Source organism: Cervus canadensis, chromosome 17 (genome assembly GCF_019320065.1).
Source record: "Cervus canadensis isolate Bull #8, Minnesota chromosome 17, ASM1932006v1, whole genome shotgun sequence".
NCBI lineage: Eukaryota > Metazoa > Chordata > Mammalia > Artiodactyla > Cervidae > Cervus > Cervus canadensis.
In genome coordinates, this window is record NC_057402.1 from 46,597,365 (window position 1) to 46,718,210 (window position 120,846).

At 43.8% G+C, this 120,846-nt stretch overlaps 3 protein-coding genes across 5 annotated transcripts; 2 read left to right on the plus strand and 1 right to left on the minus strand.

Annotated features, from left to right (window-relative positions):
• Positions 1-43,883: 43,883 nt before the first annotated feature.
• Positions 43,884-52,821, plus strand: LOC122454841 (arpin). Of its 3 annotated transcripts, XR_006273541.1 has the most exons (8): positions 43,884-44,114; positions 45,362-45,437; positions 48,824-48,956; positions 49,951-50,157; positions 50,578-50,697; positions 50,771-50,797; positions 51,255-51,368; positions 52,036-52,821. XR_006273541.1 is itself a non-coding variant. In XM_043489476.1 (6 exons), the coding sequence occupies exons 1-6, from the start codon at positions 44,023-44,025 to the stop codon at positions 52,042-52,044; spliced, it is 681 nt and encodes a 226-aa protein (XP_043345411.1). In that variant the 5' UTR covers positions 43,888-44,022; the 3' UTR covers positions 52,045-52,821. The 3 variants fall into 3 exon arrangements, 1 of the variants encoding a protein (XP_043345411.1); XR_006273542.1 differs by lacking the exon at positions 50,771-50,797 and having other exon boundaries at positions 43,885-44,114; XM_043489476.1 differs by lacking the exons at positions 50,771-50,797; positions 51,255-51,368 and having other exon boundaries at positions 43,888-44,114; positions 50,578-50,741.
• LOC122454842 (cysteine-rich protein 1) lies at positions 50,818-51,237 on the minus strand. Its single transcript, XM_043489477.1, has one exon. It carries the CDS (start codon positions 51,183-51,185, stop codon positions 50,952-50,954), a length of 234 nt encoding a protein of 77 aa, XP_043345412.1. The 5' UTR covers positions 51,186-51,237; the 3' UTR covers positions 50,818-50,951.
• A 2,670-nt stretch (positions 52,822-55,491) lies between the features above and the next one.
• Positions 55,492-97,462, plus strand: AP3S2 (adaptor related protein complex 3 subunit sigma 2). Its single transcript, XM_043489475.1, has 6 exons — positions 55,492-56,487; positions 60,776-60,867; positions 61,277-61,388; positions 67,357-67,428; positions 94,127-94,234; positions 95,824-97,462. Exons 1-6 carry the CDS (start codon positions 56,308-56,310, stop codon positions 95,950-95,952), a joined length of 693 nt encoding a protein of 230 aa, XP_043345410.1. The 5' UTR covers positions 55,492-56,307; the 3' UTR covers positions 95,953-97,462.
• Positions 97,463-120,846: the final 23,384 nt, after the last annotated feature.

A 120,846-nucleotide genomic window follows, 5' to 3' on the forward strand; every position in this document is an offset into this window, starting at 1 on the left:
GTTTGATGTTTTAATATGTTTACATCATGAAATGATCATCACAGTCAAGCTAATTAACCTACCCATCACCTCACATTCTATAATGTGGGAAGAGGAAAAATATTTTTTTCATCCCCTAATGTTTTGATGACCATGAAAGGACAGAAAAATTTGGGATACCCTACTCATTCTCGAAACTACTAATGACACCCTGGGACAACAGGTAAAAGCTGGCAAAAAGGTAAGAATTCTTTCCATGCCAGCCTTCTGCAGTTCTATCTGTAGTGTCTGGTTGAGAAAGGAAGACAGGACTAAAAAAAAAAAGAGAGAGAGGGAAAGGAAGGCAAGAATTTTTCTTTGTTTGCTTTTTCTCCAAATGTAGATTAATAGGAGAAAACATTTGTGTAGACCACTTTTTTGGGTTTGGGCAGCTTTGATTATTTATTATCAATCCAATTCTCTCCCAAGGGAGGATATACTTTTTTTTGTCTTTGTCTTTTGTGTTATTTGTCATAATGAAAAGAATCATAAGATAAAACATAAACATAGGTCCTATAAGCCTACCACCTGAGCTGGCCTCAAAAACAGGTAAATTTAATTTTCACTGGACTGTCCTCTGTTTGGATGAACTATGAGGAAAGTCATCAACTTTTAAAAATATTTATTTATTTGTATTTATTTATTTGGCTAAACTGGGTCTTAGTTGTGGCATGCAGAATCTTTCAGCGGCTGTGAACTCTAAGTTGTGGAATATGAGATATCTAGTTCCCTGATTAGGGAATGAACCCGGGCTTCCTGCATTGGGAACACACAATCTTAGCCACTAGACCACCAGGAAAGTCCTTTATCATGCCTAATTAACCTAGGAGAAGGGAAATACCCAAATCTAGCAGGCTCTAGCCTTCCACCTGGGAGAAGTGAAATCCCTAACTCCTGCGCACTCTAGCCATCCTGTCCCAGGTAAGGCTGGTGTGGAGATGAAGAAGCACTTAGGGATGAAGTTTATAGCTCAGACGCGCTGGCTCACTAAAACACTCAGACTTAATCATGAGACTATAGAATGCTTCTCCTCCCCCCAGGATTTAAACCACATTACTTAAGGCCTATTTACAGCAGTTATTTTTAACTAACACATCTTGCCCAGCTACCAAGAAAAAAATCACAAGAAAAAAAGCAAAAAACACAGTTGGAAAAGAGAGAGGGCAAACTTCAGAACCAGGCTCAGATATGACAGGGATGTTGAAGTGATTAGTCTGGGAATTTAAGACCACTATGATTAACAGGCTAAAGGCTCTAATGGATAGAGTAGACAGCATGCAAGAACAGATGAATAATATGAGTAGACAGATGGAAATTCTAAGGAAGAATCAGAAGAAATGCTAGAGATTTGAAACACTGTGATAGAAATGAAGAATGCTCTTGATGGACTTAGTAGACTAGATACAGCTGATGAAACAATCTGTAAGCTTGAGGATCTCTCAATAGAATCCTCTAGAAGATAATGTCAGCAAGCTGGCAGAATAGGAAGTTACCAGCCCTCGTCCTCCCACAAAAACAATGATTTGGGGCTTACCTGCTGGCTCAGTGGAAAAGAAGCCACCTGCCAATGCAGGAGACAACTTTCCATCCCTGGTCTGGGAAGATTCTGGCCAGACAACTAAGCCCGTGTACCACAGCTACTGAACCTGCACTCTGCAGCCCGGGAGCTACAACTGCTGAAGCCCAAACACTCAAGAGCCTGTGCCCCGCAACAAGAGAAGCCGCTGCGAGAGAAGCCCGTGCACCGCAACTGGAGAGGAGCACCCCCTCACTGCAACTAGAGAAAAGCCTGAGCAGCCACAAAGACCCAGTGCAGCCGAATAAATAAAAATAAATAAAATTAATTAATTAATTAATTAAATAATAAAATTTTAAAATAAATAATAAATAAATAAATAAAAAGCTAAAAAACAAAAAAAGCCCCAAAATGATTTAGTGGCCATCACAGATAACAGTGCCTTTGTGGGAGCTTTGGGATCCAGGTAGGAGTTTGTAAACCCCTCGTTGAGCCCAAGACTGAGGAGGGCCTCTTTGAAAAGGCAGACCCTGCATGGCGGCTGGGCCATGGACCATGGCCACAGCGGCAGGCTGGGAAGAGCCCTCTACCCCTGTGGACTCGGCTCCAGGCCTGCTTAGCTATGATCATGGCCTCAGCAGGGGAACTGGAGAGTGTCACACTTGTCACGCCGCTGGAATGACCCACAGACTGGAGAGCTAACTGAATACCTGGAAGCAGGCCCTTCCACTTTGCTCAGCCATAGTCCTGACCAGAGGCAGTCCTGACCACCCGGGGGCCCTGGGTGAGCCATGCCAATCGGCACCTCTAGTAACAGGTATGTCGACTGCAGACTTGACTGTGGGCAGCCCCATGACCCAGCTCTGGCCCCATTCTACCACAGTCCAGAGGTTGCAACTCTTTGTGACCTCATGGACTATAGCCCACCAGGCTCCTCTGTCCATGGGATTATCCAGGCAAGAATACTGGGGTGGGTTGACACGCACTCCTCCAGGGAATCTTCCTGAGCTAGGGATGGAACACGAGCCTCCTGTGTCTCCTGCATTGCAGGCGGGCTCCTTTACCTCTGAACCACTGGGGGAAGCCCGGTAAGCCCCCTAACCAGACCCAATTGCAGACCCAGTAACAAGTCCATGACCCAGCTCCAGCCTGGCTTTACCACCACCCTGGCGGCAGTCTCATTGTCCATGGACCCAGCAGGAGAAAACCAGGAGAACCCTGCCAAAACCAGTCTGCAGAGACTAGGAGAGGTATCTGTTCCTTCAGATGCACAGACACCAGTGTAAGTATACAAGATTCACAAAAAAATCAGTTAATCATGACAAAACAAAAGGAAACTAAAGAATGCAAAAAGTGAAGAATAAATTCAGGACTTACCAGGATACCATCAAATGAGATAACATACACACTGTGGAAGCTCCAGGGGAGAAGAAAGAGAGACAGAAAAGAGCAGAAAGCTTATTTAAAGAAATAATGGCTGAAAAAGCAAAGTGGAAGGGTTAGTCACTCATTTCGTCCAACTCTTTTCAAGTCCATGGACTGTAGGCTCCTCTGTCCATGGGATTCTCCAGGCAGGAATACTAAAGTGGGCAGTCATTCCCTTCTCCAGGGGGTCTTCCTGACCCAGGGATTAAATCCAGGTCTCCTGCATTACAGGTAGATTCTTTACCATCTGAGCCATCAGGGAAGCCCTACCAGGGATCAAACCTGGGCCCCCTGCATTGGCAGCTTGGAGTCTTAATCACTGGACCAAGAGGGAAGTCCCCTTGTTAATCTGTCTTTGTCAGTTTAATTTTCGAATCCAGCCAGGGACCCTAAGAGGGTTGAGGAGTACCTTTTATTCCCCAACAAATATGTACTTCTAAATGAAAGAAGCCAGTCTGAAAAAGCTATAGACTGAATGATTCCAACTATATATCATTCTGGAAAAGGCAAAACTATGGAGACAGAAAAAAGATCAGTGGTTGCCAGGGATTTGGAAGGAGGGATGAATGGGTAGAACACAAAGGATTTTGGGGGGCAGAGAATCTATTCTAATGTAGTGGTGGATACATGTCATTATAAATGTGTCCCCACGCACAGAATGTACAACACCAAAGTGAATTTGAATGCAAACCATGGACGCTGGATGACAATGATGTGTAGGTTCATTAATTATAACAGATGCATCACTCATGTGGGGGTGTCGATAGTGGGGGAAGCTATGCCTGTGTGTGTACAGGGGGCATGTTGGAAACCTCTGTACTTTCCACTGAATTTTGCTGTGAATCTAAAACTGCCCCAAGAATAAAGTCCATAAATTTTTGTTTTAATGACTCAGTGTCTTCGCCAACCACAGAATCATTTTTATTTACCTCAGAATACTTTCAGATTCTGTAAAAAGCCAGGGCATTGGGAAAATGATTGTCCTATAATTAAGAAGAAAAGGAGGGGGAATTTAATAGTGATTGCCCTAGATTTCTGATAATAGGCAAATAGGCCCCTTGAATTCCTCTTTAGAGGAAATCTACATCTTTTCTCTGTCTCCTTGAGATATACATCTTACTGAATCTTTGAAATAGAAACAGCCAAGGAGATAACTCTCAGCTAACAGAGCCTTCTGAGACTGAAAGGAATAAAAGGGGAAAAGAGGCTCTTTGGAAACAAACTGATACTTGCTTTTTCTATAGAGTTGCTGGCCCTAAATTTAGTTCACATTCTCCATAATAGTATATATCAGGACAAATAAAAATTATTAGAATTCTTCTCCAGGAATATTGGTAAAAAGCTTTAGCCCTCATGAGCAGGTAATTTGAACTGTTCCACTTGCTGGAAACATAATTCAGATTAAGGAAAAAAAAAATAAGGCAAGGATGAGAATCAACTAATAAAAATTAGTGAAATATATGTTTTCTGTGTTTATACCTAACTGGTGGCCAAAAGAGAGAGAGGGAGGGAGGGAAGGAGGGAAGGAGAGGGAGATGGAGAAATCTCATGGGGGTCAAGCCAGCTAAACTGAATAGTTTTATTGTAAAGACTAAATGAACTTTAATATCAATAGTGTTCAAATGCAAAAGTAGATTTTTGTTTTCTTTCTGTTACAAGGATACAATTTTCTTGGATTATTGGTCTGCTCTTAATGAGAGATTGTAAAAAGGGTGTTGTTTTTGTATTTTTAAGTATGATGAATAATTTTCCTAGGAAATACAGATTTGATGGCTTATCAAAATATAATTTCCTGTGCTTCTTGTTGACTTCATTAGGTCTTTGATTAGTTATAAAACCAAATCTTCTCAATATTAAAAAAGCTAAGGTGTTTTTTTTTTTTGTCTCAAGTATTTTACTTTCTATATTTGCCTTTGATATCTTTTATTGTCACTTTGGTAAATGAATATGTAACTATTGTTTCTTAGATATCTATGATCGTATTTAATCAAGTGTTCAAACCTTTTGGCATTTTGACAAACTTTACAAAATAAAATTCTAAATGAACTCTTTTTGACTTCAGAGTAACTTTGAGATTTCCCGGAAGGCTCCTGGAAAATCTCAAAGGACTTGTTTTCTCACCTGGTAGAAAGAGAGATGTTAAATTGATTAGATTTATTTTTTATGTTAAATTGCATGGGCAGCATTGTTAAAAAAAAAAAAGATGTTTAACCTTCTTTAGATTATATTTGTATGGATTTATGTTATTAATACAAATCTTTTGGGGACTCCTCTGGTTGTTCAGTGGTTCAGAAACCACCTTGAAATTCAGGGGCCTCGGGTTCTATCCCTGGTCGGGGAATTAAGATCCCACATACCTTGTAGCAGCTAAGCCCCCAAGCTGCAACTACTGAGCCTGTGTGCTCAGTAGAGTGTGCTAGAGAGTTGGTGCACCTCAATGAAAGATCCTGCATGATGCATTGGAGATCCTGCCTGCCGCAACTAAGACCCAACACAGCCAAATAAATAAATGAATAAATATTCTCAACTATATTTAAGTGTTTCAGCAGTTGTGTAAAACTTCTAGAAATTTGTTAATGTCCTTACTATCTATGGAAAATTCTGAAAGAGATGGGAATACCAGACCACCTGGCCTGCCTCTTGAGAAACCTATGTGCAGGTCAGGAAGCAACAGTTAGAACTGGACATGGAACAACAGACTGGTTCCAAATAGGAAAAGGAGTACATCAAGGCTGTATACTGTCACCCTACTTATTTAACTTATATGCAGAGTACCTCATGAGAAATGCTGGGCTGGATGAAGCACAAGCTGGAATCAAAATTGCTGGGAGAAATATCAATAACCTCAGATATGCAGATGACACCACCCTTATGGCAGAAAGTGAAGAATAACTAAAGAGCCTCTTGATGAACGTGAAAGAGGAGAATGAAAAAGTTGTCTTAAAGCCCAACATTCAGAAAACTAAGATCATGGCATCTGGTCCCATCACTTCATGGCAAATAGATGGGGAAACAGTGGAGAGAGTGTCAGACTTTATTTTGGGGGGTTCCAAAATCACTGCAGATGGTGACTGAAGCCTTGAAATTAAAAGATGCCGACTTCTTGGAAGGAAAGTTATGACCAACCTAGACAGCATATTAAAAGCAGAGACATCACTTTGCCACCAAAGGTCCATCTAAGTCAAGGCTATGGTTTTTCCAGTAGTCATGTATGGATGTGAGAGTTGGACTATAAAGAAAGCTGAGCACCAAAGAATTGATGCTTTTGAACTGTGGTATTGGAGAAGATTCTTGAGAGTCCCTTGGACTGCAAGGAGATCCAACCAGTCCATCCTAAAGGAGATCAATCCTTAGTGTTCACTGGAAGGACTGATGTTGAAGCTGAAACTCCAGCTTGGCCACCTGATGCAAAGAACTGAGTCATTTGAAAAGACCCTGATGCTGGGAAAGATTGAAGGTGGGAGGGAAAGGGGATGACAGAGCATGAGATGGTTGGATGGCATCACTGACTCAATGGACATGAGTTTGGGTAGGTTCTGGGAGGTGGTGATGGACAGGGAGGCCTGGTGTGCTGCAGTCCATGGGGTCACAGAGTCGGACACGACTGAGCAACTGAACTGAACAATCCAAAAATACTTAATCCTCAAAGAGATTCATAGAAAAGACTCTGACAAATACTCTGGAGTACAAGTTTCTGATAACTCTGAGATCTTATCACTGGATTGGGTAAGAATTTCCAGAACTCTAGTAAAGAAACTGATAGATTCATAAAGCTGGTTAACTCAAGATAAAACAGAACAAAAATTAACTATATAAGACTGAAAAAACTGATGAGGCTGACTATAAAATTGTTACGGTCTTTTTGTTTAAAACTTTGCTAGTTCTTCCCAGGTGGTTCAGTGGTGAAGAATCCACCGTCAGTGCAGGAGATGCAGCTTTGATCCCTGGGTCAGGAAGATCTCTGGGAGAAGGAAATGGCAACCCACTTCACTATTCTTGCCTGGGAAATTCCATGGACAGAGTAGCCTGGTGGGCTACAGTCTGTGGGGTCACAAAGAGTCAAGCACTACTGAGTGACTAAAACAAAAACAACAACAGTTCTTTAATGTTTTATTTTCTGGATATAAGGGATTTTTTTTCTTTTTTTCACAAGTTATTTATAACTTACAGGAATTAATAAATTATACCATTGTAAACAGAAATAAAATTTCCTTATCAATTGCATTATAATGAACTCTAATCAATCTTCAGTGCTACCTATAGAATAACTGTTCAGTGAGTGAAACTTGCTCAGTTGTGTCTGACTTTTTGTGACCCCCCCCATGGACTGTAGCCTGCCAGGCTCTTATGTCCATGGAATTCTCCAAGGAAGAATACTGGAGTGGGTAGCCTTTCTGTTCTCCAGAGGATCTTCCCTACCCATGGAGTGAACCCCAGGCTCCCACATTGTGGGCAGATTCTTTACAGTCTGAGCCACTAGGGAATGTCTGTGTCCCAGTGTTCGTATGTTGGAATCTAACTCCCTGAGTGATGGTATTTGGACGTGATTGGATCATGTGGGTGGAACCCTCAGGAATGGGACTAGTGCCCTGATAAAAAGAGACTCCAGAGAGCTCCCCTACTCCTTCTACCATGAGGACATGCTGAGAAGACAGCTGTCTGTGAACCAGGAAGTGGGTTCTCACCAGACACTAAACCTCCTGGCAACTGGATCTTGGACTCCCCAGCCTCCAGGAAGGTGAGAAACACATTTCTGTTGTTTGTAAGCCACCCAGTCTAGAGTTGGAGAAGGAAATGGCAACCCACTTTGCCTGGAAAATCCCATGGACAGAGGAGTCGGGCAGGCTGCAATCCATGGGGTCACAGAGTCGGACACGACTTGGTGACTAAACCACCAGTCCAGGGTACTCTGTTACAGTAGTCTGCGCAGACTAAGACACTACCTGATCCCGCCAGGGTGCAGAAGTTCTTACTGAGCCTTGTAACCAATATACTGAGGCAACAGGGAAGCTGTGGGGTTTCCCAGGATGAGTCAGAAGAAGCTCTGCAGTTTCTGCCTTGTTCTCTAAAACACTCTCTACTGAAGCCCTTAGACACCATTAAATCTGACTGTATAAAATCTGACTGCCCACCTGGGAAGACAATGTGAGGGAACCTGGGGACTACCTAGAGAAGTAGAAAAACCCAACTGAGCCCAATTCGGTTTTCAGCTATTCCCCCGAAGGCACGAGGCATGAGAATGAAATCTTCTTGGACCTTCCAGCCTAGCCCAGCTGCCACCTGAATATCCCCTAGTGACCCTTGTCAATGCCATGTGGAAGCTGAAGAATCAGCCTTGCCCAAATTCTTTTTTCTTTTGGCTGCACTATGAGGCTTGAAAGACTTTCGTTTCCTGACCAAGGATTGAACCTGGGCCGTGGTCACATTTTTGACCCAAATATTGTAAGATCTATTTCAAGGTTTTTTTTTCTTTAAGTCAGTAAGTTTCACGGCAGTTTGTTTTGCATCAATAGCTAGCTAAAACAATATTAATGTCAAATACCTTCATTCTATTTTTTTTAGTTTATTTCAGGTACATAACATTTAATTTTCTTCCTCAGTTGATTTGTACAAAGTCTCTTTTATTTTATTATTTTTCCTCCTATTTTGCTCTTCTTTCATGCACCTATGCTATAACCTTCCAAATCTACCAACTACATTTATTAAGATACATATCTAGTCTTGAAAATATATGATATTTTATTTTTTGTACATACTTTTATTTATTTTTATTGAAGTATAGTTGATTTACAATACTGTGTTAGTTTCAGGTGCATAGCACAGTGATTCAGTTTTATAAATATATGTGCTGTGCTGCAGTTGCTCGGTCATGTCCACCTCTTTGCTTGGCAGGCTACTCTGTCCGTGGGGATTCTCCAGTCAAGAATACTGGAGTGGGTTGCCTGCCCTCCTCCAGGGGATCTTCCCAACCCAAGGATTGAACCCAGGTCTCACACATTGCAGACAGATTCTTTACTGTCTGAGCCACCATGGAACCCAAGGATACCGGAGTGGGTACCTATCCCTTCTCCAGGGGGTCTTCCCGACCCAGGAACCGAGCTGAGGTCTCCTGGTAGGTAGATTCTTTACCAGCTGAGCTACCAGGGAAGCCCATATATATGTGTGTGTATATATATGTGTGTGTGTATATATATATGTGTGTGTGTGTGTATATATATACATATATATATATATATATATATATATATATATAAAATAGTGCCTGTTCAGTAGCTCAGTCGTGTCTGACTCTTTACGACCCCATGGACTGTAGCTCACCTGACTCCTCTGTCCATGGAATTTTCCAGGCAAGAATACTGATTCTTCACCACTAGCACCACCTGGGAAGCCCAACACAGCAATCTCTCTCTTGAGTATACCCTCTCCCCACCTCACCTCCCCCAAAACTGTCTTGCAAAGGTTTCTAAGGTTTACAACAACCTTGTGTGTCATAAAAAGGACCTGGAAGCCAGCTAGATCCAACACTAGCAGAAAGAAGGAAGAACAGGGGCTAGGTTTTAGATGGAAGGATGTCAGGGAAAAAGACCTAGATTCCATGAAGCAACATGGTGAGATCTCAGAAATTTACAAGTTGAGAGTAAAAAAGTAAAAAACAGGACATCATTTAAAATAAAACATCAATTATGTAACTTTAAAAGTATGTACACGTACACCTGAAACTGATGCTACATTGTAAATCAATTATCAGTTCAGTTCAGTTCAGTCGCTCAGTCATGTCCGACTCTCTGAGACCCCATGGACTGCAGCACATCAAGCTTCCCTGTCCATCACCAACTCCCGAAGTCCACCCAAACTCATGTCCATCGAATCGGTGATACCATCCAACCATCTCATCCTCTGTTGTCCCCTTCTCCTCTTGCTCTCAATCTTTCCCAGCATCAGGGTCTTTTCAAATGACTCAGTTCTTTGCATCAGGTGACCAAAGTATTGGAGTTTCAGCTTCAGCATCAGTCCTTCCAATGAACAGTCAGGACTGATCTCCTTTAGGAGGGACTGGTTGGATCTCCTTGCAGTCCAAGGGACTCCCAAGAGTCTTCTCCAACACCAGAGTTCAAAAGCATCAATTCTTCGGTGCTCAGCTTTCTTTACAGTCCAACTCTCACATCCATACATGACCACTGGAAAAACCGTAGCCTTGACCAGACAGACCTTTGGTGGTAAAGTAATGTGTCTGTTTTTTAATGTGCTGTCTAGGTTGGTCATAGCCTTTCTTCCAAGGAGCACGCGTCTTTTAAGTTCATGGCTGCAGTCACCATCTGCAGTGATTTTGGAGCCCAAGAAAATGAAGTCTGTCACTGTTTCCACTGTTTACCCATCTATTTGCATGAAGTGATGGGACCGGATGCCATGATCTTAGTTTTCTGAATGTTGAGCTTTAAGCCAACTTTTTCACTCTCCTCTTTCACTTTCAACAAGAGGCTCTTTAGTTCTTCTTCGCTTTCTGCCATAAGAGTGGTGTCATCTGCATTTCTGAGGTTATTGATATTTCTCCCGGCAGTCTTGATTCCAACTTGTGCTTCATCCAGCCTGGCATTTCGAATGATACACTCTGCATATGTTAAATAAGCAGGGTGACAATATATAACCTCAACATACTCCTTTCCAGATTTGGAACCAGTCTGTTGTTCCGTGTCCAGTTCTAACTGTTGCTTCTTGACCTGCATACAGATTTCTCAGGAGGCAGATAAGGTGGTCTGGCATTTCCATCTCTTTAAGAATTTTCCACAATTTGTTGTGATCCACACAGTCAAAGACTTAGTTATATACCCTGAAAAAAATTTTTTTTAAGTATGTAAACATAATAACCTATAAGGGAAAATAGTCTGAAGAAGAGCATACATGTATATATATATATATTTCTTCTCAGGTGGCTCAGTGGTAAAGAATCCACCTGCCAATGCAGGAGATGCAGGTTCGATCCCTGGGGAGGGAAGAACCCGTGGAAAAGGAAATGGCAACCCACTCCAGTATTCTTGCCTGGAAAATTCCATGGATAGAGGAGCTTGGTGGGCTACAGTCCATGGGGTCGCAAAGACCTGGACTCATCTGAGTACAGCACAGCATAGGGAGTGTGTATTTTTTCACCCAGTGGTTCAAACACATTTTCAAAAACTTTTAATTTTATATTGGAGTATAGTTGATTAACACTGTTATGATATTTCTAGTGAACAGCAAAGTGACTCAGTTATACATATATATATGTCTATTCTCTTTAAAATTCTTTTCCCATTTAGGTTGTTACATAATATTGAGCAGAGTTCCCTGTGCTATACAGGAGGTCCTTGTTGGTCATCCATTTTAAAAACAGCATACATATTGAAATGTACCATGTCAATCCCAAACTCCTTAACTATCCCTTCCCCCAGAAGTGTGTATTCCTTTTTTCTTTCATCCTTTTTTTTCCGACCATGCCATGCAACATGTGGGCTTTTAGTTCCCCAACCAGGGATCGAACCCGCTCCCCCTGCAGCGGGAGCACAGCCATCTTAACCACTGGCCCACTAGGGCAATATTGGGAGTGCACATTCTTAATTTTACTAAGTACTGTCAGACTACTGTCAGACTACTCTCCAGACAGTTGCACCACTTTATGTCATACCAGCAAGACACGAGGGCTCTTCATTCCCCCATATTCTCCAGAACTTGATAACATCTAACTTCTTCCTTTTGTAAAGCGGTGTCAGTTGTTTTGATTTGCATCTTTCTCGTTACTGGTGAGATGGAATATCCCTTCCTGTGTTCACTAGACTGGTGTGTTTCCCCTTCAGTGCATTATCTAGCAAACCCTTTGCCCACTTCAAAAATCGAGTTTCCTGTCTTTTTCTTGCTGATCTACAGTTCTTGAATGTTCTAGGTATGACTCTGCTCTTGGCTTTGCACAGATTTTTCCCAGACTATCATTAGTCTGCTCACTTTGTTTCTGGGGCACTCTATGGACACAAATCTCTAAATGGTTAAATCCCTTGATTTTTTTTCCTTTATAATTTTAAAAATCTTGTTTAAGAGTTCCTGCCCTCCCCAAGCTTATAAAGCTTTTCTTCTTCTTTTTTCCCTTCTGATAGTTTTTACCCCTGAACCTGCCACCAGACCTCTGGGACTCAGAGTCTCTCATAAGCAAGCTCCCTGGCATCATGAACCTTTCCTATGAATGTCCCCTTAGCCTTTCCCTTCTTGCTCTAAATGAATCCCAGCTCTCCCCAGGAATGCTGCTGAACCCAAGGCCACTGATTAGACTCTAGAGCACACTGGAATAAATTAGAAAAAGGCATCACCTCTGGGTAACAGAGGCCCAGGCACCCGAGTAGTGAAGGGAGTGTGGATAGGATTTTTTCCCTGGTGGCCCTCTTGCCTGGCACGGTCATGCAAGGCACATTCCTGGGCAAAGTGTGGTTTTACTGTAGCCCTTGTCATCTTTTTTTTTTTTTTTTTAATATTTATTTATTTCACTGGACTGGGTCTTCTTTGTAGCATGTGGGATCTTTCCATTGGGGCATGAAGGATCTAGTTCCATGACCAGGGATTGAATTCAGGCCCCCTACATTGGGAGCTCAGGATCTTAGCCACTGGACCACCAGGGAAGTCCCACCTTTGTCATCTTTTACCCCCAAAATTTCAGTTCTTAAGCACTGTACTCTCTGACCACTTCCTCCCATATTTCTTGCTTTATCAATATCTCATCCCTGTAGGAACCTGCGATGCACTGACACCACTTTCTCCATGTGCCTCTGCCATCTGGTCTCCAGCCCCCTTCCACCAGCGACCCTCATTACACAGTTTAGCCTCCAGGTATCACATCAGGATAACCACTTCCTTGAACTCTCAACTCCTCTGGCAAAACTCCAACCTAGGTTGTTTCCAACTTTCTTCTATCTCTGTAGTTGTACATGAACTGACTGCTGAAAATTCATGATCATGCTGAAAAGTCTCACTTTTAATGTGTGACCACATATCTCAACATCCTTACTGACTATTCCTTCCATGAGGAATGTTCTTCCACCAGAGATTGAATGGCTTACTCCACTATTTAGTTTAAGGCCTTGCTCAAATCTCATCTCTCTCACTTTTTTTCTAATCAAAAAAATTTCTTTTGGCTGTGTTGGGGCTTCATTATGGCACATGGGCTTTATCTAGTTGTGGCACTAGGGTTAATTAGTTGTGCCATGCAGGCTTAGCTGCCCTGAGGCATATGAGATCTTAGTTCCCTGATCAGCGGTTGAATCTGTGCCCCCTGCATTGGAAGGTGGATTCTCAACTACTAGACCACCAGAGAAGTCCCTCAAGTCTCCTCTATAGAAAGGCCCTTCTTGATCATTCTATATAAGACCCCTCTCCCAGCATCATCTATCTCCCTTACTCTGCTCTCTTTCATATGGCATTGCATCTCCCAACATAATTATTCATTACGTGCTTGCTGCCTGTCTTCTCTATCTTCCACCTGAATGGAAGCTCAGTAAAGCCTACTTGTCTATTCTGTTCCATGCTGTATCCCCAGAACCTAGAACAGTTTTGTCACATGAGAGCACTCAGTAAATAATTCTGAAATGAACGAATGATGATGGTCTCCAGAATGGATGTCCCAAAGCATTAAAAAAAAAAATGAGCAGGTGTGGCCAACACTGCCAAGAAGACCCTGAACTTATCTCCTCCCAGGGGCACACCAAAATTAGAACTATTTACAGAACAACTATTTATAAGGACAACATGAAGACTAGCAGAAAAAAATTTCTGCAAATAAAGAAAGAAGGAACCACAACGAGACATGTAAGAAATGCATAAATGCAGCATAGTCAAAACCCATACCTCTAGGGAGGTGACCCACAAACAGAAGAATAATCACAATTGTGGAGGTTCTCCCCTGAGAGTGAGAGCTCTGAGCCCTAACTGAGCTCTCGGGCCTGGGGTTCCTACATTGGGAAGACAAGACCCCATAACAGTTGACTTTGAAGGCCAGCAGGACTTGCATATAGGAAAGTCTGAGGGCTGTAGAAAACAGACATTTCATGCTTAAAGGGCCCATACAAAATCTACATGCTCCAAGTCTCAGCTCAGAGGCAGTAATTTGAAGGAAGCCTGGATCAGACACACTTGCTGATCTTGGAAAGCTCCCCAGAGTGGCAGGAGGCAAGAGGCAACTAGAAGTCCCCTTGGAGATGTATATGCTGGTGGCAGCAATGTGGGGGGATGTGTTCTATCATGAGGACACTGGTGTCGGCAAGTGCCATGTTGGAGTCTTCTCTCTAGCTTATTAGCACAAGGACATTATCCACCCACCACTTGGCTGGCAGCAGCCCTGGGACCTTTCAGACTGTGCAGTATGAGGCAGGACCTGGCAGCCAACAGGCCAGGAGCTAATCCTGCCTACCAGCATGCCCACAGTAGTCAGCCCCACCACAACAGAAAAGTTCACAAAACTATAGTAATCAAAACAGCATGGCATAAAAGCAGACACCTAGATCATAGAATAGAGAGCCTAGAAACAAACCCACATTTATATGGTCAATTAATTTATGACTAAAGAGGCAAGAATATACAGTGGGGAAAAGAAAGCTTCTGCAATAAATGATGCTGGGAAAACTGGACTGCTACATACAAATGAATCAAACTGGACTACTTTCTCACACCATATACAAAAATAAAATAAAAGTGGGTTAAAGACTTAAATGTAAGACCTGAAACCATAGAACTTCTGGAAGAAATCATAAGCAGTCTGCTCCTTGACATTGGTGTTAGCCATATTTTTAGATATGTTTCCTCAGATGAGGGCAACAAATGCAAAAATAAACAAATGAGATCACACTAAACTAAAAAGCTTTTGCACAATGAAGGAAACTATCAACAAAACAAAAAGGTAATCTACTGAATGGAACAAGATATTTGCAAATGATATATCCAATAAGGGGTTAATATCCCTAATACATAAAGAACTCATACAACTCAGCATCAAAAAAAAAAACTCAATTAAAAAGATGGGCAGAGGATCTGAATAGACATTTTTCCAAAGAAGACATACAGATGGCCCACAGACGCATGAAAAGATGTTCATCACTAACCATCAAGAAAATTAAATCAAAACCACAAAAAGAGGGACTTCCTTGCTGGTCCAATGGTTAAGAATCCACCTTGCAATACAATGGTTTCTGTCCCTGATAGAGGAACTAGGATCCCACATTCATGGAGTGGCTAGGACTGCACACCACAACTAGAGAGTCTGGGCACCACAGTGAATGATCCAACATGATGCAGTCAAATAAAAAAAAATATTAAAAAAACAAAGACAACCACAAGGAGATATCATCTCATGTCCACTAGGATGGCTACCATGAAGAAAAAAAAAAAACAACAGAAAATAAATGTTGGTAAGGACGTGGAGAAATTGGAATCCTTGTTGGGAATATAAAATGGTGTAATAATATGGTGGTCCCTCAAGAAATTAAAAACAGGAGACTTCCCTAGTGGTCCAGTGGCTAAGACTCTGCACTCCCGATGCAGGGAACCCAGACTCCATCCCTGTCCAGGGAATTAGATCCCAACTGCTGCAACTAGCAGTTTGCTCACTCCAACTAAAGATCCTCCTGCATACTGCATTGAAAATCCCACATGCTGCAACTGAGACCTGGCGCAAATCAAATAAATAAATAAATATTTTTAAAAAAGAAATTAAAAACAGAATTTCCATATGTTCCAGCAATTCCATTCCTGGGTATTTTATTCAAAATAATTGAAATCAGAGTGTCAAAGAGATATTTGTACACCCACATTCATAGCAGTATTATTTACAATAGCCAAAACGTGGAAGCAACTCAGTGTCCATCAATCAGTTCAGTTCAGTTGCTCAGTCGTGTCTGACTCTTTGTGACCCCATGGACTGCAGCATGCCAGGCCTCCCTGTCCATCACCAACTCCCGAAGTCCACCCAAACTCATGTCCATTGAGTCGGTGATGTCATCCAAACATCTTATCCTCTCTCGACCACTTCTCCTCCTGCCTTCAATCTTCCTCAGCATCAGTGTCTTTTCAAATGAGTGAGCTCTTCGCATCAGGTGGCCAAAGTATTGGAGTTTCAGCTTCAACATCAGTCCTTCCAATCAATAGGTGAGTAGAAAACAAAACAGTGGTGTATCAACACAATGGAAAATTATGGTCTTAGAAAGGAAGGAAGTTCTGTCACATGCTACTGCTTCGATGAATCTTGAGGCCACTATGTTTAGTGAAATAAGCTGGTCTCAAAAAGACAAATATTGTACAATTCCACTTAGATAAGGTACCTAGAGTCATCAAATCCATGGACACAGAAAGTAGAATGATGGTTGCCAGGGGCTGGAGGAAGGAAGAGCTGGGAACTATTGTTTATTGGGTTAAGAGTTTCAGTTTTGTAAGATAAAAGGAGTTCTGGGGATGGATGGTGGTGACTGTTGCACAACAAAATGAATGTACATAATTCCATGGAATTCTACACCTGTAATGTTTAGATGGTGAATTCAATGCTACGTATCGAATTTTTTTAACATGATTATTTAAAAGGTGAGATCATTGTTCTCTTACAGCAGAATATAAAATTTGGAACATATGAAGATTATAAATAAACAGGGGTTTAAATTGTATTTAAAATTTTAATGAAATAAAATAAAAATTAGGTTGTGTTATACACCAACCATGCCTTTAATAAACTGGTCCTTATGAAACTCAAATAGTATTGTAAATTTATAGATCTATTGAAATTTTCTACTTATACTTTCTGGGTAATATTTTCAAAGTGTAATAGTTCTGTAATTATTATAGGCAATAACAGCAATACATTATATTTTAATACTTACTTGATTTTATTTTTTGACACTCATGCTTTGGAGATTTTGGACAAAAATAATTATATGTATATGTTAAATTTTAAAAATGAGTCTGTATCTGGCTATACAACAACCTAAAACACAAAAGGAGAATTCTGTCTCTAACTCAAAGTGTATTTCTCTATATTCCAACCTTTATTATACATATAAAACTCTATCAACAAATCGGTATTCTCCCTAATATGTCCCTAAGGGTATCTTTGTACATGTAACGAGCGTTGAGCCAGAGAGAGGCTGATCCAAACTCTTGTACCTGATGTCTCCTGTTTTCCACCCATCTCCTAAATAAGATTTCTCTTCAGGTTAGCAACTAAATACATCTGCCAAAAAAGGATAAGTAGCAGAAAGCCTCTACCAGATATACACTGTAAGTTCAGAGTACTGATAAGTTACTAGAACACTGTCTCCTCTAATTTGAAAATAAATGCAAACAACTGGATCAAGTTATGCAAGTGTTTATACAAGCATAGCAGAATCAGGAATTATTACTGGTACCTATCATACCTGGTAAGTCTGTTCACCATATGGCTGCTGAGAACAATTCGGGAGTTATATTATCAGTGCTGATATTACATTTTATCTCAGGAGAAAATGAACAATTATAGCTTGAGTCAAGATTTTTAGTGAAGGCTCATCAATTTATAAAACGAAAAGAGCAACACATTTAAACATTGACAAAAGACTTTTGAAAGACCCCATCCCCCAGCTGGGATGCACTTGTCCACAGATGGTATAGGGCCATGAATATTACTAGCAAGATTATAAGGGGAATCTTCATCACTTGGAATTAGTGGAAACGTTGGAATATAAGACAGGATTTTAGAAAATAAACAACAAATTTTGCACAAAAATCTAATTCACGTGGTGGGATACTTTATCACTTGACAGTCAACAAAAAGATAGATCTCTCCCTCTGCAGTCAGGGCAAAGCTCTTGTCTATTGTCTATGGATATTTATCTAATGCAATCATATTCATTGATCTATTGAACACACACTTGCCTGTATTTTTGAACACACTGAAGGTTTTTGTTCAGATGTATTGATTATATTTGAACATGACTATATTCACAAGAATCTTAAACCACTCCTTGAGATGTGCCTCTTTGTGAAACACAACATTCCTCAAAACAATACTATAAATATATTAACTATATTTATATATTTTTCCTTTGCCATGTATTTTTTTTACACCAAAATATGGTATGGATAAGCTAGAATATAAATAAACTGATTACCTATAGGAGAGGAAGGGAACAGGGTGGAAGAGACAAGGGTAGAAGCTATACTTGTCTGAATATACCTTGTTTTGTAGATTTGACTTTAGACTTGTGGATGTTTAACATAAGAGTAAAGCAAACTTAAATCAAAATGTGTTGGCAATTTGTGTCTTCCTTTCTTTTTTCTTGATCAGTCTATCTAGAAGTTGATCAATTTTATTGATTGTCTCAGAGAACCAGCTTTTGGCCTCATTGATTTTCTCTAATGTTTGCCTGTCTCCTATTTTATTGATTTCCACTCTTATTTCTTTCCCTCTACTTATGTCGAGTTTAATTTGCTCTTCTTTTTCTAGTTCCTTAAGGTGGAAGCTTGATTTTAGACATTTTTTCCTCTATAATATAAAAATTTACACAGCTATAAATTTGCCTCTAAGAATGTGTGTGTGCCTATGTGTGTGTGTTTGCAAAGATTTTGTTTTTAAATGATAAACCCAAAGTCTTTACTAGATACAAGAATATTCAGATTGCCATTTTCTTCTTATACCAGTTTCAGTCATTTGTGGTTTTCAGTGGCTTTTCAAGGGATAACCTGGGTGTTCAGTGCAGCTCCTCCACCCAGGTTGGCTGGAACCCAACCATCTCTGAACCTGAGTGAGCTGTGGGAATTGTTCAGCTTACAGCTTCTCATAGCTGCTCTTTCGCTGCTCTGCAAAAAAGGACTCTAGGTGTGTGCATAGCTTTAAGGGTGTTACTTCTCCCAGGCTTTCTGAGTGGAGAGAGCGAAGGAATCGGTTAGTGTATTTCTTTTAAAGATTTTTTTTTTTTTTTCATGTGGACCATTTTTAAAGTCTTTATTGAATGTTGCTACTGTTTTATGTTTTGGTCTTTTGGCCATGAGGCATGTGGACTCTTTGCTCCCCAACCAGGGATTGAACCTGCACACCCTGCACTGGAAGAGAAACTCCTAACCACTGGACCACCGAGGAAGTCCCTCTGTGTACATTCTTTTTTTTTTTTTTTAGTTCTACCAGTTTATTGCTACCGACCTATCTCCCTCCACCCTCGTGCACACATGCTCAGTCATGGAATCCCATGGACTTCAGCCCGCCAGACTCCTCTGTCCGTGGATTTTTCCAGGCAAGAATACTGGAGTGGGTTGCCATTTCCTTCTCCACCTCTGTGTACATTCTTATATCTGTGTCTATTTCTTTATGTATCTATCTGTGTATATCTGTGTCTATATCTTTATGTATCTATCTGTGTATATCTGTGTCTATTTCTTTATGTATCTATATTGAAAACCATAAGTTCACACAGTACCTCTAATTCCAATCCCATCCCGCAAGGTACCCTTTCTCTATTTTTAAGTGTTCTCCCCTTCCATATTTTTAAGTTCTTTCTCTGACGGTGAGAAACTTGATTCCCACTGTCTTTGATATAATAAATTTTATGACGAATCCCCTTGTACGTAGCTAGCCTCTTATTGCTACCGCCACCCCTCCCCATCCCCCCAGGCATCCACTCCCCCGGGGCTCCGTCACCTCCTGAAGGATCACCTCTCTCACAAGAACTCCATCTCACCCCTTATCTCATGCCACGCTGAACCTCTGCCCCACAGCCCTCTCAGCCCTGGTGAGACTCTGATGTCCCACACCAGGCCGCCCCTCGGTGGGGACGCCCTTCTTACCCTGGCCCGTGCATTGACTCCCTCGTGGAGACACCCCTCACAGAGTCAGACATGACTGAGCGATTAAGCACAGCACACAGATGTCATTAACCCATCACCTAAACAAAAGTAAGAATCATGGCAATAATTTATATCTAATATATACCCCTCCCCCTCATATCGCTCCTTCCAGATATCTACCAAGATATCCTGGGGCTGGAGGGATAAATTCGGAATTTGGGATTAACAGATACACACGACTATATATAGAATATATACGTAAAATAGATACACAACAAGGTCCTACTGGGTAGCACAGGGAACTATATACGGCATCTTATTATCACATTTAATGGAAAAGAATCTGAAAAAGAACATATACATATTATACATTTATAATATATTTGTAACTGAATCACTTTGCTGTACACATGAAATATAAATCAACTATACTTCAATTAAAAAAATAATTTAGGGACTTTCCTGGCAGTCCAGTGGGTAAGACTCTTCACTCCCAATACAGAGGGCCCAGGTTTGATCCCGGGTTAGGGAACTGGATTCCACAAGCCACAACTAATACCTGGTGCAGCCTAAACAAATAAATAAACAAAATAAAATTTAAAAACTTAAAAGTGGAATGTAATTTAAAAAAAGTTAATAAAGATGAAAATCACTACTCTGAAAAAAAAAAAGCATCCTGAATCCTATGTTCATCAGTTCCTTGATTTCCTTTGTATAATTTTATTGCATTTATATGTATATGAAAAAAGTACATATTTTTTAGTTGTTTTTCAGCTTTACAAAAAAGACACAGATGTATGTAACCTTTTGGGCCTTACTTTTTATCTTTGTATTTTATTTCTAAGATTCATCTATATTGTGTGTTTCACTATAGTTTACTCATTTTTTTTTAAACTTATTTGTTTATTTGGCTGAGCCAGTTGTTGGTTGTGGTACTCGGGATCTAGTTCCCTGACCAGGGATTGAACTCGGGCCCTCTACGTTGGGAGTGCAAATCTTAGACACTGGACCACCAGGGAAGTCCCTAGTTCATTGATTTTTGACTGCTATACATATTTGAGTGTATGAATTTACCGTAGTTAATTCATCCATTTCCCTATTGGTGGGCATTTATTTTATTTCTAGGTTTTGTTTGTTTTACAGTTTTGGCATTTCCTTGGAATTTGAAAGCTTTTTCAGGATGTGACAGTATGTGAATCTTTTTTTCTGTTGTTCAGAAAATTTTCTAACACCTGGGTGATTTTTCCAACTTGACCCTTTTTATTTTTTTCAGTCTACAGCCCCTATAATAACTACTTCCACATTTTTGATATTTTTAGTAATGCTGCTATGGACATTCTTACATGTCTCTGGATGTGCGTGTCCAACAGTGTAGGTATATATCTAAGAATAGACTTGCTGAGTCATAATAATCTTATTGTTTTCTAAGGTGGTTGCCTGAACTTACATTCCCATCTGCAACGTTTAGGAGATATTATGGGTTTAGATCCTTTCTAACGCTTGATTGCATCAACCTTTTTGCTTTTGCCAATCAAATGTTTGTAAAAGAGTATCTCCTTGTGGTCTTGATTTGCATTTATCGGATCATTTTTAAAATCTCTCTTCATATTTTGCTGATATATGTTGTTCTCACATCCTTTGCCTATTTTTCTATCAGACTTTTTGTCCCTTTCATATTAACTAATTAAAGTTTTTTATCCATTTTTGAGCTGAATTCTTTGTCAATGTGTGCCTTTTATTTTCTTAAGTTTTCCTTTGGAAGAAAGAATTCTAAAGCTTAATGTAGTCAAATTGTTAATCTTATATTTTATTGTCAATGTTTTTCATAGCTTGTTTGAGAAAATTTTCCCTCCTCCACGTTGTAAAGGATGGGTCTTTAAGCTCTCGGCTAAAAATTTTCCCATTTTGCTTTGGAATCTAAATTCTTAATTTTTTTTTTTTTTTAATTTCCTTTTTTGTTTGGTCACACCACGGGGCATGGGGGATCTTACTTCCCCAACCAGGAATACAACCCATGTCCCCTTCATTGGAAGCGCAGAGTTGTAACCATTGGATAACCAGGGAAGTCTCTGAAGTCTTGATTTTTTGTAATTGAGTTCTACATATCATATGAGCAGGGGTTCAATTTTTCCCTACATAGATATCCATTTTTTCAGCTCCTTTTCCACTTACCTATCACATAAAACTATTCATTCTGTCTTTAGGAATGTCCTGGCTATCTTTGGACTTTTACTTTTCATGTACATTTTGGGATAATCTTAACAAATTCTATGGAAAACCATATTGAGATATTGATTGAAACTGCATCAACTATAGATCAATTTGGGGAAGATTGACATTTTAGAATAATATGCCTTTCTATCCATAAGTGTGATATATCTCTCTACTTATTTAGGTCTTTTAAAGTATGTTCCAATAGAGATTTATTATTTTGTCTTAGAAGTCTTTTAATATTTTTTCTTTGATTACATTTTCTAGCTGTTTACTGCTGGGGTATAAAAATGCAACTAACCTTTTGTATATTAGTCTTATATATTTCCATTTTGTTAAACTCTCCTATTGTTTCTAATGATTTATCTGTAGATTCTTTGGGGGTTTCTATATTATTATTTACAAATAATAAAAACTTTATTTCTTTTTTTCCCAATCATATGCCTTTAATTTATTTTTCTCACATTATTACATTGACTAAAACCTCACATACAATATTGATTAAAAATAATGATAGTGGGCATTCTTATCTCGTTTCTGAGTTTAAAGGGAATACTTTTAAAGTATCCCCTTAGAATCACATTTGCTCTGTTATTATTTTTTTTAATATTTATTTATTTGGCTGTGCTGGGTCTTAGTTTTGGCATGTGGGATCTTTAGTTGCAATGTGTGAATGCTTAGTTGCAGTACATGGGATCTAGTTCCCGATCAGGAATTGAACCAGGGACCCTGCATTGGGTGTGCAGAGTCTTAGCCACTGGACCACCAGGAAAGTCCCATTTTTTTTCCCATTTTTTAAAAATAGACATATTTAAGCAGATTTAGAAAGTTTCTGTTTCTAATTTACTATGAGTTAAAAAATAATGTGTGAATATTGAATTTTATCAAATACTTTTTCTGTATCTATTAAGTATTTACAAGGATTTCTGAATCTTTTAACTTAGTAAATTACATTTGTAGATTTTCTAATCATTCTTTCATTCTTTGGATAAATGCACCTTGGTCATTGTGTATTATATTTCTTATACAATTTGGGTTTGGTTTGATAATATTTTATTTAGAATTCTTACATCTATATTTATATTATTGTCCTTTCTCATAATCTCCTTAGCATCAAAATTATGTTGGCCCTGTAAAGTGAGTGTGAAAGAGTTTGTATTAATTTGGGTTGATCTGTTCTTTGAAAGTTTGATAGACCTTTTCTTTTTTTTGATAGACCTTTCCTTAAAAACTTTGGGCCTAAAAAAAAGAGAAAACCAAAACTTTGTGCCTGGGATTTACTGAATGGAAAGATTTCAACCACTGATTAATTTTAAAAAGTTATAATGATCTTAGAAAGATAGTAATGAGTGGTCCAGGAGAGAGATCTTAGTTCCCTGCCCAGGAATTGAACCTGGATAGCCTGGGTGAAAACCAGGAGTCCTTGCCACCAGACCACCAAGGGCTAGCCAGGAGATTTTATCTCTGGATAAACAGCAAAGTTCCCCTGGCTCTTGCCCGCACTGGAAACAAGAATGTTTCAAGGAGGCAAGAAGTATCAAAACAGGTACAAAGTTTATCTTCAGAGACAAAGTACAACATGGCACACAGAGAACCAGTTTGTTTATTTAAGACAGAAGCAGGGCTGAGCTAACACCCCAGAGATAGGGCATCCTCTCTAATGAGCAGGAGCACAGTAAAGAGGTGATGTAAATCACTTATACAGGACAGTCCTTCAGGGTCTTGTTTACCTTTGGCCAACTAGCTTTTTTCTTTCTTCACACCTCAATGGTCCTAGGATACCCCCCAACATGTGTGTGCATCTTTTTGCTAAGATAGATCCCACCACAGAGGGCTGTGGGTGCATGTCCATTCTTAAGGGGTGCTGCCCCATTCCTTTTTGACCCCCAAGGAATCTTCCTGCACATGTGCAGAAGGGAAGTCTTCCTTGACCTCAGGAGTGGTAACCTTATCTCTGCTTTAACAGAGCTCAGCTTCTGCCACCGTCTTTGTCCTTGGAGTGTCTGGGTAAGAACTGAGCTTCGGTTTTACTCCATTTGACAAACACCAGATGTCCAGCCCAGGGGTCCCTCTATTTCCTACCTCAATAAGACTACTCTAATATTTCATTTCTTCTTGAGTCAGTTATGATTAAATATATTTTTTGGAAAATCTGAATATTTTGTCCAAGTTCTGAAAATTGTTGGTGAATAGTTGTTAATCACAGCCTCTTGCCCTTTTAACCTATACTTTATCTGTGATTATGTCTCTATTTACATTCACAGTACTTGTTTGCGTCTTATCTGTATCTTTTGTCGTGATCAACATTGCTAGAAGCTTGTCAATTTTATTCTTTCTAAAAAATTCTTTTATTTATTTATTTTGTCACGTTGGTTCAACATTTGGGATCTTAGTTCCTTCCCTTCCAGGGAGCAAACCTGGACCCTTTGCATGGAAATGCGGAGTCTTAACCCCTGGGCTGCCAGGGAAATCCTGTCAATTTTCTTCTTCTTCTTCTTTTTTTTGTTATTTATTTATTTTGCCTGTGCTGGGTCTTCGTTGCCATGTGTGCTTTTCTCTACTTGTGGTGAACGGGTGCTGCTCTCCAGTCGCCACGCAAGGGCTTCTGTTGTTGTGGAGCATGAACTCTGGGGTGCACAGGCTTCCGTAGTTGCTGCACTGAGCTTCAGAGCACAGACTCAACAGCTGTGGTACATGGGCTTAGCTATTCTGGGGCATGTGCGATCTTTCCGGACCATAGATCGAACCTGTGTCTCCTGCATTGGCAGGTGGATTCTTTACCACTGAGCCACCAGGGAAATCTAATTTTATTCTTTTTCAAAGAACCAATATTCACTTTTTGATCAACTCTGTTGAATCATTTTTGTAAATCTTTTATTGGTTTCTGCTTTTGTTATCTTTTTTGTTTTATTTTGTTGTTCTATTTCTAGTTTCTTAACGTGACCACTTAGCTCAGTAATTTTAAACCCTTCCTCTGCTCCAATGTAAATATTTAAACAACTTGGAGCTGTAGAAAGATTTGCTGTATGTACCTCATGCAATTTGAGTACAATATTTTCTATCATTCTATTTTGGTTATTTTAAATTTCCATGATGACTAATTGTGTGTGTGTGTGTGTGTGTGTGTGTGTGCGAGTCTCTCAGTTGTGTCCAACTCTGTGTGACTCCATGGACTGTAGTCTGCCAGGCTCCTCTCTCCATGGAATTCTCCGGACAAGAATACTGGAGTGGGTAGCCATTCCCTTCTTCAGGGGATCTTCCTGACAGAGGGAATGAATCCAGGTCTCCTGCATTGCAGGCAAATTCTTTACCACTGAACCAGCAGGGAAGCCCAGATGACTAATTTTATACATGCTGTTTAGTAGTATGTTTAAAGATTTCCAAATAAGTAGGGATTTTTAACTTACTTTTTTGTAATTAACTTCTAACTTAATGAAGTTTTACCCAGAGATTAGAATCTACATAACACCAATGTATTGAAAAATGTGTTGAGGTTTTCTTTATCAATTTTTGTTAAGTGTTTTGGGTGATTGAAAAAAAGAAATTGCTTTCTCTCACTGTTAGATACAGGCCCCATATTTATTATTATATCAAATTTGTTAATCATGTTCACATTTTTTATATCTTTGATAAATATTCTTCTGCTTGATCCATCAATATTCAAGAGAGATATGTTGAAATCTCCCACTTTGATGATATATTTATGAATTCCAGAAGTTCCCTGGTGGACTAGTGGTTAGAATTTGGTGCTTTCACTTCTGTGGCCAGGGTTCAATCCCTGGTCAGGGAACTGAGATCTCACCAGCTATATAGCATGGCCAAATAAAAAAAAAGAATTCCCCCCTATGTCTTTATCCATTTTGTCTTATATACTTTATTACTTGCATACAAGTTTAAAGTTGCTATAACTTCTTAGAGAATTATGTGTCATCATATGGTGAACGTCTCCCTCTTAACAACATTCTTTGTCTTAAAGACCATTTCATCTAATAATATGATTACACCCATCTTTCTTTTAGTTTATATTTGCCTGATACATCTTTATCCATTCTTTTACCTTTAACATTTGTGTGTCTTTATGTTTTTAGGGGCATTTTACGTAAGGTTTTTTGTTTTCTTTTGGCTTCACTGAGTCTTAGCTGTGGCATGCAGCATCTTCAGTTGTGGTATGTGGGATCTAGTTCCCTGACCAGGGACTGAACCTGGGCCCCCTGCAATAGGAGCAGAGTTTTAACCACCAGACTGCCAGGGAAGTCCCTGTCCTGATTTTTTAGCTCAAGTGTCCATCTCACTACTCCTGACTGCAGGCAGCTGCCTCTGCTGTCCTCTTTGCCACAAACAAGGGAAGAACCTAAGAATTCATCTCCTATTCCTACTGCGATGCCTCAGCAGATCATATTCAAGCACCCCAAGAGCTTTCTTCTCTTTCCCGTGCCTAACATTCCAGCTTAGAGCCTCTACAGCAATCTTCTTTTGCATGTGGTTGGTGTTGTGGTTTCCTGCTTTAGTCTAGCCTCATTCTCCTTCTTTCAAGTAGTTCCTCATCAAGTCCAGAACACTCCTTGTTTCCCAGTGTTGCATAGTGTTCCTGTGTGTACACATATATGCATACATGGGGGCATGCACACATGTGTGCGTGTCTGCCTATCTCTTGTCTGATCCAATAACTGTGATGTTTACTTATGAAAAGAATGTATGCCTGCTCAGTCGCTTCAGTCATGTCGGACTCTCCGCAACCCCATGGACTGTAACCGCCAGGCTCCTCTGTTCATGGGATTCCCCAGGCAAGAATACTGGAGTGGGTTTCCATGCCCCGCTCCAGGGGATCTTCCCAACCCAGGGATTGACCCTGTGTCTCCCGCATTGTAGGTGAATTCTTTACCCACTGAGCCACCTGAGAAGCCCTCATGAAAAGAATAATCAGTCTTATTTTTAAGTATCTAAAACTGTTCTAGGACTTTATCTGAAGAAACAACAGAATAGCAGTCAGTTTTATTTCAAAGATTTCCTTTGTATCAGCACTTACGTAATAGAATTCATACCTGAGAAAGTACCAAATCATCTTTCCAAGTACATGCCTTTCTTTCTGTTTGGCTTGAAGCATTCAGCTGCCTAGAGGTGGTAGAGGAGGTGTGAAAAGGAGAAACAGTACTAGTAAATTTCATTGTAATTCATAATTTCTAAGACTTACATTTCGGGATTTCCCTGGCAGTTAGTGGTTAAGACTGTACTTCCACTTCAAGGGGCATGGGCTTGGTAACTGGTGGGAGAACTAAGATCCCACATGCCTCACAGTGCAGCGGGGGGAGGAGGGGGAAGGACATTTCTTTCTTTGAAATTTGGGTGTGTTCTACAATCAGTGTTGACTGACAACAGTTGTTGGCTAGGCAACAGCCATAATATGATTGTCATTATCTGCACATACCCAAACTTGGTCTGGCAACCTATTGATATCTTCTACAAGCCTTTTTGGGGAGAGCTTCCCTGGTGGCTCAGACGGTAAAGAATCTGCCTGCAATGCAGGAGACTGCAGTTTGATCCCTGGGTCAAGAAGATCCCCTGGAGAAAGAAATGGCAACCCACTCCAGTATTCTTGCCATGAACAGAGGAGCTTGGTGGGCTACAGTCCATGAGGGTGCAAAGAATTGGACACAACTGAGTGACTGACACTGCAAACTTTTTTAAAGATTGGGAAGGAGCAGCATAAAAACTTGCAGGATCGGTGTCATCAATTTATAAGAAAATCCCGGAAGCTGTAGCAGATCTCTTAGATCTGGGTTAAGAGATCCTGTGTCAACAACACTCTTGATGCACAGACAACAATACGGTGGGGAAAGACATGATCATCACTAACTCTGAGTTGAAAGGGATTCAGAAGAAACATTCTCTGCATCAGCTTCTTCTGTAAAGAAGTTACAGTAATACTTTCCAATTTACTTTGCTTGTATTTTCCTTTTTACCTATGCACAAGAGTGATCCATTATAAAAATGTATGTCTAAATAAGTCTAAAAAGAGCTTTTTCGATAAATATAAACCAACATTCTAAATGATAAGAAAGCATTGTGCATAACACAATTAGCAGCTTGTTTTTCTTCCTTAGGAGTACCTAAAATAACAGTGCATTTTACAACTGATGTCATTCATTTCAGTGAAATGCAAAATCATGGAAAGACTGAAGAGAGAAGGAATTAATATCCAGCTTCTGACATTCAAAATAAAATTATGCAGCATGATATTAGCCTTGCAAAATGAGTGTTTGTCTTAAGAGAAGATCTAAATTCTTTTCTTTTGATACTAGGCACATTATCCTTTAAGCATTTCAACAGCCACACCCAGAGGCTTCAACCTGTGGGGTCCTCTCTCTCTAAGAGAAGATAATCTTTCTGGCTCTGGAAGGCAGGCCAGGTGTCTTGCTGCCCCACCCTGGAGGGAGGTGAGGCAGAGCAGGGCAGAATGTCACCTGTCTCAGGCCCTGGGGAAGGTAGGCAATGAAAGCCATGAAGGGGGAGAGGAGGAGAGCAAGACAGGCAGAAATGAGACCCAAGCTTGGTAAGTCAGTAACACAGTGACACCCATGATGAAGGGGGCTATGCCTCTCTTCTTGCTTTGGAGCTTCTGGGGGCAGCTTCCTCAAAGAAAGTCCTATGGGACTTCCCTGGTGGTCCAGTGGTTAAGACTCTCCCTTCCAATTCAGGGAATGTGGGTTAGATCTCTGGTGGGGGACCTAAGATCCCACATGCTTCACGGACCCAAAACCGAAACATATAATGGAAACAAATTCAATAAAAACTTTTAAAAAATGGTCCGCATCAAATAGAAAAAAAGAAAGTCCTACATCAATATGAGGCACAGTCACATCAAATTAAGGCGTAGTTTGGCAGGTGAAGGGGCCCGGCCATTAAAGCTCCCAGGGGTACTGCCGCACACACCTGGGAGGATGAGATCCTGACCTAGCCGAGAGTGCCTGGTGGGTTCCAGCACCCTCTTGTCAATGGTCGTTCAACAGCTAGTGGTGATTTCAGCGCTCTCGCAGGAGGAGATAGGCACATGTCCTTCCACCTTGCCATCTTGATTTGATTTGAGAGTGCCTGGTGAAGTTGCTGGAGAGGATCACTGTGACGTGACATCCCCCACATTCAGAAAGGACCTGAGCCAATGATGGCGAGGGCCCCTGAGTCTCCCTTCCATCCCTGTCCTGGGTCCCAGAAGCCACACCCCGTCCCCTTCTGCTCCTCAGTCACCATCTTGCACAGCAGTGGAACACAGACCATTTTTCTTAGAAAGCCTGAGCCTTGGGACTTCCCTGGTGGTCCAGTGGCTAAGACTCCAAGCTCCCAATGAAGGGGGCCAGGGTTCAGTCCTTGGTCAGGGAACTAGATCCCATGTGCCACAACTAAGACCCAGTGCAGCCAAATCATAAATAAATAAAATTATAAAAAAAAAAAAAAAGAAAGCCTGAGCCTTGCATGTAAAGGAAACTTTCTTTTTTTTTCTTAGAGGCTGGGAGACTCACACCAGCCAGAAAATAGGACTTAGGAAGACAGGGAAAAATGAAAGAGCTGTATTTTTTCTTCACATATCAGCTAAGTCTAGAGCCTGATACATTTATAAAAATGAAAGCTTGGAACTGAAATATACTGCAATAGGAGAATGGTTTAATAAGTTATTTCATAACCACTTTACATGGCTATGAAAATTATATTTGTGTATTATTTTAATTATACAATAAGTTGATGTTACAGAATCAATGTGTATATACTGAAAGATCTCAGTTATATATAAAAAACAGACTTGAGGAAAGTCATGAAAATGTTAACAAGTTATTTTATTTTATTTTTAATTATTTTTATTTGTCTGCACTGGGTCTTAGTTGCAGTATGTGGGATCTAGTTCCCTGGCCAGGGATCGAACCTAGGCCCCCTGCATTGGGAGCACAGAGGCTTAGCTACCAGACCACCAGAGAAATCCCTAGTTATTTTATTTTTAAAAATATTTATTTGTGAAATCTTTTTAGTTGCAACATGTGAAGTCTTAGTTGTGGCATGTGGGATCTAGTTCAGGGATAGAACCCAGCCCCTCTGCATTGGGACCACAGAGGATTAGCCACTGGACCATCAGGGAAGTCCCAACAATAGTTATTTTGAAAGGAGTATATTTTCTATAATGACTGTGCAGGTCTGAAAAAATAATAGATAAAAATTTAAAACAAAATCTTACAGAGCAGTGTTACAAGTGGATTTCTAAAGCCCCTTGCTCTTCTCAAATCAACATACCCCAACTGCAGCAGGATGTGGGTGACATAGCTGTGGAAAATGGTCACTCTTCCCTGTTTCCCAGTATCTAGTCCAAGTAGAACAGTTTGCAAGGAAAAGGCAACAGGATATCTCTATAACACCATCCCTCAAAGCAGAAATATAATGTTTCTCGAAGATCATTGTCACACATTGTTGTTTAACACCATCCATTTCTTTATGAACAAATTAATGGGGAATTTTCCAGTCAGATTGGCATGCATTCTGGCAGGTCTAGGAAAACCCCGGATTCTGGCATTCTGACCCTCAGAGGTAATTTACTTCTGCCTGGGGTATCTGCTTCTCTGGTGGCTCAGTCGATAAAGAATCCGCCTGCAATCCAAGAGAACTGGGTTCAATCCCTGGGTCGGGAAGATCACCTGCAGAAGGAAATGGCAACCCACTCCAGTATTCTTGCCTGGAAAATTCCACAGACAGAGGAACCTGGCGGGCTACAGTCATGGGGTCACAAGAGTCAGACATATCTTAGTGACTAAACCACCACCATCACCATGGGGTATCTAAGACAAATATTTAAATACAATCAAACTGTGACCAGATCCCCAAGCAGATAGCCTGAGAAGAGTTACAATAGGGAACTTACCCTACTTGTTTTTGGAATATTTCATAGGACAACAAAAATTAAAACAGTATTGGTACTACACAGACGGATTAGCGGACCAGAATAAAAAAGCCAAGAACTATTTACACGTAGTTTCCACATTAGAAAAAGAAAAATGATATGACAAAGATGGTATTTCAAATAACCTCTCAGGGATGTATTTAGTTCTGAATCAGGAGGAGCTATTATAGATTCACAAGAATTAGCTCATATTTAATCACTGTGAGCTCATATTTAATCACTGTGGACTCCATGGCTTACATAAATGCTTTCCAAGACCCTACCTGCTTTGGTCTTATGTTCTAGTTTAAAGATTTGGGGGCTCAATTTTTAAAATTTTAGTTATATTTTTGTATTCTCTATTTTTATATTCTTATAAGCACTTCCAAATCTTTTATATAAAAGAACAAGACTTGTGGGGCATAACTAATTAAAAGTCATAAGTTTAAGGGCAACATTGTAAAGCAATCACTCTCCAATTAAAAATAAATTAAAATAAAAAATTCAGTGGAATTCCTTGGTTACATTGTACATTGTACATTCCGGTACAACGGTTAGGACTCCATGCTTCCACTGCAGGAGACACAGGTTCCATCTCTGGTTGGAAAACTAAGATCCCACATGCAAGGGGTTTGGCCAAAGATAAAGTCAAAAGTTCAAAAAGACAGATGTGATAAGTACAAAGTGCTATGAATATTCAAAGGAGGTTAGAATAAGTTTCAGGGGAAAGGTGGCATTCCAGATGAGTCTTGGAGGATAAGCCACATTTTAGGAGATGGAGATGGTGAGGGGATGGTGTTCCACGTAGGAGGAACAGAAAATGCAAAGGCACAGAGACAGAAAAGAACTCGGTTCTACGAGGTGCAGGAAGTGGTCCTGTGTGGTCATGTATTCATTCATTTACTTATTCCAAGACACTTGTCAAGGGCCTAATATGTGCCAGATCCTTGCTTCTAGAGTTGGTTCAGTTGTTCTGTGAATGTCATCAGAGACTTTAGTCCTTCACAGATTTCCAGTTGTCCATCTTCTGTGCATCAACAATGTTCCCCTCTGGGGACACAGTGGCTGCAGCAGCCCCTCGCATCAAATCCTTATATGACAATATGCAAGAAAGCAGTCTCCCCTCACTTGTCAATTATTGTTAAGGGAGAAACCTCAGCAGATTTCCCTGAGGCTCAAGGGCTTTTTCCCATGCCCATCTCTAATTATTGAATTGTCTGTTTCTCACATTCTGCTGAGAAGACACTTGAGAGTCCCTTTGACAGGAAGGAGATCAAACCAGTCAATTCTAAAGAAAATCAACCCTGAATATTCATTGGAAGGACTGATGCTGAAGCTGAAGCTCCAGTACTTTGGCCACCTGATGCGAAGAGGCAACTCATTGAAAAAGACCCTGATGCTGGGGAAGGTTGAAGGCAGGAGGAGAAGGGGATGACAGAGGATGAGATGGTTGGCTGGCATCACTGACTCAATGGACATGAATTTGAGAAACTCTGGGAGATGGTGGAGGACAGAGGAGCCTGCTGTGCTGCAGTCCATGGGATTGCAAAGAGTTGGACACAACTTAATGACTGAATAACAACATTCTGCCTCTGATACTCTGATAAATGGAACTGGACAAATGAATTATCTATATGGGGAAAAAAGTAATAAATTGCATCTCTCCCTCAAATCAATACCAAAAAATCAACTCAGTTTTATAGACCTGAATGCCTGGAGTAAAACTTAAAAACATTTTTTAAAAATATAGGGAATATCTTACAAATTTTAGAATAGGGAAAGATTTCTTAGACAAGATGCCAAAAAATTCTAACTCTGAAAGAAAAGATTTGTATGTTGCATTTAAATTAAGAGCACTTATTCATCAGCAGACACTGTAAAAGAGAGGAAAAAAGGGAGAAAATATTTATAACATATGTATCCAAACAAAGAATTGCTGCCAAGAATGCATAAAGAATGTCTTCAAATCTATCAAGAAAAAATAAACAACTTTATCAGAATATGGGCAAAAGACACAAACAGGCATTTTACAAAAAAGAAAATACATATGGTCAATAAGTACATTAATTTCCATATTAATCAGGGAAATGCAAATCAAGACCACAATGAGATAACATTTAACATCCATGACAAAAATTAAGAAATCTGACTATACCCAGTGTTAAGAAGATATGGATTAATATGACCGCATAAATATTGCTGGTGAGTGTGTAAATTGATTTAACTACTTTGAAATAATTTGGAATTATTGTGTACATTTGAGCATTCTTAAATCCTAGGGCCCAGTGACTCCTAGGTGGATAGCTGAGAGGACTCTTATACACATGCACCAAGAGACACATAGGAAGTGTTCACACATGTATTGTGCAGTGTAGAAAAAAACTAGAATTGATGCAATGCATGTTGGTAGAAGAATGAATGAATAAACTTTGGTATATTTACACCATAGACTATTATACAGCTCTGAAAATAAATGAACTATAGCTCTAGGTGTTAGACAATAGGTATGAAGCTGGAGAGCATAATGATGAGGGGGGAAAAGTACTTATCAGATGACCATATAGAATGCAATATACATTTTATAAGACTTTAAAGCAAAGAAAACAATACATTGTTTGAAAGTGAGAGTTGTTCAGTCATGTCCGACTCTTTGCAACCCCATGGACTATACAGTCCATGGAATTCTCCAGGCCAGAATACTGGAGTGGGTAGCCTTTCCCTTCTCCAAGGGATCTTCCCAACTCAGGGATTAAACCCAGGTCTCCTGCACTGCAGGCAGATTCTTTACCAGCTGAGCCACAAGTAGGCACCCATATACATGATAAACCATTTTTAAAAAGCAAGGGCTGTACGGATATGAAACCAGAAGCACAGATAAAAAAATAAATTGAACTACATCAAAATGAAAAACTTTTGTTCATCAAAGGACACAATCAACAGAGTGAAAACGTAACCCATAGATAAGGAGAAAAATTTTGCAAAGCGTTTATTTGATAAAGGATTAATATGAAGACTAGATAAAGAACCTCTACAACTCAACGACAACAACAAAAACCTACCCAATAAAACATGGGCAAATGGGAATTGCCTGGAGGTCCACTAGTTAGGTTAGTGGTTAGGACTCCGTGCTTTCACTGCTGGGGCCTGGATTCAATCCCTGGTCAGGGAACTAGATCCCTCATGCCGCAACTAAGACCTTGGCACAGCCAAATAAATAGTAAAGAAATAAATATTTTTAAAATGGTTAACACATTAAATTTTATGTGATGTGTATTTTACCACAATTTTTTTTAAATGGAAAAAAGCAAAGCAATTGTAAGCTTGAAATTCAGGATGGTGTATCCTTTTGGTTTGGATGGGGATGGGAAAGGTGAGGAGCCGACTAGTTATAGGTAATATTCTAGCTCCATGGTGGATTCGTGGGAGTTCATTACAGAAATGCCTACATAAACAAATCAAAGTAAATAAAATGAAAATGATCATGCATGGACTAAACAATGATAGTGTGTTCTTATCTAAGAATTAAAATCTAAATACATGCATTTGAGGTCCAAAAAATAAAAATCATCTTTAAAATGCACTTTAAGCAGAGACTGTAAATCACTCCCTATTTACTATTGGAATATTTTTGCAGCCCTTTTATATGTGTGTGTGTATATACATACATATATTTGTGCTAACACTAGAAAATGGAACACTCTCTTTTGTACTTTTATTTTTGACCTAACGATAAGCTGATAACATATTTCCATGTCATTAAATATTTTGAGTATTTTAAATATAGTCATAAAATTCCATTGTATGGATATACCATAGTCTATTTAAATAAATTAATATTGTTAGAATTTAAATTGCTCCTAAAATTTCCCTATTAGTAACATGCTGGATTTAATATCCTGGTAGTTAATCTTTGTACCTATTTTTTCGTTTGTTTTTTTGGATTTTTTTTTTTTTTTCTTTTTGGCCACGCCAACTGGCTTGGGGCATTTTAGTTCCCCAGCCAGGGACTGAGCCCAGGCCACTGCAGTGAAAGTGCTGAGTCCTGACTACTGGACTGACGGAATTCTCTTTGTACCTGTTCTTAACTCTCTCCTCTGGGGAAATTCATAGACATTAAATAGCTGAGGCAAAGATACAGGAAAAAATTTAAGGACTTTGATATCAAAAAAAGTTCCATGATCCTTCGGAAAGGTTTACCAAGACTCATTCCCACCAATAAAATAAACAATCAATACACAAGTCCATTTTCTCATATCCTCATCAGCTCTGAGCTTTATGAGTTTTTAAATCCTTCCTAAAAAGTCTTATTTCCCTGAAGTTTTAATTTGCAATTCCCTGATTACAACTGACATTGAATATTAAGATGTTTTCATAGCTTAAAAATTAACCAGTTTTTAATTGAAAAAGTAATTCATGTACATGGTAAAAATATCGAACAGCATAAAAAGATATGCTGTGAAACATAAGTCTCCTTCCCACCTTGGACCGCAGTCCCCTCGCTGAGCAGCCACTAAGACCAGTTTCTTGTTTCTCCTTCCCAAAATACAATGTACATAAGCAAGCAAACATGTAAGAAGAAATGCATTTATGTACAACCATATTCTCCTTTCTATAAGCCAATCAGAGGGACTTCCCTGGTGGTCCAATGGCTAAGATTCTGTACTCTCAATATAGGAGGCCTGCATTCGACCCCTGATTGGGGAGCTAGATGTCACAACTGAAAGAGGCCAAGAAGCCCTTTCAACTATGTTTCATCACAATCCGAACAGGGAGAGAAAGGAGGAAGAATTTGTCTGCCAGCTGCTGTTCCCCATTGGTCAAAGATTCTCTCCACAGTGTTCGCCCCTCTGCACGTAAGGCTTATACAAGCCCTGGTGCCCAGAGGGCCCCGCTGCCTCGTGCTTCAGCCTCAACAAGGACGCCCCAGGATAAGAGTGGGGACAAGCGACGCAGGAGCATCTGAGGCTCTGTTGGGCTGTACCCACATGAAGTGAGTTGAAGCACTCGTGGTTTGTTGCTATAGCAACAGCTGGAACAGAACAAGAGGCTAAAGTCCCCAGAGACCAGTGGGGCGGAAGGTCCAAGCCTAGCACGGACACTCAGATCTGCTTGGGCTGCCCCCCACCCACCTTGACTGCCACACTGCAACATGGGGTCTCCATTTCTGTTTTTCTTTTGGCCAGATCACATGGCATGTGGGATCTTAGTTTCCTGACCAGGCATCGAACCCATGCTCCCTGCAGTGGAACTGCCCAGGAAAGTTCCAGACATGAGAAAAGATTCCTTAGTCTTAGAGTTGCCTTCAAGGTGGTGGCCAGCTTCAATTCCCTGAAAAGACTTTTACTTCGGAGTCTAGTTTCCTGGTGGTACCCATGTATCTACTCCCATCAACCCCATGGGTCCTCTGAAAGATACTGACTGGTGGCCGTGTTCTTCCTCAGTGTCCCTGGGCCTTCCTGGGCCTAGTCAGATGGTGGGTGCTCAGTCTTACATAGTGAATTCCTTCTGACATTCTCCTCTCCCTGAGCCTTGTAATCACCTTGTCAAGGTGTGTGTCAAGGAGGTTCTGGCATCTCCACCTCATTGTTATGTACAAGTTTTGTAGCCATCTTCACATACAATTAAGACCAGCTCCAGGGCTTCCCTAGTGGCTCAGTGGTAAAGAACCCGTCTGCCAATGCAGGAGACATGAGTTCAATCTCTGGGTCGGGAAGATCTCATATGCCAGGGAGCAACTAAGCCTGTGCTCTGGAGCCCACATGCCCAACAGCTGAAGCCCATGCTCCACAACAAGAGAAGCCACCACAATGAGAGGCCTGCACACCGCAACTAGAGAGTAGCCCCTGCTCGCCACAACTAGAGAAAAGCCCACGCAGCAACCAAGTCCTGGTACAGTCAAAAACAAACAAATAAATTATTAAAAAAAAAAAAAAGACCAGCCAGGTATCTTCTGGAGAAGGCAATGGCACCCCACTCCAGTACTCTTGCCTGGTAAATCCCATGGACGGAGGAGCTTGGTGGGCTGCAGTCCATGGGGTCTTGAAGAATCGGACACGACTGAGTGACTTCACTTTCACTTTTCACTTTCATGCATTGGAGAAGGCAATGGCAACCCACTCCAGTGCTCTTGCCTGGAGAATCCCAGGGATGGCGGAGCCTGGTGGGCTGCTGTCTATGGGGTCGCACAGAGTCAGACACGACTGAAGTGACTTAGCAGCAGCAGCAGCCAGGCATCTTCACTATCATATTGAAGGCCATCTCGCAGGCAAATACCACATGGCAATACATTCTCTTAGGACTTCCCTGGTAGTCCAGTGGTTAGGACTCCACACTTCCAACGCCAGGGGCATGGATTCGGTTCCTGGGAACTAAGATCCTGCATGCTGCATGGCACAGCCAAAAATACATATGTTCTCTCCAACCTAGCTGTATGTTTTACTCCCCCTGGTCGATCACCTCGGATTCACTGCCACACAGCTTCCCTTTGTTCCAGATGGCACATGTGGACCAGGTCCTGTGATTCCTCGGATGAGTCAGCTGAGCCTCTAGGAGGAGGGACTGTGTAACCTCTTGCTCAGGTTGTGGTGAGTCCTGATTCTCATTATGGGCCTGGAGACAGTGAGTGGTGATGGAGGCAGATCGTAAGAAAAGCAAATGACATCTTGCGAGGCATCTGCTTCCAGTGAGGTCTGCACACTGTCTCCAGATTCCGGTGACAGGGGGCTGCTTCTGCTGGTCAGGAACACTCCTGGGAATCTGTGGGATCAAGGTTTCCATTTTCATCCACGCAACACCCCCACCCCAGAGTCCCATGCTTTTCTGAGCGGAGCCTGATTTTGACAGGAGATTTGTCAAAGCTACCCATTCAGCCTCCTTTGGCAGCGTGGGCACCCTTACAATCAGCTGCTGAGCCTGACTTTTAGCAGTTGGCCCTGAAGCTGCAGGAGATGAGAGTCTCCTTAAAAACTGCCATAAAGCTCTAGTGGCTTTTACACAGTCTTAAGTTGGCTGTGAGCTACTCGAAGCCTATCGGGGTTTTTTTTGCAAGGTTTCTTATGCTCTTACTAAAAGCCAGCCTATTCTACGTTTCTTATAATTATCATTGCCGACATACCATCAAATACTGTGTTCTGTTCTCCAGCTCAATCTCACCTTTCACTTGCACCCCACCCCCAATTAACCCCAGACGAAAACCTCAGTCATTCTGATGCCACTTCATGCCAAGGGTTATTACCACCACCCACTTACCGTGATCAATATTGTCCTTACTGCCGTCAGAACAATAGGAAATCCAGTGTCACAATCCTATCCTTTTGTGGGATCTTAGTTCCCTAACCAGGAACTGAACCCTCACTGGCAGCACGGAGCCTTAACTACAGACAACCAGGAAAGTCCCCATAGTCCTATCCTGAAAGTCTTCTTTTCAGGATCACCCTTGGGACCAACTGTCTTTGGGGGCAAGGGGCGCAGTGTGGCCTTGAGGTGACGTATGGGGCATTGTTTCTGCATGAAGTCAGTTGGAGCCCAGGTGGAGCTGGATCACCATGGAGGGGCTAGGACAGGACAGGTCAAAGACGCTGGAGGCTGCGAGGCTCTGATATGGCATTGAGAGATGTCTGCTACAAAGGCTCAGCATAGATTTTCTTTCCAGACTAGGTTTACCCCATTTGCATGTATTGATTCGATGTGATGGATAGGTTTAGTTCTCATTCTGGCATCCTGTTTTACGTTACGCTTTCCTCTCTTGAGTGCTCCCTTTGTTTTGCATCTTTTGCTCTGTGGTGGTGTGTATGTGTGTTTTCTTCAGGCTATTTCACTGCATTGGCGGTAATTTAGCACACTATTTCTTCTGGAACCCCCAGACTTTGTCAGGACAAGATGTGTCAGATATTCTAAAATGTGATCTCAGGCATAAAAGCCAAGAATCCACACACCCTCTGCCTCCTGGTTTGTTTTACTGTTACATATTTGTGCCCAATGGAAATCCTGATAAATTCTATTTTTGCTTTCCAGCAAAGGATAAAAAGAAATTTGGTGTGTTTATGATTACATGCACAGCTTTAGTGAGAACACTCCCCAAAGTGCTTCCATTTTGAGTAGGGTTTTTTGTTGTTGTTGTTTTCCTTTTTTTTTTCCTGGCCACTCTGCACAGCTTGTGGGATCTTAGTTCCTCAACCAGGAACTGAATTGAACCCACCAGGCCCACGGCAGAGAGAGCATGGAATCCTAACCACTGGACCACCAGGGAATTCCCTTGATTAGGGTAAATGAGAACTAAATCCTTTGCTTACAGTTTTACCTGTCTGCTAAGTGGAAGAATTCTCTTCGCAGCAGCTTCTGGCTCCTTAGTTTTACACTTTGTTCCCCGACACTCCCCACAGTCGGAGCATGTTTCCCTGTGATGGGGCCCTTTGACCTTCTCCCCGGTGTCACCCACTTTGTGCCCTATACCAGATGCATCATCACAGAGGGTGGCAGGGCACTCCTACACCAGGACAGCTGTCGAAAGCTGAATTATAGGTGGGAAGGACTACAGACCACATAAATTTATTCTACAAAACCCAAACTAGATGTATCTCATGTCAGCTTTCACTCCATTATCTGACATAAGGCAAATAAAAATTTGGGCAAAAGGAGGTAGTGTTCTTAATTGACTACACCAAAATTGCCTTCTTACCTACGAGAACAAAAGCAGATACCCACGTGAACACCTTGTTAGGGAACTTCAAACCCTCCTTAAAAGAGACCATGGAACTGAGGAAGCTTAAACTATCTCCATGTTGTACCTTGTGTGTGCACAGTTGTGCCCGACTGCTTCTGACCCCATGGACTGTAGCCTGCCAGTGCCTCTGTACACGGAATTATCCATGCAAGAATACTGGAGTGGGTTGCCATTTCCTCCTCCAGGGGATCTTTCCAACCCAGGGATTGAACATGAGTCTCCTGAATTGGCAGGTGCATTCTTTACCACTGAGCTACCTCGGAATCCTTATGCTGTACCTCATGGTTTATAATTTAATATAGAGTCATTGATAACCCACATAGTTGTAAGAAAGTCCAACGAAGCTCTTTTTTCCCCCCATGATGACTGATGCTTTTTTAGGAAACAAATATCAGAACTTAAAAAACATTCTTTTTTTCTTGTTCTTTTTGGTTCCCCGTCTTGCTGGTGCCTGGTCAGCTGACTGCTGATGGGATGAAGTCACAGAGCTCAATAAGCAGATTACCCTTCCTAAGAAAGGATTTCCAGCAGTGCAGTCTAATAGGACTTTCTGCAATGATGGAAAGGTTCTTATCAGAACTGTCCTACATGGTAGTCATTGATCACATGTTGCTAGCTTTTAAGCCCTTGAAATGTGGCTAATGAGACTGAAGAATTGAACTTTACATTTTATTTAGGTTTAATTAACTAAAAAATTCAGATGTTCAAGCTGGATTTAGAAGAGGCAGAGGAACCAGAGATCAAATTACGAACATCCGTTGGAACATAGAAAAACCAACAGAATTCCAGAAAAACATCTACTTCTGCTTTATTGACTACACCAAAGCCTTTGACTGTGTAGATCACAACAAACTGTGGAAAATTCTTAAAGAGATAGGAATACAAGACCTTACCTGCCTCCTCAGAAATCTGTATGCAGATCAAGAAGCAACAGTTAGAACTGGACAGGGAACAACAGACTGGTTCCAAATTGGGAAAGGAGTGTGTCAAGGCTGTATGTTGTCACCTTGCTTACTTAATTTATATGTAGAGTACATAATGCGAAATGCCAGACTGGATGAAGTACAAGCTGGAATCAAGATTGCTAGGAGAAATATCAGTAACCTCAGATATGCAGATAATACCACCCTTACGGCAGAAAGTGAAAAGGAACTAAAGAGCCTCTTGATGAAAGTGAAAGAGGAGAGTGAAAAAGCTGGTTTAAAACTCAACATTCAAAAAACTAAGATCATGGCATCCGGTCCCATCACTTCATGGCAATAAGATGGGGAAACGATGAAAACAGTGAGAGACTTTATTTTCTTGGGCTCCAAAATCATTGTAGATGGTGACTGCAGCCATGAAATTAAAAGATGCTTACTCCTTGGAAGAAAAGCTATGACCAACCTAGACAGCATATTAAAAGGCAGAGACATTACTTTGCCAACAAAGGTCCATCTAGTCAAAGTTATGTATGGTTTTTTCCAGTAGCCATGTATGGATGTGAGAGTTGCTCAGGAAGTATGCTCAGAGTATGCTCAGAAAGCTGAGCGCCGAAAAATTGATGCTTTTGAACTGTGGTGTTGGAGAAGACTCTTGAGAGTCCCTTGGACTGCAAGGAGATCCAACCAGTCCATCCTAAAGGAAATCAGTCCTGAATATTCATTGGAAGGACGGATGTTGAAGCTGAAACTCCAATACTTTGGCCACCTGATGCAAAGAACTGACTCATTTGAAAAGACCCTGATTCTGGGAAAGATTGAGAGCAGGAGGAGAAAGGAACAACAAAGGATGAGATGGTTGGATGGCATCACTGATTCGATGGACATGAGTTTGAGTAGGCTCCGGGAGTTGGTCATGGACAGGGAAGCCTGGCGTGCTACAGTCCATGAGGTTGCAAAGAGTCAGACACGACTGAACGACTGCACTGAACTAAAATTTAAATTTAAATAGCCACATATTTAGTGGCTGCCATAAAAGGTGGTGAAGATTTGGAGCCATTTAAGGAAAAAGATGATACAGAAAGGGGAAGGAGGTGGGGGGGGCGGTATTCTGGCCATGGGGCTGTGACCAACCTGAGAATATTTTGGTTGGTTTGTTTTTTAAATAATTTTATTCAGGTTTGTTTGTTGCCCCTTGGTGCAGCATGTGGTATCTTAATTCCCCGACCAGGGATTGAATCTGAGTCCCCTGCATTGGAAGCACAGGGTCCTAACCACTGGAGCACCAGGAAGTCCCCAGGTATGACTGACATACATATTTAAGGTATACACCTCATGAGCTTGGAGATAAGCACACAGTCATGAAACCATCACTACAAGCTATGCTGTAAACATTGTCATCTCCAAGTTTCCTCAAGTCTTCTTATTATTTTGTAGTGTGTGTGTGTGTTTGTGAGTGTGTAAGAACATTCTATGTAAGATCTACCCTCAGTTAATGTTTAAGTATATAATACAATATCGTTAACTACAGGCATCTTGTAGTTATAGATCTCCAGGTATTATTCATCTTGTACACCTAAAACACTGTGCCCTTTGACTACTACCTGCCTGTTTCTCCCTCCCCCTTTCAGACCCTGACAGCCTCTCCACTCTCTGCTTCTATGAGTCTGATTATTTTAGATTTCCCATGTAAATGAGATCATGCACTACTTGTCTTTTTGTGCCTGGCTTCTTTCATTCCCAGGTTCATCCATTTTGCGGCAAATGGCAGGCTTCCCTGCTTTTTTCCAACCCAAATAATATTCCATAGTATGCATATACCGCATTTTCCTTTTCCATTCATCCACTGATGGACATTTAGGTTGCTTCTACTTTTTGGCTGTTGTGAAAGAAACATGGGCATGTGGACATTCCTTTGATGTCTTGATTTCAGTTTCCTTGTGCATATACCCAGAAGTGAGATTGCTGGATCATTTGGTGGTTTTCTTTTTAATTTCATGAGAAACTTCCATAAATGTCTTCCATAGTGGCTGTACCAATTTACATTCCCATCAATGCCATACAAGGGTTCCCTTTTCTTCATATCCTTGTTAACACTTACCTTTTGTTTTTTTGATAATAGCCATTCTAACAGGTGTGAGGTGATACCTTATTGTGGTTTTGGTTTGCATTTCTCTGATCATTAGTGATACTGAGCTGCTTTTCATACATCTTTTGTCCATCTGTATGTCTTCTTTGGAGAAATATCTATTTAGTTCATTGACCTATTTTTAAAAATCATTTCCCTCGACTTTTCTATTGAGTTATGTGAGTTCCTTACATCAGCCTGGGGAGTTTTTGTTTTTTCGGTTTGAAAACTGATTTTATTTATCACAGCTATGTGATTTTGGTTTAGTGACAAATTTTTATTTTTTAAAAAATTTTTATTGGAGTATAGTTGATTTACAATGTTGTGTTAGTTTCAGGTGTACGGCAAAGTGAATCAGTTCACATACACATATACCCACTCTTTGAGATTCTTTTTCTATGTCGGTCATTAGAGTGTTGCCTAGAGTTCCCTCTGCTCTACAGTAGGTCCTCGCTAGTTATCTAATTTATATATAGCAGTGCACAGCGTGCATGCTTAGTCGCTCAGTAGTGTCAGACAGTTTGCGACCCTGTGCACTGTAGGACCCGCCAGGCTCCTCAGTCCACGGAATTCTCCAGGCCAAAATACTGGAGTGTGTTGCCATTTCCTTCTCCAGGGGATCTTCCCAATTCAGCGATCGAATCTGCGTGTCCCGCATTGGCAGGCAGGGTTCTTTACCACTGAGCCACCAGGGAAGTCATTAAACCCTTACAACCCCTCTGATTTGACCCCGTTTTACAGAGTAAGAAGCTCAGAGAGGTTGAGGCACTTGCCCAAGCTCACACAGCACGGATTCCAGCCTTGGTAGGTCAGCTGATCTGACACCTAAGCCTAGGCTCCTTCGTGACAGATCCCAAGAACCCTTCCCTCGGCCATTATAGACCTCACCTGGGCAAAAAGAGCAGGAAGGCACTCTACAACGAGCCGCCTCAGGGGCCGTTCCCTTTTTCCTATTTCTGCTCTCTGGAAACGCATCCTATCAGAGCTGATCCTATGGGCTCTCTAAGCCTCGATTTGTGCATGTAGGGAGTAGGGGCCTCCCACTAGTAACAAGGACGAGGGAAAGAAAAGAGAAGAGAGTGGCTCTCTCCCTCATCCCACCCCTACCTCCGGGCTAAGGCCCCAGGCCGGTCCTCCCGGAAGCCCACTTCCCACCAAGCAAGGTACTGCGGACAGGAATGGGGCTCGGCCCCTTTAAATCCCGCGCGGGAACGCCCGGGGACGGGCCGCGCAGCCCCGGATCGGCCACCGGGAATTGCCGGCCTCCGCGCGTCCTCCGGAAGCTTCCCCTCGCGCTGCCCCAGCCCCGCGTGCCCGCTCGGTTCGCCAGCCCTCGAGCGCGCCGCGGCCGTGGGGAGGATGAGCCGCATCTACCACGATAGCGCCCTCCACAACAAGGCGGTGCGCAGCGCGCGGCTGCCGGGGGCCTGGGACCCAGCCGCCCACCAGCGGTAGGCTCCGCCCGCGTCTCTCCACCGCCTCCCGGCCCGGCCTCCGTCGGCTCGCGAGCATCTGCTTTGAATCCGGGCTCCCTGATTGCGCGCGGGGGTTGGGGTGGGGGTGGGAGGAAAGGCGGGGCTCGCCGAAGACCTCCAGGGCCTCGGGATCGTCTCTCAAAGTGCTCCCCTCGGAACGCACCTCGGAGACACCGATCGGCGTGACGCTCACGGACGGTCGGTCTCGACTCCCAAACGGGTCTCAAAAGGCGGTGCTTACTCACCTCCACCTTTGTCTCTACCCCGCCCCGCTGACTCCACGCGCCACCACTTGCCCTTGCCTTGTCTTCAGGCCTTTGCACAGGCTGCCCCCCAGCTCCAGCAGGACAGTGTCCTCAGGGACGGGGACAGCGGGTGGGAGTCGGCCTGGAAGGGTTGGGGGAGCGCAAGGCCTGCCCGGAGGCGTGTTGTATCAGGAGGGCCCAGCCCTGCCATTATGGACGCGGAGGTTATGAGAAAGAATGGACCATTCCATTTGCAATGACCAAACCCAAAGAAAGGAGTTTGAGCAAACTCGGGGAGATGGTGAAGGACAGGGAAGCCTGGCGTGCTGCAGTCCATGGGGTCGCCAAAGGTCGGACACGACTTTAGCCACTGAACAACCAACAACCACCACCAAAGAATGAAGGGCTTAAGAGGGGTGGGTAGGGACAGGTAAGGTCCAGGGAGGTTTCATTTCATTCCCATCCCTTCAGTTGCCCCCACCCCTCTCCCATTTCCATGGTTCAGAAGGCGGAAGTCCCTAGGTTCTGCTTTTATGAAAACTGGAATTGGGAAGGGAGGGTCGAGTTCCTCTCAGTGAGGGACCCTGTGACCTTGGTCTTCTCAGGAAACTTCTGAGTCTGGGTTTCTCCATTCTAAAAATGGATAAGAACAGAAATATGAAAGTGCTTTAAAACGGGTGTAAAGGGAGGATACTTTATAGCAGCTTAGACCTTAGAACCCCACCCCCAAATTTGGTTAAGTAAAAAAGTAAAGTTCTTTATATTTCGTAAACGCTTAATAGTTTACAAAGCACCTTCACCGTATGTAGTCATATGTCACCTTCATAGAAGCGAGTGAGGTGGTTGTTACTCTTCTTTGGCGAATTTGAAGACTGAGGCTCTGGTTACAGTAATGCCCTGCAGGTGGGGCCGTTGCACTTGTGGTTCTTTCCTGGGGACGACAGAACCAGTGAAGCCCTCATTCTCTCTCATCCTCAGGGGAGATGGCGTCCTGCTGGAGGGAGAATTGCTCGATGTATCCCGGCACAGCATCTCAGATGCCCACGGCAGGAAGGTGAGGATGTTTCCCAGGGGGCACCCTCAGGGCACTGGCTTCAGGGTTCCCACCCACCAGGGTACCTCCCTCTGCTTGGCTCTGCCAGTGCCAAGACTTGGGGTCCAGCTCTTTCCTTGTGGGGCTCACAGGACAGGTAGAGGGTTGACTGGGAGATTGGCAACCAAAAGGGGCCACGGATGGAAGGGATCAGTAGGGCTGTGCTGGGTGGCAGACAGACCAGGGTTGGGGGTGGAGGGTGGGGACTGGATTCTTAATGAGAAGACAGACCAGGCCCTAAACCAAGGGGTGTGTTTGGGGTGGGACTGGGAGGGCTGAGAGCAGGACGGGGTGAGGTCAGTGGTTCAGGACTCAAGTTGTGGGTTCTGAGTGGGCTGGAAGGACGTCTGAAGAGGTCCTGTCTCCTGATGGAACAGAACTAGAATGCGGGGAACTTCTCTGGGTAGGCAGGATGAGTGGCTCTAGGCTGAGGGCCTGGCCCCTCTGCTCTGGTCTGGTGGTTCCCACTGCTTCCAGACCTGATGAACAAGGTCAGAGCAAAGTTACCTGCCTATATACATGCGAGGTCAACAGTGACCTTCTCCTTTGGGGTACCAGCTGTGTGGCTGGGAAATCATGTGTACCTTGAGTTGTTTGGAGTTGAATTACTTTAAATGTACTGTTGGAGTTTGCTTTCAGAAGGAGCCCTGAAGCAACTCCATTTGCAGAGTGGTGAATATCTTAGCAGGGCTTTCACATCCTTTTTTTTTTTTTTTTTTTGGTCCACGTATAGCTTATTTTGCAGGGATCTTAGTTCCCCGACCAGGGATCAAACCCGGGTTCCCTGCAGTGGAAGCACGGAGTCCTAACCACTGTGCCGCCAGGGAATTCCCTTGCTCACCTTTTAATGCCCCTGTGTGGCTGGGTGTTCTGGAATGTTGGATTTTTATAAAGCAGGTCACCGGTGTGGACCTGGACATTCGCGTGTGCATGAGTGTGGAGCCGTGAGGTGGGAGGAGGGTTGCTGTATTCTGGGCCTCTGTTTCCAGCTCAAATGTGAAGTCTGCCTTGCTGATACCACCTGGGGCTTCAGTCCCACGTCCATGCCCTTCTCTTCTTGTCCTCTCAGCCTCCTGGTGTCACGCCCTTTATCATCCCCCATCTCAGGTATCCATGGACACACCTGGCTGGCATTCACCATTCCCTACTAGCAAGGGTTTCTTTCCTGAGCACTAGTTCTGAAAAGCTCTTTGGAAGAAAAGCTATGAGAAACGTAGACAGCATATTAAAAAGCAAAGACATCACTATGCTGACAAAGGTCCGTATTGTCAAAGCTATGGTTTTTCCAGTAGTCGTGTATGGATGTGGGAGTTGGATCTTAAAGAAGGCTGAGTGCTGAAGAACTGAGGCCTTCAAACTGTGGTGCTGAAGAAGACTCTTGAGAGTCCCTTGGACTGCAAGGAGATCAAACCAGTCAATCCTAAAGGAAATCAACCCTGAATGTTCACTGGAAGGACTGATGTTCAAGCTGAAGCTCCATAACTTTGGCTACCTGATGCAAAGGGCCAACTCACTGGAAAAGACCCTAGTCACTGGAAAAGACCCTGATGCTGGGAAATATTGAGGGCAGGAGTAGAAGGGGGTGACAGTGTGAGATGGTTAGATAGTATCACCAACTCAATGGACATGAGTTTGAGCAAACTCTGGGAGATGGTGAAGGAAGGAAAGCCTGGTGTGCTGCAGTCCATGGGGTTACAAAGAGTCAGACACAACTTAGCAACTGAACAACAAGTTCTGAATCTGTATCCTTCCCCCCTTCCAAATAACCCCACCCAGATGTACTGACCGATTTATCTCCTTGATCTCTAGACCTGAGCTCAGCAAGTTCCAGAGGCCTGCAGCTACCTGGAGCCAGTTTCTCACCCACACCCCTCATGAACCCTCAGCTTCCAGCTCAGCATTAGTTTCAGGCCAGGAGATGCTTTGCTTCGCCCTCCCTTCCTTAGCATGTGGGTCAGCAGAATGAGCACCCCAGTCTATAACCCCAGCCAGCCTTCCCAGCAGAGCCCAGCAGGAGCTGATGTGGGGCTGGACTGCCCCAGCTGTCCTCTGCAGGCAGGGTGTTCTCCAGTCCCTCTCCAAACCTTCCGCCTCCTCGTTCCTTGTTCCTAATGACAATCACTGTATGCCCGCGACCACCAGCCTGCAAGCCTCCAGTCTCCTCCCCCGGTCCCCCAAGTGAGTAATGCTTGGTCCTACCTGTTTCCTACCTTGACCATGTCACACCCTGCCTTCCATGTCCCCACATGGGCCCTTAGGAACTCAGCCTGTCCTGATTAAACCTTGCAGCTCCTCTCCTGCCTTCTGGCTGCACCTGGCTCCCATCCCTGCCCTGCAGCCTGCTGGTCTCCTGAAAGACATTTGTCATAGTCTAGGTGCTGTTCAGAAACCTTTCAGGATTCCCTCTGGTCCGCCATGTAAAACCCAAATTCCAGATGCCAACTCAAGGCCTATCTTACATCATCCCCCATGTGCTTCTGCTGCTCAGACTCCCATGAGGCTTCCAAGGCCCCTCCATTGTTCAGACGTCCACGTGGATGTTTACTTTTGTTTTCTGTACCTGTCCAGGCCTTTAAAATCCTTCCTACACCCTTCCTCGCACAGTTGCAGGTTTCTCCACACCATGAGAACTTGCTCCCTGTTTGTCCCAGGTGGTGGGTTCCTCTTCTTCAATCTCTAGTTTTTGTTTTGGATTATAGTGTTTATTTAAAATTTTCTTGATGTATATTTGACTTACAACGTTGTTGTCTCCTGTTTTGATTAGGACAGCTGGCAGACAGCATGTATCGCACACTTCACGTTTACACTGTGCTTGCTCCTCTGTTCTATCTTGAATCTTTACAACATGTCTGAAAGTAGACCTCACGTTGTCTCCAGGCAACAGGGGAAACTGAGGCTAAGCGTCACATGCTGCTGCAGAGCCCACATTTGTTGGAAGGGGAACAGTGGCAGTCCTCACTCAGAACTCCATTTCAGAGCCCTTTTCGTGGCATCTTGGCTGCTACTACTCCTGCTTCGTGGTATTTGGGGTCCATGGGTTATGGTTTTCTATTCTTTCTGGCTCTGACCGTGTGGAGGCTGTGGGGTTGGGCTCAGAACCTGCCCTCTCATGGACGTGTAGCCATGGTTCATCACGTGTGGCACATGCTCTACTAAACATATGAATGAATGAATGAATGAATATTGGGAGTGGGGGCCCTTTGGCCAACTTGAATACCTTTTGGAGTCAAGGTGGGATTCTAGGGTAGAGAGTGAGGCTGGGGGGTTGCAGCCGGAGCATGTGGGGAGTGTGTGCGTTGTGGGGTGAAGGGAGTGAACAGCCCCTCACTCTCTCTGCTTGGCCCCAGGAGCGCTACTACGTGCTGTATATCCGGCCAAGTCGCATCCATCGCCGTAAGTTCGACTCCAAGGGAAACGAAATTGAGCCCAACTTCAGCGCCACCAGGAAGGTGAACACGGGCTTCCTCATGTCCTCTTACAGTAGGTACCCCCTGCCCTTCCTCCCCTGGGGCCGTCCTATACTGTGGCCTTCCTTTGCCTCCAGAGGTCTCTTAGGTGCCAGAAGTGTCTTCTCAGCATGATTGAAGTCGACGTCTGGTCTGAGGGCCATCTGGCTGAACTCTTCCTGCCCTCCGTTCACTCAGAGGGTCCCCAGTGCCCCACCTCAGTGCTGAGGGCCTGGTGCCTTCCCAGCATCTCCTGTCTCCTGCAGTCTGGTGGGATCATTCTCCCCACCCCCAAGCTGAGATCAGCAGATTTGGGACTTCCAGGGTAGGCAGTGAGAGGCTGTTGGAACCCTGGCTGAGCCCCTGTGCTCTGCCCAGGCCAGGATAAGCAGGCCAGTAGAGAATCTGAGAACCATCCAAGTTTGCTGCTGGTTCCAGCAGACCCCATCCCAGCCAGGGGAGACCTCTGCCTGGTCCCTGGGATGGCAGAATTGTGTGAAGGGCTTGAATCCTGCCTCGTCCGCCGACTAGCTGTGTAACCTTGGGCAAATTACTTAACCTGTCTAAACCCTAGTTTTCTCATTTGTAAATAGGGACAGTAAAAACACTGACGCCTGCTGAGGGTTTGCAGTGCTGGGCCTCATGCTAAGCATTTTATACACACTAGATCTTTCTTTTATACCTCGTGTCAGTCCCATTGGGTTAGTACCATGTTTCACCCTATTTGTCAGGCACAGAGAGGTTAAGTAGCTTGCCTGTGGTCACACCGCATGTAAAGCAGAGGTGCGCCAGGCAGCCTGGCTCCAGAGCCCTTACCCACAATCCTCTGCATGCGCTCCTTAATGAGCAGGGGCAGGATGGGAGTGCGGGTGTTTGTGAGCAGGTACAACAGTCAGCCCTCAGCTGGCTTCTAAAGAGCCCTCCCAGAGTGCTTGCTGTTAAGTGGTAATGACCACCTCGTGCTGGTGGAAGCCCAGGGGGACAGCTGGCAGAGAGCATTTATCGCACACTTCACATTTACACTGCAGAGGTGGAAGCCAAGGGTGACTCGGACAGACTGACGCTCGAGGTGCTGAAGGGGCTGGTGAATAAGCCGGAGCTGCTCGCGCTGACAGACAGCCTCACCCCCGCTGAGACAGTGGCCTTCTGGATGCCCGAGTCAGAGATGGAGGCCATGGAGCTTGAACTCGGGGCTGGGGTACGGCTGAAAACTCGAGGCGACAGCCCCTTCCTGGGTGAGCAGTGCAGCCCTCGCTGTGGCCTGATGCCCCTGTATGGCCTGTGGGGGCTCCTGGCTTCCTGCCTGAGGGTCCCCCACCCCTCCTGCTTAGGGCTCATGGAGCAGGTCAGGTCCGGCCTCCCTGCAGACATGACTTCTTGAGATTGATCCTCAGTTCCCTGGACAAGTGGCCTGGGGGACAGCAGCCTGGACGTTCTGGATCCTGGGGTGCTGCTCAATCCTCTGGTTCCTGTGGGTGACCTCTCCTATCTGGGGTCCCCTCCACGGGCTCCCTGAGCAACCTCAAGCCTAGAGGACCCCAGCAGAAGGGCCGGGCCCCGCTAGGTTTCCACCACATGGAGAGAGGCAAGACAGAATGAGGGAATTCTGAGGGAAAGGAGGAGAGTATGAGGGAATTCTGAATTTCTGCTTTCAGATTCATTAGCCAAACTTGAGGCTGGAACAGTGACCAAGTGTAATTTCGCTGGAGACGGGAAGACGGGAGCATCCTGGACGGACAACATCATGGCCCAAAAGTCTTCGGGAGCGGCTGCAAGTGAGACCCGAGAGCAGGGGGATGGCGCAGAGGATGAGGAGTGGGTAGGTCCAGGGAGATGACCGTGGACCAGGCGTTGGTGTGGTTTATCTCTTGGCAGGAGTTTTTTTTTTTTTTTTCTTCCAAGTGTGCGTGTTTATTGAGGGCACGGGGTTCTACAGGGGAGCCCCACGTGCCTGTGGAGAAAAACCCGCCATCGGCCTGGAGGGCAGCGGCCCGGTGGGCAGCTGGAGATGGGTCTCCAAAACCTGGATTTACTTGAAAGTGTGGCTTTCGGCTCCACCACGCCCAAAGCCTTTGGGTCCGAACATGGCTGCATAGCAGGGGTGGTTGCAGTAGGGCTTGCCTTCATGCTCGGCATGACCCCCGGAGGTCAGCGTCTTCCCACATTTCTCACACTTGAGGCAAGGCCGATGCCAGTCCTTCCCCAGGGAAGTCACCCGCTCAGCAAAGTACACCTCCTTGTTGCACTTGGGGCACTTGGGCATGGTGGCGCCGGATCAGGGCAGGTGGCCAGGCGGGAGCAGACCGGAGCGCTGGACTCTATCTCTTGGCAGGAGTTTTGTATGGACTGGTTGTGGCTGGGTGGTAGGAGAAAGAGACAGCAACTTAACTTTACTCCCAGCTTTGGTGGAATTCCTGAGTGTGAGCCTGATGAAAAGCCCCTCAAGGTATGAAGGGACCTTTCTTCCTGGTGGGCCTGAACTGTGCCAATCAACAAGAGAGCCCCACAGATTTATAAAAGTAAGGGACAGAAAAAGGGAGCGCAGAGGGGAACCAAGGAGACTTAATGCCAGGAAGGCTCCAAACATTTCCACTTCAAGTGAATACATTAGCCGTGTTGAGCCGCTGAATGAACATTTCCCCCCAACTCTGTTCTGGGCTTCCTGCCCAGAGCGGCTGGAAGATGGCTGACTTGGACCTTAAAAGCTTTTTTGGCTCAAAGGTCAGCCCCCGAGTTGATCCTCAACCGATTCACAGTTGATTTGGTTTTTTGAGCTGTATTTCACCCAAAGATTTGAATTGGTGTCAAAAGACTCCCAAATTGAACATTTAAAACCAAGTCTCAGAAAAACGGGCTATCTAGCTGATGAAGTGAAGACATTAGCCAGAGAAAACAGGGGCAGATAGAGAAAATGGATTCCCTTTTGTCTTAATAAAGTGAGTCTTGGACTATCAAATAATGGGAATTGCCAAGCTGGCTCCTTGGGCCAATGCTAATGAGATGAGGCCAAGGCAGGTAGCCGAGGGCTTGACCAGTACCACTCGATAGAACACTTGTTTGATGACAATAGAAGACGTTTATGAAATATACTGTTCATCTCTCTTTACCTCTAGGATGACTGAGGTCAAGGAGAGATGGGGTACCTCCAGGACCCACTGGCACCATTGAGCATTTCTTCCATCAACTTTCACTCTGGAGCTCAGGGGACCAGGTCCACCAAACCTTACCTGGTTCTTCCCTACAGCCGCCGTGAAGTATACTCTTCGAACAAGCTCTGCTAAAATCAAATCTCAGGCCCCGATGTTAACCGTGGGGCGCGAGGCTGTGGCTCGTGTAGGGTCCCTCCCTGGATGTGAATCTAGCCTTCCCCAGACATTTTCATGGTGGCCCTTGCCCTGAGTGGCAGCCTTGTTTGTGGAGGCAGGCACAGGGCGAGCCCCCCTGGGGCAATCAGAAGATCTGGACTTGCTGCAGAACTGGGGGGAATCCCTCATCTGTACGCAGAATGGCTCTGAGAAGTTAGCGGGGCCTCCTCCTTCTGTCCTATCTCCTGCTTTCCTCCTGCAGCTGCCCTCCTCCCAGTCCTCTGTGCTGGGGGCCTCTGCCCTCCTGCTCAGGCCTCCTCTGCCCTCCTGCCGTTCTCGGCCCCCAGCACTGCCAGTTCTTTTTCTTCCTCTGGTTCTCTGCTACCTTGGGGGTTCCTGTCTCCCGACCTCCCTTGGCTGTTTTCCTGGGGATGATCTTTTTACAGAGGCTGAGCTCATTCATAGGTATGGCCAGCTGGTCTCCTTCTCTCTGACTCCTTCCACCAGGCCACAGGCCACATTTTGGATAACCCCTTTTTTTCTTGTTTTGTACCTTGAGAATTTTTTATGAATGAGTAAAATTTAAGGAAAGGATTCCTCTACACTGACTGTTTTATTGTTAGGTATAAACTGAGCAACCTCCCTATAAGACAGCCATATCTTTTTTTTTTTTTGGCCACACCACGTAGCATGTGGGATCTTAGTGCCCCAACCAGGGATCGAACCAGCATCCTCTGCATTGGAAGCTCAGAGTCTTAACCACTGGACCATCAGAGAAGTTCTAAAAGCCATATGCTTTTGATCATGATTATCTTGTGGGGTAATGTGCCCACATCCACATCGATGAAGAGATCAGGTGTTTAAATCTACATATCCTAAGAATGGGTAGGGACTTAGAATGTAGATCCTGCTTGCCTCAGGGAAAAGGGGGTGATGGTAAACTAACGCAGTCCCCTAATGGGTCAAACACAACACTAGATGCTTTCCATGATGATAATTATAGTCACTGACTGCAGAGGGCCTCTTGGTTCTAGTACTTGTGCCAAGCACTTGCAGTGTTTTACTTGTTTTACCATCCCAAGAGGCACAAGTGATTATTATCTCCATTTTTTTTCATATGGTTTTCATGGTTGAGGTCCCAGCATGTATTATCATGGTTCAACCTGTCATTTGCCTTCCTGTATATCTGAGCCTGGGCTCAACAATATGGCTGTGAGGCTTGGGATTAACACTTCATTTAGACTGACCGAAGTTACAGGTGGCTGGAGCGCTCCTGGGTCTCTTCTGTTCTTGCTGCCCTTGTCTCAGTTCACAGCTTGTTCTCTCATTCCGGCTACTGTAGAAGCTGCTTCCCTAGTGTCCTGTGCCTGAATGGGGCTGGCTCACCGTTGAGCATGCTGAGACCTCAAGCATGCGGTGGCCAGGGAGGGCTTGAACAGGAGGAGGACTGGGGACACTGACTTGGGGAGAGGCACCCAGGGAGGGCATCCTGCTGCCCAAAGGGTAGGGCAAGCTTCTGTGGGCGGGCCACCATCCTAAAGAAGCAGGCACAGTGGGTCAATCGGGGAAGCCGGGGGCAACAGCTAGGCTCCAGGGTCTCAGCAGGTTGGGGACAGGCTCCTGGAAGGAAAAGGCCATCATGGCTGGAGCTCTGAGAGTGATGGGAGTGGAAATGCATTGGAGGAGAGGCTGAAGGTCAGGCATGGCATCTTCAGCATGTTAAGTGTTGATGTTTTGGGACTTTATCCTTAATATCTTGGAAGCCAGTGATCCCAGGGAGAGTAATATAATCTGATTTGTATATTTCAAAGATTGCTTGACTGCAGAGGAACTGAAGGGAATGAGCCCAGATAGGAGTTTGCTGCCATGGCGGGGGTGAGAGCCTAGAGTGATCTGGTCTATAGCAGCAGCAGGGGAGATGGGAAGATATTTAGGCAGGCAGGTGGAAAGGGACTTTGCAGCAAGAGAGGAGGGCCTACAAAGCCATGGAGATAGGGGAGTGGCCTGACCTTCGAATATACAATCTCTGTACATGGTTACTGCACTATTATACCAACACATAAAATTTGATAATCCTTTTTCAACTGATGTTATATAACCATTGTCTATATCTATATTGTTACATAGTCTTCATACCATTGTTTTTAAGATTGATTGCCTTAATGAAGAGCCCCTGGAGGAGGTCATGGCAACCCACTCCAGTATTCTTGCCTGAAGAATCTTATGGACAGAGGAGCCTGGACAGGACTGAAGCAACTAAACAGCAGAAGCAGCCTTAATAGTTCTGTCATTTTCCAAAATTTGGGTAATTAACTGATCCCTATTTGGAGCTGTGTCAAAAACTATTTTAAGCTACATAGTTCTCTCACCTGCCTACCCCTCCCCCGTGACTATATTTTGGGGGTTATTTCCTTAGGGATGGATTCCCAGGAGTTAGATTACTGGAAATCTAGGAATTCTTTGTAAAGATCTTGTCATGTTGCCAGATTGCTTTACTAAATTATCTCACCAGCAAGGCAGAAAAGGACTATTTTCATGCTACTCTTGGCAGATTTGGATGTGATAATATTTTAACAATTGATATTGACAAGGTGAAAATAATACTTTAATTTTAAAGTTAATACTTTAATTTTAATTAGCCTTTCCCCCCATTAATAGTGAGCTTAAATATATTTTTCATCTTTGTTTCCTAGATGTATATCCTTGTTTGTTATTCAGTCCCTTTGCCCATTTATTACTGAGGGGGAAGGTCTTTTGGGTTGGTCAGTTATATTTTAAATATAACCATTTTCCATATTTTAAAAACTTTTCTATTAAAAAATTGATTTACAAACATAAAAATTTTATATGTTAATAGCTATGCTGATGCTGCTGTTTAGTTGCTAAGTCATGTCCAACTCTCTTCGACCTCATGGATTGTAGTCTGCCAGGCTCCTCTGTCCATGGAATTTCCCAGGCAAGAATATTGGAGTGGATTGCCATTTTTAGCCCCAGGGGCATCTTCCCCACCCAGGGATCAAACCTGCCTCTCCTGCTTGGCAGGTGGATTCTTAACCATTGAGCCACCAGGCAAGCCCTTTGGGGTATATACTTACAGTCTTTTACAAAAAGTACGGTGTCCCTGTATATACTTCGTGTAATCTTTCCACTTACAGCTATAACATGAACATTTCCGTAGACCATAAGCCTTTCACAACATGATTTTTTATAACTTTAATATTTCTCATATGCACGTGGATCAATGCATTTAACCAATTTTTCATTTGAATAATGAGTTGTTGCTTCCCATTTCCCCAGAAATAAGACTGCTGAGATGCACGTTCCTGAGGCTAAATCTTTTCACACATCCACAGTCGTCGTATTATAAATTCTAAGCTGCAAATGCTGGGTCTAATGTTCAATATATTTTAAAGGCTTTTTTATACATATCGTCAACTGTCCTTTGGGCAGGTAATTCCCATTTGCAGCTCTATCTGCAATATAAGGACGTGCTCCACTCACCCCCCACTAAGGTATTAAAATACAAACCCTACCAATTTGGGGTCGCAGGTACCTTTTAAAAGGAATTGCATTAAAGATCCCTTAATTCCACCATTCGCTATCTACCATGGAGAGACAGCCCTTTTGCACGAGGAGGCACATATATAATTCACTACGGCACTGTTTGTAATACTAAAAAGTAAAGATGTTCCCTAATTTTCGGAACGTTCTGCAGTATCAAGCGAAAGGCATGACCGTGTGTGTTAACGCAGACCACGATAAAGGGAGGTCTTCACCTGGGAGCGCGGCTGCTTTTGCGGTTTCTGCTTCTCCATCCCATCCTTTTCCGACGGGCTCGGCTTTGCGCGGGGCCGGGATTCTGCGGAAAGCAGTCGTTCTAGACAAAGGGCAGACAGCCGGGTTCGTGTCCTGGCCAGGCCCTTAGTGGGCAACCAACGCCAGCCGAGATGACGGCCTTCCCCAACCTCAGTGTCCGCAGCAGCCTTTACCCCGCCAGCCAGCCACCCATCCTACAGAGCTTTCCTCCAAGGCTTGCCGGGAAGCCGGACTTTTCGTGGTCAGGCCTCTGGGCGCCAGGACATGTTTCCGGGGACCACTCTCAGCAGCGCACCAGCCGGAAGCGTCCTTGTTGTGGCGGAAGGAGAGGCTCTCTGGAAGCAGACGGTGGTGAAAGGAGCGTGGCAGGCAAAGATGATTCAGGCGATTCTGGTTTTCAATAACCACGGGAAGCCGCGGCTGGTCCGCTTCTACCAGCGTTTCGTGAGTGCGCAGCTTCGTCACGTCTTTTCAGGGCGCCTGCGCCCCCTTCCCTTTCTTTGGGCCGTACGGCGCACGCTGGCAGCGCCCGCTGACCTCGGGGTCCGGCAGCATGAGTGACCCCAGACTCAGCCTTCTGAAGACGGGAAGTCCCGGAAGGACTCTTCCAGTCTCAGGCCTTGGGTCCCACTAGACTCTTCACCGGCTCTTTCCTCCCTCTTCCTGGACCCCGGCATTTCTGTGCCATTCTGGGACACTTCTCCCAGAGTCTCCGGGCACTTTAAATGGTGGTGGGGGTGTGCCTCCTTGACAGCTTGAACGAAGTCTTACTAATCTTGTTGGTCGCTAAACGACCTGTTTCCCGAGGAGGAAGAAATACACAGCTTTTTAATGGTTTTGCTTTAGCCAGAGGATTTGAAAAATGCTTTCTTGGAATTGTTTTACTTCAGTGTAGGCTAGGAGTGCCCAGGGACTAGACATCTTTTATTCTGTAGAATTGAAGAAAGTTTCAAAGTGGGAAATACTGAGAAATTATAAATCCTGCCGCGTGAGGGCTCAGTGAGTGATAATGCAAGTTCGAATTTTACAAAGACGTTCCTCTGAAAAAATAAGCATCATTATTTGCCTCCTGCATCCCGACGTTTTATTTCTTCGTGGCTAGGTTTCAAAATGTTACATACATAATTGGTGGACTGAGAAAACCATAAAGGGGAAAGTGTCCGAAAGTTCAGGCCTCAGCAACACGTTTTTTTTTTTTTAACCCTTATGTTAATAAACCTCTTTCAGACTTTATTTCCTCTTGTTAAATAGAATGAATAGAAATGAAATTTTGGGGGGTACCTTTTAAATAGAATTTTTAGCTTGGTTACATTTTATTAAATCATATCGATTTATGTTAACATTCAGTGACACTATTCAGTTTGCATTTGTGTGTGAATTTTTCTCAGGTTTTTAAAAGTGGTATTGTGATACGTTACATACCATACAGTTCACCTTTTAAAAATATACAGTGGAATGGTTTTTAGTACTTTAAAAGTTATGCAACCATCACCACAATTTCAGAATATTTTTATTATCCCCAAAAGAATCCTACCCATTAGCAATTATTCTGTATTTCCTCCTCAGTTCCCCTAGTCTTAGGCAACCAATGATCCATTTTCTCTGTAAATTTGTCTGTTCTGGACATTTCATGTAAAATGGAGTCATACAATATGTGGTCTTTTATTACTGACTTCTTTCTTTTAGTATAACGTTTTCAGGGTTCATCCATGTTGTAGTGTTACTAGTTCTTTATTCCTTTTTATTGCCAAGTTACATTCCATAGATAGGTTTCCCCGGTGGTGCTAGTGATAAAGAACCTGCTTGCCGATGCAGGAGACATAAGAGACCTGGGTTCAGTGACTGGGTGGGGCAGATCCCCTGGAGGAGGAAATGGCAACCCACTCCAGTATTTTTGCCTGGAGAATCCCATGGACAGAGGAACCTGGTGGGCTACAGTCCCCAGGGTAGTAATGAGTCAGACGCTAGTAAAGTGACTTGGCACATAATCCATTGAGTGGATCTATCACATTTTGATTACCCATTCATCAGATGCTATTTCTACCCCTGGCTCTTGTGAATAATGCAGCTATAAACATTCCTGTATAAGCTTTCTGTGTGAGTGTGTATTTTCATTTCTCTTGGGTATGTATCTCAGAGTAGAATTGCTGAGTCACATAGTGACTTTGTAGTTGTCGTTTGGATGAACTGCCAAACTGGTTTCTAAAGTGGCTATGCCATTTTACATTCCTATCAACAATATATAAGAAATACAGCTTGGAACTTCCCTGATGGTCCAGAGGTTGAGAATCCACCTTCCAATGCAGGGGACTCAGGTTGAATCCTTGATTGGGGATCTAAGATCCCATGTGCCCTGGGGCAACTAAGCCAATGCCGCAACTACTGAGCCTGTGTGCTGCGACTAAGACTCAACGCAGCCAAAAATAAATATTTTTTTAAATTCTAATTTTTCTACCTCTCTGTCAACATTTTCTATTATCTTTTTGATTAAAGATATTTTAGTAGGTGTTAAGTGGATTCTTCTTGTGGTTTTGCTTTTTTCCTAATGACTGATTTTTTCGTGCCCTTACTGACATCTGTATATCTTCTCTGGAGAGCGTAGGATTTTTAAGAACTAAATTAGCTCCTGAGTGAAAATAACCTTGGAAACTGCAGAGTACTAAAAGATATGAGGGATTATGAAAATCACTGAGAGATGTAAGCAATTGGTAATTCACTATTTTGTTGAATTAGAAATTAGGTAGCCTCACCATTTCATACTGTTTACCCACCAACTACCATCACTTCCTGGTAAAGTCAGATAAAAGGCTTTAGTTTTCAAGATTTTTTTTTGGTTTAAAAATGCCGGTGCTTAGCATGATTTGTATTTCTGGGTACACAGAGTTAAGCCTTTACAGCATCCTGGCGTCTGTAAACTTTGTGATTTCTTTTAAATGGAAACCAGAAAATAGTGATTGATTTCCTTAAACTTACAGTGACCAGTTATTAGCAAGTTTTTATTATTCATCCATTCATTAAATATGGAGAGCCACTGTGTACCTGTGCAAGTCAAAGTTGTGAAAAGTACTTGCTCCACAATGATGTTTTTCCTCTTTTTTCTTCTGTTTCTTTTAGATAACCACTTCTAGCCTAAATTCAGTGCTATATAGGGAAAGGGGTTAATGTTACTTGAGTTTATTTTCTGACTCTGAGGGTAAGTCCAGTCTGAGGGTTTTCTTAAGCTTTGCTGCTCAAAATGGTTCTCAGATCAGTAACGTTCTTATTACCTGGAAACTTGTTAGAACTGCAGTCTCAGGACCTACCCCAGACCTACTAAATTAGTCTGCATTTTAACAGTATTTCCAGGTGATTCATTATTCAAACTCACTGAGTTGTTGTTGTTGCTTTTTTTTGGCTGAGACATCTCACTTGAGGTATCTTACTGCTCCTGCCAGAGACTGAACCTGTGTCCTTAGCAGTGAAAGCGCAGAGTCCTAACCATTGGACCGCTGGGGAAATCCCATTATACATTGAGATTTGAGAGCACTGGTCTAGGGCTTTTAATTACTTTTTTCTTTTTGGCCAAGAGACATGTGGGATCTTAGTTCCCTAACCAGGGATTTGAATTCACACCTCTAGCAGTGGAAGTGCAGAGTCTTAACCACAAGACTGCCAGGGAAGTCCCTGTTTTTGTTTTAATGACTGATTTCTCCCTCTCCATATCCTTTTTTTTTTAAAAACATACTTAATATGAACCTCATGTATAAATAGAAATTAAATGTGGGTCATCAAGAGATCCCATCACATTTGAGCTTTCTGGTGTGTACTAAGTGAATAGTAAGTGAAAAAAGGTATTTATAGATCTGCAGTTGTTCAAGATTCAAATCTCTCAATAGAATATTTTCTGCTTTCTCAATAGTACTTTGTTGGTCACACAGCATCTTATATATAATGTCTGTATTACTGGTACTCAGTTCAGTTCAGTCACTCAGTTGTTTCCGACTGCAACCCCATGGACTACAGCACGCCAGCCTTCCCTGTCCATCACCAGCTCAGAGCTTGCTCAAATTCATGCCCATCAAGTTGGTGATGCCATCCAACCATCTCATCCTCTGTCGTCCCCTTCTCCTCCTGCCTTCAGTCTTTCCCAGCATCAGGGTCTTTTCCAGTGAGTCAGTTCTTTGCATCAGGTGGCCAAAGTATTGGAGTTTCAGCTTCAGCATCAGTCCTTTCACTGAATATTCAGGACTGATTTCCTTCAGGATTGACAGATCTGATCTCCTTGCGGTCCAAGGGACTCTCATGCAGGTTTTTAAAACATGTACATGATTACATCTTGACTTCCTTACAGTGGTAGATCTATTGACATATGTTATTTGTCCTGGCATAGATGTTTTCTAGGGTAATATAAAATATTTCAGGACTGTGCCTTCTAGGTATTTTTAACCTTTTATGTGAATTCTTTGACCTTGTATGAGAAATATCAGCTCACCTAGCAGGACAGTAATGGTTAGGGACTAGGTATCTAGGTAAATATACCCTATTTTATTTCCTGTAACAGAGCCTTTTCCATTTTCTATAGATTCTCCTTTTATTTTTTCCTCTACTCATCATTTCTGTCCTTTCAGGAAACTGGTACCAAATGTTCAGATCATTCCTATTTGGAAGCACTTGGCTTCCTGTCTGTCCTCTTTGATGGGATGTAGTTTTTCAGGCTTTTCCACTGACTCAGTTTATTTCTTTTATTCCATAGCCAGAAGAAATTCAGCAGCAGATTGTTCGAGAGACCTTTCATTTAGTTCTCAAACGGGATGACAACATCTGTAACTTCTTGGAGGGTGGAAGGTAAATCATCAGTTTTCTCCCCATATATCCACTTTTGGGTGCCCGTCATCATGCCATTATTGCTTCCTCAGGCAGTGCTTAAGTGTTGGGTGAGTATCTGATGCAGTTGAGCTGAGCTAAGCATGGTCTGCTCAGGGAGAGACTCAGCTCTGTTTGGGAAGCTATTAAATGATTGTGCTTCAGATATTTAAATGTTTGGTTCCTGGGAGGATGGGTAGAAGAAAAAATGAAGTAAAATGGCTTTAAGCACCTCTGCCAAATTTGGTTGCCCTTCACCTGGTGGAAATGGCCTATTGTTTGGCCTACCCTCCCTCTTTCTTTTGGGCCCATTTTCATTCCTTGGCACAGAGTTTGTCTTTGATATGTTCAATTCAAATACAAGCTTTTAAATGTTTCCCATCTTCTGCAGTTTGATTGGTGGCTCTGACTACAAACTGATTTATCGGCATTATGCTACCCTTTACTTTGTATTTTGTGTGGATTCCTCAGAGAGTGAACTTGGGATCTTGGACCTCATCCAGGTATGTGTAGCACATAATGATAGTAGCCACTTCAGAGAGTTTGGTATGGATTTTTAGTAGCTAAAAATCTGTAGTAGCTAAAAATTTTTGATCTGTATGTAGATCCTTTAGTCAGTCCTTTATTGATACTGGTAAACATTGCTGCATGTCCACCAGGTGGTGCTATGAGAAAGCTCCTTAGCAACCCTCAACCATTCTTAGCGCTTTTAGGTTCTTTGCTTCTCCAGCTCTCTCACTGCCCTTGGTTTTCTTATGAGTCTGACACCAATTCCTATATGTATACTTCCCCCACCCCGCACCTGAAGCAGGTAACTCAGTTCTCCATGGACACTCACCAGGGGTCCCACAAATTTACTCAATTCTGACACTTATCTCCCTGAAGGTGGATACCGATGTCAGGTCCGGGTTGTCTGTCACCTGTGCATTTGACTGACAGCCTGTAGATTGAATATGCCCAAGATTGCCTCCCCACATGATTTCCTCCTCAGGTTCAGTTAATTTGCTAGAGTGGCTCACAGAACTTTATAGAGAAACATTTTACTCTCTACTAGCTTACTGTGAAAGGATATAACTTAGGAACAGTCAGATGGAAGAGATGCATAGTACAAGGTAGGGGAAAAGGGCATGGAGCTTCTGTGCCCTCTCCTGGCACGCCACTCTCCTCAAATCTCCATGTTTACTCACCTAGAAGCTCTCTGAAACCTGTCCCTTTTGGTTTTATGGAGGCCTCTTTACATAGACATGATTGATTGAGTCATTGCCCATTGGTGATTGATTGAGTCTGCATCCCCTCTCCCCTCCCAGAGATCAGTAAGTGGGACTCAAAGTTTCCAGTCATACAGTTGGTTCCCATGGCAACCAGCCCCCATTCTTTGGTGCTTTCCAAAAGTTAACCTTATTAGCAGAACAAGACAACCCTGTCACTTTGGAAATTCCAAGGTTTTTAGGAGCCAGCAACAAGGATGGATACCAAATACTTGTCATTATAAATTATACTATCATGTCATGTTTTGAAATTTTTTTTCAAGTATCAAACTAAATGATATTTTAAAATACATACTTTATATTTTCACTTGTAATTCTAGCCTGAAACAAAGGAACTTGATATTTTGTCTACTATGTACAGTCTTGACATAGGTAAACATGATATTTTAGGCTTTTTGAAATTTAGAAATGGCTTACAGATTTGTTTTCGTTACTTTCATAGAAATTGAGGTATGTGGGACCCTGTACTCGGAACCATTAATTAGGACAATTCCATTATTTGGTATATTATATTCTAGATAGACTTTGTGTGACTTCAACAAGTCACTTAAGTTGAAAGCACTCAAAAAGAGCTTGTGTAAAACCTAATAACACCAATTATAGAAAACTCTAGCTATAAAATATAAACTTTACTTATTTACAACTGTATTTTGTTTTGTTAAGAAAAAATTAAAGAAGCTAAATTTAATAAACTTTAGGATAAAGAAATGGAAATTTTGAGTGTGTATTTTTATTTTACATATACTATTCTCTTCCAAAAAGTTATATTCTTGGATATAGCAACTTTTCATTTTATTTATATATTTTACCCATTCACATCGAGAAAATGATTTAGTATTAGTTTAAAATTTTCGTATATCATATTCACTTATCATATATAGAAGTATAAATAAATACTGGAAACAGCCAAAAAGACTCATCTCTGTGGTAATTTTAAATGCTTTCTTAACACCCGAGTCAGATTGGATATTGAGAGTCAATGTGGTATAATGGAAAGAGCTCAAGATCTAGAATCAGAAAACCTGGGTTTGAGTCATGGATCCACCATCTGATATTGAAATCTTAGGTTGTGAAAATGGAAACAGACTTGCAGAGAATGGTTGTCTCTGCAAGTGGATGGTTGTCAGGGAAGGACGATAGGGGGAGGGCAGCACAGGTAGAGAGGACTAAGAGTGCAGACCTCTGGATGTAAAACAGATGAGCCGGGGATATAATATACAACTTAAGGAATATGACCCATAATATTTCAATAACTGTGTTTGGAAACAGATGGTTACTAGTCTTAATTGTGTTGATTGTATCATAATATATGCAAAAGTCAAATCACTATGTAGTATATCGGAAGCTAACATCATATTATATGTCAACTATATTTTAACTAAAAAAATCTAAAATACTATGTCATAGAATTCAATTGTGACAATGTATTAAGTATTTTACACTATAGAATGCTATAGGAATGTGCATGTAACAAATGTATTAGAAAATAAATGAAATATAGTGATAATAGATTTTTTAAATTGAGCTCCAGTTTTTGGAGGAGATGTAATTCAGATATCTATTTAACAAGACAGAGAAATGTAACTTTTTAATATTATGGACATTTATTAAATACTTAGGGTGTATTAGATTTGGGAAGATAGATAAATAAAAGGTGAAAATAATAGGAAGTAAGAGGTTTGATCTTTTAAAAGACAATAAAATCAATAGTTATCCTAATAAAAAGAGAATAAAAGTCAGAAAAAGTAACCATCAAAATGTTTTTAGAGGTTGAAATACATAGTTATAATGCCAATGTATTTGAAATAACTGACTCCAAAAAATAAATATCCAAAGTAGGTCCACAGAAAGACCTTGAATCCAATATCCTAATGAAATAAGAAAGGTTAAATGAAAAACTGACTCCCTAATAGACTCAGTAGATTTTTTTTTAAATGTTAAAGTACAAGAAAGCCTCTATTATGTAAGTTATTTTTTAAACTCAGACTAAAAAAAATCGTACTGCTTATTTTATGGAGTAGATTGGTTATGATCCAAAAGCCTCTCAAAAAGAAAATATTAATCAGATATTATGTATTACTATTAGACAGAATCATTAAATAAAATCTTAGCCGGTTATTTGTTGAAGCAAGGAGTCATGAGACCTGTCTCTTGTTTTGGATTCTCCCATTAACAAGCAGTATGATCTTAAATCACTCATGTTTTGTTGGTGTAAGGGTTTTTGTTTGATGTTTTGGCTTTGTGTGTATGAGCAGTTGTTTTGATTTATAAGTAAGATGTTCTTTTCTAACTAAATTTTTTTCTCTCTGGAATACTGCATACTAAAAGAATTATCCATTATACCTTAATAGTCTTTATTCCAAGGATACAAGTCAGTTTAACAATGAAATATTCTTGTGTGTGTGCTTAGTCGCTCAGTCATGTCCAACTCTTTGTGACCCCATGGACTGTAGCCCGCCAAGCTCCTCTGTCCATGGGGATTCTCCAGGCAAGAATACTGGAGTGGGTTGCCATTTCTTCCTCCAAGGGATCTTCCCACCCCAGAAATCGAACCCAGGTCTCCTGCATTGCAGGTGAACTCTTCACCATCTGAGCCACATCTCTGTTACAGCAATAAGAAAGATAGTAGAAACTAATGTAATTTCATCCAGTAGATGCTCAGAGAAATAATTACCCAAATTATTTTTCTGAAGTACTCTTAAATTGAAATAGGAAGTATTTTTACTTGGTTATGTAGTGCATGTTTATTCAGTTTTTATTGTTGAAGAAATAATACACTTATGTGGCTCAAAATTCAAAAGGTATACCAAGAGTATATAGTGAAAACATCTTTCTTCTCCTCTCCCCCAGTCACCCAGAAACAGCCAATTTTAGTTTTAAAACCAAGAGCCAGAGTTTTCTCAGGGGAGAAATTATAGGCATTTATCAAAAGGGTGTCTCTTAACGTTCACTCTAATTTGAGCAAACATTTGTAATGAGTGATTAGAAAAGAAATGAATAAATAACATAGTTAAGGAGGAGAGAGGTAAGTTATCACTGTAAGATGGCCTGATATTGTACCTAGAAAACCTTAAAAAAAGAAAAAAGTGAGCGGAGATTGTAGTAGGTAATGAATGATACGAGCAAAATGGCAGAATATGAGACCAGTTTATCAAAATTGAATTTCCTCTTATGAAAGCAGCTAGAAAATTCGTAATTAAAATTTCACTTACAGTAGTGACAAAGGATATTTAATGTTTGGAAATTAGCTTAGTATGGAATACTTGACATTGAGTCCAATAAAACTGAAAAATCCTAAAGGAAGAACATAAAGGAATTCTTGAAGTAAGTAGAGCTACAAGTGTTCTCCTTACTGGGAAGAGAATAAAGAGAGCAAAGATGACAGTAGTGATCAATAGGTGAAATGGGAAACCGAGTGTAAATCCAGGAGATCTTGTTGAACTTGGTGAAGAGAAAGTTTATCAGGAAAAATGAATGGCCAAGAAATGCAGAAATATGTTTTGAGAAGAAAAGGGCAGTGATGAGTGATTGGCTTTACTAGGCTTCAGAATATGTAATGGTTGCAGATGAAATTCTTATCCACCTGGAAAATCCAAAACAATTGGAAAACAACTATCAGTAGAATTCAGGGACTGGATACAGGTTTAATGTATGAAAATTAGTAGCTTTCCCTTAGCAATAATAACTTAGAAAACATAAAATTTAAAAGGGTCCCACTCATGATAGCAAAAATTTCCTTCAGGTACCTAGGGATAAATGTAAAAATGTAAGATCTATATGGAGAAAACTTTGAAATTCTGCTGAAAATATGATAAAAGAGCAAAATAAATTAAAGCATACCCTTTGCCTTTGAGAAAATGATTAAATTATACATATACATACATAAGTTACTTTTAAAATGTCAGTGCAGTTGACCGTTGAATAACACAGGGGCCGGGATGCTGACTCTCCATGCTGTTAAAAATCTGCATGTAACTTACGGTGGACCCTTCTGTATACCCAGTTCCTCTGTATACACAGTTCTTCTATGTACACATTTCCTCTATGTCCATGGTTCCTCATCTTTGGATTCAATCAGCTAGAGATTGTGTAGTACTACAGTGCTTACTATTGAAAAAAATCTGAGCGTAAGTGGACCCACACTGTTCAAACCTGTGTTGCCCAAGGGTCACCTGTACTTCCAGTTTATAAATTACTAAAACCCAGTCAGAATCCCAATAAGACTACTGTTGTTTTTAAGTAATTTTTATTGTGAAACTTGTATATATAACAAATATGGAAAACATGACTATATAGTTTGAAGAATACCAATTTAAAGAAGAAACTCACCCAGATTAAGAAACAGTACGTTGCTAGGGCCTTAAATCTCCTATATGTCCCTCCTCAATTCTATCCTTCTCATTCACTTTTTCAGAATTTTAAGTTGATCATTGCTTTGCTTCTCTGTATAGTTTTATCATGTGATATGTATTCCCTAAGTGATACTTTGCTAGTTTGGAAAAACTTGAGTGTAAGTAGCAGTGTAAGGAAAGGTTAATTTGCCACCTTTTATGTAGATTCAGGGGCTGGCAAAACTAAATTGATGGTAAGAGTTAGGATGGTGGTTACCTTTGGAGAGGGGGCTTCTAGGGAGCTCTAATGGCTGCATTTCAGAATCAGGATGGCGTTTACATGGTATGTTCATTCTGAACTCATTAAGCTGTACCCTTATCATTTGTATACTTTTCTGTTTTAAGTCTTATATTTAAAGGTAAACTAAAATTGTTAAGCATGTTAATTAAGTTGATTCATGGAAAAGTATTTTAAAGTTAACGTTCATTGAAATTAGCTGGACAGCTGTTAACACCATCATAATGAAAAAATTTTTTTGCATGTGTAAGTGGCGGCTTGGGGAAAGGACATAAGTAGTTATTTTTTTATTCTTTTGTATATTAATAAACTAGCATCTTATAAAAGGGGAAAGAAAGCTACATGTCTCTGCTGGTTGTGTTTAAACTGAAAACAAGGTGGTCCTGTCCTCAGTTGCCCCCTTCAGATTGGGATAAGTAGGGTGATCAGCTGGGAGGTTTGGAGTGCATTGGGGTTTTTTGTTGGTTTTTGAGATTTATCATAAGGCAAATAGTATCTTGACTGCCCCCTTTACTTTCTCATGTGACATTTTATGAAGATAGGAATTGTGTATCTATTTCTACTTGTTTCCTAGGTTTTCGTGGAGACTCTGGACAAGTGTTTCGAAAATGTTTGTGAATTGGATTTGATCTTCCATATGGATAAGGTACTACTCTCCCAAGCCAGGGTCATGGGAAGCTAAGAACTTTGACCATCTCTAACCATCTGTACACTTGCATGTTCTTTCATTTTTTTTTTTTAACTTTGGAGATAGTCTTAGAACTTGTTTTATTTAATAACTTAAGTTTATAGTTTTGGGAGTACTTTGCTAAGATTTGTTACCAGTTTTAACACACACAGGATTATTACTGGGCCTATATTATGGTTCATTTTTCATAGACAGACTTGTTGGTTTAGGGCAGTGATGGCTACCAGGCCAATGGTGAGATAAATAGGTTTATGTTGATTTTGAAATGAGTTTCCTAAGTATAGTCCAGTCACAGTGAAGCTTTGAAATAAACACGGCATGGAGTTGTTTTGGGTTTTTTCTTTGGCTACTCCGCAGGGCATCTTAGTTCCCCGACCAGGGGTCAAACCCATGCTCCCTATGCTGGAAGCACAGTCTTAACCACCAGAATGCCAGGGAAGCCCCCACACAAGGGTTTTTGACTTAGTGAAATTTACATTTTTCCTAAAGAGTAATATAGTGACTGAGACATCAGTAACATATTTTGAGGTCAGGTCATTGATATTCTGTAGCCTGCCAGGCAGAATTGAAGTGGGCCAAAGTACATGTCTGCAGTTACGAGTTGCTAGCATCTAACAGTGACATGGCTAACATCCTCATGTGCAAAATTATATGTGGGACATAGCCAGCAAGGGGATAGATAGGGGCTTCTTTTATCCAGCTCAGCACACGCTGTACCCAGTGCTGTTCACTGGTGGAGGTGGGTACATCTTAGGTTTGCTTGGCTCTGGTCTTTCTCTCACCGATTATCATTTCTATGATCCATGGCCCTTGGAGGGAGATAAAGATGTTTAGGAGACTATTCCTCATTGCTAAGCCATGATACTTTATTAATCTGTTTTCATCATGACAAGGCAGGTTATTTTTAGATCCATCATTGCCATCTTGAGGACTTTGACATCTCAGAATCTTCAGTTTCAGTTAACTTTCCCAGGGTTTTCCTGGGGCACTTCCTGGGCCAGTGCAGTGGGTGTGGGAATGGAGTAACGTTTTCTCTCTCAGCATCTGGCTTGGCTGCGGGCTCCCTGAGCAGCCTGGTACAGGAGAATCACAGAACCCCATTCCTTTTGGATTAATAGGTACTTGACTTGGGGCTCCCTGATAGCCTCACAAGGCTTCCGGGGCTCACCAGTTCTTTTGAGGTGGTCAGTCTCTCTTTTCATATGAAAGGATCTTAGAAACTTCAGAGACCTCTTACCCCTCCTCTTTGCAGCTAATAAGAGTTGTTGTAGACCAGGGCTTCCCCGGTAGCTCAGCTGGTAAAGAATCCGCCTGCAATGCAGGTGACCACAGTTCGAATCCTGGGTTGGGAAGATCGCCTGGAGAAGTGAACGGCTACCCACTCCAGTATTCTTGCCTGGAGAATTCCATGGACAGAGGAGCCTGGCAGGCCCCAGTCCATGGGGTTACAGAGTCAGACACGACTAAGTGACTTTCACTGTCAGTTGCTAAAGATGCTGCTATCTGGTAATTATTGTCAAGGAGAGGCATATCAATGTCAAATGTCAAATCCATTTTCCTTCTGTACCAGTGGGGAAAAAGGTTAAGATTAAAGAGACTTGAGAATATAGAGGGAATGGAGGAATGCCTTCCATAGGCCTTATTGTTACTATTATTTTAAAGCAATTTAAAAAAAAAAAATGTGAAATAAGGTGTTACCTTTGGGTTACCACCTGGTTTCAAAGGGGATTCCTTTTCAGTTGTCACCTGTTGCTTACCAAGCCAGATCCACATCTCAGATCATGATTTAAGGGATAGATTTTACCAGGGAAAGGAAATTCTCAAGCAGTAGAAGAAGAGGCACTGGTCTTCCATCCTCCCGTTGTCCCCATGGGGAGGGCCTGTCTCTGCTAGAGTGGTGTCCCCCACCTCCCTCCCATACCCTCCCCCTTCCCCATAATGCCCTCTCTTTTTATCAGGCAGCTAAGGGAGCAAACTTACTAGTGAGATACACAAACTGCCTGGATACTAGACAATCTGTGTTTGGGTGCCAGTTTTCTGTAGAAGCTGTCTCAGAATGCCAGCTGCCTAACACCTGAAAACTCGGGGGCCTATGGGATGATATACCTGGAGGAGGCAGTTGAGGGTCCTGTGGGAAGTTGAGCTTGGGTCCTTTGCATTTTAGTTTACAATTTAGGGTCAGTTTTTAAGTTACACATGTGCTCATGCACACACATACACGCCTGTTGGAATTTTGATTGGAATTGCATTGAATCTATAAAACATTGAGGAGAATTTACTTTTTATAATATCATTTTATCCATGTTATGGTATATCTGTTTCTTTAGGTCTTTGAGGTTTCTCTGAACTGTTACAGTTTTTCCCATAGAGATTTTACATATCTTTTATTAAATTTGTTCTTAGATACCTGTTTTTTTATGTACTGATGTTTTAAATATTCATTTTTTCCTTTATTGCTACTATCATCATATAGAAGTCACTTTATTTCTGCATGTTGATGTTCAGTTCAGAATTATGTTAGACACTTATTAATTCTGATATTTTATCTGTAAACATTTTGCTCATTTCTTTTCAATCCTGTACATTTCATGTCTTTTTCTTGCTCTACTCTACTGACTAGGAGCTCCAATGTCAGGTTGAATAGAAGTGGTGATAGTGCTCATCTCATTTTGATCCTGATTTAAAAGGGAAGCCCTCTTCTTGTCAGTATTTGCTGTATATATAGTATTTGAAGTATAGTAAACTTGGAGGTAAATGTTCTTTATTAAGTTAAAGGGAATGTCTTCTCTTTTTAGTGGCTAAGAATTTTTAGTCATGAAAAGTTGTTGAAATATATCGAGAGCTCTTTCTCCATCTCCCGTGGGAATCACTTTTTTTTTTCTGATTATTCTAATATTGTTTTTTAATTATTTGTGAGGATACCTGCTAAAGCAGTAAAGTAATCTCAGTCCCATCTATTTTATTGCACATGACTTTTGCAGGAAATAAAAGGCCATAAAAATGTTGTTCTTTCTCATATGTCTTATCTTCAGATGAGTTCTATACAGTGTTTTGCTGTGGCTGCACATTTCTTTTAAAGGTTGTAAAACTGTTTTATTTTTAGTTGCTCTATGACATCAGGAAATTGCTATCCATATCTCCTAAGGTTTTTGAAAAGTGATGATCCAAGGAACCCGAATCTCACTCTACTCGCCGTATAATGTCAGCAGGTATCTTCCAACAGGTGGCTTTCTTTCAGTGGGATTTCAAGCTCACCTTTGCCCTCAATGTAGAGCAGCTGCTAATCCAGGCATATCTTCTGTTGATAGAAGAAAATGGTCTTTTTTACTCAGATAGGTAAAGGATCTATCATAAGACAATAAGAATGTCACCTCTAAAGCCATCCTTCTTAATTGAAAGTCTCTCCACCTCAAGTCAGGATTCCCCTCAGATGGTGTTACACTGTGCATTGGGTCATCACGGGTAGCTGCCCCATTCCCCTATGCAGTGGTGGCTGGAGCAGGAGGCCTGTGTAAGGACCAGAAATGGCTGAATTCCTACTGTCCTGGCAGTTGTTTTTTTTTTCTTCCTAATCTTGAGATTTCTTTCTCAGCTTCTAAGTTATTTTTGTAAATGTCCTGTTTTTATTACTGCAGCTCTCTTCACCTCTTTTCTCACCCTTTCTTCCTGTATTAAAGAAAGTTTAATCCATTCCATTTCTAGAACTAAGTTCTCTTCCTGTCCCTAATATGCATCATAAATCTCACTTCTTCAGCTCACCTCTGAGATGTCTTTATTTGCTCTTTTTTCTGTAACTACAAATTTCCCCAGCTTGCCCCAATCTCTTACAGAATACAGCTCTCCCATGCTTTTGCTGCTCCTTTTAACTGTCATTTCATTTCCATCATTTCATTTAAGGTAAACTTCTTCAGTGAGTGAGTGATTTATACCCAGTCTTGCATTTCTACTTTATCTGTTCTTTTTCTGGAGCCTATAGCCTGGTTTTCACTTGTACCCCAAATTCACTGATTATTTCCTAATTGCATTTGCCAGTCATCACCTTTAATGTTTCTGCAGCATTTGATGCTGTTGATCATTCCATCGAGCACTGCCTTAATCCTTTTCCTGCCTTAGTTTCTGTCACATAGAACTCTCCTGGTTTTTCTCTTACTCTCTTCCCACCTTCTACCAGTAAATTATGATGTCAGTCCTCTCTCCCTTTACTCTTTTCCCTCTCATGCTTCTCTCTTAGGTCCCAGTTGCTCAGACATTTATTTCTCATTTCATTCTAGTGTGTTGTTTCTTCTTGCCACTTCTTATCCGGAGCCAGGTTCAACGTGCATCTCCTGAAAACTGTTTCTTCTTAGCTTCCCTTTTTGGGTGGCAGTACCAGCATTCTGTGTCATGTACATGCAAAGCGTTTCCTTCTTCTTCTGTGCCCCCAGCAGCCAGTCAATCCCTAAAACCTGTGCTTCTTTCCATAGAGTCCTTCTTATATCTTGTTCTTAGATTCACCAATTATTAACATTTGTCACACTTGCATTTGTATTAATCTCTCTATATGTATATCTACTTTTTTTTCCTGAACCATTTGAGAGTTAGTTGCAGACATTATAACTTTTCAACCCAAAGTACTTCAGCACACATCTCTTAAGGACAAGGACAGCATGTTATGTAATACATTGTGCATAATTCTCTAACATACTTAATTATAGCATAATTAATTATTAACCACAACATAATTAGCTCTCAGGAAATTTAACATTAATAAATACTGTTATCCAATATATAGTTTATGTTTAATTTTCCACATCTGTCCCAGTAATGTCCTTTATATGTATGTATATTTTATGATCCTAGTTTCAGTTATGAGTCAAGCACTGTCTTTAGTTATGGTAGCTCTTGATTTCAGTTGTGTCTGTCAGATTTTCTAACCTTATTTTCTCTTGTTGTTGGTCCTACACACTGGAATTAGATTCATTTTCTTTCTTTTCTTTTTTTCCTTAGATGTTTTTAGTTCATTTATTTTTATTTATTCATTCATTTATTTTTTGTGCCATGTGGGGTCTTAGTTCCCTAAGGAGGGATTGAACCAGTGCCCCCTGCAGTGGAAAGCATGGAGTCATAACCACTGGACTGACAGGAAGTCCCCTAGATTCATTTTCCAAACCCTCTAAATGAGCTCCCTTGATCACAAACCTGTTTTGGTCCCCCATTATCAAGGTTTGACACCGTGGCCGGGCATGCAAGGCTCTCCACAATTTGTCCCTGTTCTATCTTGTCCTCACTTACCATTACTTCTAGCCAGATGCCTTCTGCTCTAGCCAGACTGAATCAGTCTTCATCTCTTTGTAATTCCTGCTCCAGAGCCTCTGCCTGAATTGCCTTTCAACATCTTAAACAACTGAATCCAGCTTGTCTTCTAAGCTCAGCTCAAGTCCTACCGCCCTAAAGATTGTCCTGGTTACCCTGGCCTGTTGTCTCTGTGAACAATATGTAGTGCTATTTCTGATTTGTGTACCTTAGTTTATGTAAGTTTGTATGTTTTTCCTTCTTCATTAGACTGTTTTTTTCTTTGTGTTTGCCCTTTTCTCCCACACTGGATCTAGCGTGGCCCCTTTCACTGTGGGAGGTGTTCCAGGTGTGTGTCAATAAAGAGTTCTCATGCCTTAGCCTCACAGATTTCTTCATGACTTAAAGTGCTGCAGGTTGGAGTCGAGTTTGTTTTCATAGCCTCTGGCACAGTCCCCAGCTCTCTAGACTGTGCCATTTGGAGCTCCCCTTGCCTGGGGCAGTTGGTTCCCTTCTGCTTTCAGAAATCCCACCAAGTACATCCTGGCTGAAGTGGGAATTGGCGTTGATCTTGGTGAATTGAGTTTTGTTCAAAGAAAGTCATGTGAGTAGCCTCACATTCTGTTCTACTGGTGTCTCAGCAGCAAAGCTGGAACTCAGCTGTGCTTTCAGTTTTGGTCATCAGAGTCATGATTTAGTGGCTGTGTCAAGGTAGTGCATCTGGTTTTTATAGATTTCAGTTTGCAGTGGGCTGTCTCAGGAGATTTGGAACATATGTTTTGGGGCAGGTCTGAACCTAAGAAATCTTATAGTATAGAATTTAAAATCTCTGCTAAGTATAGGCTGCTGAAATGGGAAAATGCTGATGGCTCAAAATTGAAATGAACTGTTGAGCCTTAAGATGAAAGGATTGTAGATAGTAATAATGCATGGTCCTCCTGAAATGTCCCTTCTGAGAACAGAGGCTGTGATAAGAAAGCTCATTAATGCCCTCTACACCAGTGACGTTTGAGGAGATATCCTGATTTCTATCTCAAAAACTGGAGGAAGAGTAAAGGACACACGTTTTGTGTGGTTTCAGTGAGGAAGGAGGGCCTGTTTGGGCCCAAAAGGACAAGACATTCTGTTTGAGTTTCAGTTCTTACTAAAGGTGGTAGTTGGCGTATCTGGCTACCTGTGTTTCTCTTTCTGAATGGTCCCAAGAGAGTGGAGGGGAGCTGAGGCCTGCCTTTTGTCCCATTGCATCCTGGGCCCTTCTGTACTGATGCTTGAGAGAGAATTTTATGGCAGAATATTTTTCAGAGGCTATTATCTCATTCCATCAGGACAGCTCAGAGATTAGCAATAATGATTTCTTAAATTTCTAACATTGCTGTATTTGGTTTAAAAAAAAAAGGAAAGAAAAGCTCAGACTACACTTAACACTGGCCACAGTACACACTATCACCTTGCTTAGTTGACCTTTGCCCTGCCTCAGCGTGCAGTGTCATTGATTCCCACTTGAAATTGCAGAGAACCCTTTTGGTTTGTTTAATTGTTCCTTATTGCCGGTTAAGGGCATTAGGATGACAGTGTACACAAAACAGCCAAATTTGACCTTTAGAGCTATCTGTTTGTATCCAGCCTTTTCAGTAAAACCAGTGTTTGACAAGACTGTAGTTAGAGCAGAGCGTATTACCGATGATGTTACTTGGTTGTGTTGCAGATAAAACAAATTGCATATCCCTTTGATAGCTAATGTGTAGGTGCCCTAGAAGTCTGGAACAGAGATTTAGTTGTGTTTTTCTTGCTGTTATCCTTTAGGATACACAAGAGGATTGGCCTGCTCTGGGATAAAAAACAGAATTTCTTGATCCCTAGTTGAGAACCCTTTTTCAGACTTGATGTTTGTATCAGTCTAGATAGACTTGGTCATGTGTGCTGTGTGTGCTGTTTCTTCAGTTGTGTTCAACTCTGTGTGACCCCATGGACTGTAGCCCTCCAGGCTCCTCTGCCCATGGGATTCTTCAGGCAAGGATACTGGAGTGGGTTACCATTTCCTTCTCCAGGGGATCTTCCCGACCCAGGGATTGAACCCATGTCTCCTGGAGCTCCTGCGTTGCAGGTGACTTCTTTGCTGCTGAGCCACTGACTTCAAATTTTCAATAGCTTATAGCAGAAAGGTTCACTTCTCACTCATGCTGTGTGGCCATTGTAGTGTCTTTGCCACTGTAGTTACCCCGGGGTCCAGGCTGATGGAAATCTTCGTCAACATGTACTTCCACCTGGGCACTTGATGTGTTGGCTCTTAAAGTGGCATATCCATCACATTCACATTTCATCGGCCAAAGGCAAGTCACACGGCCATGCTTAGAAACCTGGGGAAGTGCAGTCCTACCCGTGTGCCCAAGATGCGGGAGAACCTGAAATAGTTTTGAATATACTAATGACTACTACAGGGTTTTTTGTTGTTGTTGTCTTTATTTTCTTAGAGGAAAAATAAATCTGACATTTGCTTCGGTATCACTTTATAAATGAAAACTTAGAAATTTTTAGTATCAGAAAAATAGAAGAACACACCTGTAAGAAGGAAACATGATTGACTCTTAGTAAAAGGCATCTAGTGTAGCCGCTTTTCACTTTATCTAGTGAAATACTTGGTATTTGTCTCTTCTATAGTTCTCAAATGAATTTCAGGTGACTTACCAAATTAAAATTCCCTAATAGAATAAATTGCTTCCATATCTACAAATACTATAAGATATGATATGTAAAAATTTACTGAATTTGTTGATTTCTGTTTCCAAAACCAGAATTTCAGGAGGCCAAATGGTAGGAACAAAGGTTAAAGGTATGGCAGGGGATAAGGAGGCATGGGAACATTGGGGGTGAAGGCCACTGGGACTGGGAACTTTGCATAAACTCCAGCTAGTCAGAGGGTCTGCCAGCAGAGGCATTAGTGGTGTTTTGATGCAGTGCAATTTCTCACTGAATTGCTGATATTCTTTGACCCCCCTCTGCTGAATGCCAGTGGGGCCTCTGCCTGATATATTTCCAGATGCCCTCTGGGATGGGAACAATGCTGTCCTAGATGAAGAGCAGTGAGTTAGAGTATGGAGTTTATGTATGGAGTTGGTCAGAGAGAAGTTTGAAGAAGTAGTTGACGATCAGATTGTGGAGGGCCTCGACTCTTGGCATTTCTGAGTCCAGTGTACACTCCCCACTGCCCTTCTCGTCAAGCACTTTTGATATTTCCTCATTCTTAAGGTGCTCTTTGTTTCTAGTTTCCATGGTACCCATTCACCTGATGTTTTTCTACCTTTCCGGCTGTTTCATCTGGCACTCTGAGCTTCTTAGCTCTTAAATGGTCTCTCTTTTCTTTTAGACATTCACTTCTTAGGACATCTCACACAGTCCCATGATTTCAGTTATCTGTCTGCTGATAGTTCCTAAAGTACCATCTGAACTCACTTCAGATGGTTATGTCCAAAACAGAATCTCTAGCCCCTTCCATTTCCAGACTGACAGTTCTGGAAAGGTTTTTAGGGAAGCCTTTTTTGGCAGTCCCCTTCCTGCCCATAGACTGAAACAGGTGTGTGCGTGTGTGTGCTCAGTCACTTCAATCATGTCTGACTCTGTGACCCTATGAATCGTAGCCCACAAGGCTCCTCTGTCCATGGTATTCTCCAGGCAGAAATATTGGAGTGGGTTTGCCATGCTCTCCCCCAGGGGATTTCCCGACCCAGGGATCAAGCCCATGTCTCTATGTCCCCTGCATTGGCAGACGGGTTCTTTACACTAGCACTGCCATTTCCCCAGCACCCTCAACTGCTTTTGCTGTGACGTTTAACAGTGTATTGTTTTTGCTTACTTGCCTGGTTTAGAGCACACACCCTTTGTGTGCTGGGACCTGATTCCTGGCTCTGCCACTTAAGAACTGTATGGCTTGTGCCTTTGGAACTTATATGTAGACAGGAACTTGTGATAGCCCCTGGCTTTTATGGTAGATAGCAGCTAACTTATATGGAGCATTAAATATACAACAAGTGCTTAGAGCAAGGCCTATACATAGTAAGTATTTCATTCTTTTGTTTGTTGCCCATCCCCACTTCAAGATACTGTTAAGGTAAGGACAGACTGTCTTGTTCACCCATGTATTTCCAGATAATAGCACAATACTTGACACATACTGCTTATTCATTGTTGACCTCATTTGTCCATCTGCTAATAGGGAAATAGTTAATCAAACTTTCACTTTCTCATGAACCGTTTATCTACTAGAGGAGAGACAGTAAATGGGTGGTAATAAGTTCAGAGGAGAAAATAAGAAAATAAAGTGTGGGTTGGTAAGGCTTGATGTTTTATACAGGGTGCTTAGGGAAGGCATCACTGATACAATGGCATTTGAGCAAAAACTGGAAGAAAGTAAGAGAAGTCAGAGATGGGTTCTTCCCTGGAGAGTTCCAGGTCAGTGGATCCAGTCCAGAGACCTTGGGGCCAATACACCTGAGTGGAAGTGAGAAAGGGGGAAAGTAACAGGAGATGAGGGAGGGATGGGAAAAGAGCGGCAGGTAGGTCATTGTAGATCATCATTACAGAAGAGATTGACATGAGTCCCTGCCTCTGGAGAGGACAGCTGGGTATGTGTGGGGGCTCGCTTTTCCAAAATGTTGGGCCATGTGCCATTTATTGCCAGCTTATCACCCTGGGGCTTTAGGCCCAGTGCACTGAAGAGAACAATCCTCTCTCGATTCAGGCTTTATTGCCTAGGACAGTAAACAGTTTAGATTGCTCTCTGCTGCTCTGAGACAAAGTCTGAGCTTGAAGCCAGATAAGTTGATAGGTTGTCTACAGATGACCCCTTTCCCCTAGCCTAGGAGCTGTGATTAACTCCAGAGGACGAGTGGGGAGGGCCAGTGAGTGTGCACAGCAGTGGTCATGGCCCGGAGTACACCTCAGGACACAGTTATGAGTCTGGAAGATCGCTCCTGATTGGGGAAAACAGTACACTACATCTTGGTCCTTGATAAATCTTTGTGGCCTTATCTGCGTATGACCTCAAAAATTAAAGTCCACATTCTGTAGAGAATAAGTTGCTCTCTCTGTTTCTGAAGTTAGCCAAGTCTGTACCACGAGACATTTTAAGTAGCTTAGGGGCAGAGGGAAGCCCAGGCCCGTCTGCCTGAGGTTTAACTCCAGACAGCCCTGAAGGGAGGTCACCCTCTCATAGCCTGGAGCCGAGCACTTGCTGTTTTTTGCCCAGTTGCTACACAAGTACATCCTTTTGGATTTTCGGGATCCATATATCTGAATTTACCCTAGAAGAATCATGTTCATGTTGATTAGAGAAACCTCAGGAAAGGAGTGGACAGTTCCTTGCTGACTGTGCCCGACTCCTTGGGCTTTAAAACTGCTGCTTCTTATCCTACTTACAGAGTGAGAGAAATGGGCACGTTCTGCACAGGTCTGTCCCTGGCACCCTGCTGGCTTTCTCCTCATACCTTCGCCCTTGGGCACGCGTCTGCTTTGATGCAGATAGAGAACAGATCCACCTCTCATTCTGACCCAGGCTAAAGGCCTGTGTTTCCATGGGTGTTCAGCACCTTTCCATCTTTTTGAGCTGGCACCACTTCCAGCTTTGTGTTCACCCACAAGTCCACTCACTTTCTCCTCTCCGCCTCACCTCCTTTCCTGCCCCCCTCCACCCACTTACCCACTAAGCCACTGTCTTCCCTTCTTAACTTTCATTCCGCCAGTGTATCAATACTGTCTTTCTTCAAGGTATGAAATCTCAGGGATGCCTGCTTTGCTTTCTGTTTCCAAGTGGTGACAAAATGATACTGGTTCTTCCTTCAGTGTTTGCTTCAGGCCCACCTCTGCCTTTCCTTTGCCTTTTCTTTTCCTTGCCAGATAACTAACAGATCAGCTCTAGGTAACTACAGCAGCTAAGCCAGTCTTTCTCCCAACTGTTTTCACTCAGTCTAATCTTTCATAGAAACAGTTTCTCCATTTTCCCTTCAGTCTACATTCTTCCCTCTGGCCTCAGAGGATCTCTGGCTTGTTGATTCTTTCACCCCTTGGGCTCCCTCTGCTTTAGAACATAGACCCCCTCAGGCCCATCGGACACATTTTCCTGCTTTCCGTGTGTACTGTGATTCACTCCCACCTTTCTGCCTTTACCCTTGCCTTGTCGCCACCCTGAAATACCCTCATCTTCCCCCTCCAACAAGCTTTTGAGATTTCAGAACCCAACTCAAGTTTCACATTTGATGAAGTCTTTGAACTCCACTATTGTAGGTCTCCAACCTATTTCTCTTCTTACTCTTGCTTTAAAGTTTGTATTCCTAATTCTTTCCAGTAGGTTTTAAAGTCTTGGAATAATGTCAGTATGTGATTCTTTGTTGGTCATCTGAACAGGACAGGGCACTCAAATATAATTGATGGGTTGATTATTACGGTTGATTGATTGTCCAAATTTGGTGTGGTTTTTAATTTTCAAAGCACTTTTCAGATATAATGTCTGATTCACACAGCTAAAGGCTTGTTTTTAAAAACTGGATTCTAATTAGACCTCCACTTTCAAGGTTATGACCTGTGTGTGCCCACTGGTTTCAGGGCATACATCAATGTATCACTTAACTTTGCCTTTGCTCCCTTGGGAGGTAACGTGTGGTGGACTCAGGAGAAGCCCTGTTTTCCTTGAGTGGGATTCTGCTTGAAATGGCTTCATGGGTTCTGGCTCTGACGGACTCTGTGTGACTTAGGCAACCCTCTTGAAACCTCCTTGTACCTCAGGTTTTTTGGTTGTAAAACAGGGGTGACACCATCTTTACTTGACTCTTAGACTCCCTTTTTTGGGTAATATTTACAGGTTTAGCACATCAAATCCAGATTTGTCTTACAGGCAATGGCATTTCATAGTTTAATAGCGTTTCAACCTTACCCTTTTTAGTGATACATAAAATAATGGTATGATTTATAATCAAAGACTCTTTGCTTTGATTAAATACATTAATATTCACCATTCATGGTTATTTTGAGGATTGAAGTTGGTGAGTAGTTGCTTAGCTTAATAAATGATGACTTCTGTCTTTATTTTTACATTTTTCCTAATGTTCTCTCTGCTTTCAGAATTACCCCCTTAAATCCGTCCTTTACACACCTGCCTCATGACGTATTACAAGTGTGTTTTTGACTGACTGCCTCCCTTGTTTGAATTATTCAGTGGCTGTCTATCCCCACAGCAGTGACTCTTAACGGGAAGAAGTATGTGCCTCATTCCTTCTTGCACCTTCCTCAGAACCCTTATAAATACTGAATGACACTGGGTGCTAGAGAGGAGTGTGTTCTACAGGTGAACTTTTGTGAATGTAGGAAGAGGTGGGGACCACTGCCACAACGATTGAGCTGAGGCCCTTCAACATCATCTACAAAGATCTCCAAGACCTTCTTCAGCCTGCCTCTCCAGCCTCACCTCCTGCCATTTCCTCCCTGAACTCCGTGTTCCAGCAACACTGACTGTTTATGTAACTTGCCTTTAGGGATGTTACAGCTTTGTAAATTTTTGACTCAGCATGTAAAGGGCTAGAGAAGATGGGCAAGGTCCAGGGCCATTCCAGGAGCAGTGCTTTAGAAGGAACAGGAACTGTGGGGATGGGGATCATCTCCTCAGAGACAGGTTTGTGGACCCAGGCATGGCATTTGGAACTTTTTCTTGATGGTCAAATAAATTGTGCTTCCTTTTCCTGACTGCCTGCCATTTGTTCAGATTAGAGAGAGTGCTAGTACTCCAGGGGAGAAGGCAGGGACTTACTCTTTGCAACTCCAGAGGGCACAGGTAGGGTCAGGGGATGGAAATGGTTCCACGCACATTGTATCTCAGTGTAGTTAAGAACTTTCTAGCAGGTATCGCTGTTCACAGCAGACGGGACAGTTTAGGAACAGCAGTGAACTCTTCACCACAGTGAAGGCTCCGTTCTGTCTCAGACCCAAAGAATAAATTCCTGCGTTGGAAAGGAGACTGGAAAAGATGACTTAAATTATCATCAGTACCAGTTTCCATCAAGTCTTTACTTAAGTGTGAGGCACATAATAGCTAAGTATCTTAAATAGAGAGTCTCACTTATTTCCTGCATCATTTTATTTTATCTTTAGAGTTGGTATGTCAAATAAGAATTCTAGTTCTCCACATTTTACAGTTGAAGAAACTGAGTTTTAGAGCTGAGATGAATTCAGCTCTAAAGTGGCAGTAAGTAAGTGGCAGAGGCAGAATTCAGACCCGGGACTGTGGTTTCAGAGCCTGTAGTCTCACAGCTATGCTACCTATAGTGTCCTCTCCTGATTTAGCATCCTCAACGTGGTAAGAAATATATTAAGCTCATGTTTTGCTTTGTTTTTTATTATTTTTATTTGGTTTCACTGCAGCTTAGTTGGAGCATGTGGGATGTAGTTCCCCAACCAGGGATCAAATCTGGGCCCTGTGCGTTGCACACGTGGAGTCTTACCCACTGGACCAGGAAGTCCCTAAGCTCATGTTTTGTTAGCAGATAATCAGCCAGAGAGAGGATAAAATTGTGGAGAACAGTCCTGGACCATTTTTTTTACCCAGTGTTGTACTTAGAGCATTTGAGACCAATGTTACAAACAGGCAGGAAATGGGGGAGGATGAAACAGTAGACAATAAAGAAAAGGTCCTGCTAGAACATTTTTAAAAATTACTTTAGAGAGAACTCTGACTCATAATAGGAAGTTTTTTTTTAAGGAAGGAATAACATGCAATGAGTATAATTTGCTAGTCAACGATATACACGTCAGGGCACAAAACATAAGCCTGCACGTGAGGGACTTCCCTGGCGGTCCGATGCCTTAGGCTGCATGCTTCCACCACAGGGCCGTGGGTGCCATCCCTGTTCTGGGAACTAGGATTGCACATGCTGCACAGCATGGCCAAGGGAAAAAGCAGAAGGTGAGTAATCCTTTTTTAAAGAAGAAGAATCGCTAGCAGAGCACACAGATAGTTAATGAGTTACTGGGTAGCTTTCTATTCCCCCTGCCTGGATAGCTTCTCTTTCATTTACCAGTAAAGGCCCACCCTCATCCAGACTTCCATAGCATTTTATACTTGGGTCATAGTACTGATCACAGTCTTTCCTTTTATTATAGTTATTTCTATACATGCTTTATCTCCCCTACTTGACTATAAGCCCTTTGAGGACAGGGTCCAAATCTTATCTTCGTTTCTTCCTTCTGGCTCTTAACAATCTGTGATGTTAAGCATATTTAAAAATAGACATTGTTACAGATCACATTCTTTTGGTGAAAACCAGTGATTACTTGAATCTAATACATTATCTTATGTGTGTGTATACAGTGGACTCACAAATATTTAGTTTATACAAATTCATCTCTAAACCACTTGGCAAAAAGAAAGAGAATAAAAATAGTAAATACACAATAATTCTGCCCACAGTTCTCCTCCCTTTGTCTGTGTCTGGAGTGAGTGAGATGGAAGATTTGAATCTTTGCCTCTGCCCTCATGTGCCTGTCATGTGCCTCCCATGAGCATCTTATGGTCTTTGGAGTGATTTTAATGCTTAAAGATACAGTGCAGATTTTCAATCTGTGTAGTCCTTTAAGGAACCAACTACTTCATCTAGTACTTAACTGGAAAAAAAGAAAAGAAAAAGTAATCAGGAGGAAACACTATCTGGGTTGGACCTTAGGTGATTTTAAGGACTTTTGGCCATGTATGGTTTCCATCTTACTTACTTAGAATTTAAACCTTACATAAGATGAGACTCCACTATTTTCTTGGTTTTTTCCATTGAAAGTATGTGTGATCATGTGAGTAAAAGAGAATGAAAGACAGGAAGTCAGGGGCTAAGTATTGAGTCTTATGGAATTTCATGACAAGGCATCTGAAGAAAACTGTGGGAAAAGTCCAGTCCAGAGACCAAGGAAGTTCATAAGGGGTTCAGGAGACACTAAGAGCAAGGAAAAGAGAAAAACAGAACTTTATTAAACAGGTTGCTTTGTTTGCCTGTTTTCTTTACTTTAGCAGAGGATGCCACATTTCTGGAAGGTGTTTTTATGCCCTCTTCCCCTTTTTCATTTATTTTTAAAATGGATAATACGGGAACTAGAGACTGGCTCTGGGCAAAATGACTCTCAGACGATTTTCCCTTCCCCTATCAGTGAGGGTCCTCCTACCCATTGACCTGTTAAGAGCCACTACACCCGCTAACACAGGCAAGGAGATGATGCATGCACACTCCATCTTACCTAGAATCTCTTCCTTCCTTACTCTCTGGAGGCGTTTCCTAGGAATTGGTGAAATCAAGCAGGCTTTGTGACTTGGGGTGGTAAAGTTATCAGCACTTAGCGTTTGTATAGCAGACTAGCTGTGTTGTTAGTGGTTAACAGGTCTCTTTCAGAGCCTGAGTGTTGCAGTGTTGGCATCCTCCTGTTCCAGCGCAGGCTCTGTAACCATGCCCTCTTGTTTGATTAGTGTCTTACTGTCTTCTCTGTGGTGATCATTGTTTTTAAAAAGATATGGGAGTATGGATAGCCAGTGGGGATGTGAACCCTTGTCTTTTGTGCACAGCAGGCTTCTGTCCTCCAGTGTGAAATACCTGAAGAGAATTAACCTAGTTGAGAGGTTTCTGTGGATATGAGTGAACTTGTAGCGTGGTATGTGTTAATGTGCCACTAGTGTCCTGGAAGATCTTGCCTCCCCCTTCTGCCTGTGGAGTTCCTCCGGAAGAGTTCCTGCCATTCCCATGTAGAACTGCGTTTTTCTGTAGGAACAGTGTTCCTCGTGGTGCTTCGTTGTCACTGCCTGACTGCTCTGTGGTACTGTGTCCTGAGTCAGCCTTTGTGTCCTTCTGACATGAAAGCCTTGTTTATTATATCTGTAGAAAAATACATCGTTAAGTTTAATACTTAAACGTTTGGAATATGGCCCACAATCCCTGGAGACAATATTTTTACTGGAGGAAAAAGAGTAATGTTTGTTACCAGGCTCCAGATCACTTTGCTTATAGTGATTCCTGGAGGACCGTGGGAAGGAAAAGTGTCCACTGAGCTGAGAAGGTATCTTGAGACCGAAAGACAAGGCAGGTGGCTCTGTATAATCAGCAGATCAGTTTATTATTATAGGGTAACTTACTCACAGGGTGGGGTTGGGCAGACAGTGTTCCGGAAGCTTTTGTAGCTGCAGTCCATACAGCTGACAGGGCACTGAGACAGTCTCATAGCTTACCTTGTACAGGAGGGGGTGTACCCTTGAAAACGGTCATGCGTTCCTAAATCAAGACTTATGAATGGGTTACTAGTCTCATGGGTGCTAAGTATAAGTGAGCAAAGGTCTTCATCATTGTTTGGGGACTAACGGAACATAGAGGCTACCTGGTTCTAATGATTATTAAACACTATCTATTACATACAAATCCCCAACAACAGAGAAGTGATTACCACATAGTACACTCTTGGGAAGGGTCAGCAGAAGGACAGTAGGAACTGTGTGGGCCCACAATGGCATCAGTTATGCTAATGGCCATAGACATTGGTTGCTTCTGTTCACCTGGGATTGGATTCAGAATGTTTTTGACTTAAGTGAGAAACATAACCAAGGATGAACTTTTGAATATCCTAGAATCCTCTGTTCTTGGATAGGGTTGTTGAAAGTTACTTGCCTCCATTCCCTGGAGTTCCAGAGCTGTGTCCCCAAGGAGCACATCTGTCCTTGAAGTGACACTTTTATTTTCCCTCTTAGATTGCATCAATCCTGGCATGAAACAAGCAAGCTCATTTTAACCCACTTTTACTTGTAGAGGTTAACTCCTATGTCCAGGCAGTAGGGGGTGCTTCTCATTGCCAGAGTAGGAAGCCAGACCAACTCAAAAGGCCTGTGTCTCCTCAAAATCAGGACTTGTGAACCATATAAGCCTCTTTCATCCATTCAGCCAGATTTGTGAAGTACTGCTGTAACTACCACAGCGCTTGGCAGTGCGGACCCAGAGATGAATGTGACATAGACTCTGCCCTCAAGATCATGAACTCTTTATTGCAAAATTCAGACTTAAATTGAAGGAAGTAGGGAAAACCACTAGACCATTCAGGTATGATCTAAATCAAATCCCTTATGATTATACAGTGGAAACGACAAATAGATTCAAGGGATTAGATCCAATAGACAGTGCCTGGAGAACTATGGACAGAGGTTCGTAAAACTGTACAGGAAGCGTTGATCAAAACCATCCCCAAGAAAAGAAACGCAAAAAGGCAAAATGGCTGTCTGAGGAGGCCTTACAAATAGTTGAGAAAAGAAGAGAAGTGAAAGGCAAAGGAAAAAATCCATCTGAATACAGAGTTCCAAAGAATAGCAAGGAGAGACAAGAAAGCTTTCCTTAGTGATCAGTGCAAAGAAATAGAGGAAAGCAATAGAATGGGAAAGAGTAGAGATCTCTTCAAGAAAATTAGAGATACTGAGGGAACATTTCATGCAAAGATGGGCTCAATATAAAGGACAGAAATGGTATGGACCTAACAGAAGCAGAAGATATTAAGAAGAGGTGGCAAGAATACACAGAAGAACTGTACAAAAAAGATCTTCGCGACCCAGATAATCACGGTGGTGTGATCACTCACCTGGAGCCAGACATCTTGGAATGTGAAGTCAAGTGGGCCTTAGGAAGCATCACTACGAACAAAGCTAGTGGGGGTGATGGAATTCCAGTTGAGCTATTTCAAACCCTGAAAGATGATGCTGTGAAAGTGCTGCACTCAACATGCCAGCAAATTTGAAAAACTCAGTAGTGGCCACAGGACTGGAAAAGGTCAGTTTTCATTCCAATCCCTAAGGAAGGCAAAGCCAAAGACTGCTGAAACTACCACACAATTGTGCTCATCTCATATGGTAGTAAAGTAATGCTTTACTAGCTTTACCGTGAACTTCCAGATGTTCAAGCTGACTTTAGAAAAGGCAGAGGAACCAGAAATCAAATTGCCAACATCTGTTGGATCATCGAAAAAGCAAAAGAGTTCCAGGAAAACATCTACTTCTGCTTCATTGATTTTGCTAAAGCCTTTGACTGTGTGGATCTCAACAAAGTGTGGAAAATTCTTACAGATGGGAATACCAGACCACCTGACCTGCCTCTTGAGAAACCTGTATGCAGGTCAAGAAGCAACAGTTAGAACTGGACACAGAACAACAGACTGATTCCAAATTGGGAAAGGAGTACGTCAAGGCTACATATTGTCACCTTTCTTATTTAACATACATGCAGAGTACATCATGTGAAATACCAGACTGGATGAAACACAGGCTGGAATCAAGATTACTGGGAGAAATATCAATAACCTCAGATATGCAGATGACATATCTGTGACACTTATGGCAGAAAGCGAAGAGGAAGTAAAGAACCTCTTGATGAAAAGAGGAGAGTGAAAAAACTGACTTAAAGCTCAACATTCAGAAAACTAAGATCATGGTGTCCAGTCCCATCACTTAATGGCAAATAGATGGAGAAACAATGGAAAGAAGAAACAGTGACAGACTTTATTTTCTTGGGCTCCAGGATCACTGCAGATGGTGACTGCAGCCATGAAATTAAAAGACACTTGCTCCTTGGAAGAAAAGCTACGACTAACCTAGACAGCACATTAAAAAGCAGAGACATTACTTTGCCAACAAAGGTCCGTCTAGTCACAGCTATGGTTTTTTTCAGTAGTCATGTATGGTTGTGAGAGTTGGACCATAAATAAAGCTGAGCACTGAAGAATTGATGCTTCTGAACTGTGGTGTTGGAGAAGACTCTTGAGAGTCCCTTGCCCTGCAAGGAGATCAAACCAGTCAGTTTTAAAGGAAATCAACCCAGAATATTCATTGGAAAGACTGATGCTGAAGCTCCAATACTTCGGCGCCCTGATGTGAAGCACTGACTCATTGGAAAAGACCCTGATGCTGGAAAAGATTGAAGGCAGGAGGAGAAGGGGACTGCAGAGGATGAGATGGTTGGATGGCATCACCGACTCGATGGACATGAGTTTGAGTAAACTCTGGGAGTTGGTGATGGACAGGGAGGCCTGGCGTGCTGCAGTCCATGGGGTCGCAAAGAATGGACACAGCTGAGCAACTGAACTGAACTGGAGGACTCCCTTCAAGGAGAAGAACAGACAAGTGAAAAAGATGACAGTGCGCTGAGCTGAGTGCCTTGGGCGAAATGCATACTGGACTCAGCAGTATCACTGAGAAGAGGTCTCCTCAGCCTGGAGAGGTCGTTATCTTTCTTGAATTTACTTCATCCAAGTCTTGGGTGTTCCATCACATCAAATCTTGGAAGGCTCCTTTTGCAATCTCTGATTTTTACAGAACTGCTTAAGAAGATCAGCATGAAGAATAGTGGAAGGTAGTGAGGGTTAGGATTAGCAGTTCTCAGCAGAGTCGGCAGCACCATAAGCCCTTGTTCCAATTAGAGAAGTGCTTTCTTTCCATCAGGAAGTCCCAGCAGGTTAGACAGTCATTTAACTCTCCTTTGGTACCTCCCAGGGCTGTTTTCCCCTTTCTGTGCATTTTCACAGTGCAACTGCTTACCAAGCCTTTGTTGGCACAGAACCTCTGATTCAGATCCTTCGGAACAGAAGAATCACGCCTTCCAGGAGTCCCAGAGCTGTACCTAAGCACTAGTGAATGCTCAGCACGCACCAGATTTACTCTTCTTATTTTCTCTATCAGTAAACTGGGTCACCGGAAAACTTCTGAGGGAGCCCAGGGTACAAACTTACAGGTCTCCATTCTGGTCAGGACCTTCATCTTGCCTCTGGGGAGTGAGACGGGGAAGGCCTCAAACAGTTAGCTTATGCTGACAGAAGAGAATAGAGGGGGCCACACTGGATGCCCGGCGGGGCCACTTACAGAAGCAGGTACCTCCTCTGGAGGGAGGGTGATGTGACAGCTTCCTGGAAAAGAAGAATGGGAGACAGATGCCCACATGTGGGGTCGGGGGAGGGAAATAGTCTTGATAGCATGTTAGATTGCTTTTCAGAACTATACACCTCTTGACTTTTAGTCATTCCTACTTTTTGACCATTTTGAGGAAACTCTTGAAGACCTTCACCTCTGCTTTCTTCTGTGTTTGTGCCCCCTCCATGATTCAGGTTTTGGAATTCTTCCTCCACCTCCCTTTGTTGGTTTGATCCTTTAACTCTCAGTGTTCTCTGAGGTTTTACTTACATTTACCTACGTTGCTGCTGGTATCCTCAAGTTTAGTCCATCAGTCAGCTCTTGTCATTTATCAGAACCATTCTTTGTGATCTGTTATACCTAGTTTTTTAGGTACATGAGTTTGGTGCTGATTCTCCACTGCCTTCTCCCCACACTCATGCTTGGCAACCTCCAACTTTCTCAAGGCTCCTCTATCTCCACTCAAAGAAAGCTCACCCACCTTCCATGGTTTGCTGCAGATTCAGTGAAAGAAGGTCTTCACCAACTTGTCAGGTTAACCTGGGCAGCTGGTGAGCTAATCCCCTGTGGCTCATCCTCGGTTCATTCATCATGAGTCACTGTGGTTACCAAAGGTCAGTTGTGATAGCTCCAGACCGGTTGATGCCAGTTATATTGGTATTGTGGTTAAGTCAGTTATCATAATTAATAATATACAGATAAACCATACGTGAGAAAAGAGATTTGTTCTATAAAACTTATCTTGCTTTGGAAAGACAAGTTACTTAAAAGAGGAAATGAAGTTGAATTTGGTTTGGGCAGGATAACTAAAGGAGACGAGAGCAGGAGGACTTCTAAAGTCTAGAAAAATTCCATACTTCCTGTTTCGCAGGAATCTGAGTCCTCCCTCTCCTTTAGAGAAACTGGAAATTGTAGGTGACACATTATGAGTGAATTTTATACAAGAGAAATTGCATAGACGTTGTTTAGTTGCCAAGTCGTGTCAGACTCTTTGCAACCCCCGTGGGTTGTGGCCCACCAGGCTCCTCTGTCCATGGGATTTCCCAGGCAAGAATACTGGAGTGGGTTGCCGTTTCCTTCTCCAGCGGGAGCTTCCCAACCCAGAGATTGAATCCATGTTCACTGCCTTGGTAGATGGCTTCTTTACTGCTGAGCCAGCAGGGAAGAAGCCCCCATTGATGTCTAACTAGCAGAAAAGATCCTGTGGGCTCTACACCAAAAGTTTGGTGGCTCTCAGAGTAGTGTCTGTAGTAGATGATTGTAGTAGAAACTTGGACTTTGAAAAGTCACAGTCATAGTCAAAATAACTATCTTTATTACATGAGTTGCTGGTATTAAATGCTCTTCATTGGGGGTAGAGAAATCAGTGTTACTAACTGCTGCCTCCCTCTTTCCCCCCATCTTCCTAATTCTGCTAGCTGTTTTTCTGCATTGTCAAAGCATATAGCATTGACATTCTCTTGTCACTCTTAACCCCATTTGTCTTAGTCCTACCAGTAAGGAAATTCAGTGCTCACTGCCAGTCTTTCTGCCATGGTTTTTCCAGTCACCTCTTGGTTGGCAGAAGTGTTTTCTTCAAAGCAGAGGAATTTCTATTCTGTTACTCTTAATTGATGGTCACCTAGGTGTAAAATTCTTGAGTTACCTTTTTTTTCCTTGGGAATTTTTGTAAATACTCCTCCTTTTTCTGTCAACATTGAATTTTACTGTGGGAATTTTCAAGCTTCTGTCCCTCTTTTAAATGATTTGATCATTTCACCTGCTTGTGGAAATTGAGAAACCTTACCTTCAAGGCCTTGGCACTGACTGTTCTGGGTCAGTTTTTCCCTGGGATGCAATGTGCGTTTTTGGGAACATCTTGAATTACATTTTTACATCATTTTTATGAGCTGAGTCTTTACATACCTCTTCTGTTCCATGTTACAGTTTTCTTTTACATATGTTTTATCTCCTTTGCTGTCTTCTGTAACTCATTTTCTCCCTATTGCTGTTAACTCTTCTTTGCGTCTGTTTCATTTTATTTGCTTTTTAAAAATTTCTCTCCTTTTTGTTCCTTCCTGTGTTTTTAGCAGTCTCTTCTCCCTTTTCTTCCTTCCAGATTCTTCTTCATTTCTCTGTGTTTTTTTTCCCTTTCATTTATGTCTTCTCTTCTTGTCTCCCTGTTTCTCCCATATAAGCTCTTACACTTCGGCTTTGAGCTTTTGCTTCATAGTTTCCTTTTTTCAATTCTGTAAAATATTTTGTTGCATTTTATCTGCTGTATGACAGCATTTTTCTGGTGTGTAGTCTTAGTCTGCCCTTTGGTTTTCCTGTTTCTTTCCTAATTTTTTTCTGGTTATATCTTTATATAGATCCCATGCAGATTTCATTTTTATAACTCATCTTTAAATAGGTGGGTTTTTCAGGGACCAGCTATTTGCAGGATGCTGTTTAGGGGAAGTACCATGTCTATGTTCCAGGCTGACTGTGGTTGTTCTCATGATTTCATGTTCCAGGTGAGTTTCTTTACGTTTATTTTTACCCAGCCATGAGATTTTTCTACCATGCAAAGGCTGCCCTCTCTGCTCCACAGAGACCAGCTCTGTGAGGCAAAATAGAGCTCATTTGGATGACTTCTCATTTAGCCCCAACTTCAGGTCCAAGGAAGTGGCTATCTTCCAAAAATCAGGAAACTATTGGGTCACAGAGGGTGTGTCCTTCACCTACAAGAAGCTTGTTTTTCCAGGTCTTCCTGAGCTCTCCAGCTCCCATGTCCTCTCTATAGCATCCTTTCTTTTCAAAAGGAAAGGAGCCCTTGCTTGGGCTCCCTGTTTTTGACAGCTTTTATACCCATTTGGGGGCCTGTTAGTCAGTCATTCAGTCATGTCCAACTCTTTGCAATCCCATGGACTACAGCACGCCAGGCTTCCCTGTCCTTCACTATCTCTCAGAGTTGGCTCAGACTCATGTCCATTGAGCTGGTGATGCCATCCGACCATCTCATCCTCTGCAGTCCCCTTCTCCTCCTGCCTTCAATCTTTCCCAGCATCAGGGTCTTTTCCAGTGAGTCAGCTCTTCACATCAGGTGGTCAAAGTATTGGAGCTTTAACATCAGTCCTTCCAATGAACATTCAGGGTTGATTTCCTTTAGGATTGACTGGTTGGATCTCCTTGCTGTCCAAGGGACTCTCTAGAGTCTTTCCCAGCACCACAATTCAAAAGCATCAATTCTTTAGCACTCAGCCTTCTTTATGGTCCAACTCTCACATCCATACATGACTACTGGAAAAACCATAGCTTTGACTAAACAGAGCTTCATGGGCAAAGTGATGTCTCTGCCTTTTAATTGGGAGCCTGAGATTATGGTTATCTTCAGTTTGTTGAAAATGGAGTTTGCACTTTTGTTTATTTCTCCTTCTTGCACTTGAATACCTTTTTGAATAACATTTAAAAATTATGACTTTACAATGCAGTGTTCAAATCAGACTAATATTTTCTATTAACCAACCGCTGGTCCCCTGTATCCTCTGTTAGGCCTTTTACTACACCTTCCTCGTAAAGCCTCTCCACCACACTGTCATCCGTCTTCTAAGCGCTAAAGCCCAAGGAGGATTCTGTTCAGATTTATGAAAAGCCTGTTATTCATTCAACACGCCTACTCCACACTGGGCATTGTTCTAGGCCTAAGAAAACATGGAAGAATTCCTGCTTTATCTTTGACACACCAAAGGCAAGTCATGAAACAACTCCATGTAGAATGCTCTTCTCTGTTTAGATGAAGAGGGTAAAAGACTCACTTTGGGATTTTGAGGAGGTATGGTGGAAACATGAGCTCTGGAGTCAGACCTAGATTCAGTGGTCAGTTCAGCTGCTAAATATGTGAGGTTGGGACAGTTTACTGACTTTTGCATGTATTAGTTTCCACATACCAGTTTACCTCAGGTGGATGTTATAAAGTTGAAGTAAGTTACATATAAAGTGTTCAGCACATAGTAGATGCTCAACAAGTACCACTCCCCCCATGAAAAATGGATTCATTAAAAAGAATAAATACTAGGAGTACTGGTATAGAGACCCCTATTTGTTAATTGTGGTAACATTCTCATAACATAAAGCTAACTATCTTCATTTTTAAATGTACTGTTCAGTAGTGTTAAATGAGTTCACATTTTTGTGCAACCCATCTCTAGAGCTCTTTGTCTTGCAAACCTGAAACTGCGTACCCACTGAAGAACATCCCCATTCCCTCCTCCACACAGCTCCTGGCAGTCACCATTCTACTTTCTGCCTCTGTGATTTTAACCACCTTATATAAATGGAATCATACTGAATTTGTCCTTTTATGTCTGGCTTATTTCACTTAGCATGATGTCCTCAAGACTCATCTATGTTGTAGCATGTTGCAAGATTTTCTTGTAATGCTGAATAATATTCCATTGCCATGTATATGCCACATTTTATTTATCTGCTCAGTCATTGGTTGGGTTGCTTTCTACTTTTGACTATTGTGAGTAATGCTGCTGTGAAGATAGGTGTACAAATCTCTCTTTGAATCTTTTGAGGATAATCCCAGAAGTAATAAGGTAATTCTATGTTTAATTTTTTAAGGAAACATCATACTGTTTTCTGAAGCCTATTTCTTGATGGGGAAGTATAAACAGTGTAGTTCCCCAGAGACTAATTTTAAAACCAGTCTTGTTTAACGTTTTATAAACTATCTATATATGAGAGTTTCACTATTAAATCTCCTTTGCATAGAGATAATGAAATAATTCATATTGTGTAAAATATAAGAACACCTCATGTGAGTGTAGACAGAAAAATGGGTTAAGGGCTTAATTAGTGTAGGGAAACATATTTGTATTTGAATGTATGCTTTAGTATACTCCCTTGAGGTCAGAAGTACTCTAGTTGCAGCTGTTAGTGTATTTCCCCACTTACTGTGAACAAAACGTGGAGAACTGATGGGCCAGTAGACTTCATAGGTCAGAAGTACACAGACACACAGAACGTCTTTTTTCTTGACTCTCCATAGCGAGACTCTCCACACTGTGGAGTATATTGGCCTCAGATCCTCCGTAGTCTAGTCTAGTCTAGACCAGTGTGGTCTCAACTGAAGACAGTTCTTGCTCCTGCAGACATTTGACCATACCTGGAGACATTTTTGTTTTCTCAGCTGAAGGGGTGCTCTGGAATCTAGTGGACAGAGACCAGGAGTGCTGCTAGACCTGCCACAGTGCACGGAGCAGCTCCCCCACCACAGGGAACTCTCCGGCCCCAAAGGGCAGGTTGAGAGACCTTGCCTTAGACCCAGACTACCTCCTCAGCTTTCTTCTCAGCCTCTCTCTCGTGTAAACCTGACATTCTAGCCAGACCCAGGTGCGCCTCAGACCGTACACCAGCTGAAATCTTCCTCCCTGCTTCTCTGGTGTCAGACCCAACTTCAGGTCCCTCACTGTCTCAGTGAAGCTAGCTCTGGCCTCTCTGACCACCACTGTCTCCCCTCTTGGACTTGCTGTAGGACTGTCCCACTGATTTGGCACTTGGTTGACCATACAAGGTGGTCTCTTTCCAAGTTGACCAAAGTGCCTTGAAGGCCATGTTGACATGACTTGATGTGAAATGTGACATACCAACCCTTACATACCCCAGTAGGCACTTGTGACCTGACCCACCTGGGGCTCCATGAACGCTTTCCTGCATGCGTAGTGTAGAGTTGCTGAAGTCAGCACAGTACTTGGCCATCACTGCAGTCTGAGAACTGTGAGCCGGGTGGAAGGCCCACATGGGAGCCCCGTGACCAGAGAGGTGTTCGTGCTGAACCTGGTTTCCTCGCTTAACTAGAACATATGAGGAGGGTGCCAGAGGATGGGCCTGTTATGACCTAGCTTATGAAGCCTGGAGGATAATGTATTTCACATGGAAATATGTGTAGACAGGAATTGTTCTGTCATAGCTGGGCTAGTTGAATACCAGTCGGTATTTATGATGATCACACTTGTAATGAAAGCCATCATTATTTATTTAGAGCCCAGTGTGTGCCAGGCACCAGTCAGGTGCTTTATACAGGTTATCTCATTCGGCCCTCACCACAGTCCTGGAAGGAATCTGAAGCACTGAAAGGATCATCTGCCCAAGGTCACTCAGCTCACAAATAGCAGAGCTGAAATTTACACACAGTCTGACTTCATACAGCACCACCCTGCCTTGAGTGTAGCCAGGCCCTCCTGCCACTGGTCCTGGGGGAGGTCTGTGTCTTGACACGCTGAAATAGGGGGAGTCCCCCGTGGCCTCACCTGAGAGGTGGGTGATCCACGGGGCTGAGGCGTTCATTGCGCATCAGGTGCCAGTGTCGTGTCTGGCCTCTCTGCTGCTGCAGGAGAGCCCACAGGTTTTCCTCTGGGGCCACAGCCTCACGACTACAAGGGGCTCTGACCCTTCTCACTTCTGTTTCCCCTGCAGGTACACTACATCCTTCAGGAGGTGGTAATGGGTGGGATGGTCCTGGAAACAAACATGAATGAGATCGTGGCTCAGATTGAAGCCCAGAACAGGCTGGAGAAGTCCGAGGTGAGACACTGCTGGAATTTTTCCCTGACTGGGTAGAGAAGACCTGGGAAGAGGGGGGAATGGCTGCTGTGTGGAGTTGGGTTATTGTGGAACCTTAGGAGTGTTTTCTGCTCCATCCTCTTTTTCCCTGAGTCCATTGACGCTCATTGGTTCAAAGGTTAAACAGGTGAGAATGAGGCTAAAAGTGTGAATGGAAAGCCAGGTGGCACAGGAAGGCAGACAGCTTCTGGCTTGAGGGAATATGTGGGTTGTAATTCTTCCTTTCATAACCACATGTTCCCTGGGGGACCCAGAATCACCCTCTCAGATTCCAGTGTGGTTTCCTAGCTTGTGTGTCTGAGAGTCTGTCCCCCAGCAGCCACTTCTCATGGTATCTGTCAAACCTCAGAGTGGCCAGTTTCCAGTTAGCCTGATAAAAAGCTACAGTAGAGTTTGGGCTGAGTTTGAAAATAGCTTCCTCCCAGTCCACCCCCTCATAGTGCTGAGTCTGATACAGATGCTCCCAGTACATTCTATCCTGTTCCCCTGAGGTCTCTCCATCACCTTCATCAGCCTTAGCAGGGAGCAGAGGTTACCGGCACACACCTTCACAAACAGGAGAGCAAGCACAGCAGATTACCTCTGTAGTTATCTGAGTGTCTTAAAGAGCTTCACCACTTTGTGTGTCATCTTGCGAAACTGGGGATTCTTTCTGTGAGGACTGGAAGTCCTGCTGAAGAAGCTTTTCCAAACCGCAGCTATTGTGGCAACTAGAGTTCTCTTAGAAATGCAGGCTGGGAAGCTTCCAGGAATAGTGAGTGAGTCAGAGGCCAGGGGTTTGGAAACTAGAGGAAACGGAGACTTGCTGGGCAAGGGTGGGATTGGAGTCAGGATCCTGAAAGTGGTCGAGAAGGAGGAAGCGGTTTTGAGAACGTCCTCGTCAACTTCTCCCCTCCTCTGCATGCCTGGGCCGAGCTGGAGGGCTGGGGCTCACCGCAGGCACCTTTCCCCCCCGCGCCGTTTCCAGCCCTTCCGTGTCTGTGTGTGCTCCACCTCCTCTGCGCCCTTCCCCCCATCTTGTGGCCACATGACATTTCCAAAGCCAGCTCTTCTCCATCTCACATTATTAGTTGGCAAGCAGTTGTCCTAAGCTGTGACATTCCTTTTTCCGTTAAGAATGTCCTTGTGACTGCACTCGTCTGTTAAGAGTCTTCAGTCTCTTGAGGAAAGTGTTGTATTTTTGTTTTGTGACCTGAAAAGTGACCCTGATACTGAAGACAACTTGGTTAAACCATGCTGGTTATTTTGGCGGGCATCTGTTGAGCAGCCCCTGTGTGCCAGGCACTGTGGGCGCTGGGGCCAGGAATCTGCACGAGACACAGCACATCTTCCGGGGTGCAGAGTGTGGGCCCCTTTACTGCGGAACCCACTGACCTGAAGAGTGGTGTTGCCCACCTTTGAGGCATAAGGACGGAAAAATCAAAGCTTGTGTTACATGTACTCAGTTTGGACATTTTCCCTCTCTCTTTCGCTTGTTTTTTTTGTTGTTGTTGTGAAAACATTAAGCAGATGACAGAGTTTATCACACAGCCATCTTCATATCTCTGCAGGGTGGCCTTTCAGCCGCACCTGCCCGAGCGGTGTCCGCTGTGAAGAACATCAACCTGCCAGAGATGCCCCGGAACATCAACATTGGCGATCTCAACATCAAGGTCCCCAACCTGTCCCAGTTTGTCTGAGAATGGAGGACAGCTGAACTGAGTCCTTGGAGCAGGCAGAGCCGAGCCAGCCCTGCAGCACAACCCGCTCTGCGCCCTCAAGGAGTCCAGCCTCGGGCCCTGGCCCCTGCTGTCCTGGAACAGGAAAGAGTCCTGTGTCCACTGCCAGCCTGTGCTCCCTTCTCACACGTGCGGCCTTGCCCACCTCTCGGACACACGGCCACTGCATGTGTGAGGGGCCCTGGCTTCCTCAGTGGGGGTCAGGTGCCCAAGTCACATGCCCCCTTTCCCTCCCGTGTACAGCCACTCCAGGGGCTTGGGGACTGTAGTGAGAGCCCCCTCCCCACCCCGATCCCAGAACCCCACCACGAGGATGTGTGCTGACTCGAGGCTTCAACCTTGAGTTGAAGGCTCCCTGAGATCCTGCAGCATTGACTGTGATGGCGAGGTGCCATAGCTGGGAACACATTGACCCTCTAGATCTGGGAACGTGGTGCGTGGCAAACAAGGACAGGAGTTTAAGGGGATCCAGAGTGGCCTGCTGGCTCTCCTAGGGTTGGCACATCCAGAATCCTTTGGCACAGTCCAGTCTTGTTACCCCCACCTACGTTCCCCACAGCCACAGTCCCAGCTCTGCTTGCCCAGCTGTGTGTGTGTACAGGACACAGTCCAAATTGTAAGCCTGTTGCTTGCCTGCCTGCACATTTCTGCCCATAGGGAGGGTACTCCCCATAGCCAGAGCAGTCCCTGTCAAAGGGCTGGGGCCCCATGTCTGTGGAAGGCAAAGCTGACAGCACGTGAAACATCTCAGAATTGTGACTGTTCCAGGTTTAAAATACATTCTCCTCCCGAGGAGCAGATGGGTCAGTTGCTGTGTTCTGAATGATGGGTATTCTCTGTACGGGAAACCCACTGCAGTCTACACCAGCTTGTGGAGCGTGAGAGCCTGAGCTGGGGCCCCCTGTTCTGGACCTGGGTACTCAGGCAGCGTGCTGGCTGAGACCTGCGACAGCGCAGCATCTTTTCCCCACGTTCACAGGGTCCCTCCCTGAGCTCGCTGTGGAAACCTGTACATGTTTTCCATGTGGTGAGGTCTTTGTTCCTGTGGTTATCTTAGAGCTGGAGCTGCTCCTGGGAGCAGTGCCTCTTACCCCTGCACTGCCTCTGGGCCAGGGCTCAGGTGCCTTGTTGAGCTGCCTGAGGTTAGGGAGCTCGCTGTACCACGCTGTTAAGTCTCCCAGCCTGGGGACTTCTCGTGCCTGCTGGCTGGTGGCCCAGACTGTTTCCTCAGGCCTCCTGATGTCGCAGAGCCTGTCTGAGATGTGCCCAACAAGACCATGTGTTGGGTCACGTCTTCTCCTGCTTTGAACAGTGCTTCCTGTGGTGGGTGTCCTTTATTCCCTGTAGCCTCTTAACTTCAGTCTTTCGGAACCTCTCCGATAACCTCAGAGATGGGCATTGTTGCTCAGAAGGTAGATGCTCTTATGTGGGAAGAGAGAAATGTAGGTAAATATATCTATCCAAGGTCAAAGCCTCTGATGTTCTTTTCAGTTCAGTTCAGTCGCTCAATCGTGTCCGACTCTCTGCGACCTCATGAATCGCAGCATGCCAGGCCTGCCTGTCCATCACCAACTCCCGGAGTCTACTCAAACTCATGCCCATCGAGTCGGTGATGCCACCCAGCCATCTCATCCTCTGTCATCCCCTTCTCCTCCTGCCCCCAATCCCTCCCAGCATCAGGGTCTTTTCCAATGAGTCAACTCTTCGCATGAGGTGGCCAAAGTATTGGAGTTTCAGCTTCAGCATCAGTCCTTCCAGTGAACACCCAGGACTGATCTCCTTTAAGGATGGACTGGTTGGATCTCCTTGCAGTCCAAGGGACTCTCATAGTCTTCTCCAACACCATAGTTCAAAAGCATCAATTTCTTTTAAAAAGTTAAAAAAAATTTTTTAACAGACATTTCAACCTATTCACATTCCTCTTTCATAATTTGCTTAAAGTGAAATAGGAACAAAGAAGGAAAGTAGTATTTATTTTATACTTTCTGTAAGATGGCATGAGCAAGATCCTTCCACAGTCCTTACAACAGACATTATTATCTCCCATTCTGCAGGTCAAGAAAATAAGACTCAGAGAGGTCAAGTAACTTGCTTTAGGTCACACAGGGCTAAAGAGTTGAGACTGACTGCCTAAATCCACGGTTCTTTTTTTTTTCCGCTGCTCAAGATGGCTTCTCCCAATTTTATTTTCTTTCTTATGGATAAGGAAACCTCAAAATTTTTAGATAGCTTCTCAGAAGCTGTGATTAAAAACAGCTTCGGTTTTCTAAAGTAGCCAGTGAGAGTATGAAAGTGTGTAAGAACTGGAAGGTCCTCCCCATGCCTGCAGTGAACTAATGAGGAAACCGAAGCCCAGGGTGTCATGTTGAGGGTCACAAAGCTAGAACCAAGTCTCCTCCTTTTTAAAATTTTTATTGGAGTATAGTTGATTTACAGTGTTGTGTTAGTTTCAGATGTACAGTAAAGTGAATCAGCTATGTGTATACTCACGAAGTTGTTTTTCTTGTTTGCTTTATGGCCCATTGCATTGCTATGGCACAGCCACATGTCCTGGATTTCCTGGGATACTCTTTGAATGTCTTGCCTGCCAGAAACCAGTGATTTCCCCCAAACCATTGACTGGCCTGGAGACTCCAGCAGTGGAAATTCCAGCCTCATCCCTTGCACTGCCTCTAAAAAATGACGTAGAACTTGATCTTGATCTGTGGTTTGGAACACTTGATCCCTTTGGATGAGCCACAGTAATTGTTCATTAACTACTTGAGGTTGCCTGTAAATCAACCTTTCTGGCCTGGTATCAACAAAGCCATAAACTTTAATAATAAGGAAATCCTCATTGGCCTTTTTTCGGAGAGGGACACATATTGCTGCTGAGAGACGTCGGTTGTGAAAAGAGGGGCTAGGTTTGAATTTGAGGGTCCTTGGCCCTGCATGGCTCACACTGAGGATTTTCTAAAGTGGTACAGAACACTGGGTTTTCAGTGCTCACCGCCACTAACAAAACTCATATTCTTCAATCATTCAATTTCTAAGTGCCTGGTGAGTGCCAGGCCCAGTTCTAGGCCCCCAGAGATGGAGAGAAAAGAGGCTCTGCCCCCTGCAGCTGTCTCTACTGAGTGTCTAGTGCTCAGGTTACATCTGACTGGCAGCCTGAATTTGTGGAGACTGGAGTCAGTGACTTTGTGTTACGTGGAATATTTAACAGACAGTAACTCATCTCCCAACCCCAGCAGGACAACTGTGCCCTGCTGTCCATGCTCCAAACAGCCTGTCTTCAAGCTGCTATCTCAAAAATACCATAGACCAGGTAGCTTAAGGAACGCTGTCTCACAGTTCCACAGGCTGGTCACGGGCAGGGTGCCGGCAGATTTGCTGCCCAGTGTAGGCCAACTTCTCGTTTCACAGAGGGCCATATCCTTGCTCTGTCCTCACCTGCTGAAGAGAGAGCCCTGGGCTCCATCCCTGTATAAGGGCACCATGCCCACCGTCGGGGCGCCCCCTTGTGATGTCACCCAAACCTAATCACCTCTCAAAGGCCCCATCTCCAGATACATTCACACAGGGAACTGAATGTCAGCATATGAATCTGGGGGAGGACACAGTGAGATAGATGACATCACCAACTCAATGGACATGAATTTGAGCAAACTCCAGGAGATGAAGGACAGGGAAGCCTGGTGTGCTGCAGACCATGCAGTCACAAAGAGTCAGACATGACTCAGCAACTGAACACTACCACCAAGCATTGAGTCCACGCACTGTACCTAATGATCCCTTGTTCTGCTAGGCCTGGTCATGGCCCTGTGCTTGTCACATTGAGGATTGTTAGGATATCTTGAATCTAATCAAGTCCTTGTTACTCAGGCCTCTGCCACTTACAGAGCCAGCCTTTCGTCCCCACCACCTCTACCTCCATGGAGCCAGCCCAGGGAGAGAAGAAAGCAGAGAGTTAGGCTGAAACTAGGCTGCTGGCTAAATCCTGTCTTGTGGACCAGTATTTCGTAGGGAATGTCCTTAGTGTGATCTGTGGGTTTCCAGATAGGATGCAGCAGTGATTGGTGACCTCAGATAAGATCAGGAGCGAGCCTCTGAGGGATGGGCAAGACCTTGGGAGGAGGATGTTGGCTCCTAGCAAACATTCTGGTCTTCCGCTTCCCAAGTCTCCTGCCCTGCCACCAGAAGGGTGTCCATCTCACTGTGGTCACTGTGAGCCTGGTGCCACAGGCTAACGAACGGCTGACCTCGCAGTTAAGTTGATGCTGCCTGGGGAGCACTGTTGAGCCAAATTCCCACTCAGTTCCCCCAAACCACAGAGCACCTCCCACCCCAATCGCTGGTAGCGACAAGTGTTTCCAATTTAAAAGATTAGGAAACAAAAGCCCCTGGAGTTTTATTACCAAAACAGAGTGTATGTTCCTGAATTCTGTTCCCTTTGACCTTGGTGGTTGACCCCAGCCCTCCAACCAGCCATCCTCTGTAGGGAGGCAGGGCCCCCCAGACCACCCCGTTTTCCGTGGGACTCTGATGTCCTGTGTGTTAGTTCATTGTCACCTCCCCTACTAGAATGTACGCCCCTCAAAGGTGGGCCCTTGTCTCCTGCTGAGTTCTGTGTCCCAGCTGCTATGAACAGTGTGCGTGGTATGTATCAGTAAATAACTATGGAATGAGTGAGCAGTTGAGACCAATGGTAAATCATTCTAGCAGTCATTTGTAGCTTCTGCTTCTGGGGGCCCCATGCTCACTCAGCTTTTTGGGTAATGACATTGGGAACCGCTGGTAGAGAGGGGCCAGGTGATGCCTGTGGAGCGAGAGGGAGAGGAGAAAGGGACAGCTGATGACAGTGGAGCCCAGGTGACCATTACCCGAGGCGGGGAGGAGGTTTGGGAGGGAGGAAGACCAGAGTCTGGAAGTGGGTGTGTGAAACTGGACTTCCCTGACAGTATCTGAGGCAGATGTTTGCCAGCCAGTTGAGGACTGAGGAGAGGGCAAGAGAGGACATTAACATCCATCCCAGAGAGAGGGTGGTTGAAGCCTTGGGGGCAAGTCATGTGGCCAGGGGAGGAGAGGAGAGGGTTGAGGGCTCAGCCTGTGCCTAGAGGAAGGGAGAGGAGAGTCGAGATAGGAGCTGCTTCAAGTCAAGGGAGGACTCTCAGTGGGAAGGCCCCCTGTGAAAGGCCAAGGAGTGGAGGCTGAGAAGAGATGGCCTCTCTTGGTCCTGCTGTTGCCTCCACCAGGTTCCCTAAGGGAGGAAGCGAATGAGGGAACTTGGAAGGGGTGGTTAGCCTAGTGGTGAGGTGGGTCTAGACCACAAGGTGGTCGTGTGAGAGTGTGGGTCACAGTCCAGCTCTGTGATGTACAGAGCCTTCTTTGGAAGGTCAGCATCTGCATCTATAAAGGGGTGCCAGTGTTTGAGGGTTAACTGAGGATTGATGAAGACCACGGAAGAGTCCGTAAATACAGGCTGCTGTCACCACTGGGGCTTTTGCACAGGCAATGGAAACTGAAGTAGATGCAGTTATCTAGGAGAGGTTTGGTGGTGGTGGGATGCAGAGACCAAAGTCCATGGTGCTCAAGTCCTGGCAGAAGGCCTCAAAAGTGGGGCCGCAGATGGCTGCTGGGGACAGGACCTGCTGGCCTGTCTCCGCCCCCCCCACCCCCGCCCTCACAATGCACCCCATGGACTGCAGCCCGCCAGGCTCCTCTGTCCATGGGATTCTCAGGGCAAGAATACAGGAGTGGGTTGCCTTTCTCTTCACCAAGGGATCTTCCCAACCCAGGGATTGGACCCAGGTCTCCTGCACTGCAGACAGACTCTTGACCGTCTGTGCCACCAGGGAAGCGTACACCTAGGGGCCACCACTGGATAAAGTAGGGGTAGGGAAGCAGTGGAATCTGGAAAGTGAAGCTTCCCTTACACTGAGGGGTTTGAAGGCACCAGAGAACGAATGTGTGATTGGTGGGACCAGAAGCGCGGGGAACACAGCCTGGAACTCACGCCCCCCAGAATCAGGGCCATGGAGAGGCCCCGAAGGCACAGTGGCAGGAGTCGGCACTTGGCCAGGACTGGGGTGAGGACTTCTGGCCACTTGGGCCTGGCCGAGAGTTGGGGTCTTAGAGGGACTTCATGCTTCCCGGGAGACATGGGAGCTTTGGGCTTTCTCAGGAGCTAACCTGACTGTTTTTTTTCAATACTGCTATCAGCCTGGCCTCCTGAGAACTCCTGCCACCTAGGATCCGGCCACACCTCTGAGAGGGTAGGTTGAAGGTTATCTCCTGTATTGGTGATAATATGCCTTTGACAGATTGAGGGAATAAAGGCACAGCTGACATAATCTGGAGAAGGAAATGGCAACCCACTCCAGTATTCTTGCCTGGTAAATCCCATGGATGGAGGAGCCTGGTAGGCTACAGTCCACGGGGGTCACAAAGAGTCGGATACGACTGAGCGACTTCACTGACATAATAGACAGGAGGAGGAGGTACTGGTCAATTTGTACTTTATTCTTTTTTAATTTTTTAAGAGTTCAGCTCTTTAGCGAACGTGTTACAAAAGAGGTTCAGTCAAAAGCCCAAAGCCCATGTCATGATCAGACTCCTCAGGCCCCTCTTTCTCAGCTGTCTTCTCAGCTGGTGGGGGCAGCAGGAACTCCTGCAGCTGAGCCCCAGGCACTGGGCAAGCCCACCAGCCCCTGCCCTGCACATGAGGTTCACAGTGTCGACACTGGCCAGAGCCTTGGCAAACCGTCCTGGCCAGAAAGGGTCAATGTTTACACCAGCCACTTAATGAGGGCCTGGCTCCTCCGTGACCGTCACCCCGTTGTGCAGGGTGAGTTAGATGCAGGCGAGCTTCCAGATGGAGGCCCTGATACAAGCAAACATGAAGCATGCACTGCTGGGCAAGCTGCTGGACACGGGGTGAAGTGAGGGACCTCACTGCAGCGCGATCCGAGCTTCCTCCGAGGGACTGAGCACCTTAGTGGCAGCTGAGAAAGGGAGCCAGGTAAATTTCTCAAAGACTGGGTCCATGGACTCCCCAGGCTCAGATGATAATCAAAATATCTACCAACTAGGCCTGACTCAGGCACTGAAGAGTGGAGGTACTAGACTGGGGCTTGGCGATGCTACTGGTGGTCCATGATGCTCCTGCCTCTCCTGTGGCAACAGAGAGGAGAACCCAGGAGGCTGCCACACCTGGAGCTACTGCAGCTCCATCCTCCGTTGGCCTGTGTGAGGCCTGGTTGGTTGCAGTTATGGCTTGGTGACTCAGCGTGCCTCTTTCTGCTTGGGTCCTGAGGTGGGAGGGACAAGGAACCTTCTCATATCCCATCCCTTGACCCTTATGAACTGGCAGTGAAACTGAAGGTCAAGAGATAGCCGCAAGCCAGAGCACCCATTGCAGAAGGTCACTGCCTTGGCCCTGGGCAACCTGGGAGTGAAGGTTTCCTCTCGCCACCCAGACCCGAGCACTCAACACTGGGCCCCCTCTCCGAGCCTCCAAGTGGCTCCTCGGCTGGCCATAGACCTCACAAATCTCACTCTGGCTGGCAGGCAGAGGGTAGCTGCATGCCATAGACGGCAACATGTGTGGCCTGGGAGGTAAGCCTTTCTTGCTAGGAAAGAGCTTATCTAAACTGAAGCAAGGTAGGATTTGATCTGCTGAGTGCTGAGCCAGCTTTTCTGGAACTTCTGTTGTGTGTCCAGCAGGTACAGTTGCTCCACCGGGAAGTGGCTCCCACTCAGATGCTGGCCTGGGCACTTCTGGGTGTTTTCTGCTGAAATTTCCTCTTTTTTTTTTGGCTGGGTTTCCCCAGCCTCTCCCTGCCTCTTTTCCACCAACTGGCTCCCTGCCTTGACCCTAGGAAGTGTCAACCAACCCATCTGCTGTTTAAAGTGCGCGATGATATTGCAAGATTAGGAGGAATCCTGGGTCCAAGGTCTGTGCCAAACTGGCAAGTGATATGGTAATACCACCTGGTGTTGCAAGTGACTTGGCACACAGGTTGGCAGCCCAGGGCAGCGGACTCTGCCTGTCAGGCCCCGCCCTGAGCCACAGTCTCATGGTGACAGTCCTCTCCTGTCAAGCCACCCACTCCAGCCCCAGCCCCGCCCTGCTGAGCTGCTCTGGGTTCCTGTGGTCCCAGAAAGGCCTCAGATTCCAGGCCGGGCCAGGCCTTGGCCCTGGCCATCCCCTCCGCCTGTCTTCAGGCCTTCCTCACTCCCTCACTTCAGGAGAGTCTGCACAAATGTTGCTCTCAGACCTTCCCTGCCCTTCCCTGTTTCTCATGGCGCTTGTCAAACTGACGTCATCATGTTTGTAACATCAAACTCTGTTTTTTTTAAACTATTTTTTGCTGCTGTTTTTGCTGTGCCTACCACAGCGCCTGACCCACTTTTCCTGCCAATTAAATGATTATTCATGAGTGAATGAATGGACACCTCTGCTGTTTCTCAACGTGCACGGAGCTCCACACCCACTCCAGGCTTGAGGGCTCTGTGGGAGGGGGTCGTGGGGCCTGGCTTCTTGATTCCCCATGTGAGCCTGAGTGTGCCATTTAGTGCCTCCTTCTTCCCTGATAGTTGGTAAAGAATCTGCCTGCAATGCAGGAGACCCCGGTTCAATTCCTAAGTCGGGAAGATCCACCAGAAAAGGAATAGGCTACCCACTCCAGTATTCTTGGACTTCCCTTGTGGCTCAACTGGTAAAGAATCCACCTGCAATGCGGGAGACCTGGGTTCAATCCCTGGGTTGTGAAGATCCCCTGGAGAAGGGAAAGGCTACCCACTCCAGGATTCTGGCCTGGAGAATTCAGGGTCCCAAAGAGTCGGACACGACTTGAGCGACTTTCACTTTCTTCCTAGTTGTAAGAATAGTGTATGGGAACACACTTATCATAGAGACGTGAAGAGAGCCCTGAATGGGAGGTAAACTGGGTTTGAATCCTGGCTTCACCGCTTGCCAGCTCTGTGGCTTTGGGCAACATACCTAACCTCTCTCTGCTTCAGTTTCCTCTTCTGTGAAATAGGATTAAAACAGCTTCCTTGAATCAGTCAAAGTTCTTGATTGCAAACGACAGAACTGACCCAGACGCTTACTAAAGGGTTACTGGGGAGGCTCCACAGGAGGATGGAAAGCCTAAAACAGCTGACCGGGTCACAAGGAAGACTGTTCTCAGGAGTCTGGCAGCACTGGGCCTGGGGCCGCAGCCCCTGCTGGCCTTCCGTGAAGAGACAGGCTCCTAGCAGCGCCTCTGATTGGTGGGGCTCAGGTCCAGAGACCAGGACAGCAAGTAGAGGGGCTGGCCCAGCATCGCACGGTGGGGAGCTCGCTGAGCTAGCGGGGAAGAGGCGCCGCCACCCAGCACGTTGCATGCAGAGGGCTGTCCTCGGGATTAGCAGTTAATCTAGAGCCCTGTACACAGCTGGTGGGAAGCTGTGGAGTCCACTGGGGTTAGTGCACGCTTATCCTGTGACTCACTGATGCCAAGGAGTGTACACGTCCTCTGGAAGGCGGGGACAAAAAACGTTAACAGCAGCGCTATGCGTAATCACCCAAAACTGGGTATAGCCAGATGCCCATCAAGAAGGGAATACATGGGCCCTTCCTGGCGGTTCAGTGGTTAAGATTCCACACTTCAACGCAGGGAGCGCAAGTTCCATCCCTGGTCGAGGAACTAAGATCCCACGTGCCTCGTGGCCAAAAAACCAAAACATAAAAAAAAAACAGAAGCAATATTGCAACAAATTCAATAGAGATTTAAAAAGTGGTCCACATTAAAAAAAAAAAAAACCACTTTAAAAAAGGGAATACACAAATAAACAAGTACCCTGGAATACTACAAAGCCATAAGAAAGAACTACAACTACATATAACAATGTGGAGATCTCTAAGAAACACAACGCCAGGCATAGAAAGCCAGGCTGAAAACCATGTAGGTTGTATGGGTTCATTTATTGCCACTTCAAACACAGGCAAAATGGATGTGTGGTTTTAGAAGCTGGGACAGTGGGTGTCGGCCTAGAAAGACAGAGAAGAAGGGACCTGGGTGGGGTTCCCGGTGCTGAGAATGCTTGTTTTCTTCAACTGGGTGCTGGTTTCACAGTGTGTTCTTTGTGAAGCTTCACTGAAGTTCCTCATTTATGATTTGTTTTTTTTTTTGTATTTTTCTCTAGGCTTGATATACTTCTATTTAAAAAAAACAAACATACAGGGCTTCCCTGTTGGCTCAGTGGTAGAGTCCACGTGCCAAAGCAGGAGACATGGCTTAAGTTCCCAATGCAGGAGGATTCCACATGCTGAAGAGCAACTAAACCCATGTGAAACTACCGAGGCAGTGCTCTAGAGCCTGGGGTCTGTAACTACTGAACTCAAGCGCCCTAGAGCCCATGGTTTGAAGAGAAGCCACCACAATGAGAAATCAGTGCACTGAAATTAAAGTAGACCTCAACCCCTGAAACTAGAGAAAAAAAAAAATCCACACTGCAACAAAGACCCAACACAACCAAAAAATAAAATTAGTAAAAAATAGTAGCATACAGGTTTAAAAAAAAAAAAAAGAATTTGTCCCCAGGAACAGGAAGCACTGAGGATAGTGTCCATGGTGTGAGCTGAATAAATGTTAGGTCATTGTTGTTAGCATCGTCCTAGTCCAGTTGGTCTTTCTCCCACCTACCACACCATCCTCTTAGACTAGAAGAGACCCTTCTGTTTTCAACTCTCAAATCCATCTGTAGGCAGAGCTGGTGCTGCAAGTTTAGGGGTTTTGAGCTTGTTTGTAGGTGGTGGGGAAAGAGCTCCTGAATCGGTGCCACCCAGTCACTCATCAAGGAATCAGCCACTTCGTGCAGAGGCTGGGAGGCCAGTGAGAGTCAGAACTGGGCACACCAAGGGCCTGCAGGTAGCTGAGGACAGGAGTGGAGGCTGAGATCTGGGAAGTGGCGGACAGCTAGGGCCTCAGAGGCAGGGAAAGGTTGGAGGCCATCCTGAGGACAGCAGGAAACCTGGGAGGGAGAGGTGTGTGTGTGTGTGTGTGTGTGTGTACAGCAGGAAACCTGGGAGGGAGAGGTGTGTGTGTGTGTGTGTGTACAGCAGGAAACCTGGGAGGGAGAGGTGTGTGTGTGTGTGTGTGTGTGTGTGTTGTGTGTACAGCAGGAAACCTGGGAGGGAGAGGTGTGTGTGTGTGTGTGTGTGTGTGTGTGTGTATGTGTACAGTTAGGAAACCTGGGAGGAGAGTGTGTGTGTGTGTGTGTGTGTGTGTGTGTGTACAGCAGGAAACCTGGGAGGGAGAGGTGTGTGTGTTGTGTGTGTGTGTGTGTACAGCAGGAAACCTGGAGGGAGAGGTTGTGTGGTGTGTGTGTTGTGTGTGTGTGTGTGTGTGTGTGTGTGTACAGCAGGAAACCTGGGAGGGAGAGGTGTGTGTGTGTGTGTGTACAGCAGGAAACCTGGGAGGGAGAGGGGTGTGTGTGTGTGTGTGTGTGTGTGTGTACAGCAGGAAACCTGGGAGGGAGAGGTGTGTGTGTGTGTGTGTGTTGGGCATGGGGGAGGTGTATGTGTCCCGTTTTGCTCTGGCTTCAGAGAGGAGAATGAATGAATGAAAAAGGAGACCTGATTGGAAAGAGCGGGGCAAGAGGGAGGGATTATGAAAGGGCATGAGAAAACTTTTGAGGTGACAGATATGTTTATTATATTAATTGTGGAGATGGTTACATGAACATACATGTGTCGGAACTTATGGACTTCTGTTGTTATTATTACTATTGACTGGGCCATGTGGCGTGTGGGATCTTAGTTCCCTGACCAGGGATCAAATCCATACTCTGCACTGGAAGACTGGACTCTTAACCACCGGACCATCAGGGAAGTCCAGAACTTACAGACTTTATATATAGTTTGTTGCATGTCAGGTATAACTCAATAAACAGTTTTTAAGGAAAATCCAACTCTGCTAGACTAGAATTGTAATAAAATTTCTTATACTTATTTTACAGATGAGGAAAATGAGCTTCTTTGGGATTAAATAACTTGCTGAGGGTCACTCAGCTCTTAAAGGCTGGATCCAGAGTCTGAATGAACCAGGTGTGCCCGATTTCAAAGCCTGTGCCTTTTAATCCCGAAGGAGTCTGAGTGGCAGGCCAAGGGGCCAAGAGTGAGAGCCCTGGGTCCGAATACAGCCCGCCTATGGAACCCCAGAGATGGCCCCTGCATAAACACAGTGTTCCCCAAGCGCCCCCTCGTCAGGGAGGTAGGCAGAGGCCGGGCCCCACGTCTCCTGGGAGAGTGGGCATACAACGTGGCAGCGGCGGGCTTCTGGAGCCGACTGGTACCCACTTGGGAGAGCTGACTTAAAATTCCAGGAATTTCACAAACCAGTTGCTAAGCATGGCCATTATTTTTTCCCCATAAATCAGAATATAAACCAGACATACAGAACAATCCGCCTAGCCCCAAACAAGTTTTAATTTTCTCCTGCTAAAAGTTATCACCCAGGAGGTATTCAATAAGTATTTGTTGAATTGAAAAATAGAGAAAATTTAAAACTCTGAATTTGAGTAATTTTTGACTTACTTACTGGACCAAAAAAAAAAAAGAAGAAGAAGAAGAAAGGCTAGTAGAGAAGAGTATCTTCAGATAGGCCTGTATCATTTCCACTTTGATGCCCTCTGGTTATCATCGGGACAACCAGAGTAAGTTAGGGCTGCTTCAGCAGAAATGTCAGCTCCCAGTGACCACTTGATACTTTGGTGACCTAACGGTCCTCAGTCCATTCAACATGTGAATTCTGCCATAGAATTCCCACGGTCTGAAGAGAGACGGAATATTGGAAGTTTGCTACAAAGTTAAATTAAAGGAAAGCAAAGAAGTGTTTGTGCAACCAAACAGCCAAAGGAATCCTTCAGAGTCAGTATTTCCAAATAGCAGGAAAACATAGCCATGATAAAAAATTAAATTATATATGTTTACGATTAACTCAAATATGTAAAATACAAAGGTCATAATACTCCTAATTATGTTCCCGCTTCTTTCTTTTCCCCCTAAAGTTTGGAAACCTGTAGTAAAGATGGAAGGGTCTGGGTTTGTAACAAATGATAAAAATGGCTGTAGAGGGAGTGACTAGATGGAATACTTGCCCAGGTTGGAGTCCCTAGACCTGACAGCCCCAGTGATGGGAAGCCAGTATTAGCTGCCCCCGCCGCCTGTGTTCCCACTTCTTTTGTGAGTGATTGGCTACGCGGTGGCTCACCCTGCCTGTGACCCCGGTTCACAGCCCCCAGCATGCCCGGCGTCTTGGATCAGCTGAACACCATCAATGGCATCCTCTTCATTCCTCTCTGATGAGGCCCCACTTGGACATCAGCCTGTACTTTCTTGGACTTTTTAAACTATATTAGTTGGCATGGCTCGAATTGAGAAGTATATCCCGTGGGAAGGAGTTCCTTGTGAATCCTTCCAGAAATACTCTGCATAATTGGGCAAACACAGATCTGTAATCTTTTTTCCCTTAAGGCACAAAATTGTAGCAAACCATGCATGGAGGTGTTCTACACTGAATCTACCTTGGCGATCATTTCATGTCAGTGTGTTAAGAGCTAGTGGTAAAGAACTCACCTGCCAACTCAGGAGATGTAAGACACGCGGGTTTGATCCCTGGGTGAGGAAGATCCCAGGGAGAAGGGAATGGCAACCCACTCCAACATTCTTGCCTGGAGAATTCCATGGACAGAGGAGGCTGGCAGGCTACAGTCCATGCGGTTGCAAAGAATCAGACACAACTGAAGCAACTTAGCACACACGTGTGTGATTTGCTACATTTTATTCAGCACTTCTCCGTTATGTTCCCACTTCTGACCAGTATTCATGGTCCTTCAGTTCTGCGCACCATCATGTCTATTAGGTAGACACTGTCTCTTCCCAAGTCCTCTTCCTTTGGTAGCTTGAATTCAGATCAGAGGGGTTATTTACACCCTAGAGATGGGAAGGGGCTTACCTGGTGGCTCAGCTGGTAAAGAATCTGCCTGCAATGAGTGAGACCTGGGTTCAGTCCCTAGGTTAGGAAGATCCCCTGGAGAAGGAAAAGGCTACCCACTCCAGTATTCTGGCCTGGAGAATTCCACAGACTCTGTAGAGATGGGAAGAAGCTAAATCAACACAAACCCCTCAAGCTCCCCACATCCCCCTCACCTGTGGATTGTTAAACATTCATCACATCACTGAGCCCTAGGGTCTTGGGCAGGAGGCTCAGGTCTGGGGTTGAAGGGAGAGGCAAGCCGAGACAGAGACTGGAAGCCCCAGGCTGCCTGTAAGGACAGTGATAAAATGATTATTGTGCCTAGAGCCCAGCCGCCTGACCTTTCATGTATTTCCTCACTTAATCCTCACCAAAACCCCAAGAGGTAAAGTGCTATTACTACCTGCAGAGAAGTTTCTTGCCCGGCTAATAAGTGTCATGTTTAGTCAAAACTATGGTTTTTCCGGTAGTCATGTATGGATGTGAGAGTTGGACCATAAAGAGAGTTGAACGCTGAAGAATTGATGCTTTCAAACTATGGTGCTGAAGAAAACTCTTGAGAGTCCCATGGACTGCAAGGAGATCCAACCAGTCAATCCTAAAGGAAAGTAGTCCTGAATATTCATTGGAAGGACTGATGCTGAAGCTGAAACTCCAATACTTTGGCCACCTGATGCGAAGAGCAGAGTCATTGGAAAAGACCCTGATGCTGGGAAAGATTGAGAGCAGGAGGAGAAGGGGACAACAGAGGATGAGATGGTTGGATGGCATCATAAACTCAATGGACATGAGTTTAAGCAAACTCTGAGAGATAGTAAAGGACAGGGAAGCCTGGCGTGCTGCAGTCCGTGGGGTCGCAAAGAGTCAGAAATGATTGAGTGAAAGAACAACAATAAGTATCACAGCCCAGTTACAAAGCCTGATCCTCAGCTGCCACTGTCCACACAGTGCACCCCCTGCAAGTATCAGTGTTGGACGCAGGGTCTGGGCTGACCCTTTCCTGAAATCTCCAGCCAGTTGCAGGCAGGAGCCTGGCGTAGTCTCCAGTGACCTGTAGGCCCATAGCCCCACTTCTCCTGTGGATAGCCTGTCTTGGGGGCCACGTTTTGTGCAAGTCTAAGTACCAGGGCCCCACACGGCACGGCTTAGTTTCACCGAGTTAGACAAGGCTGTGGTCCTGTGATCAGATTGGCTAGTTTTCTGTGATTATGGTTTCAGAGTGTCTGCCCTCTGATGCCCTCTCACAACACCTACTGTCTTACTTGGGTTTCTCTTACCTTGGACGTGGGGTATCTCTTCACGGCTGCTCCAGCAAAGCACAGCCGCTGCTCCTTACCTTGGACGAGGGGTATCTCCGCCACCGCCCCTGACCTTGGGCGTGGGGTAGCTGGTCTCGGCCGCTGCCCCTGACCTCAGGCTTGAAACTAAGCCATGTTGTGTGGGGCCACCCAAGACGGACGGGTCATGATGGAGAGGTCTGACAGAATGTGGTCCACTGGAGAAGAGAATGGCAAACCACTTCAGTATTCTTGCCTTGCGAACCCCATGAACAGTATGAAAGGGCAAAATGATAGTGTACCGAAAGAGGAACTCCCCAGGTCAGTAGGTGCTCAATATGCTACTGGAGATCAGTGGAGAAATAACTCCAGAAAGAATGAAGGGGTGGAGCCAAAGCAAAACAATACCTAGTTGTGGATGTGACTGGTGATAGAAGCAAGGTCTAATGCTGTAAAGAGCAATATTACATAGGAACCTGGAATGTTAGGTCCATGAATCAAGGCAAATTGAAAGTGGTCAAACAGGAGATGGCAAGAGTGAGTGTCGACATTCTAGGAATCAGCAAACTAAAATGGACTGGAATGGGTGAATTTAACTCATATGACCTTTATATCTACTACTCTGGGCAGGAATCCCTTAGAAGAAATGGAGTAGCCATCATGGTCAACAAAAGAGTCCGAAATGCAGTACTTGGATGCAATCTCAAAAACGACAGAATGATCTCTGTTTGTTTCCAAGGCACACCATTCAATATCACGGTAATCCAAGCCTATGCCCCAGCCAGTAACGCTGAAGAAGCTGAAGTTGAACTGTTCTATGAAGACCTACAAGATCTTTTAGAACTAACACCCAAAAAAGATGTCCTTTTCATTATAGGGGACTGGAATGCAAAAGGCAGAAGTCAAGAAACACCTGGAGTAACAGGCAAATTTGGCCTTGGAGTATGGAATGAAGCAGGGCAAAGGCTAACAGAGTTTTGCCAAGAGAACGCACTTGTCACAGCAAACACCCTCTTCCAACAACACAAGAGAAGACTCGGCACATGGACATCACCAGTTGGTCAACACTGAAATCAGATTGATTATATTCTTTGCAGCCAAAGATGGAGACGCTCTACAAGCAAAAACAAGACTGGGAGCTGACTGTGGCTCAGATCATGAACTCCTTATTGCCAAATTCAGACTTAAATTGAAGAAAGTAGTGAAAACCACTAGACCATTCAGGTATGACCTAAATCAAATCCCTTATGACTATACAGTGGAAGTGAGAAATAGATTTAAGGGACTAGATCTGATAGACAGAGTGCCTGATGAACTATGGACGGAGGTTTGTGACATTATACAGGAGACAGGGATCAAGACCATCCCCATGGAAAAGAAATGCAAAAAGGCAAAATGGTTGTCTGAGGAGGCCTTACAAATAGCTGTGAAAAGAAGAGAAGCAAAAAGCAAAGGAGAAAAGGAAAGATAAACCCATTTGAATGCAGAGTTCCAAAGAATAGCCAGGAGAGATAAGAAAGCCTTCCTCAGCGATCAATGCAAAGAAATAGAGGAAAACAACAGAATGGGAAAGACTAGAGATCTCTTCAAGAAAATTAGAGATACCAAGGGAACATTTCATGCAAAGATGGGTTCGATAAAGGACAGAAATGGTACGGACCTAACAGAAGCAGAATATATTAAGAAGAGGTGGCAAGAATATACAGAAGGACTGTACAAAAAAGATCTTCACGACCCAGATAATCACAATGGTGTGATCACTCACCTAGAGCCAGACATCCTGGAATGTGAAGTCAAGTGGGCCTTAGAAAGCATCACTATGAACAAAGCTAGTGGAGATGATGGAATTCCAGTTGAGCTATTTCAAATCCTGAAAGATGATGCTGTGAAAGTGCTGCACTCAATATGTCAGCAAATTTGGAGAACTCAGCAGTGGCCACAGGACTGGAAAAGGTCAGTTTTCATTCCAATCCCAAAGAAAGGCAATGCCAAAGAATGCTCAAACTACCGCACAATTGCACTCATCTCACATGCTAGTAAAGTAATGCTCAAAATTCTCCAAGCCAGGCTTCAGCAATACATGAACCATGAACTTCCAAATGTTCAAGCTGGATTTAGAAAAAGCAGAGGAACCAGAGATCAAATTGCCAACATCCTCTGGATCATAAAAAAAAACAAGAGAGTTCCAGAAAAACATCTATTTCTGCTTTATTGACTACGCCAAAGCCTTTGACTGTGTGGATCACAATAAACTGTGGAAAATTCTTCAAGAGATGGGAATACCAGACCACCTGACCTGCCTCTTGAGAAACCTATGTGCAGGTCAGGAAGCAACAGTTAGAACTGTACATGGAACAACAGACTGGTTCCAAATAGGAAAAGGAGTACGTCAAGGCTGTATGTTGTCACCCTGCTTATTTAACTTATATGCAGAGTACATCATGAGAAACACTGGGCTGGAAGAAGCACAAGCTGGAATCAAGATTGCCAGGAGAAATGAAAGTGAAAGAGGAGAGTGAAAAAGTTGGCTTAAAACTCAACATTCAGAAAACTAAGATCATGGCATCTGGTCCCATCACTTCATGGCAAATAGATGGGGAAACAGTGGACACAGTAGCTGACTTTATATTTCTGGGCTCCAAAATCACTGCAGATGGTGATTGCAGCCATGAAATTAAAAGAGGTTTACTCCTTCGAAGGAAAGTGATGACCAACCTAGATAGCATATTAAAAAGCAGAGACATTACTCTGCCAATAAAGGTCTGTCTAGTCAAGGCTATGGTTTTTCCAGTGGTCATGTATGGATGTGAGAGTTGGGCTGTGAAGAAAGCTGAGCGCCGAAAAATTGATGCTTTTGAACTGTAGTGTTGGAGAAGACTCTTGAGAGTCCCTTGGACTGCAAGGAGATTCAACCAGTCCATCCTAAAGGAGATCAGTCCTGGGTGTTCATTGGAAGGACTGATGCTGAAGCTGAAACTCCAATACTTTGGCCACCTCATGCAAAGAGTTGACTCATTGGAAAAGACCCTGATGCTGGGAGGGATTGGGGGCAGGAGGAGAAGGGGACGACAGAGGATGAGATGGCTGGATGGCATCACTGACTCAATGGACATGAGGTTGAGTAGACTCCGGGAGTTGGTGATGGACAGGGAGGCCTGGCGTGCTGCGATTCATGGGGTCGCAAAGAGTGGGACATGACTGAGCGACTGAACCGACTGAACTGAAGTACCAGGGAGAGGACAGACCCGTTTCCCATGACTAAGGCCAAGGTCAGGTTGACTTCTTTCTGAAACAGCTTGGGCCTCGAGGCGCGGATGGGTGGGAAGGGGTGTTGTGGCGGAGGCCCCACAGCCTCCTGAGGGCTCTGAAGAGGATAAATTGCAGAATGTTGAAGCCTGAGGGTCCTCTCAGATCCTCCTCTTCATGTGTGAGGAAAGTGAAAGCTTGGGATTGGAAAGGTCCCTGGGGCTGAGGAGGGATGGACTGTCCAGGGTCTGGGGCTTCAGAGAAGGAAGTTCAAGAGACCGTCTCAGGCTGCCAGAGCAAGAGGAGGAAGCCCTGGGTGGCCAGACACGTTGGAGCAGGTCTCCCAGGGGCCATGAAGGTTGTGGGTGGGGAGGAGGCCTGCGACTTTCCCTCTGGTGCTGGGTGTGTGTGGGAGGGGCGAGGGGAGGCTGTGGTGCAGGGCTGGGGGTGAGAGGTGGGTGAGCCACATGGGGAGTGGATGGGGGCTGGCCTGGAAGAGACTGGGGAGTGGGGCTGAGGAAGGCCTCAGGACACTGCTGAGTGTACTGGGTTCAAAGATGTCCCTGCAAGAGATATGTCCAAGCTGTAATCTCTGGAACCTGTTAATGTGACCTTATTTGGCAAAAAGGGAATGTGATATAATTATATGTGCTTCCCTCATGGCTCAGATGGTAAAGAATCTGTCTGCAGTACAGGTTTAATCCCTGGGTCAGGAAGATCCCCTGGAGTAGGAAATGGCAACCCACTTCAGTATTCCTGACTGGAGAATTCCGAGGACAGAGGAGCCTGGTGGGCTACGTTCCATAGGGTCAAAAAGAGGAGAACTTGACTGAAGCGACTTAGTACACATAACGTAATTAAATTGGTTATCTAAATGAGATTATCTTGGATTATTCAGATGAGCCCTAAATCCAATGACAAGTGTACTTATAGGAGATACACAGAGTTGAGGGCCTTGTGAGCCCAGGCAGAAACTGGAGTGAGGCGACCATAGGCCAAAGACCACCTGGAGGCACCAGAAGCCGGACAAGCCACTGAAGCACCCTTCTCGAGCCTTCAGAGGGAGCACTGCTGACACTGCGATTTCAGACTGGTTACTCTCCGGATCTGTGAGTAATACATTACTGTTGTTTTCAGCCACCCAGTTTGTGGAGATTTGTTACAGAAGCCCTAGGAAACCATCAGTTGGGGGTGAAAACGGGCAGTTACACCCACTGCATGGGAAAAGGAGACTCTCAGATCGGCAGGTAGAAGGCGGTGGGTGCAGGCCGGGGGCGCAGAAGGAAGGCCTGAAGAAGGGGACGGATGGAAAAGACTGTGGGTGGGATGTGGGCAGAAGCTTGGCGCTCTCAGAGTGGATGGGAGAGCCAGGGTCCAGGAGGGAACTCAGGAAAAGGGCACTGCCAGGAGACGGAAGGGCCTGGGAAGAGATGCGGGGGCGCTGGCCGAGAAGGCGGAAGGGGAAACCCCCCCGGAGCTGAGCGTTTCTAGAGGAGGAGGCTGACGCGCCCAAAGGAGAGGCATGGCCAGGGGAGGCATGGGCCACGCCAAGTGGGCCAAAGACAAGCCCTGCACAGACATCACCATGGGGGAAATCATTACTGAGGCCTCCTGCGGGCCGGACATCTGTAAACACCACACACAGCTTTTCTTGAGTAGCTCTCACAACAGCTCTACGAGAGGCTTTTCCCATTTTACAGACAAGGAAGGTAAAGGCCAGGGTTAAGTAAACACACAAGATAGTTGCCCAGCTTATGTCAGACCCCGACTGGAAGCCATGTACCTTCTTGTAGAGCTGACCTCCTTGCGAGCACTCTGCGCTGCCACTTGGGGGCTTCTGGGGCCAGCCTGTGGCCAGGGCGAGGAGGGCAGGTGTGCAGAGGGAGCCTGGGCTGGGAGCCTGCCTCCCTGCCCTCCCTGGCCTGTCCCTCCCTCTCACCCCCCTCTCAGGGCCCTCTGTCCTGCCCCGGGTTCCCAGTCCATCCTGTCCCTTCCACGCCTGGGACCCCGCTGGGCTCCACAACAACAACAGGCTCTTTCCCACTTCCGGTCTCGCCCAGACCGTCGGCTCTAAAAGCTGCTCTTTGTCTTTTTTTTTTCCTAAAAAATGTGTTTTTGATCAATTTTATAATAAAACCCAAACTGAATTCTTGCAAACAACAGCAACAAGAAATAATAAAAGAAAAAAAAAATTCTCAGCTCCAGAAAGTGCTGACTCCAGCACCATTCTCCCCAGCCCAAACTACACTCTGATTCCCTCCCCTCTCACCCCCAAAACCCAACCTCCCCCAACCCCAGCCTCCAACCTATCCATAGTTGGAAAAACCCAAAGGAACTTTTTGGCCAACCCAATACTTTGTTTAAATGGCACTCTATGGACACTCTGGCCTTTTTTTTTTTCTTTCTTTTTTTCTTTCTGTAACAACGAATTCTGCAATAAACCTCCTCCTCCACATCTTTTGAGTTCTGGTTGTGTTTCCCCTGGGTTTGGGATAAATTCTGCCAAAGCAGAGTCACTGGGTCAAAGGGGACATGCCTGTGAATTGTTAATTTGTTGCTGTTCAGTCCCTAAGTCATGTCTGATTCTTTGTCACCCCCATGGACTGAAGCACACCAGGCTCCTCTGTCCTTCACTATCTCCCAGAGGTTGCTCAAATTCATGTCCGTTGAGTCAGTGATGCTATCTAACCATCTCATCTTCTACCGTCTATGGGGTCGCACAGAATCGGACATGACTGAAGGACTTAGCAGCAGCAGCAGCATCTTTTACTACCCATTTCTCCTTTTGCTGTCAATCTTCCCCAGCATCAGGGTCTTTTCCAATGAGTTGGTTCTTTGCATTAGGTGGTCAAATTGTGAATAGGTCTTGCCAATTTGCTTTCTCAGATGGTTAGAGCATTTCCCAAGAGCTCCAGAAGCGTATGAAAATGTGAGTTCCCCACACCCTGGCCAACTCTAGATGCTATCAATAGTCTAAACCTTTGCCAGTATCATGGGCAAAAAATGACATCTCATTGTTTTGAAATAGTTTTTCCTGGATGCAACTAAGGAAGATCATCTTTTCATGTGACGGTTGGCCTTTTTAATTTTCTCTTCTGTGAGTTTTGCCAGTTTTCAATTGTGATGTCTTTGTTTTTAAAGATCAACTTGTAGAAACTTTTTTGAACATTATTGACATGAATTCTTTGTTGTTGTATATGTTGCAAGTATTATAGTCCAGTGTAACAATTGTCTTTTGCCATACAAGTTTGTATATACTTGAATGATTTTTAACTCTATTACAAGATATAATGATGATATAATGAACTCTCAGTGTAGCTCCTTTTAACCTCATTTGAAGAGTTGACTCATTGGAAAAGACCCTGATGCTGGGAGGGATTGGGGGCAGGAGGAGAAGGGGATGACAGAGGGTGAGATGGCTGGATGGCATCACTGACTCGATGGACATGGGTTTGAGTAAACTCCGGGAGTTGGTGATGGACAGGGAGGCCTGGCGTGCTGCGATTCATCGGGTCGCAAAGAGTAGGACACAACTGAGCAACTGAACTGAACTGAGTGATTAAGTGAAAGTGAAAGTGAAGTCGCTCAGTCGTGTCCACTCTTTGCGACCTGGTGGACTGTAGCCTACCTGGCTCCTCCGTCCATGGGATTCTCCAGGCAAGAGTACTGGAGTGGGTTGCCATTTGGATAAGGGTAATACATTTTCCCCCAGTATGAAGTTTTCCTGTTGACATTGCTTGTGGTGGTTTTTGCATTGCAGAATTTTTTGCTTCTGTGGAGTCAAATTTCTGTCTTTCCTTTTGTGGTTTCTAAGCTTTATATAATATATACTTAGAAAAGTCTTCCTACTCCACAATTATTAATAAAACAGATTCTTCTAGTCCTTCTAAAACATGATTTATTATTTTGTAAAAGATGGCATAGTATTTTTTTTCACATGGAGAACCATAATTTATTTAACCAATCCTCAATTACTGAACACATTAATTTATTTCTGTCTTCCCCCTCGTCTTTTTTTCTGGCCTCCCCTCTCCTGGGTTGGTGGGGTGGGGAATCTTTCCCAAACCAGAATTAAACCTGCGCCCCCTGTGGTGGAAGTGTGGAGTTTTAACTCCCTGGACCGCCAGGGAAGTCCTCCCCTATTCAAAAAAATATATATTTGTACTTGCTTATTTTTGGCTGCCTCAGGTCTTAAGTTGCTGAGCACAGGCTCTCAAGTTGTGGCATGAAGGCTTAGCTGCCCCAAGGCATGTGGAATCTAGTTCCCAGACCAGGGATGGAACCAGAGTACCCTGCATTGGAAGGTGGATTCTTAATCACTAGACCACTAGGGAAGTCCCACCCCTGTTTTAAATCATGTTATACTGAGCCACCAGCCCTGACTTGCCTCACCTCACCTGGATTATTTCAAAACAAACCCCAAACATCAAATCATTTCATTCATAAACATAAAAGTTGAAACATTTTTATATCATAAAATCTATTAATCCTCTGATCTTCCTGTCTTATACTTCTAATTTTATTTATATTTTGAGTAGTCAGCTTATTCATTTGGTTCAAATTGAAAAGGACAAAAGGATATATTGAAAAATTTGTTTTCCACCCTGTTCTCTAGGTGCTCAGTGCCCACCTACAAAAAAATCAGTTTGCAGTTTCTTATGTATCTAAAGAGCCATTATATACATTATGTAAAAGTGAATTATGTGCTTTTCCCCTTTTAAGATACAATTGATAGACTACTTGAACAATAGTTTGCACCCAGCTTCTATTAGTTAACAACATGTCTTTTTGTTTTCTTTTTAGAGATGGCATGTCATATTTAATTGGTAGCATTGTTACTTTCATAAAAGAGAGACATAAAATAATGTTACATAAAATAACTATGTGTCTTACAATCTAGACTATCTTAGAATCAATTATATAGCATATTTCTTCCCTTCTTCCCTTTTATTTATTTTTCTTTATATATATGTATATTTTATTGAGTTGCTTCCCTGATGGCTCAGACAGTAAAAAAGCTGCCTGCCTTGAAGGAGACTCAGGTTCAATCCCTGGGTCAGGAAGATCCCCCGGAGAAAGGAATGGCAACACACTCTAGTATTCTTGCCTAGAGAATGCCATGGACAGAGGAGCCCAGCAGACTACGGTTAACGGGGTCACAAAGAGCCGCACACGATTCCACACTAATACTCACACACTCAGAGTTGACTTACAGTGTTTCAGGTGCACGGCAAGGTAGTTCAGTTATACATACACACATAGACTATTTTTGAGATTATTTTCCATTATAGGTGATTACAAGATATTGACTACAGTTCCCTGTGCTATACAGTAAACCTCTGTTGCTCTGAACAACATGCCTTGAATTTGGTTCTGTAGATAGCATCCTAGTTCTTTCTTATAGGTAGGTATTACATTCCATTACATATAGCTATATAGTACATTCCATTGCATGGACATACAAGAAGAATTCAATTAGCCCACCTCTACTGGTGGAGTTGAGGTCCTTCCCAGCTACAGTCTCTGTTGCAGTGAAAAGCCTTATACAGTCCCCATGTTGCTTCTGTGTGAGTATATCCATAGGATTCGTTTCCAGGAGTGGAAGTGCTGAGTCAACGGGGACCTGTGTTTAGATGTTGAATAAATATTACCAAATTGCCTCTATCAAGTTGAGTCAGTTTACACACCAGCCGGCAGTGCAGAGACGTGGCTGTGTATGTGTGTGGGTGCTTGTTCTCTTCCCACTCTTGCCAATATCTGGTGTTTCCAAGCTTTATCCCTGCCAGTCTGATAAGTGAAGAATAGTATCTTTGGAGACAGTCTTTACTTTTTATTTAGTTATTTATTTTTTTTAACCATGCCACAAGGCGTGTGGGATCTTAGTTCCCTGACCAGGGATCGAACCCTTGCTCCCTGCAGTGGAAGCCCTGGAGCCCTAACCACTGGACCACCAGGGAATTCCCCTGGAGATACTCTTTTTAATGAGTTATTGAGCATCTCTTTACATCTTTAAAGGCCCATTGAAATTTCCCCCTTTCCATTACCATTAATTGTTTTCTTCATATTCTTTGCCTATTTTCCTCCATTTGAGTCATTAGTGGTTCATTTTAAAAAGATTTGTGGGTTTGTGGTGGTCCAGTGGCTAAGACTCCTTGCTCCAAATGTAGGGGGCTCGGGTTCCATCCCTGGTCAGGGAATTAGATCTTGTATGTAGCAACTAAGAGATCCCACGTGTCACATAAGATCCAGCACAGCCAGATAAATCCATTAAATAAATTTTTTTAACCATTAAAAAAATTATTTGTGGGGGCTCTTCACATATTAGAGAA

What these genes read in the sequence shown, in the direction of transcription:
- LOC122454841 (XM_043489476.1), top strand. Translation starts at nt 44,023, where the DNA reads ATGAGCCGCATCTACCACGATAGCGCCCTCCACAACAAGGCGGTGCGC. An exon ending in GACCCAGCCGCCCACCAGCG is followed by an intron (nt 44,115 to 45,361) that starts GTAGGCTCCGCC and finishes TCTCATCCTCAG; the next exon opens with GGGAGATGGCGTCCTGCTGG. An exon ending in AGGCGACAGCCCCTTCCTGG is followed by an intron (nt 50,158 to 50,577) that starts GTGAGCAGTGCA and finishes TTCTGCTTTCAG; the next exon opens with ATTCATTAGCCAAACTTGAG.
- AP3S2 (XM_043489475.1), top strand. Translation starts at nt 56,308, where the DNA reads ATGTTTCCGGGGACCACTCTCAGCAGCGCACCAGCCGGAAGCGTCCTT. An exon ending in TCCGCTTCTACCAGCGTTTC is followed by an intron (nt 56,488 to 60,775) that starts GTGAGTGCGCAG and finishes TTTATTCCATAG; the next exon opens with CCAGAAGAAATTCAGCAGCA. An exon ending in TGATCTTCCATATGGATAAG is followed by an intron (nt 67,429 to 94,126) that starts GTACTACTCTCC and finishes TTTCCCCTGCAG; the next exon opens with GTACACTACATCCTTCAGGA.
- LOC122454842 (XM_043489477.1), bottom strand. Translation starts at nt 51,185, where the DNA reads ATGCCCAAGTGCCCCAAGTGCAACAAGGAGGTGTACTTTGCTGAGCGG.